This window comes from Schistocerca gregaria, chromosome 4 (genome assembly GCF_023897955.1).
Source record: "Schistocerca gregaria isolate iqSchGreg1 chromosome 4, iqSchGreg1.2, whole genome shotgun sequence".
NCBI classification, from domain to species: Eukaryota; Metazoa; Arthropoda; class Insecta; order Orthoptera; family Acrididae; genus Schistocerca; species Schistocerca gregaria.
Genome location: NC_064923.1, coordinates 225,828,146 through 225,972,324, shown reverse-complemented (window position 1 = coordinate 225,972,324; position 144,179 = coordinate 225,828,146). Strand labels below are relative to the sequence as shown.

General features: G+C 42.4%; 1 protein-coding gene across 2 annotated transcripts; it reads left to right on the top strand.

The window, feature by feature from the left end:
• The first annotated feature begins 70,563 nt into the window (after nucleotides 1–70,563).
• LOC126266765 (clavesin-1-like) lies at nucleotides 70,564–131,552 on the top strand. Of its 2 annotated transcripts, XM_049971287.1 has the most exons (8): nucleotides 71,634–71,790; nucleotides 96,700–96,895; nucleotides 104,939–105,093; nucleotides 105,508–105,667; nucleotides 115,670–115,919; nucleotides 122,954–123,064; nucleotides 127,918–128,023; nucleotides 131,295–131,552. In XM_049971287.1, exons 3-8 carry the CDS (start codon nucleotides 104,943–104,945, stop codon nucleotides 131,435–131,437), a joined length of 921 nt encoding a protein of 306 aa, XP_049827244.1. In that variant the 5' UTR covers nucleotides 71,634–71,790; nucleotides 96,700–96,895; nucleotides 104,939–104,942; the 3' UTR covers nucleotides 131,438–131,552. The 2 variants fall into 2 exon arrangements, with proteins under 2 accessions (XP_049827243.1, XP_049827244.1); XM_049971286.1 differs by lacking the exons at nucleotides 71,634–71,790; nucleotides 96,700–96,895 and adding an exon at nucleotides 70,564–70,681.
• Nucleotides 131,553–144,179: the final 12,627 nt, after the last annotated feature.

Genomic DNA, 144,179 nt, shown 5'->3' with positions numbered 1-144,179 from the left:
CCAGGAAGTAATTCGTCGATCACAGAGTTGCCAAACATACCTTGCATTGTGGCCAGATCTCAGTTACATTACCAGCAGGAAGAAGACGAACCGATGTGATCCTTCAGCGGGCTGGGAAGTGACCATAATAGCTGGCGCCTCAAAGACGCGGCTGCTACGGCCTGGAATTCGTAATGCGTCTGATTCGCAATTCTGTAACTAGGTTTAGGGACTGGAACTTAGTTGCTAATAATACTCAGAACTGCCTGCTACTAAGCATCATAAATCAGTAACTGTCATAGTTATTTTTATATTCCTACACAACTAAGAAACTCATTCACGGACGTTTTCGTGCCTCGCCGATAGTCGACCACAACAAACAAATAAAAAAAAAGAGAATGTGTGTGTGAGTGTGTGTGAGTGAGTGTGTGTGTGTGTGTGTGTGTGTGTGTGTGTGTGTGTGTGTGTGAGAGAGAGAGAGAGAGAGAGAGAGGGTAAAAAATTGTTGTAAATAAATTGAATACTGGTATGGAAAGAAATCTTTCATTAAAATGACTCGTTCTACATCGTTACGAGATGTCGCATTCATGATCTATGGAACAAGTATTAATCTAATCTAATCATATTCCTGACTATCTGCGACGGAGATACGAACCCAAGACGTAATCTGATTGTTAACTAAGTAAAATCGAATGTTACGTATCGGATTTTCTTGCCAGCTGCTAGGTGTTTCATGTAAAAGAAGGACAAAAATTTTTGTGCCTGAGCGGCAATCGAACCGCACCCCTATCGTTGTTCTTTATTGTCCACGAATGTTGCTTAAGTATCAATTGCTTATTCGCCAACAGTAAGATGTGTGCGTGTTTGTCCAGAAATTGTTGGCAACAGAATCACACATTAAAAATGCACGTTAATTTTCACTAGGAGGCCGGTGTGCACGTGATATGGCTTGACATGAAATTATGAATATTTTTGTACTGGATCAGAATTCGGACCCACATATTCACCTTTGGAGGAGACCTAGAGAAGGCTGCAGTCTTGGGAAATGGAATGAAATGATTGAACTATGCTGTTCCGAGAGAATCAGATCCTCAAAAGAGGAGATACGAATTCGAATCACAGTCCAGCACCAAATTTTTCAGCGTCTCTAGCTCAATCAAGTACAAGTAAAATAAGGGCCCTGTACCTTTAGAGGGCTATCAGTTCATCAAATAAAATAAAATATTCTAATTGTAAGTAAGTTTACTGGTGACATTATTTCTGTTTACCCTGACCTCCACCTACCCCAGTTTCCAACGTAAACCGGCTCAGCCCAGTTTGGAATAAAGGAACGTGATGTTTAATGCGGATTCTGGATTATAACTACTTTCTCTTGAGGTTACCAGAGGTAAAGTAAATCTGTTTGTCCCTCTTAAAATTAAATGCCTGAACCCACGCTTTGCACTTGTGATAGTTCGTTCCACCAGACCATTGTGGCCACATTTCTCAGCCCCAGGAGTGTGCTGTAATGCATGATGTGCTTAGCTTACTAAACTAGTCACGGTGGAAAGAAACGCGAGTCTATTAAATGGTTGAGTAGAAATAAGCTTCTGACGTGGAGATTATGCTACTCTCACGTCAGCAAGATGTAAAGACTCTTCTAGGCATCATAGCCTCGATTTGATGCCATTTTGAAATTTTCACTAATTCAGGAAATTTCTTAGTTCAAGAAAATCCACTGTGAAGTGTGAAGTTACCGGATAATTCGGTTATCACCGTCATTATTACTATAATTTTCTTCATGCCGCTGTTAAAACACATGTGCTTGAAGATCATTTAAGTCATTTTGGTCATTATAGAAGTAGTTGCCCAAGAACAAGTTCTTTCCCTGTCTACGGAATCCTTTTTATGTTAATATCAAACATCAGCAATTACTCGTAGATCACATTAAAACTAAAGTAATTGATGAAGACGTTTCTTGATCACGAAAACGCGCTGCCTTTCTTCATTTATTTGCGCCTAGAAATGGCTGTCGAATATTGCCAAACCTAGAGCCAAGGGATCTTCCTGCCTTCCAATATATGTCGCTGTCGGTTCTTCCATATGATTTGGTCGACATGATCTGTTTCAAGTTGTGTATGACACAGAATGTTTTAGAAAATCAATTGTTTTCCTTTGCAATAAACAGAAAGATTTTCATTCCAAGCTATCCAAGTCTAAAATTTTCGCAATATTAGTTCAATTTTAATATTCGCTTCCATAATGTAAGGAAAGTATTTCAATGCACACGGACTGTAGAATTTAGAGGTGCTATCTCTTCCACTTCTGTATACAATATGCCTGACCTAAACGGCCACTTTATCATTACAGGCCCTGGGCGGTGCAACATCTTATTGGCAACAGTAATGTGCTCATAATGACAACCTCAATATTCGTTTTACCCGATTTTGTAATTATTTAAGTAAAACAACATGACCTTTGAGTGGGAGACATTTCGTCCCTCTTTCCCTTCTGTGAAATTTGTCATTACGCTCTTTGCCTTCGAACCAGCGAAATGCGGTAGAGTACGGCTCGTAAACGATTTACAAACAACTATTTAGTGCCGTTAACACGATTTCTTTAAACGTTGGCGTAGGTGAAGGAATTTAGTTTCTTCTTAAATCGTCTTATGCAGCAACGTTCACAGATTTGTCAAATAGGAAAAGATCTTTATCCACGTACGAAGGTTCTAAAACAAACTTCCCACAATTTGTGTCAGGTTGATCTTTTCGTCTGATAGGACTGCGTACGTATTTTGTGTAAGAGGTATTAAAGTACTGTTCCTGTAGCTGTGGAATCATTGGTAGAAAACGAGTTTCACACCAATGGGTACAGTACTGATAAATATTCAAAATGATTATCAACCTAAGTCTGCGTTCGTCCACAAAGCGAGGCGTATTTGTAATATTGAAGCTAGACTTTGTGTCCTTGTCTTCCGTGAGTGGGCATTGGAAGGCGTTTACACACACGTATACGAGGGTAATCCCAAAGGTAAGGTCTCCTACGGGACACGCAATTGCCAACGCAGGCACAAACGAGAGATCCTTAATTTCAATGGACAGCAGAAACCACAGTGGTGGCTGCATGGTGGCAAGGTGATAAAGAGCAAGACCATCGATACGAAGGGCTCAGGTTTGATCCCTCACCAGTCCCACGCCGGCCGGTGTGGCCGTGCGGTTCTAGGCGCTTCAGCTTGGAACCGCGTGACCGCTACGATCGCAGCATCGAATCCTGTCTCGGGCATGGATGAGTGTGATGTCCTTAGGTTAGTTAGGTTTAAGTAGTTCTAAGTTCTAGAAGTTCTAGAACGACCCTTACCGTTACGCTACTAGCTGTGACGTAGCTACAGCACCTCTGGAAGTGAACAACAGTTCCTCCAGAACTTCGACATTCCACAGTGCTGTGAGATAATGCATATGGCCGGATCTAGACTACTCAGAGACAGAGACTTACAGCATTTCTTTTATACTGCACGATGGTTTCAACAAACAGATAGCGCAATAGAGTAGCTCAAATGGGAAGGAACACTTACTATTTAAATTTCTGCATCCTACACTGTTGGCAGTTCCGTGTAGGTTGCAGTTACGTTAATTAATTTCGGTGATTACAAAATAAAGTCTAATTCATGCACTGGGTAGCCAAGGCAGCTAGTTCATTGCGACTCGGTCAACCAAGTAAATGAATCTACTGAACATCCTGAAAAGCATTACAGGGAGCCTGTGTGTCAGAATTCTCATCTTGTGTGCCGCAACGGTGTTATGATAGAGAAATGGGCCGTAGAGAAGGGGGTTTGGTGGTCTGTTGCAGATGATAGTTTCACATGCTGATGGTCTCGGTTCGAATCCAACATCGGCTGATGTTTTTCGATAGGGAGAGGCAGATTCTATTCTCTTCTGGCTACGCCAAGTGAAGAAGGTATAATGGCATTGTGGTCAGAAAATCACATTAAACATGATATTCCTTCTCTACGAAGTAGACGTTAGGTGGAACCACAATAAAGTAAGGAGAGGCGACATGTAGAAACTCTATCGCAAGTAACCATTCTTATATTAGTTATTTATTTCTAGTGACGAAACAAACCCTGTGTATGGTCACAGGACACTTAGTCCATCTTTTATTTGAGCTTCTGTATGTCGATAAATTGGTTCTGAACTGGGAAAGCAACTCAGACCGCCCTTAATGCGGAATTTGATCCCTTCGTGACAATAAAGCTCGACTACAACTTGTTGTTTGTTCAAACTTGCAGATTTCTAAACATCTACACATATTGCGCCTGAATGGGTTGGAATCCTGGCCCAGCACTAAACTTTTTACTATGTATTATCAAGCTCTAGCATGAGAACACCTATGTGCTGGTGGATAATAATTTTTATTTTTAATGCATTTTTATTTGTTGCCAACACAAACAATATCTGACGTTTTTGACTAGACACAGAACTTTTTGCGAGATCAATGTAAGTTCAAGGATGTTATTCCGAGCTGCTGGTGGAGAGAAATTCAGTAACTGTCGTTTCTTTGTGTGTAGTCAACAACGATATGTTTGGGGTGCGATTCTCAGTCAGCACTGAACACGTCGTTATATTATTTCTAGTTCAAACATGCTCACATGTCGCTGTTGGTGTAACAAACCCATACTTAACGTTCCTTTTCTCTAGAATATAACAGAGATACGTGCCGGGTTGGAGTCCTGGGAAGGAAAAATTAATGTTTCGTCTCGTCATTTCATTTAATACATCTAGCTACTGCCGATAAAATCCGATATGTCAAAGTTGATTGTGCTTCGATAACAATCCGATTAGGTTCTGTGTTCGAATCCCTGTCCAACACAAAGCTCTACCTCACTGCATTTCAAGTACGTTACTTGTGAAGTAGCAATATTAAACATCTCTCGTAGTTCGTTACCAGGGACAATAGATGTTGGGTAGGAATTCGTTACCGTTAAAAATGTTTACGTTATGTAATTTAAAGTTGATATTTGCTAACTGATACTGTCCAAAAATGACGTATATCAGTCACTGTATGCCTAGTCAGGAATTACTGTTAATTTCAGTCAGCCACGAAATCTTAGTTTGCATGACCTGGGTTTGAATCCATATGCAGCACGAGTCGGTTCGTCGTGTCATTTGAAGTTTATCGATATTTTCAACTAACTGCTCGTGAATGACGTAAATTTTTAATCACATTTTGTGTTAAATAACACGTATGGTATGTTCCTTTGAAGAGGAAATCATGAATACCACGAACTTACTACGTGCATTACCTATCTGACGTAATAATGAGAGTGCAGGCATGTCAGTTATTGCAATAAATGAGAGCTTACTGATATTTTTAGTATCATGGTATTACTTTGCATTCTGAGTTATTGCGATACAGAGCAGTGTTTTCTAGTGGTGACTTCTTGTAACCATTTGCAATAGTCAATCGACTGTATCAAGGAGCGATTAGAGGACCTTCTAAACAGCTGCGTTATGTGGGTTGCATGGGAATCAGGGGAAATGCAGTCCAGGTCGTTAGGACACTTTTGAGCATGACTGTACTTCGTTAACAATACGATTAGGTGTTGGGTTCGCATCCCTGTCACAAGCTTCATATGATGGCGTTTCAATTTTAAAGGAGCATACATTGTTCCTTGTGAATGATACCATATTAAACGTAGTGGGGGGTAGTTACCAGGACGGTAACAGTTATAACAGGATTCCCAGTTCAGTACAAACATTTTCGTCATTTATTTTCTGTATCTGAATTGATACCTGATACTGGTGCAATCGTCTATACTTCACGTCTCTTTATGCCTAGTGATCCGGTCTCAATAAGGCACAAACGAAGGTTATCTTAGTTAGCAATGGCTGTAGGTGCTGAGATTGAATCCAAGTCCAGAACGACGACCCTTGTCATGTTATTTAAATAATACTGAAACTGATGCTAATTACTTGAAAATAGTGATAAAATGTGACGAATCGTGGTTTTTCACTTGTTATCCAGAAATTGGGTGCCAATCCGCGCACTGAGTGTGCCCAACACCACCGAAACCGAAACAGCGCTAATGAGAAAATTATTATCAAACCGATGTTGATTGCTTTTGCGATATTCACTGAGTTCTTGAAGGCCATGCCATTAATCCACATTACTTTCTTGTGGTGCTTGGTCAATTCCGTGAAAAAATAATAAAGAAACGACCCGAATTGTGCGAGAACAAGACACGGGATTTGCATCAAGACGACACACCGGCTCACACTGATAGGGCGTTTCTAGCGAAGTACAACATCACAATGTGAGACCTGCCACCTTATTTGCCTAACATAACACTGACACTTATTTATTGCACCAAGGTCAAATCTGCATTAAAAGGAAGAAGATATCAGCCCTTGGTAAAATCTTTCTAGCGCTAAGGTCGCATAAATATTCCTTTGTTTACATTCGGTTTCGACAGACTTCCGTGTCACCTTCAGGTCTGTAACATAGTGCATATACGAGGAATACATCTCATATCATGAGTTATGACGAAATATTTGAAATAAATATTTTAGTTAGGTATTACAATAAACGGAAATGGAACTACACGTTTACATATCTTCTAAAATTTATGTTATAAAATGAGTTCAATTTGGGTTGGACCTCACGCCAAGTTGTCATGTAGATAAAGTGTAGCATATAATATAAAGGTTTGTCACAAATAAAACATTTAAAATCACGAAGCAGCTTGTGCACAAGTCCATGTTGATCTATGTATGTAGCTCTCACAGATGCAAGGTACCTCAGGAAAGACATAGTATACAGTAAGATGGACAGTATCACATCACTTAACCGTAGCTGTACATGTTCTTTTCATTTTATTGAGGTGCAATGACCAGTACGCGCTAGGTATATGGACATGATTATGTGCACAAGCTTCTTCCTGGTTTTAAATGTTTTATTTATGATGAACCTTTGTATTAAGCGCTACATTTTATTTACATGACAACTTATCATGAGGTCCAGCTCAAAATGAACACATTTTGCTACATAAAGTTTCTAAAATACGTAAATCTACAATTCCATTTGTGAACCTCGTAAAGCCAAACTAAAAAAATATTTCAAGTATTGCGCCAGAACTTATGATAAGAGATATATTCCATGTATATTCACTCTGTTACAGACGTGAAGACGACAGTAGCGTCCATCGAAACTGGTTGTTGAAGCATTGGAAGAAAAATTCGAATGGAGCGTTTTAGGGACAGAGTAAGGTCGTCAATTTAGGGTGGAAATAACTAATTAGGTCTGTTTTCCAAACAAGATGTTTTACGTTGGCAGTCCCCTTATGTTATGCGCACACCTCGTGCTTGCAATTTCAGACGACTGTAGTCCCTCCGTGCACAACGATGAAAGGTTTCGGTATAGTAGGAGTCCTTTTACGTAATAAGAGCACTGTGTATACAATAACACACACTGGTCGACACAAAGAAATACGTGCGTCTTAAGGGGGGTAGGACGTCAAACGGTTCGACTTGGAGCAGGAGAGGCGTCACACGACATTTTTAATTTCCAGTGTCTATACTTTTACAAATAAGTTCATAAAACTTTGTCAGCATCACCAGACAGGCTTCAGGATTCACACTCATTGCAGTGGGAGTTCGAAAACATAACGAAATAAATTTTTTTACGTGCGAAATTTCATCATTTTTTCACTGACTAATGACTGAATTTGTCGCTATTGGTACACTTTTCTTTATACGTTAGAGAGATTCGAATGAATTTTGCACAGCATACATACCATACATACTGGTGTATGAAAGTCTAGAATTTATTTAATTTATGAAAAGAGCGAATGAGCTGTTGTGTTTTAAACTTCATGTTTAGAAAAAACACAAATTTTGTAGTCAATTTTTACCACATTTTTTATTAGATTTGGAAAATTCTTAAGTTTTATAGAACTTTAAATATGATTTGTTCAAATGGTTTAAATGGCTCTGAGCACTATGGGACTCAACTGCTGTGGTCATCGGTCCCCTAGAACTTAGAACCACTTAAACCTAACTAACCTAAGGACATCACACACATCCATGCCTGAGGCAGGATTCGAACCTGCGACCGTAGCAGTCGGGCGGTTCCAGACTGTAGCACCTAGAACCGCTCGGGCACCACGACCGGAGTTCATCTACATAGAGTGCTCCGAAACTATTCGCTCAAAAAGATACAAGAGGTAGAGAACGCAAAAACCAAATATATTTCGACAGAGAACATACGGTCTCTGAAATGAACTTGTTTTGTAATGGAATATTTTTTTAGTGCTGCTGACTTAATCTGATGCGTCGGTGATGCTGACATTTTAGTATCCAATGTTTGAGCACCTGTGAATCCACGAGGTTCCGGACTGCGCGTGTTGAACCGCGAGACCAACGTGGCCGGCCAAATATGATTTGTATGCTGTGCAAAATTCATCGAAGAATCTCTCTTACTTATGAAGAAAATTGTACCTATAGCAACAAATACATTAGTAAGTGAAAAAGATGATGAAATTTTACATGTAACAAAAATCATTTCGTTATCGTTTTAGATCTTCCACTGCTATGAGTGTGAATTCTGAATCCTTCCTGGTCATGCTGACAAAATTTTATGAATTTATTTGTAAAAGTATAGACAGTGGAAACTAAAATGTTCTGTGGTACCTCTCCTGCTCCATGTCGACCTGTTTGACGTCCTACCGCCCTTAAGGGAAAAGACACAGAGAAGAGAGGGAGACGGGATAAATGGAAAGCTTTACGTGCGACTGTGGAGCTTGACTGGCCAAGGGCGAGGCGAGGGCATTGTGCACAGGCAGACAGGAGTATAGGACCAAGGACAACCGCTTCAGAGAAAAGGTCGCGGAATCGCTCTGACGTCACCAATCTGCTGTCGGCGCCATCCGTTTCGTAACCTTGGACTGCAAAAAACTGTTTTTCTAGTTATGGATTTGTGATATTAGTGAGACCGAGACACAGCTAAAATGTTATTTCGCTGTTCGGGAGATAAAGTTTGGTACTTGCGTTCACAACATTTGATCCAAAAGCTGGCGACGTTTTCCAAAAATACATGTGCTGTAACACCAGAAACTCAAAAGAATACTAAAGCACAATACGATAGTCTGGTGTAATGGGCATCCTGTCTGGATTGTCTAATTTATTTAGTTAAACATAATCCTTAGCAAGAGATGTAATATGTACACCACCTGCCCTTTATTTATTTAAGCGTATGAAGATTTCACGCCCGTTATGTCTTAGTTTCTCTACAGACACTCTTTGACAGCGGTCTGCACGAAACTTCTTAACCAATTGCATACAAGGAGCGTTCCGGCACGCCCCTCCATTCCCCAGCCAGCGACGAAGAGCGCACCGGCGCAATTCCCCACACCCCTTCCCAGACTGGAGGGCGGGCCACCCGCTCGTCGCCGTTCACTTTTACGCTTACCTCGCTCCCAGACATTCCCGTGCTAAAATCCACGTTATTTTTCAGCGATTGTGTTAAGCTTAGGGAACCACGACAGGGTCTTCGTTTTTCAGTGTCCGTTGCAGTTCGCCGACAGTAATTCTGAAATATGATGGTAGGTAGAGCTCTTTTTTTACGCATTTAGATTCCATTATTATGTGGAATCCTTGAATAAATAATTCTTCTATTGATATCTAATCAATGACCAGTCACATATTTCAGTACTTTATTGTGACAAATAGTTTTTTTAGGACATCCTTATCTAAAAGTATATGTTATTCCTTTTATCCTTTCATCGATTAAATTCAATATCTCTTGTGTTACACAAGGATTTCTACTAGCCCTCGTCTTTTCATCTACGTGATTCTCTGCTGCCTTCACTGTATCATCTCCCAAAGCTATCCATTCGTATTCTACTGTATTCCTTTCCCTTTTCTTGTCAATCGTTCCTAATGCTCCCTCTGAAAATCTCTACAACTTCTAGTTCTTTCAGTTTATCCACGTCTCATCTTCTTAAATTGCTACCTTCCTTCAGTTTCTTCAGTTTTAATATACAGTTCATAGCCAACAAATTGTGGTCAGAGTCCGCTCTTGCCCATCGAAATATCTTCCAATTGAAAACCTGGTTCCGAAATCTCTTTCTTACCATTATACAATCAATGTGAGACCTTCCTGTATCTCCAAGTCTCCTCCACGTATACAACGTTCTTTCACGATTATTAAAGCGAGTGTTAGCGATGATTAAGTTACGCTTGTTCAAAATTCTAGCAGGCGGCTTCTTCTTTCATTCCTTACCCCCAGTGCATTATCACCTACTACTTTTCCTTCTCTTCGCTTTCCTACTATCGAATTTCGGTCCCCCATGACTATTAAATTTTCGTCTCCGTTAACTATTTGAATAATTTCTTTAATGTCATGTTACACGTCTTCTATCTCTTCATCATCTGCTGAGCTAGTTGGCATATAAACTAGTACTTCTGTGGTAGGAGTGAGCTTTGTATGTATATCTCGCCATTTATGGCTATATAATGCGTATACAATATAGGGCAAAAAAGCTTTAATGAATTTCGTAATTCAGTAATGAAATCCCTACTTCCTCCTGTTACACAGATGTTAATAATGAGCCTACTTTAAAATGAACTGGGATCAAAGGACGCTCTGACCACTTCGCCACAGAATGAGTAACGGCTGAAGGAACAACTAGAAAAATAACAAAGAGTTGGCAGGAAACTTGTTATTGTTGCCCTATCTGCCCACATATGTCAGCGGTATGCGTAACAACCAGTTTTCAGTATTATAAACATATGACAATTTTATATTTCATGTCGAGTTTTTCAGAAAATAGAACATTTAGTTATTGACATTTTATTATGACTCAGATTATAATTCTTGAAATATGAATTGTTTTTTTATTCATCAACACTCTAATTTCAAGTTGTAAGGAGTATATACGTGAAAACTGCCTCAACGGTAATTTGTAATTCAGAAATTTCTACATTTCAGTTGGACTATGTATTTTCGATGAAGAGACAGACATGACCTCCTACAATGCACGGCCGCAACGCTGGCCAAAATCCCTTTCAGGGTCGGCGAGCGTCCGGGCAGGCTCTCAGTCACGGACAAGGGATGAGGGGAATGCACCGGTACACCCTCCATCGATGACTAGGGATTGCACGAGCGTGATGTGCGCTCCTCGTTTTGAGTTTTTTAATTTTTCTTCTGTGTCACCAGTCGCACGTTTCTTTTTATATCGAATCATTTACAGTACTGTGCGTTCATACTGCTGTGTTACCACTTTCCTATTGAGGCTTGCAAACCAAATTATACAACCTTCAATAGTAATTAAAACCTCACCAGGAACCATCAATGGTTGCGCCTGAGAAGCAGGAATCATGAAGGACTAGTCAAGATGGTTTAATTCTGAACATCATTTATCACAACAGTTTATGAACACACTTATTACGAGTTGATATAACTATTGTGAACATTCAAGTGTAATACAATTCTTGTTTTAAGAATTGCAGGTAATAAAGAGAGGAAAAATAGTTTAAATTAAAACAGTAATATAAAATCCATACAAGGACCGGGAGCTAGATAACCGCTTCCTGTTGATCGGAGCCACATTTACCACAAAGAAAAGGCCACAAATTAGAGTGAAAACATGGAACTGGACACACGCCGAAATTCAAAACAAAAAAATTACAGTAGTTTTAGTAGTTAATTTTCAAGAAGAACCTTAAGACTACAATAAAGAAGCTAAACAAGAGAATAATCTAACGATGCTGTGCTTAACGGTGCGTCCACAAGCGTTAATTCAACGGCCAACCCGCGTAGACCGGGACTCCATCGCCCGCTGCAACCACCGGACCACACAAACGCAGTGGACTTGTCGGCGCGGGTTAACGGCCAGCCTGACTAGGACGAGCACACGAACAACGAGCCAGGACAGTCACAAATCAAACAAAACACATACACATCACCAATTGCTCTCTATACAGATGATAATATGTATGATTCACAGCACAGATGCACGCATTACCATGCAACACACCAAAAGCTGCATATACGTAAATGGTAGCCTAGAAGGATTTGCTAGCAATGAAACAGCATGAACATACGTAGATATGTACAGAGTGGCCCATTGATAGTGACCGGGCCAAATATCTCACGAAATAAGCATCAAACGAAAAAACTACAAAGAACGAAACTCGTCTAACTTCATGGGGGAAACCAGATGGCCCTATGGTTGGCCCGCTAGATGGCGCTGTCATATAGGTCACACGGATGTCAACTGCGCTTTTTAAAAATAGGAACCCACACTTTTTATTACATATTCGTGAAGTACGTGAAGAAATATGAATGTTTTAGTTGGACCACTTTTTTCGCTTTGTAATAGATGGCGCTGTAATAGTCACAAACGTATAAGTACGCGGTATCACGTAACATTCCGCCAGTCGGACGGTCTTTGCTTCATGATACATAACCCGTGTTAAAATGAACCGTTTACCAATTGCAGAAAAGGTCGATATCGTGTGGATGTATGGCTATTGCGATCAAAATACCCAACGGGCGTGTGCTACGTTTGCTGCTCGGTATCCTGGACGACATCATCCAAGTGTCCGCACCGTTGGCCAGATAGTTACGTTATTTGAGGAAACAGGAAGTGTTCGTTCACATGTTAAACGTCAATCTCCAAAAAATTATGATACCCAAGTAGGTGCTTTAGCTCCGGTCCCGGCCAATCCGCACATCAGTAGCAGACAAATTTCGCGAGAATCGGGAATCTCAAAAACGTCGGTGTTGAGAATGCTACATCGACATCGATTACACCCGTACCATATTTCTGTGCACCAGGAATTGCATGGTGACGACTTCGAACATCGTGTACAGTTCTGCCACTGGGAACAAGAGAAATTACGGGACAATGACAGATTTTTAGCACGCGTTCTATTTAGCGACGAAGCGTCATTCACCAACAGCGGTAACGTAAACCGGCATATAATGCACTATTGGGCAACGGAAAATCCACGATGGCTGCGACAAGTGGAACATCAGCGACGTTGGCGGATTAATCTATGGTGCGGCATTATGGGAGGAAGGATAATTGGCCCCCATTTTATCGATGACAATCTAAATGGTGCAATTTATGCTGATTTCCTACGTAATGTTCTACCGATATTACTACAAGATGTTTCACTTCTTGACAGAATGGTGATGTACTTCCAACATGATGGATGTCCGGCACATAGCTCGGATGCGGTTGAAGCGGTACTGTATAACATATTTCATGACAGGTGGATTGGTTGTCGAAGGACCATACCATGGCCCGCACGTTCACCGGTTACGATGTCCCCGGATTTCTTTCTGTGGGGAATGCTAAAGGACATTTGCTATCTTGATCCACCGACAACGCCTGACAACATGCGTCAGCGCATTGTCAATGCATGTGCGTACATTAAGGAAGGCGACTACTCGCTGTTGAGAGGAATGTCGTTACACGTATTGCCAAATCCATTGAGGTTGACGGACATCATTTTGAGGATTTATAACATTAGTGGGGTGTTTACAGGTAATCACGCTGTAACAGTATGCGTTCTCAGAAATAATATGTTCACAAAGGTACATGTATCACACTGGAACAATCGAAATAAAATGTTCAAACGTACGTAGTTCTGTATTTTAATTTAAAAACCTACCTGTTATCAACTGTTCGTCTAAAATTGTGAGCCATATGTTTGTGACTATATTTCTTTACGTGCTACACGAATATGTAATAAAAAATGGGTGCTTCTATTTTTTTAAAAACGCAGTTGATATCCGTTTGACCTATGGCAGCGCCATCTAGCGGGCCAACCATAGCGCCATCTGGTTTCCCCCTTCAAGCAAGACAAGTTTCGTTCTCTGTAGCTGTTTCGTTTGACTCTTATTTTGTGAGATATTAGGCCCGCTGATGATCAATGGACCAACCTGTGTATGTATACATCTCCGCAGACAAGGAGAAAATATTTTAAACTGCTGTGCTTATAAGTAAATGACAGCTTGCTCACTCTTATTTTAAGACTATCTGTGAGAATAACGATAAACATGCACAAGTAACTTTTAGACAGTAGAAGCAACAACCGCACAGCTCAGTGATTAAAACAAATTTCTGATCATAGCTCAATTAACAATAGACTATCCGATAATATAAAATGTTCCCCTTAAGTAAGGCAGGTTATAGCCCACGATTTGGTAACCAATAACAACTCAGACTTTACGAAAGTGACTTAGAATTAACACTGAGAGGTTGGACCAGTACCGGGTCACCAAAGCGACAAACCTGACACCAAACAGACAACAGTGAGAGTAACTGCTGATTGAATTCAAACAGCCAGAACGGCGAAAGACGGCCACCAGTAGCACTGTATTAGAGAGCTGGTATGGCTGGAAACAGTCATTGTAGGGAGTTACAGCTTTACGTCCGCGGTTGATAACAGCAGAAGACCACTTTCCGTCCTCTGGCTCAAGGATGCCAACTTAAGGCAGACAGCCGCGGCTCGGTCCGGAAGGCCAGCCAGCTTCCACGTGCTGCCGTCAGCGCCTGCGGCACTCAACGGCCGGGAACTGCGTACACTCTTTACACGCTCGCTGTCTCTGTCAGAATCTGAAAGCCAGAGAGGAGAAAAGAATAAATAAAGAGTATTGGTTAAAAACAGTTTTGGTTGCAATTTTAATTTTATATTTCTATATTTTATATTTCTAGTTGTTACTGGCTTTAAGGAAGGCGATGTTGTCCTGATACATTCGACGATGCCCTTTGGCTACACTGACTAAAGGATTCTTCTAAGAAATATCAAAGTAAAGCACTTGCTCTTTCAACCTGAAGATGCCTAAATAATGCGAAACGCGTCATTGGAAAAAAAAACTACAACTGAAACCAAGACTGTTTTTGATCAATACTGTTAAATACTGGTTTGCTGTATGCCACATATGGATTGAAAGAATTTCTGATAAATAAATAGGTTATTCATAGTTAAACCCCCATCATGACTTTGGTACACTACATGACCGCCTGGTGTACCCTCAGCCCACGCAGGGTGATCCAAAATTTCGTTAACATATGAATATTTAGTACTTCGCAGAATGACGTAGGTAAGGAGGTAAAAATTGACATACATGCTTGAAGTGACATAGAGATTCATTGAAACCACAAATAGTGCACAAAATGACAAACAGATGGCGCTTTATAGGAAATAAAAGCAACTCTTAACGTAACGACACATGATAGAAGCTGAAGAAATGAATTAAAATACATGTGTGGCCAGGACGTGAGCCTGTCTGTTGGTTTACTGTGCCGGTGCACTATCAATTACAGCTCCACAGCGTTGTTGGTAATGTACCTGCACGGACTACCTAGTCCAAAGCCATCCCTAATACAAACTTCAGTTCAGTTACTCACCTAATTTTCTCCTTCTTAAATCATCACTATTTCCTGAGCTCTCCGGTACTGGCATGGCACAAATTTTTTACCTTAGATAAAGATGAGACCCAAAAGTCTCGATGAAAATTTAATTATACTAATGTTTAGCGAAGACGATGTTCCTTGTAACAAATACCTAAGATACTAGCCCTCATTCGTCAAAAACCTCTGCTTTTGATTGCAATAAAACAACATTTCATTTTAAACACGTGTGTCAAGTTTTACCTCTCTACCCGTATTACTCCGAGAATTAGCGCATTTTCAAATTTTCACGAACTTTTGCGTCACCGTGTTAAGTCTCACATAAGTATTAGTTTTGTAGTAATCGTGTATGACTGTTGATATCTAATTGTCTGGTAAGAGAGATGTGCATTGTATTGAGATTGAATTTTGCTCTATTCTTTCAGTTTGCTGACAGTCAATTTCTCTGTCACGGTGAAATTTTTAAATGACTCGGTGCTGACTGCTCAGTTGTGAAAGAGTACCGTAGCGAGTCAAACTGTCAAGAGAAAACAAGTAGGCGTATAAACACCTATATCGTTGTTAAAAAATAATGCTGATATTTTGAATTACTTGGTCACCTATGTGTAAGGAAAGTCGGTAAATGAGGTAGATAACCATGAGTTAGCTAGAAATGAAAGAACACTGGGTTTTGGGATTAGGAAATATGCTTGTAGGTGCAAGTCGATTCACCCGATAAATAACGCTGCTGTGAGACGATGGCTGGAGATGAGAACAATGTTAACTCCGTGGAATTCTGGAAGACAATTAACTTCTATCAGATGACATTCAACTCGACAGTGTTATTTTCACGAAAAGATTTCAGACGTTATTGAAGCAGACGAGATTTTCTCTCCGGGAAGCTATATCGCGTATTTGTGAATATTAATGTCTATTTGTCCGTGATACTTTTCTTATATACAAGATGTTTATAATACGCTACTGGCCATTAAAATTGCTACAACACGAGGATGACGTGCTACAGACGCGAAATTTAACCGACAGGAAGAAGATGCTGTGATATGCAAATGATTAGCTTTTCTGAGCATTCACACAACGATGGCGCCGATGGCGACACCAACAACGTGCTGAAATGAGGAAAGTTTCCAACCGATTTCTCATACAAAAACAGCAGTTGACCAGCGTTGCCTGGTGAAATGTTGTTGTGATGCCTCGTGTAAGGAAAAGAAATGCGTACCATCACGTTTCCGATTTTGATAAAGGTCGGATAGTAGCCTATTGCGATTGAACATTATCGTTTCGTGACACTGCTGCTCCTGTTGGTCGAGATCCAATGACTCTTAGCAGAATATGGAATCGGTGGGTACAGAGGGGTAATACGGAACGCCGTGCTGGATCCCAACGGCCTGGTATCACTATCAGTCGAGATGACAGGCATCTTATCCGCATGGCTGTAACTGATCGTACAGCCACGTCTCGATCCCTGAGTCAGCAGATGGGGACGTTTGCAAGACAACAACCATCTCCACGAAAAGTTCGACGACGTTTGCAGCAGCATGGACTATCAGCTCGGAGACCATGGCCGCCGTTATCTTGACGCTGCATCACAGACAGGAGCGCCTGCGATTGTGTGCTCAACGATGGACCTGGGTACACGAATGGCAAAATGTCATTTTTTCGGATGAATCCATGTTCTGTTTACAGCAGCATCATGGACGCATCCTTGTTTGGCGACATCGCGCTGAACGCACATTGGACGCGTATATTCGTCATCGCCATACTGGCGTATCACCCGGCGTGATATTATGGGGTGCCATTGGTTACACGTCTCGGTCATCTCTTGTTCGCACTGACGGCACTTTGAACAGTGGACGCTACATTTCAGATGTGTTACGACCCTTGGCTCTACCCTTCAATCGATCCCTGTGAAACCCTACATATCAGCAGGATTACGCACGACCGCATCTTGCAGTTCCTGTATGGGCTTTTGTGGTCACGACCGCATCTTGCAGTTCCTGTATGGGCTTTTGTGGATACAGAAAATGTTCAACTGCTGCCCGGGCCAGCACATTCTCGAGATCTCTCACCAATTGAAAACGTCTGGTCAATGGTTGCCGAGCAACTGGATCTTCACAATACGCCAGTCACTACCCTTGATGAACTGTGGTAACGTGCTGAAGCTGCATGGGTAGCTGTACCTGTACACACCATCCAAGCTTTGTTTGGCTCAAGGCCCAGACGTATCAAGGCCGTTATTAGGGGCCAGATGTCGTTGTTCTGGGTGCTGATTTCTCAGGATCTATGCACCCAAATTGCGTGAATATGTAATCACATGTCAGTTCTCGTATAATATATACCCGTTTATCATCTGCATTTCTTCTTGGTGTAGCAATTTTAGTGGCCTGTAGTGTAGACTGTATTTTGCTCTATTCTGTCAATTTGTTTACATAAGATTTTTCTGTCACGGTGACATTTTTGAAGGACTCGGTGCTGCCTGTTCAGTGATGAAGGAGTACCGCAGAAAAAACAGGGAGCCGTATAAACAGCTATATCTGTGCTTAAAAATAACCCTGATATGTGAGATATTTGCTCACCCATGGGTAAGGAAAGTCAGCGAAGGAGGTGGATAACCATGGGTTAGCTAGAACTGAAAGAAGACTGGGTCTTGGGAGTAGAATATATGCTTGTAGGTCCAAGTCGATTCATTCCATTAATGACGCTGCTCTGAGACGATGGCTGCAGATGAGAACAATGTTAACCCCGTGGAATTCCGGAGGAGCATTAAGCTCTATCAGATGACATTCAAGACCACAGCGTGATTTCAAGAAAAGATTTCAGACGTTATTGAAGCGTATGGGATTTTCTCTCCTCGAAGGTAGGCTCTATATCACGTATTTGTGAATATCAATGTCGTATTTGTCCCTTATACTTTTCTTATATCCAAGATATATGTAATATCTATAAATCTTCCTGCTCCCTCTATGTCACGCACTGTTATGCTGTCTGAAGACTATGCACTGTTATGCTGTCTGAAGACTAGAACCTGTAATTACAAAATATTTCATTTTGCACAAACACACACTGAGAGACTGATTTTCACAACCGGTCATCAGTAATAAGACTTATCCAAGTACGAGGCTCCGGCATCGTTTGATATACAAAGTGTTTACAAACTATTAGATCACATTAATCTAGGAGGAAAAAGAACGGAAAAATAAATATCTTTAATACGATAGACATGCTACCTGACGGGGATTTTTGATGCTAGGGACGATGCAAACAGAAGGTAGGGTAGCATGCTAATTACAGTAATGGCATTCACAGGAACAGCTCGAACGTCCGAGCATTGGCCTGTATGTGTATGTTACATAGTCACGCAATTGACTTTAGTGTCCGTTACGTCGTCCTAGACATGTTAGGAATGGTACCAGCAGTTCTAGGATATAGGGGTCCGTTGCGGCGGTTCAAATGGTTCAAATGGCTCTGAGCAATTTGGGACTCAACATCTTAGGTTATAAGTCCCCTAGAACTTAGATCTACGTAAACCTAACTAACCTAAGGACATCACGCACACCCATGCCCGAGGCAGGATTCGAACCTGCGACCGTAGCAGCCCCGCTGTTCCGGACGGCAGCGCCAGAACCGCACGGCCACCGCGGCCGGCGTTGCGGCGGAATGGAATGATCCACAGGTCAGTCAACCTAACACCGAGAATTCAGGCCCACACATTAACACCAAGTCGCTATTGATTAGCGCGAGGTTGAGAACCTCGTGGATTCACAGGTGCTCAAACATTGGATACTACAATGTCAGCATCGCGGACGCATCAGATTACGTCAGCAGCAGTAACAAAATGTTCCATTACAAAACAAGTTGATTTCAGAGACCATATTTTCCCTGTCGAAATATATTTGGATTGGCGTTCTCCACCTCTTGTATCAATTTGAGCGAATAGTTTCGGAGCACTCTGTGTAGATGAACTCCGGTCGTGGTGGCCGAGCGGTTCTAGGCGCTACAGACTGGAACCGCGCGACTGCTACGGTCGCAGGTCCGAATCCTGACTCGGTCATGGATGTGTGTGATGTCCTTAGGTTAGTTAGGTTTAAGAAGTTCTAAGCTCTAGAGGACTGAGGACTGATGACCTCAGTAGTTAAGTTCCATAATGCTCAGAGCCATTTGAACAATTTTTTTTTTTTTTTTGGTCAACGTTTCGGGAAAACTTAACAGTGGCCGAAACATTCTTAGTTACAAGTACACGCCGACTATGTCACGTACCAGAATAAATGTATTGGACACAAAAGGAATATTTATTCCGTTAAAAACGTTCAGTCTGGTTATATGTTGTCACAAAATATTTCGTTTACGATCGGCCAGGTTGGACACGGTATGCAGTTTGTCCGTATTTCCGGAAATGAGATCGTGGTTGATAGCCGATCAGTAGAACAATGGTCATACATCCATGTGATCCTTTATTCATAATTCGTGATATACATCCGTCGTGGAAGTACAGATGTAGTTTACTTTCTGGAACCGAAGCTATATTGAAAATATTCAGTGTGTTGTATCCAATTATACTGACAAAAAAGAGGTTAGTGTTGTCGTTGGCAGGAGAGCCAACACAGGGTTACTACAGGAGGCCGAAATGCACGCGTTTTAGCTCACTCAGGCTGGCGTGAGGTCTGGAACATGACATGGGAATTAGAATTGAGAAAAACGGACGTAGCTGGTGGAATAAGTAACTTTAATCCATTAATGACGAACGTCGCTCTTGACGGTACATGATTACAATATCAATAGAAACTGATCATGGCGCCTTGCTAGGTCGTAGCAAATAACGTAGCTGAAGGCTATGCTAACTATCGTCTCGGCAAATGAGAGCGTAGAAGTCTGTGAACCATCGTTAGGAAAGTCGGCTGTATAACTGGGGCGAGTGCTAGGAAGTCTTTCTAGACCTGCCGTGTGGCGGCGCTCGGTCTGCAATCACTGATAGTAGCTACACGCGGGTCCGACGTATACTACCGGACCGTAGCCGATTTAAAGGCTACCACCTAGCAAGTGTGGAGACTGGCGGTGACACCACAGTTAGTACACTCTGAAAACACGACGTCGAATTTGATATGCTGCTGGCATATGCCACCTGGCGGGTAGTGGATGAACTGATGATGGTTTCAGTGACGTCTGCCAACAGATAGCGTGTTGGCATAGCCACCGAAGAACCATCTGTGTCTACACTTTATAGGGAATGCTTAAAGGCAGAAGGCTCACCGAGTGACGTGGCGGAGTGGTTAGCACACAGGACACGCATTCGGGAGGACGACGGTTCAAACCCGCGCTCGGCCATCCTGATTTCGGTTTTCTGTGATTTCCCTAAATCGCTCCAGGCAAACGCCGTGATAGTTCCCGTGAACGGGGCGATTTATAGGCTCAGTGTGGAGCAAACATGTGCAGCGAGAGGTGACCATGACACGCAGAATCACTCGTGCTTCCTGCAGTCAGATGCGCGTGTTTGAAAGAGTCAAATTGTGCACTTCAGAGCTGCAGAATGGCCCTTTCCAGAAATGCCGCACAAGATGGATGTGTTGCGTCATTTGTGCAACGATTATGGTGTCTGTGGTGACGTGAACATTCTCACGTCAGTAGACGAGATTCTGGACGTCAATGCAGCATAGAGGCCCGCCAGGATCGTAGTATTGTATGGGCAGCAGTGACGGATCGTACAGATATCGCAGCACAAGACGGCTTGTGAGCCCTTACGTGTCAACACGAATGGATAGCAGTTATTAGCTCATCTCTAGTCCGTCTTCTACTCTTGCCACAGCATCGACGTGCAACGGGTGATTGGTGCCGTCAGATGATCAATTGGAATGGTGCGCTGGGGTCTCTCCATCCAGGCCTTAAGCCATCGGCACACGGACCGTGCTGTCCAACGTTAACGTTAAGCGTGCCAAGTTGAACGTGCTGCTGAACGCTCAGGAACGATGCGACTTGTTCCTACGGTACGTGGGCCCAACGTGGTAAACGACATCGCAACGCACTCCAGCGGCAGGGGTTTCTAGTTCGTAAATTACACTGTTTATCCAACGGGCGCGCTTAAAATTCCTACTTTAGCTCTATTAGAGCGTACATATCCTCCATCGTCCACCAAAAGGAAAGTACCATGTCCAATCAATAAGGACAAAGGCTTATAAAAGTTCCATTACAGACAGCGCGGTACAAATTAAGAACACTTCTCCGCATAAGAAATACATTGTTTCATCATTCCCACATTTTAGTAAAACCCCAAGGTCAATCTTACTTGGTCACTGTTCCTACCCTGTGGCAGAATCTTTGCAACATGTGAATTACGAAGCGTAAAAGAAAAAAGAGCAAAATATTCTTATACACGTAGCGCAAGCTGTCCTGTAGATTAAGCCAATCGAACAAAGTCACCCCTCAGAGAAAGGTGACCTTATATTTACATAACATCAGATATTTTCGTATACACTTATATTAAATTAATTATAAAGTACCAGAACCTAATAAAAACGCGAATGTTAGGAAAAAGAAATTAGAAGTATTAAGACGCGACCCGCCGGCCCAAGAAATCAGTTAATATTGGACAGCGACACTACTCATTACGCTAAACCATCACCGCACGCGTTTTGTCATATTACTTTACCCCTTGCAGTAAACGTTAATCGTAGATCATTGTGTTACTAACTGAAATTTAATTATAACAAACTGTACCAAGAACAATGCGTTTTGGGTGGATCTTCAGTGCGTCGCTGTCTTCAAATATCCTCGTAATACACAAGTTACAATAACACTGCGCCACGCGGGATTAGCCGAGCGGTCAAGGGCGATGCAGTCGTGGACTGTGCGGCTGGTCCCGGCGGAGGTTCGAGTCCTCCCTCGGGCATGGGTGTGTACACGTATTGCCAAATGCATTGAGGTTGACGGACATGACTTTGAGCATTTATTTTATTAATGTGGTATTTACAGGTAATCACGCTGTAACAGCATAGGCTCTCAGAAATGAGAGGTTCACACACAAAGATATCCGGGGACGTCAGTTCCGTTGAACGTGCGGACCAATCCCACTGTCATGAAATATGCTATTCAGTACCGCTTCAACCGCACGCGAGCTATGTGCCGGACATCCATCATGTTGAAAGTACATCTCCATTGCGTCATGCTGGTTTCCTTCCAGTAGACGACATCACTGATCTAGATTTCTAGCCGTACATTGACCCCCTCCCCTCCTCCCTCCAAATGCCACTCCAGCCGCCACAGTAACAAACAATGGACTAGGAGTTCGAGATTAATCTAGTTTAAGACTGTTTAACTTTAAGTAACATTTCTCGGTTTGTATGTATAAACGCCTCAAGATAAACAGAATATGTTCGAAACGCGTTGCATTATGTTACATTAAACATAAAATAAAAAAGTGACTGATAGCAGGAACTAGAAATAAATAATTATTCCACACAATCTCGGTTCACAAACGTAACCACTACGGCAGAAATTAATCAAGACAAGACTGTTTTACATATGTACAGTCAATTGTCTGCTCAGAAATCGGGCTCATTCAGCATAAACACAACCCATAAAATGATACAACTATTTTTCATTGTCACTGGAAACTGTTTCATTAAGAAATTTTCTTTGTTAGAAACTATGTAATATTATGCGGTATGCTAATACAATGTGACATTGTTGTCTGGGAAGTTGCAAGGGGTAGGTTAATCCGCGCAGAAAGCAGGAAAGTGTCTGTGTGCTTTTCAGCTGCTTGTGTTGTCTGGTCTCTAAATTTCCTTTAGTATGTTAAAAAGTCGTCCTTTGGAGAGTGTAGCGTGTTTATTTATAACAAATTTTCTTTGTGTTATTGGCTTTTGTATCTGAAATTTGCTGATAGTTGGCGACTGTAAAACATTTTCACATTCAGAGGAGGTAGTTACTGACTGAAGTTTCGTGAAAACATCTCAACGCTTCGAACAAAGCATTTGTTTTAGTGATTGCCACGTCAACTCGCTTATAATATCCGTGACACTTTCCCCCTGGTTGAAGATAGTACTAAACGAGTTCCCTTTCTTGGAACTTTTTCGATCCCCCCTTTCATTCGTAACTGGTAAGGCTCCCATTCAGGAGTAAATTTCTAGCCGAGGACGAACAAGAATAGCGTAGGCTGTCTCTTTAGTAGACCTTTCATCTTCTACGTATTCTGTCAGTAGAACGTAGTCCTTCGTTTTCTTTCCCCATAACAATATCCATGTGATCTTTCGAACTTAAGTTGTTCCTGATTAAATTCCTAGGTAGTTAATCGAAATGACAGCCTTTAGATTTGTTTATATGTGTGATACATCATGATCCGGAAGTTCAACTGATGTCTTTTTGTACTCTTGTGAATGACGTCGCACATTTCCTTGTTGGGACACAATTGCCACTTTTCACAATATTCTGACATCTTGCCTAAATCATTTTGCTATTGGCTTACTTTTTCTGGTAACTTTACTAGATCATAAATGACAGCATCACCTGCTTACAATCTGAGAGGGCTGCTCAGATTATCTCCCAAATCGTTTGTGTAGATTGGGGATAGAAGAGGTCGAATTACTCTTCCTTGAGGAAGGCCGTATAACACTTCCGTTTTATTCCTGAGAGGTGTGGTGTGTAAATTCGCCAACAAAACTCACATTAACGTAATTTGGTTTCAGATCAAAAACTACCAGGAAAAGATAACGTACAAATGGTGCTACATAACCACAGAATGTAAAATTAAAGAAATGACAAAAACGAATAAAAACTGTTTTTGGCCTAACTCTGTAGTTATCACTCTAAATATGTTCACATTTTACAGACTTGTATAAAGAGAACCAGCAGATGATGGCACAGAAAAGATGAAAAATGTTTTCGTTACATGAAGAACCAGTTTTGTTAAATAACAGGTGGACCTTATATACTATAAATTTCTTTTACTTCACGTCTATCGTCACAAATTTTTATGTTCTCAGATTACCGGTTTCGGTTTATAATGACCATTTTCAGACCTGCAGCAATATATGGGAAAAACACAAATACAACTAGCATATTGTCTACAGTTGAAAATATTAAAATGCACCATGATGAAAAGTATTACTGACATACATGCGCATTTGTCCGTTTTAGATATGATGAGGAAGACCTGTTTTTTAAAAACATGACGTAATATACTGGGGCCATAGTCGCATCGTCAAATGCTAAACACAGCATCAGCGCTAGCATCGTTAAACATATATACCTAATATCACACAAGAGTCGTCTTGTCACTAGCACTATTGTAGCCACAAAATGTTAGTGTTGCAGCTTCGCCAGATGTCGCTACTGTGTGCGTACACATATTCTTAAATATTAATAGTAAGATGCACAATAAAGGGGGCTACAATCAGTAAAGTCTGTAATGGGCTTATAAGGTGTAAGAGGTATTGTATAATAAAAAGTAATGAAACAAAGCACGACAAAAGTTAGATTATGGAAAAGGTGCAGTCAGTAATTGACGTACGCTCAAGTGGCGATATTATAAATATTGACATACAGGGTGTTTCAAACATGACCGGTATATTTGAAACGGCAATACAAACTAAACGAGCAGCGATAGAAATACACCGTTTGTTGCAATATGCTTGGGACAACAGTACATTTTCAGGCAGACAAAGTTTCGAAATTACAGTAGTTACAATTGTCAACAACAGATAGCGCTGCGGTCTGGGAAACTCTATAGTACGATATTTTCCACATATCCACCAGGCGTAGCAATAATGTGGCGTAGTCTCTGAATGAAATTACTCGAAACCTTTGACAACGTGTCTGGCGGAATGGCTTCACATGCAGATGAGATGTACTGCTTCAGCTGTTCAATTGTTTCTGGATTCTGGCGGTACACCTGGTCTTTCAAGTGTCCCCACAGAAAGAAGTCACAGGGGTTCATGCCTGGCGAATAGGGAGGCCAATCCACGTCGCCTCCTGTATGTTTCGGATAGCCCAAAGCAATCACACGATCTTCGAAATATTCATTCAGAAAATTAAAGACGTCGGCCGTGCAATGTGGCCGGGCACCATCTTGCATAAACCACGAGGTGTTCGCAGTATCGTCTAAGGCAGTTTGTACCGCCATAAACTCACGAAGAATGTCCAGATAGCGTGATGCAGTAATCTTTTCGGATCTGAAAAATGGGCCAATGATTCCTTTGGAAGAAATGGCGGCCCAGACCAGTATTTTTTGAGGATGCAGGAACGATGGGACTGCAACATGGGGCTTTTCGGTTCCCCATATGCGCCAGTTCTGTTTATTGACGAAGCCGTCCAGGTAAAATAAGCTTCGTCAGTAAACCAAATGCTGCCCACATGCATATCGCCGTCATCAATCCTGTGCACTATATCGTTAGCGAATGTCTCTCGTGCAGCAGTGGTAGCGGCGCTGAGGGGTTGTCGCGTTTGAGTTTTGTATGGATAGAGGTGTAAACTCTGGCGCATGAGACGATACGTGGACGTTGGCGTCATTTGGCCCGCAGCTGCAACACGGCGAACGGAAACCCGAGGCCGCTGTTGGATCACCTGCTGCACTAGCTGCGCGTTGCCCTCTGTGGTTGCCGTACGCGGTCGCCCTACCTTTCCAGCACGTTCATCCGTCACCTTCCCAGTCCGTTGAAATTTTTCAAACAGATCCTTTATTGTATCGCTTTTCGGGCCTTTGGTTACATTAAACCTCCGTTGAAAACTTCGTCTTGTTGCAACAACACTGTGTTCTAGGCGGTGGAATTCCAACACCAGAAAAATCCTCTGTTCTAAGGAATAAACCATGTTGTCCACAGCACACTTGCACGTTGTGAACAGCACACGCTTACAGCAGAAAGACGACGTACAGAATGGCGCACCCACAGACTGCGTTGTCTTCTATATCTTTCACATCACTTGCAGCGCCATCTGTTGTTGAAAATTGTAACTACTGTAATTTCGAAAGTTTGTCGGCCTGAAAATGTACTGTTGTCCCAAGCATATTGCAACAAACGGTGTATTTCTATCGCTGCTCGTTTAGTTTTTATTGCCGTTTCAAATATACCGGTCATTTTTGAAACACCCTGTAAATGATAGACAGCTTTCCTAACACTCATAATAATATAAAAAATACAGAACAAATAGCTAAAGAAGCCCAATGAATGAAAACAGACTGTTGCACATAATGAGCACCCTCTGTTGGCGCTAACGCCAGAAAGCTGCATAGGCGAGAAGTGGTTAGAGGAATGTGACCTCCTGAGGGCCTCTAGTACCATGGGCCTCTAGTACCATGATGCACGGCGTTCCAAGAAAAGAATTAGTAAAGCCCTTACCAGCGCATCAGCAAGATTATCTAATTGATGTAGTATATTACACTTTATAAACAGAATAGGAAAAATAAAAAACCACGAGAGTTAAGCAGCCAACGTAAAAAGACAAAGTAGATACGTAAGGCACTCTCAAAATCACAACTGATCTTTAACGAAGACAATATTCGTTGTAACAAATGCTAAACATGTCAGCCGTGATCAACCGTACAATACACTTAGCCGATGGACGATTTTGTCAACAGCACTGTACGGATATGGTGAGAAATTTCCGTTGGATGTCCTCCTTAGCATCCCTAACGAGGTCGGATGATAATGGAAGGGTTTCGAATTCAGGTAATCCAAAAACCAATAATGACACGTTATGAGGTCTGTGAACCTGAAGCTATCATCCCGTGCAGTTCATTTTATACTTCATTTTTTCGCGGCGTTACTGACATGAAAGTATCCAGCGCCACCTGTTTTTCCGTTCTTGGACTCATTTTTTGTTTCTATAAAACCTTCTGTCATTTCCGTCATGAGCTTTATCTCCCTCCATGCATTACTCCGTGAATTAATATGCTGTATTTATCCATAACCGCGGTCTAGGGGTAGCGTCTTTGATTCATAATAAAAACGTCTTCGGTCCCGGGTTCGATCCCCGCCACTGTCTAAATTTTGATAAATAATCAGCAATGGCGGCCGAAGACTTCCGGCATAAGAAGTCAGCCTCATTCTGCCAACGGCCTTGTCAAAGAGGGCGGAGGAGTGGATAGAGGTTCAGGGCACTCTCTTGTCCTAGGTGTGGGAAATTGCCCCTAAAGACGGAAGAATCAGCAATGATCAACGACATGAGGATGCAGAAGGCAATGGAAACCACTGCATTAAAGACACGTAACGTGTATCCACAGGACATGTGGCCTGTAGTTGAAGAAGTGTCATGATGATCTCTCCATTGGCAAAAGATTCCGGAATAGTCCCCCATTCGGATCTCCGAGAGGGGACTGCCAAGGGGGAGGTTACCATGAGAAAAAGACTGAATAATGAACGAAAGGATAATGTTCTACGAGTCGGGGCGTGGAATGTCAGAAGCTTGAACGTAGTAGGGAAACTAGAAAATCTGAAACGGGAAATGCAAAGGCTCAATCTAGATATAGTAGGGGTCAGTGAAGTGAAGTGGAAGGAAGACAAGGATTTCTGGTCAGATGAGTATCGGATAATATCAACAGCAGCAGAAAATGGTTTAACAGGTGTAGGATTCGTTATGAATAGGAAGGTAGGGGGGGAGGGTGTATTACTGTGAACAGTTCAGTGACTGGGTTGTTCTAATCAGAATCGACAGCAGACCAACACCGACAACGATAGTTCAGGTATACATGCCGACGTCGCAAGCTGAAGATGAACAGATAGAGAAACTGTATGAGGATATTGAAAGGGTAATGCAGTATGTAAAGAGGGACGACAATCTAATAGTCATGGGCGACTGGAATGCAGTTGTAGGGAAAGGAGTAGAAGAAAAGGTTACAGGAGAATATGGGCTTGGGGCAAGGAATGAAAGAGGAGAAAGACTAATTGACTTCTGTAACAAGTTTCAGCGTGTAATAGCGAATACCCTGTTCAAGAATCACAAGAGGAGGTGGTATACTTGGAAAAGGCCGAGAGATACCTGAAGATTTCAATTAGATTACATCATGGTCAGACAGAGATTCCGAAATCAGATACTGAATTTTAAGGCGTACTCAGGAGCAGATATAGACTCAGACCACAATGTAGTAGTGATGAAGAGTAGGCTGAAGTTGAAGACATTCGTCAGGAAGAATCAATACGCTAAGAAGTGGGATACGGAAGTTCTAAGGAATGACGAGATACGTTTGAAGTTCTCTAACGCTATAGATACAGCAATAAGGAATAGCGCAGTAAGCAACACAGTTGAAGAGGAATGGACGTCTCTAAAAAGGGCCATCACAGAAGATGGGAAGGAAAACATAGGTACAAAGAAGGTAGCTGCGAAGAAACCATGGGTAACAGAAGGAATACTTCAGTTGATTGATGAAAGGAGGAAGTACAAACAGGTTCCTGGAAAATCAGGAATACAGAAATACAAGTCGCTGAGGAATGAAATAAATAGGAAGTGCAGGGAAGCTAAGACGAAATGGCTGCAGGAAAAATGTGAAGACATCGAATAAGATATGATTGTCGGATGGACAGACTCAGCATACAGGAAAGTCAAAACAACCTTTGGTGACGTTAAAAGCAACGGTGGTAACATTAAGAGTGCAATAGGAATTCCACTGTTAAATGCAGAGGAGAGAGCAGTTAGGTGGAAAGAATACATTGAAAGCCTGTATGAGGGTGAAGATTTGTCTGATGTGATAGAAGAAGAAACAGAAGTCGGTATAGAAGAGATAGGGGATCCAGTATTAGAATCGGAATTTAAAAGAGCTTTGGAGGACTTACGGTCAAATAAGACCAAAGGGATAGATAACATACCGTCAGAATTTCTAAAATCATTAGGGGAAGTGGCAAAAAAACGACTATTCACGTTGGTGTGTAGAATATATGAGTCTGGCGACATACCATCTGGCTTTCGGAAAAGCATCATCCGCACAGTTCCGAAGACGGCAAGAGCTGACAAGTGAGAGAATTATCGCACAATCAAATTAACAGCTCATGCATCGAAGCTGCTTACAAGAATAATATACAGAAGAATGGAAAAGAAAATTAAAAATGCGCTAGGTGACGATCAGTTTGCCTTTAGGGAAAGTAAAGGCACGAGATAGGCAATTCTGACGTTGCGGCTAATAATGGAAGCAAGGCTAAAGAAAAATCAAGACACGTTCGTAGGATTTGTCGACCTGGAAAAAGCGTTCGACAATATAAAATGATGCAAGCTGTTCAAGATTCTGAAAAAAGTTGGGGTAAGATATAGGGAGAGACGGGTCATATACAATATGTACAACAACAAGGAGGGAATAATAAGAGTGGACGATCAAGAACGTATTAAGAAGGGAGTAAGACAAGGCTGTAGCCTTTCGCCCCTACTCTTCAATCTGTACTTCGAGGAAGCAATGATGGAAATAAAAGAAAGGTTCAGGAATTGAATTAAAATACAAGGTGAAAGGATATCAATGATTCGATTCGCTGATGACATTGCTATCCTGAGTGAAAGTGAAGAAGAATGAAATGATCTGCTGAACGGAATGAACAGTCTAATGAGTACACAGTATACTACTTCCGCTTTTCTTCTGGCTGATCTGCTTCAGCTTGGTGGTGCAGGGTTTACTTGTAAGCATTTCCTACATCTCTCAGGGGGGTAGGTTTGTGTTGAACATCTTTATTTGTTTGTGTGTCATGGGTGTGGGCGGGCATGAATCAGTTTCCATCTTGGGTGCAGATTCCGTCGTATTTCGGATTGTTTTCTTTTTACATTTTTACCTTTCAAGGATGGCAATGGGTCGCGCATAGCGTTCCCTTGGCTGAGGCGGTGCTCCAAGGTGTCGTATCAGTGGGTTGGTCGAAGTTTCAGTCCTGGCATAAAATCGTCGTGCAAGCTGCTTATGTCTCTGCGGTACCTCCAATTCTTCGGCTGCTTCATGAATGTATCGGTGAGGAAACTGCGGGGGAACGTGGAAAACACGGCGAAGTATCTTATTCTGGAGCGATTGAAGGCGCTGAAGATGTGTCTTTGCTGCATTGCCCCATACCTCACAGGCATAGTCAAAGATGGGGCGAATGTACATCCTGAATATCAACAGTCCGTTGGCTATCGATAAGTCCGAGCCTTCGTTGATGAAGGGGAAAAGTGCCCCTATCCTTCGTGACACGTTAGCGCGGACGTCGTCGATGTGGCGCTTCCATGTAAGTTGTTTGTCCATGGTCACTCCTAGGTATTTAACAGAGTCCGTCCACTGCAGTTCGGTTCCATAAAGTCGGAGGTTCCGAAGATGTCGAAGTCGGCGAGGGCCAGGTCTCCTCTTGGTGAAGATGATGGTTTGCGTCTTCTGTGGGTTGAACCGGATGCGCCACTTTCCTGCCCATTCCTCCAGGGCATAGCAGGCACTCTGCAGTCGTGGGACAAGGACTTCAAGCCATTTCTCCCTCGTGTATATCATGGTGTCATCGGCGTAAATGGCTTTGTCGACTCTTGGTGGTGTCGGAAGGTCCGATGTAAAGACGGAATACAGGACTGGTCCGAGGACTGAGCCCTGTGGGACCCCTGCACGGATAGGTCTAGCCGTGGAAAGTGCATCCCCTACTCTGACCGCAAAGGTGCGTTGGTGGAGGTAGGCGGCAACGAGCTTGACGTACGCCCTGGGGAATCCGAAGGCGCTAAGCTTCCAAATGAGGCCCTGATGCCATACACTATCGAACGCCTTCATCACGTCCAGAAGAACAGCACCACAGAACTCTCCATTGTTGAAGGCTGACGTAATATATTCTGTTGCCCTAAGAATCTGCTGTGTCGTGGAATGACCAGATCGGAAGCCAAACTGCTCCGGTGGCAGAACTTGGAGGCGGTCCATGATGGTGTGGAGCCTCTTCAACAGGAGCCTTTCGAAGAGTTTACTGAGGTGTGGTAGCAAGCTTATCGGTCTGTAACTGGTGGGTAGTCGTCGGTTCTTCCCAGGTTTCGGGACAGCCACCACTATAGAATGTTTCCACGCTGCTGGGTACTTGCCCGTAGCAAAAATCCAATTAAAGATGGTTGCCAAGTGCACAATCGCGGTCCACGGGAGTTGTTTTAAAGTCCTTCCCGTGATGTCGTCGCAGCCAGGTGCTTTGCTGGCAGGTAAGGCCCGGATGCCAGCGTCGATTTCAGCAGGCGTTACTGGAGGGATGAGGTCGTCATCGTTGTCGGCGTCGTCGTCGGCTGCACGAAGTATGGTAGTAACTTCGTTTTCAATGTCTGCAACCCGCTGGGGGTCAACTCCGTCGTCCAGCGGTCGAAAGTTCGTTTCGAAAACGTCCGCCAGCATATTGGCCTTGTCTTCCGACTTGTACACAGTGCGGTCATCATTTGTCAACGGCGGTATCCGGCTTCGTCTATTTGTGAAGAACCTGATGGAGTTAAAGTTCATCGGGTCGGGCGTAAACGATCGCAGCTTCGCAGCCCATCGCTGGTTCCGGTGTTCAATTATGGCAGCCCGTATGTCTCGTCTAAGTTGGTTGATGCGTTGTTTCAGTGCTGCGTCGCGCGTGAGGCGCCACTCACGGCAGAGTCTATTCCTGGTGCGTATGGAGTCCAATATGTGCGGTGGCAGATCCGGTGGTGGACGATGAGGTGGCCTTGGAGGTGGTGTGGCCAGTTCCAGGGCGTCCGTGATGGAAGTGGCGAACCGTTCTACGGAGGTCTCGTCGATTTCGTCTGGGTCATGGATGACGTCAAGAGAGAAGGCAACAGAATCACGAAATTGGTCCCAGTTCGTGTGCTTCAGGTTGAGGCGTCCTGCAGAAAGTTCCGGCGCAACCTGAAGCTGGAATAATACCGGCAGATGGTTGGAGTTCAGTCCATGGATCACTTCCGCAGTCATGTATTGGGGGATTCCCTTAGTAATTGCCACATCTAAGATGTCCGGTGCACCATTGGACGGGTAGCAAGTTGGCTCTTCAGGGCCACAGACGTGTGCCTGGGCTTCTTCAACAGCCTGCAGGAGAAGACGCCCGCTCATGTTTGTGTGTAGCGAGTTCCATGCAGCGTGCTTGGAATTCAGGTCCCCAGCTATGAGGAACTTTCCCGGCATCCGTAATAGCGTTCTGGCGTCGTCGAGGTCGAGTAGGCGACGAGGGCTGCGGTACACCGCAACAAATGTCACAGGTCCAGTCCTTGTTTCCACTACGATCGCTGTTGCTTCGATGGTCCTTGTGGTAGGCGCCTGCACTTCGTAATGTTTGATGGAGCGACGTATGTAGATGGCAGTGCCACCCCCATGGGTAAGGCGGTCCGTGCGATAGCAGCAGTAATTGGCCACGTTGCTTCTGATCCCCGGTTTAAGAAAAGTCTCATTGACAAGACAGATGTCGATATTATGATCACTGAGGAATTGCTGGAGTTCTGCGACGTCATGAGTGAGATTGTCTGCATTGTACTCGAGGATACGAAGGTCGTCGAGAGGAAGGTGTCTAGGCATGGTGGACGTTGCCTTCTCTGAGTGCCTGGATGGCTCTGCTGACCGACACTTCAACAGTGGCGGTGATGGTGGCTGGTAGTTGGGCCAGCGTCTTGGTGACCTCTGCCAGTGACGCCGCGATGGTCGTCAAAAGTGTAAATAGGTCCTTCAGCTCAGTCTGTGATGTTGATGGTGCTGGATGAGTCGGCTGGCTTGAAGGTGGCGGTGCTGCTGGTCCTGGTAGGGCAGTCGACGTGGTCGAGGGTGGTTGTGTCTGCTTCATGGCATCCGTAGCAGTCTGCTGCGAGTGAAGTCGAGCTGCCCTCCGCTCTATCAGCGAGGGCCACGCTTTGGTCACAGCAGGCGTCGGGGGTGCTGGTGGTGGCAGTTGCTGCCAGCGTCTGTGGTTCCTGGGAGGCCTTGGCGGTGCAGGTGGAAGACCTCGCTGACGTCGGCTCTCTTCTTTGTGTTTAACACAGGTGCGGTAGTTAGCTGGGTGGTTACCGCCACAAAGGCCACAGGTAGCGGGTTGTTCGCGGCTCCTGGTGCATTGTCGGCTGTCGTGGTTCCCGCCGCACTTGACGCAGAGCCAAGGCATGGTGCAGAGGCGGGCAACGTGGCGGAAGCCCTGACACCGGAAACATTGAACCGGCCCCCTTGACTTCCTGAGCTTCTCAACTTTGATGTCCAAGTCATACAGCCTGGTCAGCTCAAATATTTTCCTGTGAGCTGGCGTGTCGGGCAGGACAACGACTCTGTGTCCCGTCTTTTCATTAGTGCCCGGCATGCGATGGTGGTCAACGACTGAAGCTGCAAACCCTGCATCTTCAAGGGCGATTTTTAATTCATCATTCGGCAGCGACGGCGGAATGCGTCTGATGAGCGTCTTCAAAGTTGGAGGGCGAACAGCTTGGAACGTGTACATCGGGACGCCCCTCCTCCGAAGCTCGTCGTGGACTTTCACATAGTCATCGATTGAGTTCAGTTGCAACTTCAGCGTGTCGCCGTTTCCGGCTTGACGCACGGTGAACGGCTGTGTACACGTGGAATGGAGCCAGTTTCGGAAGTCCGTATATGATTCCTTGTAGACTAGCACAATCGGCGGGATTCGTCGCTGTGGACCAGGCGGCGGTGCGCGGCTTCCTGCATTCTGGCCCGCCGATGGCGGAGCGTCGTCCTGTTGCTGGTGCGATGCGTTGGCAGCATGCTGTTGCTCTTCCCTCTGATTCTGCTGCTCGGCGAGGGAACGGCCAGCTTCTTCTAGGGTCGCCCCCTCCCCCTGCAGAGGCTGGTAGCGGTTGCTCACGTCCAGCTCTCGCGCTACAACCGTAAGGTTTTTCGCGCGGGCTTGTTTCTTCGGCGGCGGCTGCTTGAAGCCCTCTGTAGTTGTGTCACGGCGCGTTGCGTGACGCTCTAAAGATCGGTCTCGTCGGCTTCTTCTGTACAGCGCGGACCCCCTCCTTTCCACTCTGTCGTCCTCCGCTGTAGCGGCACTCGAATCCGAACCGTATTCCATATCAGCGTCCATGTATGTCTCCGCGGTCGAGGTACTACTTCTTCCCTGTCCCGCGGGTTGAGTCGTCATAGATGCGCCGGCTGATGGCGGGGCGGCCGGCAGGGCAGGCCCTGCCGGACCGCGGCCGGCCGGCGCGGTTGCGGTTGCCGCATCGTTCGCGAAGCGCGCGAGCGCACTCTCCACGTCTGTTCGCTGCGACATCTCAGTCGCGACTGCGTACACAGTATGGTTTGAGAGTAAATAGGAGAAAGTCGAATGTAATGAGAAGTAGTAGAAATGAGAACAGCGAGAAACTAAACATCAGGATTGATGGTCACGAAGTCAATGAAGTTAAGGAATTCTGCTACCTAGGCAGTAAAATAACCAATGACGGACGGAGCAAGGAGGACATCAAAAGCAGACTCGCTATGCCAAAAAAGGCATTTCTGGCCAGGAGAAGTCTACTAATATCAGATACCGGCCTTAATTTGAGGAAGAAATTTCTGAGGATGTACGTCTGGAGTACAGCATTGTATGGTAGTGAAACATGGACTGTAGGAAAACCGGAACAGAAGAGAATCGAAGCATTTGAGATGTGGTGCTACAGACGAATGTTGAAAATTAGGTGGACTGATAAGGTAAGGAATGAAGAGGTTCTACACAGAATCGGAGAGGAAAGGAATATGTGGAAAACACTGATAAGGAGAAGGGACAGGATGATAGGACATCTGCTAAGACATGAGGGAATGACTTCCATGGTACTAGAGGGAGCTGTAGAGGGCAAAAACTGTAGAGGAAGACAGAGATTAGAATACGTCAAGCTAATAATTGAGGACGTAGGTTGCAAGTGCTACTCTGAGATGAAGAGGTTAGCATAGGAAAGGAATTCGTGGCGGGCAGCATCAAACCAGTCAGTAGACTGATGACAAAAAAAATAAAAATAAAAAATAAAAAAAATAAAAAAAATTGAGTTGTTAACGGTTTTTCTAATCAAGCGGTATTTTGAGATTGTTACTGAATTAAATCCATAAATATGGCTTAATGGGGATTGGTTAAATATACATGCATGATAGGTATCTGCCACTAGGTGAAGAGGTGGTTGACAGAAGGGACAGAGTTCTAGACTCGAACGCGCTCTCCTGACCTCTAGTGTCCATCTAGTTATTAATTCCGATCCTACGATTGGCCGGCTGTTGCTACTGATGTTTGTTGTGGAAGCACCACTACGTCAGCGACGCCTATTCATCTCGTTACGACTGCCGACGATGAGAGAGAGGTTTGGCCCCATCTTCACATAAATGGTGATTGGGATGGTGCTGGCGTCCCGCCGATAACCGGTACCAGGACAGCCCATGTCGCAGCTCATAAGCGAACTTAAAAACTTTCAGTGATGAACAAAATGGCTTGAAAAAAATTTGTTTTTCACACAGCCCACCAGTCCAGCCCGCCCCACTTGTCAGGAGCAGAGAACCTCGTCCCTTCGGAAGGCAACACTACCTACAGCTCGGCCTGTTCGGTCAGCCGATAGGTGTAACGCACGGCTTTCCGGAAGAGGGAGGAGCGCCTGGTCTCCGGCACGTATCGACCCAGCGGATTTGGCTCGAGGTCCGGTGAGGCGGCGAGTCTGTGGATGGTTTTTAGGCGGTTTTCCATCTGCCTTGGCGAATGCAGGCTGGTTCCCCTTATTCCACCTCAGCTACACTCTGTTGGCGATTCCTGCGCAAACAAGTTCTCCACGTACGCGTACACCACCATTAATCTACCCCCCAAACATAGGGGTTACACTCATCTGGTGAGAATCCTTCCCTGTAGAGGGAGGGGGGCGGTCACCCAGGGGCTGAATCGCGTATTAGTCCTGGGTTCGGTGTTTGGCGGAGGGATGAAGTGAACTGCGATAGTAGTCGTGGGGTTGTGGACCACTGCGGCTGTGGCTGGGACGGAACCTCTCCGTCGTTTCTAGGTCCCTGGTTAACAAACAACATACAATCTAGAGCTCTATTCAGTAAAAAAGAGTATGACAGATTTAAGTGTTTGCGGTAAACCAATATGGGCATTCATTACAATAGTTTTGCTGTTGGATGTGGCTCCAGCTCAACAATGAACTGTACAATAATAGCCACAAAGCTAGTGAGCCCTGGTGGTGGTGTGGTGGAAAGACGACGTGATGTAAACGCTTAGAGCATTTACGGAGTACTGGCACCAACAATGAAAGCACTACCGAGGAGGAATGGAGGTGTTGTGGTGAGGTCTGCAGTATAACTGGTGGTGGGCCTGTTACAAACATTTGTAGGAACACATCAGTTGGGATTCGGCAAGAATATTCAGCAGAGGAGAAGGGGAAGGGGGGCACTGACAAGTTCAACAACAACTTTACGGGTCACTAGACAGTTTGACAACAAGCTTTACTGTGTATGTAATAACAAATAGCAATAACAGCAACACAGATGTTCTTGTAAGAACATCTGTGTCACTTTTTTGTTTATGTAAAATGCTTTCGATGTTTAAAAGTGTACAACAGGTTGTGTGTGATGTTTAGTGTATGTGAGACTCTGCACGAATGGACCGTAAGGAAACTTAAAGTCAACGAAATGAAGCAGAATCTCACACATAGACAACATCACACGAGGATAATAAACACAAAAAACGCACTTGAAAAAGGAAATCATTTCCCGAAATGCCTCGTGCGAGAAATAAAATTAAGAAAATCGTGACCGGTAGCAGATGAGTTATTTATAAACAAATCTATTGTTTTCACAGTTGCAGACTTTCAGAACCATTTATAATCGGTCAAATCAGAAATAGTAGTAAGATTTGGCAAAACGTGAATAGTTAATGGTGCAGCTGCTAATGTCCAGGGGAATAGTCTAATTAACTGACCATCCATGGGGTTTAAAAACTGTGATAAATCCGTCTTCAGTGAACACAGCACTGTATCATATTCAGCCTAAGATACTACGGTAATGAATCTCAGTTTATTGTCTCATCCCAAGTACGTATCACAGTATCAACCAATGGTATTCAATCTACTATTCTCTGACCATTCACACAGTAGGTCCAGATTTCAGTTTAAAAGAAAAAGTGGCCAGATACGAGTGATGGACGCAAACTGAGAGTTCCGTACAAATTGAATCTTGTGTATAGACAGTTTATTCATTCAGAGACTTGAGAATACTGACAATTTGTTCCTGTTATTGATGCTGATGGGGCCTCCATATCGGTCTGAGGGATTCCAAGATTTTCGAGAATCTCAAGTGTGATTTCAGATAGCAAAATATATAGTATAAATGGCCTACTTTTATACTGGATTGATGAGAAGCTTAATTTTTTTACTTCGCGAAGAGACCATACAACTTAGTATTTCACATGAATTTGAACTTGATATACTAAGGTGTTCCAAAAAAAGGGCCTTAACAGACAAAAGGACAGATGGATAAAAAATGTTAAAAAATAGTTTTTCGTCTTATACAACTACAAGCTATCAATTCAATGATTTATTTACCTGCTTGTACTGTGCAACCTTACGTCGAGGAATTCCGTGATTTTATGTCAAAGGAAAGAACCCTATAGCTCCCGATGAGTTAGTTATCAAGTATCAGGTATATGTGATATAAATGGCCTACCTTTTCATCACAATGACATAGAAGTTTTATACCTCCTAGTGTCCATAGAACATAACATGAGTCATAAATTTGAAGTTGATATATACGTCTATTCGCTCCTGACAAAAAGGGACCTTAACAGTAGGACAAAGAGACAGGTGCGCAAGAAAGCGATCCTATGAAGGTGCCATTTTTACACAATTAGGTACGAAACCAAAAAAGAAACGTTACTCTACAAATTGTAAGTAATCCAGTAAGCCTTAAACTAAGCTATAGGGTGTTTTGGTAACAGTGTTCTTTCTGAATTTAGTGCTACTCATTTTAATTGTGATAATCATTCGACGGTTGCGTTTGGGGACGACAGGTGATCGTTATCGTAGTTGCTTACAATATCCACTCTTGTAAGTGATCCATAGGGTATGTCCTAAAACGATCAAAATAAGAGGAACACCATTTACATATTTTTTCATGTGCCAGTACTGTGGCACGGTCGGTGGTAACTTGCTCCTGTCCATAGACTATAGATTTATCCATTAAGTGAAGCAGACGGTCGTTTGAACGATTAGGTAGCACAGGCCAGGTACCGGGTTGTGGCAGTAAAGCAAATATCTGGGGTAATTACCATAGAAAACGCTCAATGTTCGAATTTTGCATATATGTTAAATGAGCCGACAATCTGATGGAAGTAGCGTCCGAGTCACAGTTAGAGCTGTTACACGAATGTCCAAAGCCTTCACGAATGGCCGAGTAAGTGTGAAACACAAAGCCATGATCACAACAGGAGTGCCACTACATTTGGCCGTGGTACTGTGTACAATAGGCTGCTGCAGATGGGCACCAGCAGTGCGTCGCGCACCACTACAACATACTCATAATTTGTGTGTAGACAAAATTGAGTTTCATTGTGTTGCAGAACTGATTGACTTTGATGATCTTTGCTAACAAGCAAGATATCCTCCCTAATCGAACACCTGACTGAATGATCAAGGATCGGGCACCGGAAAGAAACCAGCAATGCCGTACTGAATATTGTTACAACTGTTTTAATAGTCAGCACTTACGAAGGGTAACAGTTGCAAAGGGATACCCGATCATTTCTTCGGGCCCAAATAACGTTCCAAAAGAATTGATTATACATCGAAAGAATGCTTAAATTACACTACTAAGCAACATCTCCACCCTGGATTACAAAGCTTGTGTTTAACTAAGGTTCGCGAAGTTTGCAAAGGAAATATTCTTCAACAGTTACTAGACAAAGAGTGGCACTTTCAGAAAATTACTGTCTGCGATTGTTAATAGAAAGAGCAAATTGACAATCCCCGTACATTTGGGGAAATGGCAATACGGGACATTAGGAGTTACATTGAGGATATAGCTGTTATCAGCTGTCTGAGTTCGTAACGTCCTTAGCAAACCAGCGCGTTGCGGATAACTCGGTGTAGCACATTATGAAAAAAAACAGGGACAAGCCTTAATAACAGAGAAAGTCTCTGTAAGTTAATTGAGGTGAACCAGTTGCTATTCGCTCGCTCATTCCGACAAGAATCTGGTCTTGTAACTAAACCACAAGTCCTACTGGTCCACTCCGCACTAATTAAATCAGATGACAAAAAACTTCTTTCAGAGCATAACAGTATTAATCCCGAAAAGATGTAGATGTGCAAATAGAGACGATGGAACATCTACTCAAATTAGTGTGAGAAACTGTAGGTGAGACAGAAACATGAACTTTCATGCATCCACGAACTCGATGTGACTTTGTGGCTTGCTCTCTCAAGAGGTTTTTATACGGAGAACGCCAACTCAAACGTCTTTAATTGATAGGTGGGATGAACAATAACGGCACAAACATGTTCCGTTGTGGTCTTCCCATTAACTCTGTGAGCTAAATGAACCCAGAACAGAAATATTTAAGTCGGACCAGATGACATACGAGGTGCGACAATAAATTAATAAGACAGATTTGAATAAAAAATCGTGCTTACCATTTAGTCAAGTTTAGTGTTGTCTCCTTCAAAGAAGTTCCTTTCTGATTGCATCCACTTTTTCCAGCGCTTCTGCCATTGATGGTAACATTTCCGGAACTCATCTTCCGTAATATCCTCCAAGACCCTCGTTACAGTTTTTTGGACATTTTGTGTTGTTTGAAAACGTTGTCCCTTGACCGCCGTTTTGACTCTAGGAAATAGAAAAAAGTCACACGGAGCGATATATGGTGAACAAGGTGGCTGTGGTAGTACTGAAATTTGTTTTGAGGTTAAAAATTTCTCTACTGACACAGCAGTATGGGATGCCGAATTATCAAGATGCAGAATCAAATTATCAGGAATGTTGGCACGGACACGAAGAAATCTTTTACGAAGTTTTTCTAAAATTTCTTTGTAGTAATATTGGTTAACTGTTTTTCCAGGAGGCACCAACTCTTTATGAACAATTCCCTTGGAATCAAAGAGGCACACAAGCATGCATTTTACTTTTGACTGTGACATGCGATTTTTTTCTGGTCTGGGTGCTCCCTTTGAGCACTATTGCGAACTTCGGCGTTTTTTCTCTGGGTAGTACTGAAAAAAATCAAGTTTCATTACGAGTTATAACATGGCTTAACAATTCTGTACTGATTTCCGTTTGCTCTAACAGATCGGCTACCACATTTTTCCGTGTTTCTCGCTGTAGTGGTGTGAGATTTTTTGGGACCATTACCGCACAAATCTTTCTCATACCAAGATCTTCAGTAATTATTGGATGAACCGCTTCTCGATTGATGTTCAGTTCACCTGCAATCATTTTCACCAATAATCTTCGATCAGATCGTAGGAGTTCACTCACCCTGCCCAAGTTGACATCCGTCCGTGAGGTTGATGGTCGTCCACTGCGGTCTTCATCTTTAACATTCGTGTTGCCCTCATTAAACATTTTATGACAACGAAAAACCTGAGCTCTTGACGTAACTTTCTCTGCAAAAGCCTTATGAAGCTTACCAAAGTTGCCTTCAGATTTTCACCCAAATTAACGCAAAAAGAAAAGGCATACCGTTGCGCAATATTATGCCGTTCCGTTTCCGTGACGAGTGAAACAAACACGTGTTAACTTATTACAGCGCATCTCATGACTCAGCAGTTGCATCATTGTGTGCTTGGACCTGAAGCAGCTTATAGACTAAGGTTAAAGATGTTGCGTCTACGCAAGTCTGCAGGGTTGCCACATTTTTCAAAAAAATCAGTCTCGTCACTTTATTATCGCACTTCGTATACCAATATGTTACAAATTTCATGCCTTTACCAACGGTGGTAACTGTTGTTTTGCAAAGGCTTAGTGACTGACCATTGATATCCTGAACTGACTGACTCGAAAGTAACACTGACTTCCTGCTTAGAAAGGTACTTAAGTTACAGTTCATATGCAATGGCAAATCCTGAGATAACAGATAAAATGGATGCTGCTGCATGGGAAGAGTGATAGCTCAGTAATAATGGTTGAAAAGGGAGATAGAACCAGTCCTGCCAGAGTGATGTAGCCCAGGCTACGCTAGACTAGGATCTCCCCAACCAAATAGTAAGAACAGCAGAGATTCAATGACAGATCAGTAAGGTAATGGATAACAAGATACACAGAATAACTACAAGAACATATGACGGCAGCCACCCACCAGGATTTCACCGGCAAAACCAACGACTGGATGAACCGTCATATTCCTCATTATGTCTGTGGGTAATAACCAGTATCTCTACACAGACCAACCAGCAGAATACCAGGTCTGGAAGGTTGGCGTAGCTTCTATTCCTTGGAATCATTGGAACAGATCGACTAATGGCATAACAGTAGGATGTTATCTCATGTTGCATAACTCACTTCAACTGACTTCAAGCGAGGGACTGTCATAACGTTACACACTAGTACACATGTTCTCTAACAAAACTTGCTAAAGACCTTTAAAGATGCAGCCACTTGTTGGACAACTGTTTTCAGTCTAGGTAACCACTGCCACGTCTCATGGGAACACTATGAACGTTTGTTCACAATGTTGTACAGAAAGGTGTCTTGATAGTGCCTGACGCAATTCAGTGTAACAAAATGCACGGAGACCATTTGTATGCAATTCACTAGAGAACGCACAATACGGGGTTTTGAGACGTGTAGTGTTACGATTTGCATCCCTATTAAAATAGTAACATTTGTTAGTGTGGTATTCACAGCAAAATTAACCTCAAGTAGACTGTTCAAAGCTGTTTCTGAATTGGCTACAAGCGGGGTAAAAATTGTGATAGTCTGTTCAATGACATTTTCTGCTCCTAATGCTATAGCACTTCCACGTTTAATTCCAAAATGTTCCGGATGAAAAATACAAGAAAATATATTAGGAAATGGTGGTCTTCGACCTATACATCACACATGTTGCATAACTTACTTCAACTGACCTCCAGCGAGGGACTGTCATGACGTTACACACTAGTACACATGTTGTATACAACAGCGCAATAACAGAAAATAACAGACAGAAAACATGATAATTGCAGCAAAAAGTACTCTCAAGATAATAGCATAAATGTAGCTTCGACAAAGCACGAACGACTTGCATAGGAAAGTGACTTGAGCAGCACACTCTCCATTGCGTAATTATAGTTTTTACTCCAATTCAGGAACGTTGTTTCAAAACTCGATAACTACAAAAAAGTTAATTTTTGCAGAAACACAGTTTTTAAATGTCAGACAAATATACTAACTACATAAACGATAAAGTTTAAAATTCACACAGCTTTTATAGCCACGATTCCATGTTCGTGTTTGACTTTTCTAAAATTTTCATACTTTATTCCAGAATAGTGAGACATAGTGTCCAAGATTTTTCAGAAGTTGATAACTTCAAAGACGGAACCTAACAGTTGTCTTGATATGCACGTTGAAACTGATTTTTTCTGTTGCTATTTTATGTTTAACAGTAATTACAAAGAAAGCTGCTTTATTCCTTATTTGGCGCAAAAATGCAAATCGTGCTGCAATACAGGGTGTTTTAAAATGAGTATACAGTTTTTAAGGTTTTGTGGCGTTTATCTTAAATTTGTAAGTAGCATATGAAATGGAAGAGGTGCTCAAACAGTTTTTTTTAATGTTCAAAGTTAGCACCTTTCGTTACGCATCGATAGGCAAGTTTTTCCTAAAGCTTGATCAGTGTGCCTGGAGTGATTCTTGCAACAACGCTGTTTCTTACGTCAGGTAAATGAGTTGGTTGCAGAGGCACGTACACATGATTCATTATGAACCACCAACGGTAAAGATCGCATAGAGTCAGATCGTATGTGAACGTAGAGGTCATGCAAAGCAAGCTATGTTTTCCGGCAAATTGTGAGCAATCCAGCGGTCGTGTACAGTATAGTTCAATCAGTCGCGTAATGAGTTATTCCAGTGTTGCGGCGCACCTTCTTGCTGCCAAATAGAGTTCTGTGCTTCAACTTCTCCATGTTGAGAAAAGAACCATACCCCAGCGTATCAAGATAAGAAATTGCAGTTCAGTGCCTTAACCGAAAAATAAAGGCCCATAAACTTATCGCCGGCATACAGCAATAAAAATATTCAATTTAGGATAGTCTCGTTACAACTGTACCATACCGTTAACATTCGGTGACACCCAGGTACGGACATTGTGTGTGTGTGTGTGTGTGTGTGTGTGTGTGTGTGTGTGTGTCCGCGTTTCTATTTGGGTGAAATGTCGATTCATGACTGAAGACTACACAACCAGGAAGATTTTTGTTGCAATGCAGCAACATTCCATTTGCAATGCCAGCGCATCTCTAGGCCTTAGAGCTTGTTATAACTGCAAACGATAAGAACGCAGTATTAAGCATCTTCTTAAAGATCCCTGGAATTACTAAATCAGCCATCGATCTGATTCCTTGGGGCTACACGTAGGAGACTCACACTCCTTCAACAAGTTCATCAGTCAAATGGTTAAAATGTCTCTGAGCACTATGGGACTTAACTTCTTTGGCCATCAGTCCCCAAGAACTTAGAACTACTTAAACCTAACTAAGCTAAGGACATCACATACATCCATGACCGAGACAGGATTCGAGCCTGCGACCGTAGCGGTCGCCCGGTTCCAGACTGTAGCGCCTAGAACCGCTCGGCCACTCAGGCTGGCGTTCATCAGTCACCCTTGGTCGTTGCCTACTCTTCCCTCAGCCCACAAGTATACATCCAAAACTGTCTAAAGAATGACATTTTCACTCTGCAATGGAGTGTGCCCTGATCTGACACTTGCTAGCAGATTGTGTGCCAGACCGAGACTCGAACTACGCAATATCCGGGCATACAGGAGGGTTAGTGCTGCGAGTTTCGCAGGAGAGCCTCTGTGGACTTTGAGAGATACGAGATGAGAATGGGGCGTGAGTCGTGCTTCGGTAGCTCAGTCGTCATTTCAACTTCGTATGTCAGGATAGCAGGTTTCCATAATTCCCCCTCTTACCGCACTGCTATGTGTCTTCCTTGTTTCTGTCCAGTGTCGTGTGAGTCCTCTTGTGCAGTGCATCGCAGTTTGTCGGCTTGTGTTCGGCGCTTGCGCAGCTCTTCCTGAAGTAACAATGTCTTGCGCTGTCATGTCCAACCTGCTTGCCACGTCTGTTCCACCTACATGAACTGTCAACTGCAATTTTGATGCAGCCACGTGGCATGTCCAGCCACGCGTTAGCGCCCTCGGATACCCTGGCGGGTGTCCAGCCACGTGGCATGTGCAGACCACCCGCGTGGGTAAGCGCGCCGGCCCCGGATCGAATCCGCCCGGCGGATTAACGACGAGGGCCGGTGTGCCAGCCAGCCTGGATGAGGTTTTTAGGCGGTTCTCCACATACCGCAGGCTGAATACCGGGCTGGTCCCCACGTTTCGTCTCTGTTACACGCCTCGCAGACATCTGCACATGTCCGCAACACTTCAAGATTTACAGTCGTTACAAACAGTTGAGGTACACTGATTCCGTCCTCAGGGGTACAGGGTGGCGGTAGGAAGGACATATGGCCGTCCCTAAAGCTAAAATTGCCAAATCCGTTATAACCACGCCCACCCTGCGATCGTTGCGGGACTATCGCGTCAGCGATAGAAAGAAAGAAAGAACGTGGCCTTTCCAGCCTGGCTGGTGAGAGATACACAGCTGGTTGTTGGACGAGATCAAGTGCATACTGCAAACTTTCATTCCGAAATGTATGTGTTCAAATAGCTCTGAGCACTATAGTACTCAACAGCTGAGGTCATCGGTCCACTAGAACTTAGAACTACTTAAACCTAACTAACCTAAGGACATCATACACATCCATGCCCAAGGCAGGATTAGAAACTGCGACTGTAGTGGTCGCGCTGTTCCAGACTAAAGCGCCTAGAACCGCTCGGCCACTCCGGCCAGCGAAATGTATGTTTTTTCCTTGATCTGCCTGAGATTGGCGGGGTATTATTGCATCACGGTACTCAGCTCCGCTCTACTCGTCGTGATGGTTCCACTAGCATGGTTCTTTTGCTTAATAGGTGAATACAGAAGCGGTTGAGTTTGCAATTTTTCGCTGGAGGTAATTGAGAGTACCGTGAAGTCCATCGTGTTCCCCTCTGGTTACTTACAACATATCTGAAGGGAAAACGTATTTTCAGCACTACTTACAGACCTATGGTGATGTTCTGTTCGTAGAAATATTGGCTAAAGATATTCTCTCCCACTTGCAGGTTTGTGGGTATCAGGTTCATGTTACTTACAACGGCCAGATCGTGGCTACTACAGATCAAGGGTATACTGCTGAGCCGCTCCAGTTCATTTTATCTCTGTCTTCCGGGTGTCTTCTTTCGCTGTTGCCACGATGGGAGCCTCGAATTTAGCTTGCAGTTTTCGTAAGTGATCGGCGGCTCAGAGAGTTTAAAATAGACTGGCAGCGAGCTGTGAGGTGAGAAATACCAGGAGGGGCGCAACTTGGGGGCATTGCGCTTGGGTTTTCTCGCGAAACGGTTACTTCCGCTGTTAGTTCTGTTTGTTCCGAGATCAATTTGTTACTCTTTTGAGTAGCGACAATCATTTTGTTGTATCAACCCTGTCCTCCCAGGGAATTCAGTGGATTTTCGCTTCCCCGTTTATCCATGCTGTGTGGACCTGGACGCTTGCAGATTTGCTCTCATCGATTCCGCGTATGCAAGGACCATTACTGGAAATTTTCTGCCATCAGTATTGCTGGCACTCTGATATCTGTGCATCTACTGTTGGAGCCTTATGGATAACAGAAACATCTTAATTTATTGACATCAATCTTGATGTTGTACCTTTGCATTTATTACTTTGGTGGAAAGTTTGGGTGTACATTAGTGACTGTCCGTGCGTCAGTGGTTTACTAGCGAAACTTGACTTTCACTTCACGTGTGTGGCTGTTTGCTATTTTAGCTTTAGTGTTTAATGAAGTTCTTTACACAGTTTTAGTAACTTGTTCATGAGCTATGTTGTATAATTCGTCTTCACTAATTTTAATATTCTTTACATTTTGTAATTATTGTAATTTTATCCTTTAACTATTTTAATGGAAATTCTCTCAATTAATATGCGTGTGTCGATACTAAGTTATAGACGTTTGTTAAGCATGATGACTGATCTAAGAGAACGCTGTTAGTAATGTTTAGCCATCAAGTACTCTCTTGGAGAGGCAAGGTTAAACATTTACTTGTTCTATGTGTTTGTTTGAATCAGGCACCTTCCGGTGCAATTTTGGTGTAAAGTTTACCTAAACTGTTCGGGAAAACGTTGATTATTATATTTTTATACCCGCTTACCAGTCACTTAAAATCTATTTCCCTTAGGCATTTTTTTAAATTTTGTTTTGGGAATGATATAGGCTACCTTCTTTTATGCAATTGTTGTTCACGTAATTTGTATTTCTGTAGCCTGTATCGCACATATGTGGTGTTTGTTAGCCTTGTGAAGCGCAAGCCCGACATTTCTGCGGACGCTTTCCTTAAGTTTCGCCTTTCCCTTCTTGAGGCTCGGAAGTATTTGCTGTAACCTCTAAATGTTCTGCCTAAAGGCATATATGGAAGCGATATTGTAATTAGAATTTGGGGTAGGTCCTGTTCTGATATTTGCCTATATAGTTGGTATGCTGAGGAAAACTTTAAAATTATTTTCGTTCTGACTGCCATCACTTAGATTTCTGGTTTATATTATAACTCACTATTCTTTGTCTGTGCTTAATTTGCCACTACATCTGTTCTATGGATTTAGAAAAATCTCTTAGATCTGCCACGCTTGGGTGTTTATTCTAAATTACCATTTCTTAATAACTGTGGCTATTTAAGAAGATTGCGTAACTGTTAAGTTTTATTTCTTTATTGCTTGAGAGAGGTTTTGTTATTATTTGCTTTCTTTTATACGTTTCTGGCACCGATTCCTCTGGACAGCAAGAATTGAAAGTTAAATCATGTGAGTCTGTGGTGGAAACAACCATTTAACAACCTCTTATGTTCAGAGATATTTCGTGTTTATTGTATTGCATTTTGTGCTATCATATGCGTTGCAAATAAATGTGAAGACAAATGAGGCTATTATTGTGGACCTTCGCTTCCATTTGATTCTTTTCCTATCCCAACTGTATCTTGAATTTGCAACTGCGTACTTTGATTGCGAAACATTTTTTATTTAATTTTTTTTTTAATTTCTTGACCCGCTTGACGTTGCCCAGATATTATTACGTGACAGTATTCAGGTTCGCATTACACATCGTGATGGTTCCACTAGCACGGTTCTATTGGTGAATGGAGAAGTGTTCTGTCTAACTGTTCGGGTTTTTAATTTTCCACCAGCGGTAGAGGGCAGTCTTCTGAGATCCATCGTGGGGATGTACAGGGAATTCGAAGGGAATGCTGGTCCACTCAGCTGTTAAGCTGGTAGTGCGACAATTCTCGGACTTGTCAGCTCCCGAATTGCGTGGATGATATTTTTTCGAAAGTGAGATTGTATGTCGAAAGACTCGTATATTCTACACACCAAAGTTAATACACGTTTTGTTGCCACTTCTCCCAGTGATTTCATAAATTCTGATGTAATGTTATCTATCCCTCCTGCCTTATTTGATCTTAAGTCTTCGAAGCTCTCTTCAATCCTGGTTCTAGTACTGGATCCTCTATACCTTCTAAATCTACTCCTTTATTCTTCTTCGGTCACATCAGACCAATCTTAGTCGTCATATAGGCCTTTAATATGCCCCTTCCATTAATTCGCTCTCTCCTCTGCATTTAGCAGTGAAACTCCTGTTGCACTCTTAAAAAAGTTACCACACTTTGCTACCAACAATCATTTCTATTTCGATTTCTTCACTATTTCAAGCAGCCATTTTGTCTTAGATTTTGTGCACTTTCTATTTGTTCCATTCCTCAGCGACTCGTGTTTCCGTATTCCTGAGTTTTCCTGAACAATTTTCTACTTCCTTCTTACATCGATCAACTGAAGTACACTCCTGGAAATGGAAAAAAGAACACTTTGACACCGGTGTGTCAGACCCACCATACTTGCTCCGGACACTGCGAGAGGGCTGTACAAGCAATGATCACACGCACGGCACAGCGGACACACCAGGAACCGCGGTGTTGGCCGTCGAATGGCGCTAGCTGCGCAGCATTTTTGCACCGCCGCCGTCAGTGTCAGCCAGTTTGCCGCGGCATACGGAGCTCCATCGCAGTCTTTAACACTGGTAGCATGCCGCGACAGCGTGGACGTGAACCGTATGCGCAGTTGACGGACTTTGAGCGAGGGCATATAGTGGGCATGCGGGAGGCCGGGTGGACGTACCGCCGAATTGCTCAACACGTGGGGCGTGAGGTCTCCACAGTACATCGATGTTGTCGCCAGTGGTCGGCGGAAGGTGCACGTGCCCGTCGACCTGGGACCGGACCGCAGCGACGCACGAATGCACGCCAAGATCGTAGGATCCTACACAGTGCCGTAGGGGACTGCACCGCCACTTCCCAGCAAATTAGGGACACTGTTGCTCCTGGGGTATCGGCGAGGACCATTCGCAACCGTCTCCATGAAGCTGGGCTACGGTTCCGCACACCGTTAGGCCGTCTTCCGCTCACGCCCCAACATCGTGCAGCCCGCCTCCAGTGGTGACGCGACAGGCGTGAATGGAGGGACGAATGGAGACGTGTCGTCTTCAGCGATGAGAGTCGCTTCTGCCTTGGTGCCAATGATGGTCGTATGCGTGTTTGGCGCCGTGCAGGTGAGCGCCACAATCAGGACTGCATACGACCGAGGCACATAGGGCCAACACCCGGCATCATGGTGTGGGGAGCGATCTCCTACACTGGACGTACACCTCTGGTGATCGTCGAGGGGACACTGAATAGTGCACGGTACATCCAAACCGTCATCGAACCCATCGTTCTACCATTCCTAGACCGGCAAGGGAACTTGCTGTTCCAACAGGACAATGCACGTCCGCATGTATCCCGTGCCACCCAACGTGCTCTAGAAGGTGTAAGTCAACTACCCTGGCCAGCAAGATCTCCGAATCTGTCCCCCATTGAGCATGTTTGGGACTGGATGAAGCGTCGTCTCACGCAGTCTGCACGTCCAGCACGAACGCTGGTCCAACTGAGGCGCCAGGTGGAAATGGCATGGCAAGCCGTTCCACAGGACTACATCCAGCATCTCTACGATCATCTCCATGGGAGAACAGCAGCCAGCATTGCTGCGAAAGGTGGATATACACTGTACTAGTGCCGACATTGTGCATGCTCTGTTGCCTGTGTCTATGTGCCTGTGGTTCTGTCAGTGTGATCATGTGATGTATCTTACCCCAGGAATGTGTCAATAAAGTTTCCCCTTCCTGGGACAATGAATTCACGGTGTTCTTATTTCAATTTCCAGGAGTGTATTTCTCCCGTTACCCATGTTTTCTTCGCTTATATCTTCTTTGTACCTGTGTTTTTCTTTCCACCTTCTGTGATTGCCCTTTTTAGAGCTGTCCATTCGTCTTCAACTATACTGCTTACTGAGCTATTCCTTATTGCTGCATCTCTAGCCTTAGAGAACTTCATGCGTATCTCGTCATTCTTTGGTACTTCCGTATCCCACTTCTTTACGATTGACCCTTCTTGACTAATCTCTTAAACTTTAGTCTACTCTTCGTTACTACTACATTGTGATCTGAGTCTATATCTGCTCCTGAGTAGGCCGTAAAATCCAGTATTTGATTTCAGAATCTCAGTCTGACCATGATGTTATCTGACTGAAATCTTCCTGTATAGTCCGTTCTTTTGCAAGTATACCTCCTCCTCGTGTCCTTCTACAACAGAGTATTCGCTATTATTAACTGAAATGTATTACAGAACTCAATTAGCCGTTCCCCTCTCTCATTCCTTGCCCCAAGTCCATATTCTCCTGTCACCATTTATTCTGCTTCTTCCCTAAAACTTCATTTCAGTCTCCCAGGACTATTAGATTTTCATCTCCCTCTCTCTTTCTCTGTCTCTTCATTCAAAGCTTGCAACGTGAATACCTGAACTATCGTTGTCGGTATTGGTTTACTGTCGATTCCGATAACAGACCTGCTTACAGTAACACAACCCCTGCCCTGTTTGCCTACTCATAACAAATCCTAATCTAGATATTAATCTCACGAGAAATGTCTGTCGTCTTTTAATTTCACTTCACTAACCGCTACTACTTCTAGATTGAGTCTTTGCATTTCCCTATTCAGATTTTCTACCTTCCCTACCACGTTCAAGCTTCTGATAGTCCACGCCACGTTTCCAAGAACGTCACCCTTTCGTGGTTAATTCAAACTTTTTCTCTTGGTCATACATTACCAGATTTAATTTTCTGCTCTCTTCCATGATAGCCATTTGTTTGAACATCACTATTGAATTTCTATTTTAACTGGTAGATAAGTCAGAAAAGATATGAGCTCTATCTGGACTGTTTTCTGGCTGAGGTGTGTGATGGTTTCTGAGAATATTCGATAGAGCAAAGGTTACTTGGCTGCATCGTTTTTTGGTCTTTCTGTTTCAAGCCAAGTATAAAATGCAATCCTTTCCGTCATCTGTGCTCGAGAATAAATCTGTATAGCCAAACATGTTTTGAATACAATAATTCACCTACGAAGTGCTTTGGTACTGGCTGATTCTGTTGTATGTCAAAACGTACTTTAACCAGACTTGGATTTTCCTTTTTCATTATTGCAAAGAACTGTTTTTGCATTAATTTTGTTCAACATGAGGGTTGTCATTAATTCATACATTTTCTCCAGGTCTTCTGCGTTTTAAAATTTTGTCTTAGGACAGCCATGATGTTTCCTGAAATATTGCGACACATAAAAACACTGCGCGACCATCTTTTTTTCCTTATGCTGCACTTTGTCAAAACAGTATTCTTCCAAACTCCTCCTTTCCTGATGTTCCTTCTCCCTGACAAAGCTGGCATGAACTGAGTAATAATCTGGAGTTTATGTTGTTGCGTAAATCACTAATTTGTTTCTGTCGTTGGTGCTCGCGTGCATTTCTTTTCTTTTTTGCAGAGAACTCTGTCGCACGGACACTGGAAATATGTGTTTTTGTGGTCTCCAGTCGTGAGACCAGTTTAATGCAGCTCTCCATGCTACTCTACACTGCGCAAGCTTCTTCATCTCCGGGTAATTACTGCAGCCTACACCCTTCTGAACTTGCTTAGTGTATTCATCTTATGGTCTCCGTCTATGATTTTTACGCTCCACATTTTCATCCAATTCTAAGATGGTAATCTCTTGATACCTCACAATGTGTCATACCAAACGATTCCATCTTCTAGTCAAGTTGTGCCACAAATTCCTCTTGTCCCCAATTCTATTCAGTATCTTCCAGTTAGTTATGTGATCTATTCATCTAATCTTCAACATACTTCTGTAGCACCACATTTGGAAAGCTTTCATTCTCTCCTTTTATAAACTATTTAAGGTCCACGTTTCACTTCCATACATTGCTACACTCAATACAAATGCTTTAGATAAGACTTCCTGACAATGATACTGTGCATTTTTATTCTCAGTTCAGGTCTCTCACAAGCAAAGCACAGTTTTCGTTTAGTGACTTGTTTTAATTGGCCGAGAGCTAATACCAATTTTTGCTTAAACTCGTAGTTTCCAACACCCTGTAACAGCAAATAACTGGTTTTTTAAAACCGTTTCAAAAGGTCAGGTGTGGCAACAGTCTAAAACAGGAACAACTCAACATTTATCGACATTTGAAAAAAATCTCTTGAATTATTCGTTAATTGAAGTCGACCTACAGCTGATATACTTATTCTTTACTCTATCTTTAAACTGAGTAGTGTAATGATACCTCGGCGCACACCTCATACAGTATTAATTTGTTGTGAGCTTTGTTCATATGCGTTGCTCTTTCCTTTTCCTAAACACATGTTACTTGATAGTTGAGTGGAAGTAGTGGTGAGACTACTTTGCAATATAGCCCAGCAACGTGGCCATCAGACTTGTTTTCTGGACTAAGGTTTAATACAGCGCTGAAAGGGAGTTGAGGAAAGGGAATTGAGGATTTCGCCGTGCAGTGACGGTCACGGATGATTGACTTACCTCCATTATTTTCGTACCCAGGACCTAACTACAAATTGAGTGTAATATTCGCTAGACTCCGTAAATTGCTTTATGTGTGCTGTCATTTTACATTTTGTTCATTTATCCTAATACATGCAATAACATTTAGTATGTGGTAAATGGATAATTCAACTGAAAATTCATCGTATAGTTATGTGTGCTGGAACTAGCACGGCTTCTGCTGATACGTAACAACTTCTTGCTGACTTGGACGAGCGAAGTTCACTCCAGTGCTGCCACGTGTTCGCTAAGTGGTGGATCGTATACGCGTCTGTTGCGTGACTTCTAGTTTTTTTTGCAATCTAAATGAAATTACCCAAACTTATCTACAATGTCCAGCGAGCCGAGGATACGTGAAATCAATTACGTGTCTCACATATTGCGTGCCTAAATGTATTGTCCGAAAGGGGATCAAAACTGACTCTAGGCTCGTTTTAGGCCACAGTATTTCGGAAGGTGTTCCTTTAAGCACGCTGGGTAACGAAATGTTTAACAGTAAGGGAGAGGTGCTCAAGGGAGGCTACATCTAACATGACCAAGAAGAATAAATCCAAATTTAATCTATTGTATTTGTAACTGCCACTGGCATTAGGTGTCTGAAGTTTCTGAAACATACTGCCAGAACAAAAAAAAAATAGTATATCGTTTTAGATTTCTCCAGTTCACTCAAGATTTATTGCTGCAACAGCGTCCAAAAAGTATATGAAATGATTGCATTTACAGACCAATAGCACAAGCGCGCTAAGGTACTAGATATCTTTCCGTACTGAAATACCCATATTAGTACGTGGTGTAGCCTCTAAGGGCAGGCGCTGATTCTGACAACCAGTCGATCGTACATATGGCGAACACAGTCCTGAGATACGTTATGCCACGCCTACTCGACTCCTTTATGTAGTTGTGCGATGACGAGTCTTTTGAAAGCACGTTGACTTTAACGGGCAGTGTGTGTGTGTTTCCTGTTGGAACGCCATATACCCTTTCCGATGAAGGAAAGGCAAAAGAACGGATCCAACAGCGTTCTGCACGTACCGAGCGCTGGTTAGTCCCCTCCAGAAACACCAATGGTGACGGAGGATTATTGCTCATCACAACTGAGGTCGTAAGGTCTCGGGTGGGGCCAGCATGTCTTGGACGAGCACTCTATGAGACAGCACTCACCAGCTCTACGACGTAGGCACAAATGACCGTCACTCGCCTGAAAGCACAATCCTTCATCGCTGAAGACCAAGGCAAGGCAATCCATCTTCTAAGTTATCCTCTGAACGCAACAGTCAGGCCGAGCCAGTCGATGCTGTAGCGTGAGTTGATGACAGTATACAGGTGTGTGCGTGCCCTTCCAACCTCCGCTAATAGCTAGTTTGCAGCAGTTCGTGTAGAAACGTCTGGACTCAAAAGCCCTCCTATCTGTGTGATGGTAGCTTCATGATCTACTACTGCTGCCCTTACAGTGCGACGATCCTGGAGGGCGTCCCTGTTGCATCGACGTCCAGAACCTCGTATACGGATGTGAGGTTTCTGAGGTGACTACTGATACCAACATCGTTCCACAACTCACGCCGCATGTCGAAATTGTGAGGCATTACCACGAAAACACCATACCGCCATTCGAAAGGCCACAATTTGGTCCCTTCCAGACTTGCTCATTTTGATGTAGGAAGCAAGAGTGTGTCTACATGGCATGGTTTCCTCTTGGTTCACACGTTTCGAACACACTGTGAGATGCAGTTGATGCTCTGGTAGCTATTCCACTGTGCTATCTGTTTGTGGATGACGTTCAAACCATTACCAGTACATCTATTATCCTCGAGGTGACCTATGCCATAATCGGATCAAAATCGACGTCATCCTTCTAGCTGTACTATATTTTCCGGCTGTATAGTAAATTAGAATAAAAGTCGTTCTTGAGGTGACAATCGCATATTGTTCTTAAATGTTTAACACAACGAATAGCATAGTAAAGATTACAGGCAGCTGAAAGCAGAGGTTGGTGTTGTCTTCGAACCATTGGAGAACCAGATGCAGGTAGTATGGGCATGGTGGACAGTACCTTATCGGCCACAGTGCACATGTGTTGCTCTTAGACCAGGCGTTTTTGTATCCTACACGAACTCCCTGATCCTACGGATGGGCGGTCATGAAGGCATATGCCAGACTAGTAGAAAAAATACGGGGCTGGAGCAGGATCTGATACGCTGTCGCGAGGTCTTCTGTTGAGTTTTTCCTTTCACTACCATTAGGTAACGAAGAAAATATGGTTTTCACGAGATAGAGTAAGAGGGCGGGAAATAGATTACACATGGTAGTAATTCAGTACCAAAGAGTAGGAAATACTTTTTCTCAAGGCCATGCTTTAACGCGCAAGGTTTACAAGTTTGGGGCACAGTGTTCTAGCATTGGTGGTGCATGCGGTAGAACAGACGCTACCTTGATGCGCGTGACGAGGCACTAGACAGGCGTTGTAGGAAAAGATATGTCGCGCCGAAAAATAGTCTGTCTGTGTCCAGCTGCGGCAAGAACTCGGCCTGAACTCAGTGTCAAAGTATAGCTCATTTCCATAGAGCGAGAATTTCGTGAGTAGTTATCAGCATATGCGTAATCAGCATGATTTCATAGAGGTCACTCTATTACTTAGTTATGGAGTATTAAAGACCCACAAGCCAAATTTTGTAAGAAATGTTTGTTATGGTCTTCAGTTCAGACTGGTTTAATGCAGCTCTCCATACTACTCTATGCTGTGCAAACCTCTTCATCTTCAAATAACTACTGCCACTTACATCCTTCTGAATCTGCTTACTGTGTTCTTCTGTTGGCCTCCCTCTACAATTCTGCCCCTCTCCCTTCCCCAACTTCCCTCCGATAGTAAATTGGTTGTCCCTCGATGTCTTGATATGTTCTATCAATCGATACCTTCTTCTAGTCAGGTTGCCACGTGGGGTAGCCTTGCAGTCTAGGGCGCCTTGCCACGGTTCACACGGGTACCCCCATCGGAGGTTTGACTCCTCCCTCGGGCATGGGTGTGGGTGTTTTCGTTAGTGTAAGTTAGTTTAAATTAGGTTAAGTAGTGGGTAGGCCTAGGGACTTATGACCTTAGCAATTTGGTCCCAAAGGAACGTACCACAAATTTCTAAATTTCGTGTCAGGTTCTGCCATAAATTTCTTTCCTTCCCAATTCTAATGAGTGCCTCGTCCTAAGTTACGAGGTCTTTCCATCCAATCTTCAGCATTCATTTACAGCACCATATTTCAAGTTCTAATCTCTTCTTGTTATAACTGTTTATTATCCATTTTCGACTTCCTTATATGGCTACACCCCCACACACTTACTCTCAGGAAACATTTCGTACCACTTAAGTTCATATCCAATGTTAGAAATATCTCTTCTTCAGAAACGTTTTTCTTGCTATTGCCAGTCTACATTGTTGTGGATGGAAGCTGTCTGGATGCACCGTATTAAAATTCGTCTGCGTTTCACAAGCAATTTATTATTTCCATCTACAGTGCCCCCATCCCTCCCTCTCTGTGTCACCTGGTCCCACAATGCTGAGGACACCACTTCGCTGTCTGCAAAACGGCTTGTCAAGGAATGGCTGCCTCAATGACCCGTGAAACACTTTGCAGTGTGTCGGCTTTGTATAGATGCGGAGTTGTGACAATGTCAGGCTGCACTGGCAATCGACTCAGTGGTCTCTGTCCGTGCTTGCATCAGTGCTGCTTGCTGGTAAGCCACAAGGTTGCCCCGCAGCTTGCTTCCTCGCCGGCGTGGGTAAGATTGTAGCGACAACAAGCACTCATGATCCGGCGTCTTATCTGTGGCCCTCGACTCGGGATATCTCCGGCGTGTGCTGGGAGTCAACTAGAGTGGCAGCAGTAGCAGGTTGTGGTGTGGCTCGCCGTTGGCTGAATGCAGTCCCCACATTGGCCTCAGAGCGTCGAACCAGCGACCTGCCGTGGACTGGAATGCTGGCACCACATCTGCTGCATCGTGTAGCCGTTGCTGTGACACAACCCACCGTCCAGGAGAGCTGTTACACTTGAATGCCTTGTTAGTGAACCGGCGTCTATTTATATGCAGCTGTATGCCTCTGTTTTGCTATCGCACTGCTCTGAGTCATGAGGTCATAACAGCTTGGTTGTGCCAGTGGGGCCCTTCTATCTGTAGCTTGACCCATGCAGACTGCTGTGTTTACTCTTTTCAGCAGGTCTATGGACCAGCAATGGACCGCTCACACAGAAGATGCCACGAGATCATAGGAGGAGAAGGCGTACTCACCTTACAGTTTATAAAGCAATACACAATATTTCTATTAATGCCTAGAGCTATGTAGGTGCACAAGTCATCCTACATGATCCCTCAGTGTTCTGTGGTGGAGTTCTTAACTTTATCCTTAGCAACAATGATACAACGGGTAAATCATATTACCTGTCCTCGATGCCGTTGATTCTGAGGACCAGGAATCATCTCTCGGGGGACTATGAATCATCGTAAAATAAATTAATCTGAATCTCTGTCAGTCTGGGCAAAAGATATTGACAATTGTAAAAAAAAATTAAACTCATGCATGATCTCACTCATTATTATAGAAATTAAATAAATTATTCTCATCGCTTACTTAATTCATGAGCATATTGCAACAGCCACATGAGATACACTTCGTGTAAGTGTTGACCTCAGTGATAACACAACTACTTATCACTCTATGTTTACAAACAACCAAGCAGGTACACGTGCTGCTACTTCACAACTGCTGGTAGGGTAACTTACTGTCAACAGACCTGTGCCTGGCTGTAACTTGTGCGCTCAGAAATAATGCACCGAAGTTAACCTTTTCCCATCTTTAACAGTTTTCCCCACTTCGCGAAGACCTAGTACCTGGGTCGACCTCTAAATACTCTTAAACTTGCTTGGGTCAGCACGTACTTATGACATATTTACTGCTATTATTACGAGACTTAGATGTGGTCTAGTCCTCCTAAATCATATAAGACAAAACGTGAAAATTCCTTACTAGATTATCACTCCACTTAATGCTCGATCAACCACTTACCTACCCGTTGTAAGTAGGCTGTTTAGGTTCTTATATTGGCAACGCCGCCGCCACGTAGCGCTCTGTATGAAAATCACTGCCTGTGCTGTGTGCAGTCTGTGGCTGGTTTGCATTGTTGTCTCCCATTGTAGTGTTGGGCAGCGGCAGCTGGATGTGAACAGCGCGCAGCGTTGCGCAGTTGGAGGTGAGCCGCCAGCAGTGGTGGATGGGGGGTGAGATGGCGGGGTTTTGAAATTTATAAGAATGGATGTCATGAACTGATAAATATATTATGACTATTAAGGTAAATACATTGTTTGGTCTCTATCAAAATCTTTCATTCGCTAACTATGCCTATCAGTAGTTAGTGCCTTCAGTAGTTTGAATCTTTTATTTAGCTGGCAGTAGTGGCGCTCGCTGTATTGCAGTAGTTCGAGTAACGAAGATTTTTGGTGAGGTAAGTGATTTGTAAAAGGTATAGATTAATGTTAGTCAGGGCCATTCTTTTGTAGGGATTATTGAAAGTCAGATTGTGTTGCGCTAAAAATATTGTGTGTCAGTTCAGGCACAATCATGTACAATTTTTCTAAGGGGACGTTTCACCGTCTTATGCACATCGTATCCAATCCATAGGGATCTCTCTTGGGATTTGCTCTCCGCCTGATCAGAATGAAAACAACGCACAACAATGTTAAGGCTGTGACGGTACTTGGCACAGAGGTGCTCAAAAGCGATCGTTACTTTGCCTTGCCCTATATTGAGTCACATGATCCACCAGCTGTTCGGCTGATATTCTCCCCTCTTGCTCTGCAATGAACTGGTTTACGGATCTCAACAGACCTGACTCCCGAGTTTGATTTAACAAGGTCAGTTTCTGCCTTGGGAAAATTCTAAAGCTGCTTCTGGCCAGTACAGGTGTGGCTGTGTAACATTGAATTGCGTGGCTAACGAAATTGACGCTGGCCGGTGGAAGGTTGGTGCCATTATGTTACACGTAGTTGCAGTGATTAAAATTCCGCTCCCTTCGAGCTCTATACGTTTCGCTTTAGCAAATACTCCATGTTAAAAACAACTTGCTACCACTATCAAATTTTCGTAGGTGGAGGAAATCCAGCGCCTCCAGAACCATTTCAAGTTCAATTTTGGCTCCACAATGTCCTCTGGACAGTCTATTTCTTTCGTCCTGGCTAAAAATAACTGCACCGTGCATGTGTCTGGATTGGTGCTTATCACCCTGGCTGGACATATCGTTTACTTCCCTCTATGACAGCTCCGTAATTTCTCTATTGTCATCTCGGCGTACCGGCTGTTAACTGCCAAGATCAGCAGTTCCTCCTCAATTTTTACTTCTATAAATTTGTTCAACGCTCCTCTTTTCAGTGAGCGGAGGACAGGGATCACCTTCACACTTCCTCCCTCTTCAAAAAGACTGCTGTCCCCAGTACGCTCTCAATACTCGAAAACACATACAATGTACGAAAATACAATGCCTAATTAGTCTAAGCAAACCCACTGATACATAACAAGAAAACAAAAAAAACTACAAATACTCTACTACGTTCTGGATCGCAAAGCATACGGTACTTCATGCTGTACTCTATCTTCCTGGTTGTCCCTGCGGTTAACACCTCTCTCTGCTCTCTCTTTCTTCCTCTTCCCTTCCTGTGACTTGCCTGTAATCACATCCAGACAATCCATAAGTGGCTGCAACTGCCGAATGTGTACTATCATTGTTCTAGTTAGCAGCTGAAGCTTAGAATTGACGGGATATGTGGTTTCAACTGTTTCATATGGCCCTTGATACCTCGCGAAGATTTCGTTTTCCCTTTTGGCGTATAGGGGCTGGACAGCATTATCCATTGCCCTACTCTATACTGCGATAAACTACCTTTCCGCTTCACTGCGTTTTCCGGCCTTTCCAAAAGCTTTCGTATTCGCCTTTTCTATTCGTTTTCAAACATCCCTAATTGTTCTCGCGAATTGACGTTCAGATTCACTGGTCCTTCTTTTCTGCAGCTTCACTAAATCAAACGGTGACGGCATTTTCCGCCCTACACTACATCATACGGAGACAAGCCGATATTGGTATTGACTTCTGCATTGTATGCGCACACAAAATGCTTAAAATACTCGTCCCTCTGATGGTGATGAGAATCAACACAAAAAATCAGCATTTTCCTGATTGTTCTGCTTACGCATTCTGTCCTTCCGTTTGCCTGTGGCTGCAACGCGCTCGTCCTCAACTTCTTTACGTTATTCAGTTTACACAGTTCCTTTATTAAATCCGACACGAAGTTGGTCCCTTGGTCAGTCCTGTACACCAAACTTCAAGTTATTTACTAGTGCTTGCGTGAACATTGCTGCCTGCTGATTTGGCATAGCCAACATCTCCACATACCTCGAAAAATGGTCTATTTTTGTCAGAACGAATCTGTTCCCCGGTGGTGTTCGACCGAAATGTCCTAGAACGTCTATTCCCAACATAGAAAAAGGACATGTTGCTTCCGGCAATCGTTGTAGCTGTATCTGTTCCCTACTCAACTCCGCCCTCTGCGCACATGGTATACAATTGTTGACATATTGATCCACATCCACTTTCCTACCACTCCACCAATAGCTCTCCGCCACTCTCCTATTCGTTGCTCTACAAACACCATGACCAGTTAACATATGATCATGTGCTTCCTTTAAAACCTCTTCACTTAGTTTCCCTAGCGCTACTACCCTTGGCCCTAACTTCGTTTCCCTGCACAGAAGACCGTCGTACATATTAAATTGTTGCTGTGTCCGATACAATTTACAATCGTTGTGAGCATCCTGTAATCCCTGCCACACTGCTAGGTCACAACCTATGACTTCAGCTTTGCCACCTTTCCAGTCAGTGCATCCACATTACCGTGCTTATTCCTAGGCTTGTGCCTATTCGAATTCATTAAGTCTCACAGCCAGTCTAGCGAGTCTAGTGGACAGATCCTTCAAACCCAACAACCACTAAAACGCAGCTTGGTCTGTCACTATCAGAAATCTTCTCCCATGTAAAAAACATTTAAAATATGTGATTCCATAGATTACGCTAAGCATTTCCTTCTCCGTCCTTGAGTAATTCCTCTCTACTACATTCAAATGCCTAGACGCATAGGCTACAGATTGTTCTTTCCCATCAATTTAATGACTAAGAACACCCCCTAGTGCTTGATTCGATGCCTCGCATGCTAGAATACATTCCTTTTTAAAATCTGGAAACATAATAACCAGACTTGACGTTAACACTTCTTTCAATTTGTCAAACGCTTTCTGACACACTTTTTTCCGCTCAAACTTCACACCCTTCCGTAACAATCGCGTCAATGGCTGTGCAAAATCCACAAAACCCTTCACGAACTATCGGTAGAAATGATTGTACTTCCTTAACTGTTTTCGGCTCCCAAAAATACCTTACTTCCTGTACCAACCTCGGATCTGTTCGCACTTTGTCCTCACTGATGATATGACCTAAATATTTCAATTCTTCCAGTGCAAAATGACACTTCCCCAAGCTCAACGTCAGACCAGCTGCTCTTAACCTCATAAAGGCTTCTCTTAACCGCTGTCTATGCTGCTCCATACTACTTGAAAACACTATAACTGTCATCCAAGTAGACAAGACACTGCCGTGGTTTCAAACCCATCAACACACTGTCTAGCAACCTCTGAAACGTTGCCGGAGTGTTTTTCTAACTTTTAACTTAGGATAACCACTTGTCAAATCCATCGTAGAAAAGTACTGGCACTGCCCTAAGTGAGCCAAATTCTCTGATATGTTTGGAATGGGGTATGCGTCCGTTACTGTCTTATCATTGAGGTATCGGTAGTCACAACAGAACCTGTATTTCTTATTTCGAACCATAGATATCTTACGCACAACGACAATTCTAACTCTCCAGCAACTATTACTATGCTCTGTAATACCATCTACAAGCTGTTGATTAATGAAATCCTCCACAATCGGCTGCAGAGACCTCGGTACTCTTTATGGGTTACGGTAAACAGGTGTTTCGTTACATGTTGGTATCCTGTGTTGAACTAATGGCGTTGCTGGTAACGGCCCTCGCGGAAAAACAAATCCTTAAATTCCCACAATTCCTCCATATATTCTTTTTCTCCTCCGTTGTTACGCACTGCAGTTCTATCGGCATTTAGTGGTCGATCGCTACGCCTACCTCTTGGACACCAGTCTTCGTCATCTGGTACATCTAAATTCGCTACTAAACTCCTTTTCTCAAATTCGGGTCTACAGCGCTAAAATTATCCACGTTCACGGGAAATACTCGCCCCCTGTTCCCCTCCTGTACGCGTACAACACTACGTCTCACAAACAACCTAATAGATCCAAAATTTCATTGTCCTCCAACGGTTCAATAACACATACTGTACCACAGGTAGATTTGACTCTATACTTACACAAAGCGATTTCCCGGTGCCACTAGACACACACTCATGCGAATTAAGCCTTAATGATAATGTACATGGTTCAATTGGTTTGTTCATTATGTTGAACAACCCTCGACGACTTGAATGCCTTGTTAGTGAACTGGTGCCTATTTATACGCAGCTTTTTGTCATTGTACTCAACCTCTCTCTGAAATACCGAGCGCTATTCTGTTAGTTGTATCTCTGTAAAAGCCCCTCCTTCAACTGCTTAAACTGTCCCACCTTCCTTAAGGCCTCTGAAGACCTTACATAAGTCTTTGCTTCGCCCGTTAATCTAATCTTGGCTCCATGTAACAACTCTTCATGAGACCAACCATTCATCACAGCTGAAGTTTCCAAGTCCTCCACAAACGAACACACATACTCAAATGCCTTGCCAGAAAACGGAATAATCGAACTCGTGGAGGGCTGATCAACCTCCTGCTGCGGCACCATAGGCCTCAACGACGGTTTCCCACTCACTTCTAGGTGTTAATTCGCTTTGCAACTGCGATTTGTCCACTGTCAATTGAGCTACCTTTTCCCACAAAATCCATACTGCTTCTTGTTCCAACACACCTTGCGTCCCTGACTCTGCCACTGTGTTGCTTTCGTTCCCAGTTAGTCCCAGAACAAACATTTGAGTGCAAAAATAACCTGACTTCCTACAGCTCCATATCATCATAGCACCATCTTACACCAATACAAAAGTAATCAAATGCTACGAAAAGCAACATTTTACTGCCTCAGACAAACTAACGCTTATTATATAACATCTAAAATGTCCTGCCAGGAGCCATACTCAAAACACAAACAAAATAAAGGAAAAGTCCAACACTCAAAACGAAAAATCGTTCAACACTCACATTTTGTGACTGTAATGAAGGCGATGGGACATCGTACTGTACAGATGTCGCCCACTGTTCTGATACCAAATGTAGAGGCATGTTGGATGTGGATAGAAACTGTCAGGATGCGCTGTATTAGATCTCATCTGTATTTCCCAAGTGTTTTATTATTTTCATCTTCAGTGCTCCCATTGCTCTCAGTCTGCATCACTGGGTGCCACAACACTGAGGATACCACTTCGCTGCCTGCGAAACAGCGTAATGTAGAATGGCGCCTCAGTGACAAGTGCAACACCCTGAGGTGTGTTGGCCTTGTATGACTGCATAGTTGTAACAACATCACGTTGTGCTGGCAGTCAACTTAGCTGTCTTCATCCTTGCTTGCCTCACCGCCGCTATGTGGGAAGCCGCAAGGTGGCCCTCAGCGTGCTTCCTCACCGGCGAGGCTAAGGTCGCGGCGACAACAAGAGCCCATGATCTGGCGTCCAAATCTGCAGCCCTCGCCTTGGGATGCTCCTGGCATGTGTTGGAAGCGAACAGGACTGTCACAGTAGCGATCCGTGATGTGGCTCGTTGGTGGCTGCCAGCAGACCCTGCAATGGCGTCAGAGGGTCGAACCAGGGACCTGCCGTGGACTGGAACGCTGGCACCCCATCTTCTGCTGCGTGTAGCCAGTTGTTTGACACACCCCACTGCCCAGAAGAGCTGTCACACTTGAATGCCTTGTTAGTGAACTGGTGCCTATTTATACGCAGCTTTATGCCTCTGTTTTACTAATGCGCCGCTCTGAATATTATACGCATAATACCTGGGTTGGGCAAGTGGGGCCGTTGTGCTTGTGGCTTGTACCATGCAGACCACTGAATTTCCTCTTTTCAGCAGGTCTACAACCCTGTGGCCTTCTTTCTACTTCGCAACCACTGGTAGCGTAAGTCACTGTCAACAGGCCCACACATGGCTGTAACTTGTGCGCTCAGAAATATTGCACCGAAGCTAACCTTTTCCCATCTTAAGTAGTGCTGCCGCCACATTTTATATCCTCTCTCCTTTGTTCAGAATCACCTATTTTCTGACCGAATAATAAAACTCATCTATTACTTTAAGTTTTTCCCAATTTAATTTCCTCAGTATCACCCGATTTAGTTCTACTACAGTCCATTTTCCCAATTTTGCTTTTGTTGCTGATCATCTTGTATCATCCCTTGAAGACACTTACCATTCCATAAAAAATACTCTTACAATTCCTTTGCTCTCTCTGACAGATATGAAGCGTCATCAGCAAATCTCAAAGTTTTCATTTCTTCTCCCTGAACTTTAATTCACACTCCAAATTTTTCTTTTGTTTCCTTTATTGCTCGCTCAGTGTACAAACTGAATGATATCGGCGATATACTACAACCTCAGGTCGCTCCTTTCTATGACAAAACAGTAAGCAACCAGTTGCACAAAAGAAATTTAATTTCTTTACCAGTTTCAGGCACTTACTGTCTTTCTTCAGAAGGTGATACTTATAGCATTATTTAGGTGTGTTACCAAGATGCAAATAGCAAACTTCTCTTATCATCGACAACTTCCCTTTCATGCTCCTCGGCTGTTATGAGTTTTATGACATAGAATCCTTAAACATGCTCTTTGAAATGCAAGCTATATTTAGACATGGAAATGTACCACTGGAGTATATACTTTAGAATTTTTGACACTAATGTGTTGAATATGTGTAAATGTGGGAACTGACTTGCACTTTCTTTAACATTGCGGATGCATTTCCGAAATATTGTTACATTACATTACTTGGTGAGTCTTACACTCTCTTTTCACACACTCAACCTCAACTGTGCTCTGGATAATCGGTGTATTCGTCGAAGTTTTTTGCTTCTTGTGTATCTTTCGTACATTTTCCTACATGTTAGGTGTTGAAAACAGTTAATTTATACTTTATTGCTTTTAGTAACATTGGAAACATCTACTGATAACAGAGACAATTACTCATAGTTTTATGAACAAACTGCCAAAGTTCCTACAAAGCAACCATGGGCTGGTGTCAATAATAGTCTGGCACAGATCATGATACAAAGATCGAAATGTGCTCATCTTCCGCAATGCAGGTATCTACTGGTGATACGAGCACCCGTTTTACAGTGCAGCCATCTGCTAGTTACAGGAGCATGAAGGTTGTGAAACAGAACTTGATTTTATTATGCTTCCTCGAATTTTGTAGGACAGTATTAAAGGTAAAACTCATTTTCAACAAATGGATATTCCTAGTTCATTATTTAAATTTTATAAACAAATGTTGTGTTTTAATTATTTACAGAGAAATATGCTGTCTATTCGGTCCATTATTCCATGGCACATGAACTTTACCAATGTGGCTGGCGAGCCTGTCCTTAAACGAACTTGTGGAAATCAGTAATGCATACATGGTTGACATAATTTTCCATATTTCAGATGCTTGCTTGGCTGCAAGCAGGACCACGTTGGGGAGGGGGGCATGGCGGTACGCTTTCTAGCATTATGTTACTAGGAGACTTTTAGTGACATGAGCCCGGTTTTTCCTCGTGTCAATAGTAAAACAAACAACCTCGGCTTCCACTTGAGATTTGCACAGTGAAAAAGGCCCATCCGCAGACAACAGTATAAAATGACGAACTATCATCTTGAAGTTGTGAGAACGTGGTGGTTTGAGCAGAATGTGTACTCAGTACCCAGGTCACTGCAGAGATGTCACCAACTTTGTTGAACCAAATAGGTGGATCAAGTCGGCTGTGACTTAGGAAAAACATACCACACAAAGCTAATCATTCACGTCTAAGACACTCACACTTAACACATTGTCTGTACAGTAATTCGTCTTAACATAGCGTCATCAAGTTCGGTATTAGCACTGTGACAAAAAATTTGCCATTAAAAAGTTCCTGTTGACTGCCTGACGTAGGAATACATGTACCATAACGCAGTAGGCTCCGGTAGTTCTCTACAGCTTTTTTTCGTTCCTTTCACCTCGCAGGACACAGTCTTCTGCTTAAGAGAGAGCTGTGAATTATGCGGAACTGGTGTCAGGCAAGTACGTGGTGCTCGATCTCTGACGGAAACCGTGGCAGTGAACTGTGCGTATGTTCCATGTGGAATCAGTGCAGTAAGATGCTTTCGATAAGACGTGGCAAAATCGCAGAAAGGAACTGCCATGTTTTCTCATAACCACTATGCGAACTAACCTACTCTATACGTTGGCGTACAAATGCAGACTGTCCAACGTTCGTATAAGGAATGCTGGACCACTCGCTGCCTAACCGACAATAACCAACGACACCGTTACCCCGCGTCAATGACAATGAGTTAAAAACAGGGCATTAGTTAAGCAGTGAACTACATGCACTGGACATCTGCAGCCGGGAATCTCGCAAAAAGCCATTGCTCAGTAGGCAACTTTGACCAACTTCAGGTGACCTATAAATACAGAAACTGAACATGTTGATGTGATCCGACAGTCAGCTATTTGGCCTCTTATCAAATTACGCAAGACGTAGAGTGCACTGATTTGCGGAGGATAAAGCCCAGGCCGGTGGTTAGCTATGTTTTGGGAAATGTTTTTCATGATTTAACTTGGGCCCACTTATTCAGAGTGCCACGAATGTGAACCACCAGGTTTGATTCAACACCCTGGATGACCAAGTGCTGTCCTAGTGACCACATCTTCCCCATTGGTGCCCGCCTCTGTAGCCGAAGCTGTTAACGCACTCTAGTGCTGTGTCGCTTCACTCGAAAGTGGACCACTTAGAATCCTGGTGGTGGATGGAATTTCAGGTGCCAGTGTTTGGCTGGGAAAGAGAGGTCAGGCAATGTCATAATGATGCTAATAGCCAGTCTTTGCGCAGTGCTGTGAATTTATTCCGAACTCGTCCACAGCCATGAAATGAGATCATGTCTCACAGTTGATGGTGACTCGTCTTCCAGATAGAGACGCTAATCTCGCTGACCCCTTACCGCTATTCGATATCAGTAGGCTGCGTATCGGCACCAGGTTTAGCCCTCTGTCTTCTCTCGCCATTGCACAACAGGGAAACTTTGCACCAACTGTACACAGATCCAGTACAGTGACGTACACGCCGCAGATGCGATTCGACACAACCTTCACGTACCGTGAACAAAGGGTTGAATGGCACTGGACTCTGCCACCTGCTGGCCACTGAGCACCGGTCACCGAGAGCTGGCCGTAGCGAGTGGTCTCGAAGTTTCCACGTATTTTTGAACTGCGCAGTCGTCTGTATGAAGATGAAAACGCGGGTGAAACTGGAGAAATTGTGTAGGGATGAAGTGAGAATAACGCTGTTTTCATCCTAATAAAGGACCAAATTACCAAATAATCCGAAATGATGTCACTTTAATTGTTCCTCAGTATGGAAAATCGTATCGAACTTCTTCAGAATTTTCAACCTGCATGTTCAGAATACGCAAGTATGTCAGAGCTTCAACGTCATCACATATGAATCATGCTCACAATCAAGCAACTGTACGTAACTGATCATATACATATTCGTAGGAAAATAATTTTCAGTCTTTAAAAATATTTTTCGATGTTTCACTACGAAACAAAATTTCAAAAAATTGCTGTTATCATCAATAAATTATGGCTTTTTTTTCATGTGTTGCTAGCACACATGCCTATCTAACGAACTATTACAGAGGCCTTTTATCATCAGATCTACGACATAGTTAAATTGGGAGATATTTAACCTGAATGAAATGCGGAATGATTGCCTTCCTTCTGTAAATAACAATTGTTAAGAAATGCCTCCTTCTTTGCCGTTTGCTTTGAGCAGAAAGCACAACAGTAAATAGCCGTCACTCATTTTGAGAAACGTGCATCTAAATGGTCAGATTCGCAAGTCTCTGTGATAGATAGAAAAGCCATCAGAGTGATTTAGTGTTGTTCTTCTTTAGTGTATTTACCAGAGCTAGTAATATAAGGAACGTGAATGGCGTCACATAATGTCCGTCTGATCGGGTACTTTCTTTCCCAACGTCCTTCCTGTGTCACCATCCACAACACGAATTCCTACACCTTCTACACCTCCGCCAGTGTGCCCCAAGGTTCTGGCCTCTCCCCTCTTCTATGAATTCTGTATACAGCGGACGTGCCTTCGCCTTCACCCCCCGTCCACCTTCTCCAGTACGCCGATGACACCGTCGTCCTTGCCCTCGCCCCCACCTCACAATGCTCCCAACACCTTCCCATCGTGACCGGTTAAACGCTTTCTGTAACCAGTGGTTGCTCAAGGTCAATCCTTCCAAGACCCAGGCATCACTGTAGGCAAAACCACCTCTTCCAGCCGTCTCCTAGACCTCTATATCACCATTTATTGCCATCCCATCGCCCTCATTCCCACCCTCAAGTACCTTTGCGTCACCCTTGACCGTCGCCTTTCCTGGACCCCCAAGCTGCAGAAAATCCAAGCCAAGGCATGCTCCGTCTCCTCAAGCTCCTTTCTGGCTGCACATGGGGTCAGGACCCCTCCACCATCCCCCACACCTATAAATCCCTCACCGCCCTATCCTCTGCTAGGCCCACCCAGCCTGGATCTCCGCGCCTCCTACCTTTTACAAATCCCTTCAAATCCTAGAACGCAATGCGCTCCGCCTTGTCTATCACGTCCGTCTCCCCTCTCCCACACGGATCCTGTAGGACCTTATTATGTTCCCACACCTTCTTATTTTTCTCAAACTGATACGGATCCTCCCTCGATTGTCTATCCCATCCTCTCCCACACCTGTACACTGCTGCATCTGTATTCCCACGTCCCACCTGCTCTCCATCTCTCCAATCTCCACACCCTCGCCCATGGTAGCTTCCACCAACTCCCATCCCCTGACCATCTATTCCTCCTACCAATTTTGATCCTCCCCTACCACACCCTGTATTTCTTCCCAAGGGCAACCTCTCTCCCTTCTCTCCCTCATCCCTTCCTCCCTCCCTCCTCCCCCCAAGCTGCCCCAACAGCCTTACCTTCATTCCTCCCCCTCCTATCTCCTCCGCCACTGGCGTCTACACCCTCCTCTCTCCCTCCTCCCCCAACTTTTCCCCTTCTGGCACGTCCCTGGACTCGTGCACGTAAAGTGAACTTTCGCGCGCCGGAGATTGTCGCCAGTGTTTTGCGTGTGCCATCGTGTTAGTGATTCATTGTTTCGTCATTTGTTCTCCTTCGTTCACGTCTGCCATTTCTGTCGTCTCTGTTAGTGTCCGAATGCTGAACGTTTTTATTTGGACGCTCCAGCTGTGAACTACTTCATGTATTTTAAATCTGAGTGTCTACTGTTGTCTATCCACCTTGTTGTTTCGTTTTTCGATGTCTGCACTTGTACTGAATGTATTATCTGTGTCCGAAGAGCGGCGTAGATTTGCCGCTGCAGACCTACCTTGCATGAGGTTTCAAAATGACAGTAAAGGGAAAAAATGTCACATAAAGGGTAATCTCTGTAGAGGACGCACAACGTAATCGACTGAGACAGCGTTACGAACATCCGGCCGAGTCTGAAAGGGGCCATAGCGAGTTTCCATTTTGTCAGCCGGTCGAATCGTGCAACATTAATATTTGCGGGTCATTCGGCTGTGACACAAGTCTGATGTTTGACTGCGTGGGGACGTGAGGGCAGACACACACCTCGTCATAGTTTCAGTAGACCGCCCCTGTTCCTCAGAAGTGAGGACCGCCATATTGTGCACCAGGCACACAGTAACACTTCCACATCTGATCCTGCAGTCCCAGAACGAGTAACTTACTCCCTGCAAAATTCTGTGTCCCGTAGCAAAGCGAGGATGCTGGCGAAAGCACGACTACCGAGTTACCGTAATACACGTAGACAGACTTTAACAACACATTCGGTACAAATGGTGGCTTTTGGAGTGGTGTCGAGACCGAGAAACGCGGTCTCCTGACGGACAGCTTCTCGTAGTCTTCAGCGATGAGTCGAGAATTCCACTATTTCGGGATAACACCTTCGGCGAGTGTGTAGCCGACCTGGGGATAGGTCCCATTCATCGAAAGATTTGGAGAGACACAGCGGCGTTATTCCTCGAGTTATGGTGTGGGAAGCCATCTGGTATGGCTTCACGTCAAGGCTAGTAGTGATTGAGGAATGACGGCTTCTGGCTCTGTGAACGATCGTGTAGTGCTGAGGTACTCCCAGGCACAGAAAGATCCCCATACCTGTCCGCATTTGAACGTGTGTCTAAACCAGATCGGACGTCAACTCCGCCATCATCCGGGATCAACGCACCAGCCACAAGAGGTGAGTGCGAGTTTGCCGCAGGAGAGGATATAAACACTTTTGTGGCACCTTAACCTAGTCATTGCATGCATCCAGACCAGAGCCAGTGTAATTACTGCCTTTGTAAATCTGTCTTGGTATCATCATCATTGGAGTAACTTAACATACCCTCTCAACCCCTACAGTATTAAAAAAAATCTAACATAAAGCCATGATATTAAACTGTAAGGCACGGAAAAATCAGTTTCATGTGTCGATTAGAATCTTAAAAATCAATTGAAAAGTGTTACGAGAAGAAGAAACGTACATATCGAAAATAACCTATTTTCCCTTTTTTTTTAGTGAACGAGATAACCTCTACCGAAAAACTAAACACATGAGTTCACAGAGCTTCGCTTCACTTACCGCAGTTTTTTTACAGCAAGAAATCACACGTGTTTTGAATTTGGATCTGCAGTGAAGGACACGCACACTGTGATGGCCACAGTCGCATGTTGCGGCGCTGAAACCTGTCCAACCGGTCGGCCAGTGTACAGGTTGTTGGCAGTATAGGGCCTGCAGTCTGTTCACGTCGATTCTGGAGGCAGAAGGTCTGGGTCTGCTGCTGAATACGCTTTCTGCGGTGAGTCTAACGCCTTGAAAACTCTTTCGTTTCCGAAACCGATATGTTACGACCACCGTTATAAATGCGGTCATAACAAGCTCGTATAACTTGCCAATGGGTGACCTTTAGGCTAAAAGGAACTGAATCGCTCAGTTACAGTCAGTTAACTATGATTCTACGCTCAGTAGAGGCAGCATTCAAAGCAGTCCTCCGCGCGATAGCGCATCCTATGATGTCATAAGGATCACCTAAATATCAAATCACTCTCAGTTATTTGCTTTTCAGTAGTGTAAAAGTTATTTATCGGCAGAAATAAGTTGCAGTAGCAATAGACGCTCCTGTTGCGGACGTCATGCTGTTGGAGGAAACAGTTGCAAAATATGTTGAGACATGTAAGGGATGACAAAACACAACGGAATCATATCTCAAATACATGAACATGCAGTTAGTTAAGCTTTCTAAAATTACTGCCTGCTGATTTTACGAACCAATGCGTTTTGCAGTTACGTATTCTCTGATTGAAGTATACTTCATTCGAACACTTTTGCTGAAGATGCGTTCATAATTAGATAGTTATTAGGAAAGTATAGCTAAGTACGTATCAGCTCAGTTCCGTCCAGCTTGTGTGATGCATGGTTCGCCGCCCAGTGTGGCCGAGCGGTTCTAGGCGCTTCAGTCGCAGGTTCGAATCCTGCCTGGGGCATGGATATGTGTGATATTCTTAGGTTAGTTAGGTTTAAGTAGTTGTAAGCTCTAGAGGACTAATGACCTAAGTTGTAAAGTCCCATAGTGCTCAGAGCCATTTTGTAAGTAGGCTGTTTAGGTTTTTATATTGTTAACGGCACGTAGCGTTTTGTATTAAAATCACTGGATGTGCTGCATGCAGTCTGTGGCTGGTTGGCATTGTTGTAATATTCGCTATTGTACTGTTGGGCAGTTGGCTGTTAACAGCGCGTAGAGTTGTGCGCTCAGTTGGAGGTGAGCCACCAGCAGTGGTGGATGTGTGGAGGGAGACGGCGGAGTTTTGAGAGCGGATGATTTGAACGTGTGTCCATCACAGAAAGTAAATTTGTAATATTGGATGTCATGAACTGGTATATATTTTATGACTTTTGAACACTATTAAGGTAAATACGTTGTTTGTCCTTTATCAAAATCTTTCATTTGCTAACTATGCCTATCAGTAGTTAGTCCTTTCGGTGGTTACAATCTTTTGTTTAGCTGGCAGTAGTGGCTCTCGCTGTATTGCAGTAGTTTGAGTAACAAAGATTTTTGTGAGGTAACTGTGTCATGAAAGTTATAATAGGTGATTGTTAGTCAGGGCCATTCCTTTGTAGGGGTTTTTGGAAGTCAGATTGCGTTGTGCATAAAATATTGTTTGTCAGTTTATTGTTGATCAGAATAGGTAAAGAGCAAAATGTCTGAGTACGTTCAGTTTTGCTCAGCTGTCTGAAAAGCAAATAATGTAAGAGGTTTATCAGCACAGTAATCCATTAATTTTTGGAAGGGGACGTTTCAATTTGATTCATGGTTCAATTAATTGAAGCCAAAACAATTGGATCTATCTAAGTTTCAAAGGGAAGTGATCTAACGTGAAACTCCGCCAGCGCAGGTGTCCGTAGACCCATCGAACCGACCGACCGCCGTGTCATCCTCGGCCTATGAACGTCATACGGAGGGACGTGAGGTCAGCACAGCGCTCTCCCGACTGTTGCCAGTTTTCGTGATCTGAGCTCCTCAGTTTGCCTCACAAGGGCACCCATCCAAATGGTTCAAATGGCTCTGAGCACTATGGGACTTAATTACTGACGACATCAGTCCCCTGGAACTTACAACTACTTGAACCTAACTAACCTAAGGACATCACACACATCCATGCCCGAGGCGGGATTCGAACCTCCTACCGTAGCGGCCGCGCGGTTCCAGGCTGTAGCGCCTAGAACCGCCGGTGCACCCATCCAAGTTTTACCGAAGCTCGACTGCGCCTAACTTCTGTGATCGGACGGGAGCCGGCGTTTCCACCGCGGCAAGGCCGTCGGCTACCATTGCGTATTATTCACTCTGCGTACTGTGTGCACGTTTCCAACGGTACTACGCTGCACGTTATTCATTCTGCTTACATTAAATATTTCAAAATGGAACTTGCACAGCAACAATAAATTATTCATATCAAAGCGAGAACACTGACGCATAATACGACACGACCTCTGAAAGGGAGACGTAACGCTCCGTTGGCTGACTCTCGAAACCAGTGTTGCTGTGTACTTGCTTAGACGACTTCGGAGGTGGCATTTCTGTGCTATCGGTTTTATTGTGGTCTCTAGCTTGTGAAACAGATTTTCATCAACGACTCAGATATAGGCATCCCTTACAATCATGACAGTCATGACTGACTGTACAGCAGATGTGAACATCAACGGTGCTTATGGCACCGTGTGACGCATTACCTCGTGAGATGCATTCCTACCTCGTACATCCAAACGCAAGTTTCCTCTTATAGTTAAATGACAAGATGGACTGAAAACATAGAAGTCTGGCTTCCTCCCCTTTTTTTTCTTTTGTGTAGGTCGAAGAACAGTTTCAGCTGAATGGACCACTGTTTTACTAACCGCCTTATCCTACAATTTTGTCAGGTTTTGCAGACTGCTACACTTACAGTTCTAGTTTATTGTAATCTTAAGCAGAGGGGTCTTATATAGCTATTGCGAAGATATTTCACCAAGTGCGACTGTAGGGCCTGCACATTGTCAAATGATGTAATTCGTCCTCAAACTCTTGCTCTTCAATTAGAAACCCGTTTGTGTTTGTTGGGGTAGAACATCGCATTTTACCTTGGTCCACAGCTGTTCAGGAAAATTAATTTGAGGCATTTACCTTGAGACGTCCACTAGAGCGCTTGGCTAATCAGGAGGCTTCATCGCCTGGCTAAAATATTAAAGCTTCTTTTGATTTCTCCAATTTTCTTCAGTAATTTATTGTTTGGTAAGTGTTCAATGCAGGATTTGGTATATTAGGATCCCCATCTTACAGAGAATTACGTGTTTAGCTGTGGTATCTTTCAATATTCAGATTGTTTTCTGTTCTGGAGAACTGTGACGTGACTAAGTTTTTGTCGAAGTACTCAGATACTGAATTTTTTTAAATGCCTATCTACAACTACATCTACATATACACGGATACTATGCAAATAACATTTAAGTGCCTGGCAGAGGGTTCATCGAACCACATTCACAATTCTCTATTATTCCAGTCTCGAATATCGCGCGGAAAGAATGAACACCTATACCTTTCCGTACGATCCCTGATTTCCCTTATTTTATCTTGCTGATCGTTCCTCCCTATGTAGGTCGGTGTCAACAAAATATTATCGTATTCGGAGGAGAAAGTTGGTGATTGGAATTTCATGAGAAGATTCCGTCGCAGCGAAAACCGCCTTTCTTTTAATGATGTTCAGCCCAAATCCTGTAACATTTCTGTGACACTCTCTCCCATATTCGCGATAATACAAAACGTGTTCCCTTTCTTTGAACTTTTTCGATGTACTCCCTCCGTCAGTCATATCTGGTAAGGATTCCATACCGCGTAACAGTATTCTAAAAGAGGACGGACAAGCGTAGGGTAGGCTGTCTCCTTAGTAAATCTGTTACTTTTTCTAAGTGTCCTGCCAATAAAACGCAGTCTTTGGTTAGCCTTCCCAACATCATTTTCTGTGTTCCTTCCAATTTAAATTGTTCGTAATTGTAATACCTAGGTATTCATTTGAATTAATGGCTTTTAAATTAGACTGATTTATCGTGTAACCGAATTTTGACGACTTCCTTTTATCACCCTTGTGCATGACCTCACACTTTTCGTTACTTAGTGTCAACTGCCAACTTTCGCACGATTCAGATATTTTTTCTAAACCTTTTTTGTAATTTTTTTGATCTTCTGCTGACTTTAATAGTCAATAAAGGACAGCGTCATCTGCAAACAACCTACGACGATTGCTGACATTGTCTCCCAAATCGTTTATATAGATAAGGGATTGCAAAGGTCCTATAACAGTACCTTGAAGAACGCCAGATATCACTTCCGTTTTACTCGTTGACTTTCCGTCAGTTACTAAGAACTGTCACCTCTCTGACAGGAAATCGCAAATCCAGTCACATAACTGAGACGATATTCCATAATCGCACAATTCCACTACGAGCCGCTTGTGTGGTACAGTGTCAAAAGCCTTCCGGAAATCCAGCAATTCGGAATCGATCTGAAATCCCTTGTCAATAGCGCTCAAGACTTCAAGTGAATAAAGAGCTAGTTGTGTTTCACAGGAAGAATGTTTTCTAAACCCATGTTGACTGTGTGTTAATAGGCCGTTTTCTTTGAGGTAATTCATAATGTTCGAAGACAATTTATGTTCCAATATCTAGCTGCATATCGACGTTAACGACATGGGCCTGTGATTTAGTGGATTACTCCTACTACTTTTCTTGAATATTGGTGCGACCTGTGAACTATCCAGTCTTTCGGTACGTCAAGCGAACGGATGTATATGAGTGTTAACTATGGAGCTAATGCATCAGCATACTCTCAAAGGAACGTAACTGGTATACAGACTGGATCAGAAGACTTGCTTTTATTAAGTGATTGAAGTTGCTTCCCTACTCCGAGGATATTTACTTCTACGTTACTCATGTTGGCAGCTGTTCTCGATTCGAATTCTGGAATGTTTACTTCGTCTTCTTTTGTGAAGGCATTTCGGAAGACTGTGTTCAGTAACTGTGCTTTGGCAGCACTGTCTTCCATTGTATCTCCATTGCTATCGTGTAGGGAAGGCATTGATTGTTTCTTGCCGCTAACATACTTCACATACGACCAGAATCTCTTTGGACTTTCTGCCAGGTTTCGAGACAAAGTTTCGTTGTGGAAACTGTTATACGCATCTCGCATTGAAGTCCGCGCTAAATTCGAACTTCTGTAAAACATCGCCAATCTTGGGGATTCTGCGTCTGTTTTAAGTTGGCATGTGTGTTTCGATGTCTCTGCAACATTGTACTACCCCGTTTTGTGTCCGAACGAGAATCAGCTCCGTAGTTTGTTAATTTATTTGGTATAATTCTCTCAATTTCTGCCCACACTATTTATTTGAATTTAAGCTACATCTGGTCTACACTTATATTATTAATTTGGAATGAGTGGAGATAGTCTCTAAGAAAGGCGTCAAGTGAATTTTTGTCTCCTTTTTTTAATAGGTATATTTTTCGGGGCTTTGGGGATTACAGTATTCAATCTCCTTACGAAAACCTCGTGTTCTCTAATCCCTCAATCGGTTTTGATGCTCATTATTAGCTCAGGATTATTTGTTGCTAAGAGGTCAAGTGTGTTTTGACAACCGTTTACTATTCGCGTAGGCTCGTGAACTAACCGCTCGATAATTTTTTCAGAGAATGCGTTTAGCACGATTTCGGATGATATTTTATGCATACCTCCGGAATTAAACATGTATGTTCGTCGACAAATCGAGGGTAAATTAAAGTCACCACCAACTATTATTGTATGAGTCGGATACGTGTTTGAAATCAGACTCAAGTTTTCTTTGAACGTTTCAGCAACTGCATCATCTGAATTGGAAGGTCGGTAAATGGATCCCATTATTATTTTATTCCGGTTGCCAACAATGACCTTTGCCCGTGCTCTATCTCATTAATATTTTATGTGCTTGTTAAATGTAATAATTAATTTCAATTTAAACACCCAGCCAACTTCAACAGTGCTACTTATGTATACCTTTTGTCACCGCAATCAGGTCCTACATCTTTATCAGTACTTCACAAGACAAGGTACTGTGTATGGTATAGCAGAATAATTTGCATTCCTGGTGTTCCCAGATGATGTAGATGTATACAAAGAGACCGCTTAGCTGTAATTTTGTATCAGTATTGTTGTTAATGAGCAGTGATGGTACGATTAGTAGATATCTCTTAAGACACATAACTCTGACGGACGTACAGGCATAGTATACGTACAAGCGTAGTGTGCTGGTTCATCTATTAATGTGGATGTAGTAACCGGTTACGATCCTATTTCGCTTCGCTAAGGTACGCCGGCATTACTTTAGGTTGTGGCGCTGTCTCTCCATTACCAGTGACATACTGAATTCTCTTTAGTAGGTAGTTCTGAATTCTATAGCGCACCTGTTGCAACATTACATAAGAACATTTCTTGTGGACTAAGTGCGGAATTATACTGAAGGTTTCATAACGTAAATGCATTCGGTGCCTTTTGGAGACAGTCTCCCTGAATACTATCGTTCTTACTTACAATCATCAATACTGTTTTTTTCTGTCGATGCGTTCATTACCCGACATTTCGGCTTTTTTAGTTGCTCGCACTTTAGAGAATCGCGGACGCCTTCCAACGACTCTAGAAGCACGATAGTGTCTAGAAGCACGATACCTGCAGCGATCACTGTTTTGCTGGTGTGAATCATGGGAGGAACGGAATTCTAATCTGGCAGATGCGTCTCATGGAGGTCCGAATATCACAGAGTCGAAGCAGTATCAGAAGACCTCCAAATTCATATTCAACAGCAGGATATTCTTATTTCGAAACTTCGCCCTCTTGCAGTAAATCCAAGCCACAAAGTAAGTGCAGCAAAGAACCAATAAGAATCTCTGACTACGCTGCGTTCGTGAAACTATTCTGTAGCAAAATGAAATGATCGTATGGTGTTATTGGCAGGGAGAGCCCTTCTGGTGTAGTTCTACTTTAGATATGATACCACTTTGCCGGCTTGCACTTCGATGAAGGTGAAATGAAGTGATGAGCACAATAAAAGCACACAATTAACTATGAAAGAAAATCTCCGACTCGGCCGAGAACTGAACACGTAATCCGACGATCTAAATGGAACAAACCAGTTCATCAGGACTTTGGACTACAGGGTAGGCAGGATTGGAAAAATCAGTGCTTGGTCACCATGTCCCCGTCACCAGCTGGCGAGCCGTGCTGATAAATTTTGAATGTAGTCCGCCTCAGTAGGTGCGTGGTCAGAGTGATGGTTTGCTAAGCGAATGGTCCAGGGTTCGGCGATTTTCTCCACTCAGGGACTCGGTGTGTGTTGTCCCTAAGTTCGTATCGTCATAACTGACGTCACAGTGTTGAGGTGGCTGAATGGTCACGGTCCAAAAAACCAAGTAAAGAAAGGAGAGAAAAATAAACAAAAGAAAGAAGGAAACTAGAAAAGAAAATAACCGGAAGCACCAAAATACAGTAAAGGGCGCCGACATGGTCTCTTTTCTCAGAGAGAACTGTGGTAGTGTGGAACTTAATTATTCATGTATTTCATTAACAGACCGCCTTGAAATGTAAGGTGGGTCGGATGCTTTTGAATCCAATACCAAACGCTTCTCAGTATTACAAAGTTATTGGTATACAGTTGTTAATTTTTTTAAATAATATAAAGACCATAATTTAAAATTTTTTTCTAAGGTTACAGCGAATTGAGTGCTGAATAATGGTTAAAATTTTTCAATACAGTTTTTTCTGCGTAGCTCATACGAATATAGTTTATACTTGCAAATGTCGAAGAAAAATGAAAAGAGAAATGTAATACAATGAGTGTGGTGGACATAATTTACAATTTATAGAGGGAAGTGATATACTGTATCTGGATGTGTAGTGTAGCCTAAGTAGCATGTTGGTTGGTAATGGCCTAATTCTGCCTACTTCAGGTGAGAAGGTCTCGGTAGAACCATGAGCTGTTCTCATCTGAATTGATTTGTGCATGTATATGTTTAATATGTTTGTGTGTATTGATATATTACTGGGACTGTTGCAAGTCAGGACACTATATGATATTCAGCAGCGTTTTGTTTGTCCTATAGCCGGCCGGTGTAGCCGTGCCGTTCTAGGCGCTTCAGCCTGGAACCGCGTGACTGCTATGGTCGCAAGTTCGAACACTGCCTCGGGCATGGATGTGTGTGGTGTTCTTAGGTTAGTTAGGTTTAATTAGTTCTAAGTTCCTAGGGGACTGATGACCACAGATGTTGAGTCCCATAGTGCTCAGAGCCATTTGAACCAATTTGTTTGTCCTATTGTGGTAGTTGCGGTATATACTATGTGATACCTTAGATACATACACCTGAGTATTTACTACATGGAATACATGAATTTTAGCTTTACACGAGAAATACATTCATGTTTGTAAATTTTTTGGTGGAAGAAGAATGTAGTTCATGGCTACTTGAGGGATTATTCCTTAAATGACCTAGTACATTACATTTTGAGTTTTATACATACATTATACAAAAAATACATTTGATGTAGAAAATTAATAGCTCTAAACAGAAAAGCGTATATTCATCTATCTACACATGAAAGTATCTCACCAAAATTGTTTCCTTTTTAATTAGTGAAAGTATCAATGATAAGATTGTTCCAAATTAATTATTCAACAAACCTGCATCTGACTGCATCTGCAAACTTGTTACTTGCACTCCTCCATTTTGCCAGTAATGTAACATGTATTTGACTCAGCAATCAAGTTTAAGAGAATAATGCCATTTGTGCAATGTCATTAAGATGGTACTGAAAAAATTAGCTTTTTGCCCTGATGTTTACTTAATGAGATTACATCTATCCTTGAATACTGGCAGTTGTGGAATGCCTTAAAGTTTGCTATTTGAAATAACTTTGGTGTGATAACTTTAGTTATACCAAAATCTATTTCAAACCATGAACAGCACATATTTATTGCATTTTCTTTTTATAATAAATGTCAAGACAGGTGAAAACACACAGTGACATTCAGTTACAATTATGATATTCTATCAGTCACAGAACACATGTTATGCCAGATGGTAGCTCACACTGACGTACAGTTAAAGTCGTGGTATTCAATTTGTTATAGGAAGCCTTTTATGTGAGAAGGTAGCTCACACTGACTTTTGTTATATTCTCGTAGACTCAGACCGGTTATTATTTCAGGTTACAGTTCAGTCTGAGTTTCACTTATATTTTGGTCGACTAAGGCTACTCGTTATGTCAGGTCCACTCTGAGATTCTTGCAAATTCAGAACGTATGTCCTGTCAGGCGACAGCTTAGTCTAACGCTAAGTAAAAACGTTTTCAAAAGGACGTTTGTCATAGTGACAGAAACGTAATCTTAGATACATTAATATTATTATTGTGCAAGAAATTATTATTAAAAGTAATATACAACAACTGTATGCAGTGGACATTTGCTGCAATTTTTTTTATATATCTTGAATGCAACAATAACGTCACATATTCTGCAGCAAAATGAATAACTCTCTAGTGATTTGGTGTTGAATGCTCCACTCATTCTCAGGTTTACACTACATTGACATAGTCTGGCAGTTGTCTTGCTAATCTGTATGTTCAGTCTGTAAGCCCAAGCACTTGCGACGAAGCATGCGATGGATTCAAATGTCGCAATGTGGTAGGTTCTTATCGTCTAAATAGGTAGCTTGTATTTAGTTGTGTTGAGTCTTACTAGTTTGTGCATAATTTTGGAGGCTTTGTCAATTGTCAATTTTATATGATGGTTGAAAGTTTGTTTATCGTCTAGATGCTGTCCGAGATAACGTGTGGCTTTGTATACTTGTATTGTCTAATTTTAGAACTGGCTTCCTCTGTAGTGTCCCTCTGAGCAGTAAACATCGGGAGCTATTTATAATTTATTTTCTTTTCAGCAAGTGTTAATTTTCTGAAGCAGTTGCGTGCCTTTTGTCTCTAGTGCTGCACTCGAGTTTGCTGACATCACTACGAGCAGGTCCTCTGCGTACGCCACCACACCTCTTAACCAGTCGTCACCGTGCAGCGTGTTCACTAAGGTCTCGTTTGCGATATCCCAGAATATTGGTCCGCAGATCGAGCCCTGTGGAGATCCCTTCGTTATTCTCTTACAACCTTGCGTGTACCAGTCCTCCCCTTCGCCACTCTGCCTCTGCAGTAGTCGAGGAGGCTATTGCAGAGGGAAGCTGATAGCCTAATTTCCCTTAACCTGGCGAAGAGGGAAGGCCACCACAGATTGTCAAAGACCCGGCTATGTCGATTACTATAACTGCCACGTATTTGTCACTCATGCTATTTGTAGCTGTCAGTGCTCCGCTGACGGCATCTTTTATTAATCTACCTTCCCTGAAGCCGAATTGATGTGGCGTTAGCCCGCGGAGGCATTTGCGCGATTGAAAACGGTCACACAGGAGTCTTTCATGTACTATGGCGAGAGTGTTTAAGAGGCAGATCAGTCGGTACGTTTTGGGGTCTGTTGGCACTTAGCTTTGTGATTTCCTGATTATTACTACGTTAGCAATTTCCCAGAGGTTTGGAATTCTGTGTGTTAGTAGTGCCTCGTTGAACAAGTTAGTAAGATGGTGGTGGTTAGTGTTTAACAATCCCGTCGACAACGAGGTCATTAGAGACGGAGCGCAATCTCGGGTTAGGGAAGGATTGGGAAGGAAATCGGCCGTGCCCTTTCAAAGGAACCATTCCGGCATTTGCCTGAAACGATTTAGGGAAATCACGTAGAACCTAAATCAGGATGGCTGAAGACGGGATTGAGCCGTCGTCCTCCCGAATGCGAGTCCAGTGTGCTAACCACTGTGCCACCTCGCTCGGTGTTAGTAAGAAAGGGTGTGATTTGTGTTACTGTTTGTTTCCATGTTTCTGAAAGTATCTTCTCTGCGCCGGAAGCTTTTCGGTCTCTAAGCCTGCTGATTGCCGTCACGACTTCTTCTTGTTAGAATGGTATGGTTACACTGTCCCTGAAGCATGGTTGCCTCATGCTCTCTCTTATGTCAGCGTGGTGTCGCTCGTCTTGTGTAGGGTCGTGATCTGAGAGAAGCCGGGTAAGAAGATATTCTGCTGTGCCTCTCCATCCTCCGGTCATTGTGACGCCAGCTTGCTTTAGTGTTGACCGAACTGTCGATCTCTTAACTCGTTCTGTTTGTATTTTGAAAGGTTGGCCCCAGATGTCGTTCTGTAGCTGGGTTTTGACGAAATTGGTCCAGTAGTCCTGCCTTGTTGTAGTTGTTTTTGGTATTTCTGTTTAGGGTCACGATACAGGTCAAGTCTTATATGTCTTTCAGGAGTTTTCTTTGCTTGTTGGTGGTACTTTCTTTTGTCCCGTGAATCCTTCCTTAATCTTGCCAGTTCCGTCGACCACGGTTGTTTCTGTACCCACGCAGATTTTTCCCGTGGTATAGCTGCTCCCTATACTCCTTGTAGGACCTCTGTCAGTACATGTGTTTTGTAATCTATACTGCCTAGTTACGATGCCTCAACAATATGTCGCACTTTTTGCGAGTCGTCTCTTCCTATGAGTAATTGCTGCTGTTCACTGTCCATGTTAGGTGTATTGACATATCTGTCTGTAGTTATGACGATTGCGTTGTGGACACTGTGTGTGGCTCTATCCAATGCCCACCATGTGCTGACTAGTGGAAGAGATTTTGCGTTCCGCAGAAAAAGTTATGCTATACCACCGGCGCCTCCGAGGTAGGTAGGTGGCCGATCCTCCCTATACAATATGAAGAGTTGCATTCATTTACTACGTCAACCATTAGTTGTCCTCTATCTTCAGTTTTATCTGAGTTTCATAAGGGGTATTTTGCGTTGATATCGGTTACAATGAGCAGCCTTTTTCTTTCTGAGCGTCGTACGATGTCTTTTATTTTGTCTTTTATATCGTGCAAGACAGGTTTTACCTATCATACGACTACTGAGCGTAAATAGACGTCATGAGCCATACATCCTGTCCGTCTGTTATTTCTGCGGTGGCGATGAGTTCAGAGCAAAACTGAGTCATCTGTGTTACAATGAGGATTTCATTAACTACTATCATCGCGGCTTTCGCGGTGTACCTTCCATTGTGATGTAATGTGAGCCCTGAAATCTTCCCGCCTCGCAGAAAAGGTTCCTGAACGCAGGCGATGTCTGCTTTCTTTCTTCTAAGAGTGCCATAGTGTGGAAGTGTAAAACTGTTCTAATCTCAGTACTTGTGCTACTGGAGCGCTGCAATGAATTAGAAAAGAAAGACAGACGAAGAAAGTGAGGCGCCATTCTTCTAGTGTGTCTCTAATTTGTGGAGGATGTTCTACTTCGCGACGTCTGGGGTTGCCACCGCCATCATCGATCCATAGTGTTATGATCCGCTGCGATCCCAGCATCCAGAACCATGGGAAGGGGGAATTGGAAAGAACCCCTCGCAGTTAGTTGGCGAAGTATCGTTGGTATTGCAGCGTGTGTTCGAATGGTTCAAATGGCTCTGAGCACTATGGGACTTAACATCTATGGTCATCAGTCCCCTAGAACTTAGAACTACTTAAACCTAACTGACCTATGGACATCACACAACACCCAGTCATCACAAGGCAGAGAAAATCCCTGACCCCGCCGGGAATCGAACCCGGGAACCTGGGCGTGGGAAGCGAGAACGCTACCGCACGACCACGAGCTGCGGACAGCGTGTGTTCGAGAATGCCATGGATATCCTGAACTTATTTACAGTAACGAAGTTTCGTTAACCCTCATCCTGAAAGAGATAAGCAACGGAGAAGCCCTTAAACCACGCCAGTGTTATGTTTGTCGTGTGCGAAGTGTGAATTCGCTAGATAAAGATGCATCCACGGTTGAAAAGCTTCTGGCGGGCGGGAAGGTAATATGCAATAATGTGTGTCACCAATTCCTATAGTTTGTTGTACATTGCGCATGTCAGTCGGTGTTCGTCAGTGTCCGGACAAAGACATCACGGGCACAAAGCGGAATTGCTTAGCCCAATATAGTTGAGGTGGAGCTTAGTTGAAAATCTGCGATTGACAAAGTGGTACGTAAATATTCTGACTGCGGTGGCCAGAAAGAGCATGCCTATCAACCGCCATACTCCATCGAACTTCTGTGTGCATGGTTTCTATGAAACTTTGGGGAAAATGCCACAGAAGCAGGTGGGAAGAACAGAGCGTACGACGCCGTTGTTTGTAAAGGTGAAGCTCCAATATCATGGAGAAGATAAATTAATGGAGTTTATTCATCACCTTAACTCCATTCATAGCAAACATCCGGTTCACCATGGAAACAGAGAAAGATGGTTGTTTGACTTTCTTGGATGCCCTGGTTCGAAGGAAGAATGATGGTTCTGTAGGGCATACTGATTTCTACTTGCAAGAAACAGGTTGCCATCACCCATCGCAAAGCATGAGTTTCCTTAAAATACTCGTTCATAGAGCTCATACTGTCTCAGATCTAGATAGCTTACATCAAGAACTCGACCATCTACAAACAGTATTCAGAGAAAATGGGTATTCCATCCGGCAGATTAACAGGGCACTAACAGTTAAAACCAAGAAGCACGAAGTGAATAAAGAGGAGAACATGCCGGAAAAATCTTTAGCTTTTCTTCCTTTCGTTGGCAGCACTTCATTCAAAATAGCAAGAATCCTCGGAAAATTTCAGGTAAAAGTTGTTTCCGCCCACCATCGAAGATTGCGGACCTTGTGGGATCAGTTAAGGACAATCTGTTACTACGAAAGGCCGGAATTTACAAGATACCGTGACAATGTTGTATGGCTTACATAGGTCAAACCACACGCACCGTGAAAGAACGCTGCACTGAACATGAACGTTAAAACCGCCTCTTTCAGCCCAGAAAGTCCGCTATTGTTGAACATTGTATTTCTACTTGACATTCAATGGAGTATGAGAAAACAATGATTTTGTCCACAGCAACGCCTTTCTGGACTCCATTATTAAAGAATCCGTAGAAATACGACTGGCGGAAAATCTTTTAAACCGCGACAGCGGCTACCAGCTGGACAGTGCATGAAATCCCATCATCTCCACGATTTGCTCAAATCGAAGACGACAGAGTGCATCGACGGCCGCGGCAAACAGTAACGCAGAGGGCGAATGAGTTCCGCTATTCCACCAGCGAGGGCGCTTCCTGCAGGCAGTGTGGTTCATCTATCAAGTTCTCGACGCATGCGCAGAATAGTTAGAGTACGCTATATATTGCGGAACGGAGGACGTTTTCGCCTGTCTGTGACGGCTTGCCTGGAGATGACTGGCAGGTGCCCCGTTGAAATATAGTGCGAAGTATTGAACGACGACCGGCTGCTAGGGGTTGTGTGGCGTGGACTGGGCGTTTTTTTTTTTTTTTTTTTTACGTTAGATGGCCTCGGGCAAGTACAGAAAGGGTAACAGCCTCAAAAGGTGCGGGACCAAGTAAGGACATGCGGGGACCAAGCAGCAATCGGTATTGTAATTGTAAACTGTCGAAGCTGCATTGGTAAAGTACCGGAACTTAAAGCGCTGATAGAAAGCACCGAAGCTGAAATCGTTATAGGTACAGAAAGCTGGCTGAAGCCAGAGATAAATACAGCCGAAATTTTTACAAAGGCACAGACGGTGTTTACAAAGGATAGATTGCAGGCAACCGGTGGTGGCGTGTTTGTCGCTGTTAGTAGTAGTTTATCCTGTAGTGAAGTTGAAGTGGATAATTCCTGTGAAGTATTATGGGTGGAGGTTACACTCAACAACCAAGCTAGGTTAATAATTGGCTCCTTTTACCGACCGCCCGACTCAGCAGCATTAGTGGCAGAAAAACTGAGAGAAAATTTGGAATACATTTCACATAAATTTTCTCAGCATGTTATAGTCTTAGGTGGAGATTTCAATTTACCAGATATAGAATGGGACACTCAGATGTTTAGGACGGATGGTAGGGACAGGGCATCGAGTGACATTATACTGAGTGCACTATCTGAAAATTACGTCGAGCAATTAAACAGAGAACCGACTCGTGGAGATAACATCTTGGACCTCCTGGTAACAAACAGACCCGAAATTTTCGACTCTGTAAGTGAAGAACAGGGAATCAGTGATCATAAGGCCGTTGCAGCTTCCTGGATATGATTTCAGGCAGATTTCAGACTACCTAACAGATCAAAACGAAAATTTCTGTTCCGATACTGACAATGTTGAGTGTTTATGGAAAAGTTTAAGGCAATTGTAAAATGCGTTTTAGACAGGTACGTGCCGAGTAAAACTGTGAGGGACGGGAAAAACCCACCGCGGTTCAACAACAAAGTTAGGAAACTATTGCGAAAGCAAAGTGAGCTTCACTGCAAGTTTAAACGCAGCCAAAACCTCTCAGACAAACAGAAGCTAAACGATGTCAAAGTTAGCGTAAGGAGGGCTATGCGTGAAGCGTTCACTGAATTCGAAAGTAAAATTCTGTGTACCGACTTGACAGAAAATCCTAGGAAGTTATGGTCTTACATTAAATCAGTAAGTGGCCCGAAACACCATATCCAAACACTCCGGGATGATGATGGCATTGAAACAGAGGATGACACGCGTAAAGCTGAAATACTAAACACCTTTTTCCAAAGCTGTTTCACAGAGGAAGACCGCACTGCATTTCCTTCTCTAAATCCTCGCACGAACGACAAAATGGCTGACATGGAAATAAGTGTCCAAGGAATAGAAAAGCAACTGGAATCACTCAACAGAGGAAAGTCCACTGGACCTGACGGGATACCAATTCGTTTCTACACAGAGTACGCGAAAGAACTTTCCCCTCTTCTAACAGCCGTGAACCGCAAGTCTCTAGAGGAACGGAAGGTACCAAATGATTGGAAAAGAGCACAGGTAGTCCCAGTCTTCAAGAAGGGTCGTCGAGCAGATGCGCAAAACTAAAGACCTAAATCTCTGACGTCGATCTGTTGTAGAATATTAGAACAAGTTTTTTGTTCGAGTATCATGTCTTTTTTGGAAACCCAGAATCTACTCTATAGGAATCAACATGGATTCCGGAAACAGCGATCGTGCGAGACCCAACTCACTTTATTTGTTCATGAGACCCAGAAAATATTAGATACAGGCTTCCATGTAGATGCTATTTTCATTGACTTCCGGAAGGCGTTCGATACAGTCCCGCACTGTCGCCTGATAAACAAAGTAAGAGCCTACTGAATATCAGACCAGCTGTGTGGCTGGATTGAAGAGTTTTTACCAAACAGAACACAGCATTTTGTTCTCAATGGAGACGCGTCTACAGACGTTAAAGTAACCCCTGGCGTGCCACAGGGGAGTGTTATGGGACCATTACTTTTCACAATATATATAAATGACCTAGTAGATAGTGTTGGAAGTTCCATGCGGCATTTCGCGGATGATGCTGTAGTATATAGAGAAGTTGCAGCATTAGAAAATTGTAGCGATATGCAGAAAGATCTTCAGCGGATAGGCACTTGGTGCAGGGAGTGGCAACTGACCCTTAACATAGACAAATGTAATGTATTGCGAATACATAGAAAGAAGGATCCTTTACTGTATGATTATATGATAGCGAAAAAAACACTGGTAGCAGTTACTTCTGTAAAATATCTGGGAGTATGCGTGCGGAATGATTTCAAGTGTAATGAGCATATAAAATTAGTTGTTGGTAAGGCGGGCACCAGGTTGAGATTCATTGGGAGAGTCCTTAGAAAATGTAGTCCATCAACAAAGGAGGTGGCTTACAAAACACTCAATCGATCTATACTTGAGTATTGCTCATCAGTGTGGGATCCGTACCAGGTCGAGTTGACCGAGGAGATAGAGAAGATCCAAAGAAGAGCGGCGCGTTTCGTCACAGGGTTATTTGGTAACCATGATAGCGTTACGGAGATGTTTAGCAAACTCAAGTGGCAGACTCTGCAAGAGAGGCGCTCTGAATCGCGGTGTAGCTTGTTCGCCAGGTTTCAAGAGGGTGCGTTTCTGGATGAGGGATCGAATATGCTGCTTCCCCCTACTTATACCTCCCGAGGAGATCATGAATGTAAAATTAGAGAGATTAGAGCGCGCACGGAGGCTTTCAGACAGTCGTTCTTCCCCAGAACCATACGCGACTGGAACAGAAAAGGGAGATAATGACAGTGGCACGTAATGTGCCCTCCTCCATACACCGTTGGGTTGCTTGCGGAGTATAAATGTAGATGTAGATGTAGATGCAAGCCCGAAATTTGTTTCAACAGTCAATTCACCGGGAAAATTTTAAATTTCACATCCAATATCGAAGTTCATCGACTTGAAGCATCGGCACCTCTCTATCCCGAAGACAACGTCCGATGTTCATCACTGCCGGCAACGTTCCGAAGACTACCTGTGACTGCCCCATGTCCCATGATCCACTCCAGTGCTACGCGTATTATATTTACGAGAAGGTTCCCGGCGTATGGTCGACAGCGAAAGGTTTGAGCAAGTAGTATTAGACCTAAAAAGGTTTCTATCACACTTCCTAACGCAAAAGTGCAAAAAATCGTGGAGAGGGGGCTTCCTTGCCGTACGGAGCACAGGATGGTCACCGGCACCCCCACCCTAACGTTAACCTGCACTTGTGAGACCGCAGCAGTTAATACTCTTCGTAGAACATGGGTGAAAGGCAGCGCGAAACCCAGATAGGCCGCTGCCATTAGAAGAAACTTGTTTTGGACTCCTATCGTTGCCATTGACCTCGACAGTGCTTTCGACAGAACTATGATCTAGAAGGCAACCGAAGGACACTTCTGTCCAGAAGGCATAAATTAGTTCCCTCTAAAACCTATAACCAACCCATGTTTGTACCTTAATCTACGCACTGGCGCCAGTCTAATTCTTCCTTGTTTACGTTGTGTACTGAGTGTTTAAGATGCATCTGATAATCGTGAATCCCGCCGACTGTGAAGTACGGGATGTTAAAAGATTTATTAGTGCTAAAGGCCTAAAAGCGATCGACATTCACCGTGAGATCTGTTCAGTTTACGGAGAAAACATTATGAGTGATGGAATGGTAAGAAAGTGGATGAGAGCATTTAATGATGACCGCACATATGTGCATGATGAACAACGGAGTAGGCGTCCTTCAGTCGTAAATCAAAGTTTGGAACAGGAAGTGGGCAATAAAGTGAGAGAAAACAGACGCTTTACGATTTCCTCCTTGCGGGATGACTTTCCTAATGTTTCTCGTAGTGTTTTGTATAGCACTGAGACCTATCACTTGAATTACCGAAATTTGTACGCAGGTTGGGTACCGAAAATGTTGACGGATGTGCACAAAACCATATTTTAAACAGTGCATTGACTTTCCTTGAGTGGTACCACAACGACGGTGATGATTTCTTAAGCCAAATTGTTACGGGCGATGAAACATGACTGACCTACGTAACACCAAAATCTAAGGAACAGTCCATGGAGGTTGAGCAAGGGCATCGTTTTCCTGCAAGACACTACCCGTCTGCATGTGGCGAATCTCACCAAAGATCTCATCACATCTTTTTGACGGGGAAGTCTCGATCATTCTCCGTACAGCCGCGATCTTGCACCCAGTGAATACCATCTGTTCCTGCACTTGAAGAAACACCTGGGCGGTCAGCGTCTTCAAGACTATGACGAAGTCAAAACAGTGGTGATTCAGTGCTTAACAAGTCAGGCAGCAGACTTCTATGAGGAGGGTGTTCAAAAACTGGTACAAAGTTATGACAAGTGCCTCAGTATTGACGGAAATTATGTTCAAATGTAGATTAAGGTATAGGCTTTAATGTAAAAATAAAATTATTGAGATATCTTACCACGTCATTTTTTAATTTCAAAACGGTACTTACTTAAAAAAGACCTCTCGTAAAAAATGTATAAAAGGTGCCACAAATCAAATAAAATAGATGCAGATGAGTAGCTTTCTGAGATAATAGCTATCGTGCAACACTATCATCTGAGGTATTGTTTGTTGAAATCGCATGAAGTGTTTGAAAGTTGTTAATTCAGACGTTCACTGTGAAAATGTTTTGTCACTGTCAAATATAAACTACTGTAGTTTTATATATTGAAGCTTATTGTGTCACTGGATGCTTTCACTTTCCTTACATCGCACGTGTATTCAGACTTGCTTTATTAATGAAAATTATTATAGAATCTCAAAGAGCTGTAAGAAGCTATCTCCCAGCTTCTCTGACACTCCGCTATCTTTGGTGCATCTCTTGCACGAAGGCCATTCGAGCAACAGCCGTCCAAATTCCCATCTTTGCGGTTTACCCATTTCCGGCGACGCTGCCTGTCTTTCTACCTGGACTCGCGAGTACCGGTCCCGTAGCCGGACCTGCAGCAACGCGCCCTGAGCCCAGAGCCCGCTAGTGTTCAGTCACACAACAGTCCCACCTGGCCTCACAAGGGTACCTCCCCATCGCACCCCCCCCTCAGATTGAGTTATAAGTTGGCACAGTGAATAGGCCTGGAAAAACTGAACACAGATCAGTCGAGAAAACAGGAAGAAGTTGTGTGGAACTATGAAAAAATAAGCAAAATATACAAACTGAGTAGTCCATGCGCAAGTTAGGCAACATCAAGGGTTTCGTGAGCTCAGGAGCGCCGTGGTCCCGTGGTTAGCGTGAGCAGCTGTGGAACGAGATGTCCTTGGTTCAATCCTTCACTCGAGTGAAAAGTTTAGTTTTTTATTTTCAGGCAATTGTCACATCCGCAAGAAAACCTAAATCGGGCAAGGTAGAAGAATCTTTTTACCCATTTGCCAAGTGGGTCGACAACATATTCCTGTCATGTGACGCACATGCCATCACCAGTGTCGTATTGAATATATCAGATGTGTTTTCCTGCGGAGGAATCGGCAGACCAGACCTGCCTTGTGATCAAATCTTTTCGGTTGGAGAGGCACATCGTTTCGTCTACTAATCGCACGGTTTTGCGGTGTGGTCGCAAAGCGCAGACGCTAAACTTATTACAGTGAACACAGACGCCAATGAACGACGGACAGATCATAGCTTTGCGAAAATAAACTCTTTACCCGAAGGAAGGCTTGAACGGAGGACCTCTCGTTCCGCACCTGCTCACGCTAACCACGGGAACACGGCGCTCCTGGGCTCATATTGTCCTTGATGTTGCATATCTTGCACATGGACTACTCAGTTGGTATAGTTTGCTTATTTTTTTCATACTTCCACACAAGTTCTTCCTGTTTTCTCGATTGATCTGTGTTCAGTTTTTCAGGGCCTATCCACTGTGCCAACTTATAACTGAATCTGAGGGGGGTGCGATGGGGAGGTTCCCTTGTCAGTACTGGCGGCGGACTAGCTCACCTACACTCACGTAACGTTACAATATCAGTCACTGAACCACGAGCTGAAGTACTACACTTTTTTCTATCGTCTACTACTCTCCATACAAGGCATTATTATGACGTCTTACCTACAGGGCGACACTAACCTAATACATACTGACGCACGGTATTGGTCATTAGCTCTGTTCGGTGACAAGCGTAGCGGTCTGAGAAAGCTTGGCAGAGTGAATCACAAACCAGAGTAGTCGTACACAGCCCCTACTGCCGGCAATACCTGGGCTACTCAGACGTAGGAGAACATTCCTATGCCGCTGCTGAACGAGGTTTCTTTGATAACTTCCGTAGAGTGATTGAAGTACTATTGTTTTTATCTCATCAGATGTAAAAATTCACTTTTGAGTAACATGCGAACGGGTACAGTAAGAATTATTTCACACACCTATTTTTTGTAGACGACTGAATATCATCCATGACTGGATAGTACTCAGCATATAGACTTTACGCTAATTCTGTCTAATGACGACGAAAGCCTGGTCAAATGTACTTCGACGCCATATTTTGCTTTACTGCTGTGCAATGGGCTATGTTCGCGTTCCCACAGGAAAGTATTTGATACCGTCCCGCACTGTCCTTTAAGAAAAAGAACGAGAATAGCGAAAATGGGATCAGATTTGAGACGACATTCAAGACCTCCTTGCAGGTAGAACTGAACTCGTCGCTCCTAACGGAACAAAATCGACTGTGTACACGTAATTTCCGGAATAGCCACAGGAAGTGTGATAGGACCGTTATTGTTTACATTCTGTATAAATGATCTACTAGAAAGCCTCGGAACCTCTTTCTGCATCTACATATATATTCCGCTTGCCAACAAGTGGTGTGTGGTGTGTGGCGGACGCCACAAGTCGCGCCAAAGTCTAATCCCCCCCCTGTTCCACTCACGGATCGCGCGAGGGAAAAACGACTGTCTGAACGCCTTAGTGCGAGCTCTTATTTCCCTTACCTTTGAATGATGATCATTACGCGATCTGAAAGTTGGTGGTAATAATATATGCTCTACTTCCTCGGTGAAGAGTGGATTTCGGAATTTAGTGAGCAGCCCCTTCCGTTTAGCGCGTTGTCTACCTGCAAGTGTGTCCCACTTCAAACTTTCAATGAGATTTGTACCGCTCTCGCGATGGCTAAATGTACCAGTCACCAATCTTGCCGCTCTTCTTTGGACCTTTTGAATCACACCCAACTGGTAAGGATCCCATACAGACGAACAATACTCCAAGACTGAACGAACTAACGTATTGTAAGCTATTTCCTTTGTTGAAGGGCTGCATCGTTTCAGGATTCTACCAATAAACCGCAATCTAGAGTTCGCCTTACACGTTACTTGTGTAATCTGATCATTCCATTTGAGATCATTTCGAATAGTCACCCCCAGATACTTGACTGATGTTACCGCTTCCAAAGACTGATCATATATTTTGTAGTCATACATTAATGGGGATTTTCGCCTTGTTATACGCAGTAGGTTACAGTTAACTAATACTGCGAGATAACTACCAGTCATTACACCAAGCATTTATTTTCTGCAAATCCTCATTCATCTGTTCACAACTTTCGTGTGATACTACTTTCCTGTAGACTACAGCATCATCGACAAACAGTCTAAGGCCGCTGTCAATACCATCAACCAGATTGTTGATGTAAATCGTAAAAAGCAGAGGACCTATTACGCTGCCCTGGGGCACACCTGAAGTTACTCTTGTTTCTGTTCAGGACGACAAACTGCTCCCTGCCTGTTAGAAAACTTTCTATCCAACCGCATATGTCATTGGATAGACTGTAAGCGCGCACTTTTTGTAGCAAACGACAGTGCGGGACTGAGTCGAACGCCTTTCGAAAGTCGAGCAATATGTCATCAACCTGGGAGTCGGTATCTAGCTCCTGTTGTATATCATGTACAAAGAGGGCCAGCTGTGTCTCGCATGACCGCTGTTCCCTAAAACTGTGCTGGTTTCTGCATATGAGCTTCACATAGTCTAGAAAGGTCATTATGTCTGAATACAAAATATGTTCCATGATTCTACAACAAGTCGATGTCAGTGATATTGGCCGGTAATTATGTGCATCCGATTTTCTACCCTTTTATAGAGTGCTATGATCTGGGCCTTCTTCCAGTCCCGTGGAACTTTCCGCCGTTCCAATGACCTCTGATAGATGACGGATAAGAATGGTGCTATATTTGTAGCATAGTCAACATGGAATCTTATGGGGATTCCGTCTGGGCCAGATGCCTTTCTGGCGTCTAAGGATCTTAACTGTTTTACAATCCCAGATACACTAGACACTATGTTCGATTATTGAATGGGGGAATGGTGCTGCAGCCCTCTATCGTAAACGAGTTTAAGGCTGTTGGCAGTTGACGGGTTTGCCTACAAGAATGTTGTATCGCCAGAACATGAAGTCGATTTGCTGAATGACCTACAGAGGATTCATGAATGGCGCAGGATCTTGCAGCTGACTGTACATCAACAAATGTCACATAATGCGCATAAGAAATGAAATCCACTACTGTAAATCTAATCGATGACAAATTGCTGGAAACAGTCTCTACTGTAAAATATCTAAGCACACCTATACAGAGCGACCTTACGTAGAATGACTACAATACACAATAGTAGGAAAAGTAGACGCAAGACTGACATCAATAGGAAGATTCTGAAGAAAATGTGTCACCCACGGATGGAGTGGCTTACAAGGTTATTTTTTGACCGATTGTTGAGCACTGGTCATCAATGTGGGATGCTTGCCACGTTGTTCTGCTAGAAGAGGTAGAGAAGATCCAACGAAGAGCGGCGAGTTTCGTCATGAGATCATCTGGTCGGTGCGAGAGCGGTGCAGAGATGCTGAAGAATCTCCAGTGGCAGGTGCTACAAGAGAGGCGATGTGCATCACAGAGAAGATTACTACTGAATTTGCGAGAGGCTATTTTCCTGGTTGGGCCGGTTAGCATATTAACTCCTACTACATACGTCTCGCGAAATACCTACGAGAAAATTCGAGGAAGTCGAGCTAATGCGGAAGCTTACCAACAATGAGTCTTCCAACGCGACACTCACGAGTGGAGCAGGAAAGGGGGATCAGTTAGTGGTACTGTAAGTACCCTCGGCCATCCTGATTTGGGTTTTACGCGATTTCCCTAAATCGCTTCAGGCAAATGCCGGGATGGTTCCCTTGACAGGGCACTGCCGACCTCCTTCCCTAATCCGGTGCCACAGATAATATAGCTGTTTGGACTCCTCCCCCAAATCAATCCAATCCAATCGACGAACTTCTTCAATCGATAGTCCAGCATTACGAACTGGTTCACCCGGCACTGTTTTATTTACTTTCTTTGTTCCTCGTCGATCAATATTAACGTCCATATCACTGCATTTTTTAGTGTCTAGTGCAACAGCATATTCTATAATACTGGTTCATGCCTCCACTAAAAGCTCATTCAAGATTTTTCATTTGGCTAGTATTTAACGCAAAATCATTTCTGAATATTGTAGATATTGCTGTACTAAATTTACTTTTTCCAGCATCATGTAGATAAGAAAAGGTAAAATCATATATCAGCAAGGAATATCTAGTATCAAAGATTGCCTTGGGTGGATACTGCATATCTTCCAAAGTGCCCACAATTGTTTTATTTTATGTCTTTAACCGGATTAATGTCCGCCCGCTGTAGCTGTGTGGTCAGTGTCACAGAATGTCAATCTTAAGCGACCGGGTTCGGTTCCCGGCAGGATCGGAGATTTTATACGTTCAGGTACTGGGTGCTCTCTTGTCCTAATCATCTTCATTTCCTCCCCATCGACGCGCTTGTCGCCGAAGTGGCATAAAATCTAAAGACTTGCACCCGGCAAATGATCTACACGACGGGAGACCCTAGTCACAGAACATTTATTTTATTGAATTAATGACCATTCCAACGAGTATCAGATAAACGTTTCAGACTTTTTCCTGTTTTTTTATACATTTAATACCCATCCGTGCATATGCAGATGACGGGTAAAATTCCATACAGATCAAAAGCAGGTGTCGTTGGAAGCAACACATAGAATGCGTGAGATCCACAAAGATTTATGGAAAATTTCGTTCAGCGACTGAACAGGGCTCGTATACTCACTTATCGAATTTTTCGTTGTATTCTCCCGTTTACATCTGACTGACGTAGCTTGATATAATCTAGAGCCAAGCACATGGCAATATCCAGCACAACTGCAGTTGAATATACTATGAAGCCTTTCCCGTCATAAAACTGCAGTTGAATATACTTTGAAGCCTTTCCCGACATAAAAAAATTTACAAAACTTTTTTTTTTCAAACCGTTTCATAAATCTACATGACTCTAGTTAATCTAGTTGGGTTTTCGTATACACAAAATATATTATACAATAATAACGTATAACTTCTGAAAAAGTAATTTTTGCTCTGTAATACTTCAGTTAAAAAATTTATCAATTATGGTAAGCTCTCCACCGCATTTAAGTGCGTGTTATTAAACCGTACTTATAGTGGTATAGATGGCATAATTCTGATGTTATTCTGTACCCCCCTGTGGCTTTGTTGTTTCTGAGTTCTTTGATTGCGATCTTCACGTCTTTTTCACTAACTTCCCATTCTCCTTGATCTTTCCTTTCCTCCGTAGTGTTTGCAGGTAATATCTCATTTGGGTTTGGGCGATTCAACAGGTCTGAGAAGTAATCCTTCCATCTCCCACTAGAACATAGTTAGCAGTTTTATTTCCTAGTGGACCAGTCACCAATTTGCTACTCTCCTTTTTGCGCGTTGGACGTAAATTTCCCTTTAGTGCTTTGAGTTTATGTTCACATTTCCCTTTGAATGCTTCTACAGAGCAGTTGTTGCGACCTGTGTCGAATGTGTCGACCGCTGACGGTGAAATTTCACTAGTAAAACTGGCTTCATTTCATTTTCATCTTATTTAGAGGCTCTTCCATTTATGTCATACCCAATCTTATACCAATGGCAAATGTATTATTGAACTTTATTATGTTGCGGGCAACAGAATTATCTTGAGTGGATTGTACATGTACGATTTAGTAACCTGTCTATGCCCAGTTGGTCCTATTCACGTTCACGATTCATTTTGCTGTGCTTTAAGGCAGTGGATCATTAGACATATTTATTCACTGACGATGTGTAGCTGTCCAGCTGAATGAAATGATATGCCATCTTACAATTTGGTAAGTGCTTGTTTCAGATGATTCATTTTGATTAAGTGGGTACTTGTGCCGTTAATTGGCTCCGTTTGTCTGTTTTGGTGTAAGCATATATGGATTCCTATGTGTAATGCTGTAACTTTAAAGTCTTTGCCCTTTTACTGACTAGAAACTCCTCTGGGCGAGTGCCACGCCATTAATTTATTAAATTTTTAAATAATGTATCGCCTTTATCATTTCTAATTCTCTTGTCGGCTTTTCACGAACCTACATTTTTTAAAATACTACAGAGTAACATTTTACAGCTAAAATTTTACTTTCAAATTGACCTCTATTGAGATTTTGTAATTAGATTATGTCATTTGTGATAAAAGTTAAGAAATTTTTCTAAACCTGAGTAAATTTTAAATCAGGCAAATGCGCATACTGAGTAACTATGGGCGACAGATATAGTCAAGTGATCTTCCATGGAAGCTTTTCATTGAATCTCGTCTTGCACGTTATTTCTTTAACCTTTTATTTTACAGTTTAAATCAAAACTGCGAATCAAAAAAATGGTTATGACTATAGTCACTATATTTCTTATTTATTGGTTGCCTCACATCGTTTTTTGAAGCTATCAATTTGAAGGTTAATAAGTCTGTCGAACTGTAGTGTCATTTTGAGAATGGCCTCTCAAGTGGACAATCACGATTTAACAATATGTTAACATGTTTTCTTCACAGTACTTGGTTTTGACTATTCTTCGCTGAAAATAATATTACTACCGTTTGCAAACGCCCAGTCAATAAATTCAATTCAGTTCTTACAACAACAACAAAAAAATAAACAGATGACCACAATTTTCTCCAGGACGATGGGTTAAAACGTGATCTGAAGATAATGAAGGTTGCTGATCTTGCCTTACACTCCTAAGTCAAGGTAAGCAAACATGCTAAAAACCCTATTTTAGATGGGAGATTCGCCCCTAACTACAAATAGAACAAGTCTTTTACTAAGAAATTAAAAGAAAGTGTTGGTTTTGAAAATTCACTCAGTCTCTCTAGAACTTTCATTAATTTTACAAAACACTGGCGTTGCTAATGTTCATAGGGAATTTACCCACTTTGCTAATGACGTATGTCTAGGTGTGATTGCTATTGTAACCGAGTAGCCACAATGTCAGCTGGAGTATTATCGGTATCTAAAGAATATTTTCAAATTTATTCCTTTTCTTTTATTAAACATTACTTTAATATTTGTATATCAGAATGACGTAGATGCGTCTTCATGTAAGGTTTGGTGCAGGGCAGTTTTGGCGCGAGTATGATCATGAGCGAACATCTGCTTAGTATATTCATTTCTTGGTTACCCTCTATGACTTTTACCCTCCACGCTGCCCTCCAATATTAAGTTGATGACCCCTTGATGCCTCATAACATGTCCTACCAACCGGTCCCTTCTTCTATTCAAGTTGTGCCACAAACTCCTCCCCAGTTCCATTCAATACCTCCTCATTACTTGTGTGATCCACCCATCTAATCTTCAGCATTCTTCCGTAGCACCACAATTCGAAAGCTTCTATTCTCTTCTTGTCCAAACTACTTATCGTCCATGCTTCCCTTCCATCCTTGGCTACACTCCACACAAATACTTTCAGAAACTAGTTATTGACATTTAAATCTATACTCGATTTTAGCAAAATTCTCTTCTTCAGAAACGTTTTTTTGCCATTGCCAGTCAACATTTTATACAATCCCTACTTCGACCATCATCAGTTATTTTGCTCCCGAAATAGCAAAACTCCTTTACTACTTTAAGTGTCTCATTTCCTAATCTAATTACCTCAGCATCCTCCGACTTAATTCGACTACATTCCATTATCCTCGTTTTGCTTTTGTTGAAGTTCATCCTATATCCTCTATTCAAGACACTGTCTATTCCGAACTGCTCTTCCAAGTCCTTTGCTGTCTCTGAGAGAATTACAGTGTCATCAGCGAACCTCAAAGTTTTTATTTCTTCTCCGCCGATTTTAATACCAATTCCGATTTTTTCTTTTGTTTCCTTTACTGCTTGCTCAATATGCAGACTGAATAATATCAGGGAGAGGCTACAACCCTGTCTCACTCCCTTCCCAACCACTGTTTCCCTTTCATGCCCCTCGACTCTTATAACTACCATATGGTTTCTGTACAAACTGTAAATTGCCTTTCCCTCTCTGTACTTTACCCATGCCACTTTCAGAATTTGAAAGAGAGTATTCCGGTCATCATTGTCAAAAGCTTTCTCTAAGTCTACAAATGACAGGAACTTAGGTTTACCTATCCTTAATCTATTTTCTGAGATAACTCATAGGGTCAGTATTTGCCTCACGTGTGCCAGTATTTCTACGGAATCCAAACTGATCTTCTTGAATTCTGAGTGTATTTCGCCTGTTTCATACATCTTGCACACCAGATGGTAGAGTTTTGTCAGGACTGGCTCTCTTAAGGCTGTCAGTAGTTCTAATGGAATGTTGTCTACTCTGGGGGCCTTGTTTCGACTCATGTCTTTCAGTGCTCTGTCAAACTCTTCAGGCAGTATCATATCTCCCATTTCATCTTCATCTACATCCTCTTCCATTTCCTTAACATTGTCCTCATGTACATCGCCCTTGTTTAGACCCTCTATATACTCCTTCCACCTTTCTGCTTTCCCTTCTATGCTTAGAACTGGGTTTCCATCTGAGCTCATGATACTGTTCCCAATCATGATTCAAGTCTCAGATGTGGCTGTTAGGCCAGTTTCCCATCTAATGAAAGAAGGTTCCGCTCAAGTCAGCAAACGACTGGACGTGTACTGGTAGTTAAAACAATGCATCACCTATGTAGGGAAGGCCTTGGAGCTAATGGTAAACTGACATCTTGTCTGGGTCTTAGAGATCAGCCAGCTCCTCAGCCGCTCTCAGTGGGGGTTCAGGAAATGACGATCCACTGTCGACAATCTGATCCAATTCTGACTGTTATTCATAGGGCTTTCCTACTCAAACATCATTGTCTAGGTATGTCCTATTACATCAAAAGGCGTAAGGAACTACCTGGAAACACTTTATTCTTGGACAGCTTCACCAAAGGGTCTTCGGTGGCTACCTCCCTGTTTTCATTGGGTCCTTATAATCTCACGACCTGTTTAGATACTGAGTTGGTGCTTTACTGTCAGATAATTTTGAGCAGAAGAAGGGCATCCCCCTTGGGAATATTTAAAGAGTTACCGTCTTTGGTGTAGCCTTCAAAAGCATCATATCTACAGCAAGGAGTCCTGTACAATGCTCCTTATTTGTGGACGATTTTCATTTTTTGTTCCTCATCCAACATTACAGCAGTGACTCTCCAGTTGCGACGTGCGGTGAAGATGGTGGAACATTAGGCTGCAAGAAGCGTTGTACGTTTTCAGCAGGTAATTGTGTTTATGTTCATTGTAATCGTTCTTGTCGACATTTTAATTAAAGCGATTGCATATGAAGGACACCATTCTATCTCTAACAAACCGTGTAAGGTTTCTGGGCATTATTTTTTATTTAAAACTGTCGTCGTTACAGCGCCAATAGGACCACAGGGAAAAAGCCCAAAATGCCCTGCTAGCTTAAAGTACCTTCGCCACAGGTCTTTGGCAAAGGATAGGAAGCGTCTGCTCCAGTTTTATAGAGCTCTCTTGAGATCGCTCCTGGACTATGGGTGCACGATATATGGCTCAGCGAAATCTTTTTACCCAAGGATCCTTGACGCTGTCCACCTCGAGGGTGCTTAAAGTACGAGCCCCGTACTGAAGCTGGTGCTCCGTACTGAGGCCGGAGAATCAATTCAGCGGCAACTGCTCACGGTGCATCAATCATGTAAGATCTTCTCTGCTCCGAATGCACAAGGTTATCATACTGCTACTCGTCCAGTTATGGAACACGTTTTCTACATTCGTCCACGAGGAAAGAGGGCACCTGAAAGCTGCGAGACGATTGGAGTCCGTTTTGTGTGGGGCAAGTAAACCTCAAATTCAGAGTTTTAACTGACAGCTACCCCAGTCACTGCAGAAGCCCAGAGTGATTTTATAATTCATGCCGTATAGCATTTTTAATATAACTTTCTCCGTCATTTTAAATGAGCAATACAACTATGCACCTACAGTCACGGATGGGGCTAAAAAGGGGCATTTCATTGGCTCGTCTGTTATTTTCCCTAGTTGCATCCTGAAGATTCAGCTGCCTCCAGATCTCATTGTCTTCGAATTATTCACGACCTTGAGTGTGCTGGAGCAAATGAGATGTGTCGTGCCTGCTAAATTCCTCGCCTTTTCCGACTCCCTGAATTCCCACTATTCGCTGCGATATTTGTATCCACCCAGAGCAGTAGAAAATCTTAGACACCCTTCTTCATTTACAAAGGCTGGGGCATGTTCTGCTGGTGGGTGATAAGACACAGGCGTATAAAGAGGATCAAAAGGCCAGATGTAGCAGTCACCTATTAATTTGTTTTTGATAGCTAGTAGTAAGTATGCAGCTCGAATAAGGACAACTTCTTAATAAGATCGTGCTTTTAAGACAGTTACTTATGACGGTTTCAATAAAAATATTTACCATCATCCGATCTGTGAATCGTGAGCATAAATTATAAAACATGGTACACTTTGAGAACTACCGCACACGACGTAAATATAATGTATGGATTCTATTATTAGTACACATACATCAGTAAGGGTTTATAAATGTGCTCAAATTGAGCTATGAATGTCCTCCATATCTTAATTAGACGAACATTTGACATAAGATACACCGGAGTATCGAAGTTACCACTAGTACAATATGTTCTCAGCTAAAACCAGTACATACAAAATGTTTGGCCAAGTGCATCCGTCCCATATTACAGATACCAGAGTACATCACCGATGGAAGAGCGCCTCTGAACTAAGACGCAGTGAAAGTTACCAGAGAGGATGTTGACATTTAGTGCTGCTAGAGGTTGCTTGCGTATTCATGTCATCGTCAACTGGGAATATACATACGTAACTTAAGAAAGTGGTAACAGGTGTACAGTTTGAAAAATATTGTTGTGGCAGGCAGAAGCCAAAACATTTTATAAAAAAAAGTCACTTCAACAGTAAGTAAAAAACATGTCCTTAACACTTCAGCCTATGTCGTATTCCAACACTATACCTTTGTGCAACATCACATACAAGAAAAGTAGTCGCATAGCAAAATTTGTTGACAATATGGTTGCCTAGCGGAAAACTAGCAGATGACGAGATTGCAGAGTGAGGCTTATGTATGATTTTGGACCCCGTAACTGCTAGTAAGGGAAAACATTAAAATGAAGAATACAAGATAGTAGTAGATCAGTGTTGATAAAGAAAATTCACTAAGAAATTAAGACATTTAGACAAAATAGGGATATAATCATAAGTATGAGGTGCAATTACGCGGTATATTGCCGACGGATATAACGAAGGACAAATCTGCGACGTAATTACATAGAGGACAGTGCAAAGAAATAGCCCGTGTATGATCTAGCTTAAGACATATGAAACAAGATGACGTTCAGTTCTAAGGTAACGTGAAATTTAAGTATACATTTTTAGCAATATTATCTGTGAAGTCTAACGAAAGAAAACCCTGTAAAACCTTTTTAATATAGATAGCGTAAATTATCTCAAAGTTGCCTTCTCTTGTTCTCTTTCTTTCGTTTTCTTCAACTATAAAAAACGTTATGACTGACAACATCCATTCCATTCTGTTACTGTTAAATTGATAGTCGTTGAATCAGGAAGACTGGATACACGAGCCCTCTTATTAGATTGGTTAAGAAGCCTACCAACGGTATATCTGTTCCACTTGCCTGAGTGAGCTGTACAACTGAGGTGGGCAGTTACCTAATTTTGCCAGTTAATGACATTTTCACGTCAACAATCATGCATCGCATCAGCCGTCAGCACACCTTGAGACTGGAGGGATTTTTATATATCTGTATACCGTCCATGGGATCCTGGTGGTCAAGCCAAGATTTGAGTTCCCTGTGGCACACAGTGTTCATTTGTCACGTCATACAGTAGTCGTTCTAGCATTCCCAGAGTTTATGGTGACAGAGGTCTACAGATGCTTGCCAGTCTCCTGCTCAGGAACGCCGCCAAGCCCGTACGCAGAAAATAAATGCTGAGGCCTGATGGGAGTGATTCGAGATTTTACATAATATTTAAGGCAGAGTTTGCCTCTTAAAAAAAGAACTTGTCTCTTCATTACACATAAAATTATTGTTTACATTTTCGTTCAATTAGTTACACGAAAAGGTTTATGTTTGCAAAGTTTTGAGGTGGTTCACGAAAAAGTTACCGTTCCTTGTTAAACACAGAATTCTTATCTCAATTAACCTTCCATAGAATTTACGTACCATCTCTGCAGCTGTAGACAAAATGCAGTCTAAATTTGTTGGTAGAGGAAAATTTAATTTCCTTAAGTTTTTTCTTTATCATCAGTCTTCTGACTGGCCTGACGCAGATTGTCACGAATTCATCTCCTGCATCAAACTCTTTATCACAGGGTAACAGAATCAACAGCCGCAAATATTCCTTCGAAATACACACTACGAAAAAAAATATACTAGGAACCGACAAGCAATCATCCGAGTGCGACCAATATAGGTAGGAGTGATGTACGTGTAAAGGCAAGCAAAGAGGTGGAACAAAACGACTTTGGTTTACTCAGTTTTGAATAAATAATTCAATATTTCTGAAATTTTAATCATTTACTTGCCTGTATATGCACATCACATCTTCGCTCTCCTTTTATGTGTTATGGTGTATGACAGTCGATATATTCCTTTGCTTTTTATACCCTCTACACCTTCTTCAGCTACTATGGTAGTTATTTCTTGATGTCCTATCTCTCTGTCCCTTCTTCTTGTCAATGATTTCCACATATTTATCTCCTCGTTCATTCAACGGGAAAACTCATCTTTCCCTCTCAGTCCATCTAATATTCAACATGACTCAATCGCTTTGATTCTCTTCTTTTCTGTCTTAGAAACAATCTATGATTTACTTCTATACAATGTTATGCTGCAAAACTACGTTCTGAAAATTTTCTCCTTTAAATTAAGTCTGATGTTTTATATAAGTAGAATTCTTGAAGCACGGTTGTTTTCATTGCCTTCGCTGGTCTACTTATTTGAGTCGTCCTTGCTTTATCGACATATAATATTTTGCCTCTAAGGCAACAGAACCCCTTAGCCTTATCTACTTTTTGGTCCCCCAGTTCCGGTATTGTTTAACGTCAATCTCACTTCTACTACTTGTCATTCTTCGGTTTACTTTCAATATTTGATGGTATGTCTGCAGACTTACAGATTTTAGCAACTTTAATTGTCATTTTGGCGTCACTTCCCTAGAAATTTAGAAACTCCATAGGGATTTTTATCGGTGTCTTCCAACTTGCTAGATCTCACTTTGTTCAAATCTCTGTTTAACTCTTTTATTGAATACCCTGCTGTGTCGTCTCTCATTTCTTCTTCTACCATGCCACCATACAACTCCTCCCTTCGTAAAGGTCTTCAGTTTTCTTATAACATGTATTCGCTTCCTTCTCTGCACTTAAGAACGTGATTCCCACAGCACTCTCAGTGTTACCGCCCTTGCATTTGATTTCACCGAAGGCTGTTTGACTTTTCTGTACGCTGAATCTGTTCTTCTCTCGATTTATTCGCATTTTTCCTCTGGCCATTTCACCATGGCTTCTCTGCTGCTCCTACTTATCTTATGCCTTACCGACTTTGATTGCTGAACATCTGTCGTAATCTGAGATTTCTGTACCTCATTCTTTTACTGATCAACTGAAATACATCTGACCCAAGGCGCCTTCACACTCAGATTCCTTTTACTTAAATCTGACTGATCAGTTACAATGGTTTCCTTTTTTATATGCGTAAATTCCTCTTCAGCTAAACAGCCTACTGTGGTATTCATTATTTCTATATTACACACTTACAGATGTCATCATTCCCCAATACTTCAGTACCTGCTTCTTTCCACATGTATTCCTAGGAATAATCCTCTACAGTTTGCTCTTCATTATTGGCGTTCGTTTCATGTCTATTCTGATGAGGAAAAACCTGTCACTAACCATTCAGAATAACTTACTCTCTACCCCACCTTTGTATTCTTTAGGAATCCTTATCCCGTACCGACAAAGTGGCAGAGTGGTTAGCACACTGGACTCGTATTTTAGAGGACGACGGTTGAAGCTCGTGTTCGGCCATCCTGATCTAAGTTTCCCTATACGCTTAAGGCAAATTCCGGGATGGTTCCTTTAAAACGTCCCTAATCCGAAGGGACCGATGACGTCGCTGTTTGGTCCCGTCCCCCAAATTACCAAACAAGTTACTCTACTATTTTCTGATGCTGTTGATGTTACCTCATATCCTTTTGCTAGATTTCTTTTAATTTCCACATTCTCGGTCCTATGCAGAAACTGATCTGCTCAACGTCCCCGCCACAGTATTGAATACCGTCTCTGACAGTGCTTCATTCGGTTATTTTAAACTTGTTACGTTTTCTAAACGCAATCTTACTCCAATAAAAGTTCGACCGGACCTACAGCTGTCTTCAGTGGAGACGTTCAGTAGGAATACAGCGCCGTCATTCCAAGATGCATACTCCTCAATGAGATATGGATAATAATACCGTAGTGTAGATTCGTTCAAAAGAAATTTTAAGCAGCCTGGCCATCCATATTTAGGTTTTCTGTGAATTTCGTAAATCACTCCAGGCAAATGACTTTGAAAGCTATAGGCCGATTTTCTTCCCGATACTAGAAACAATTCAACGTTCTTGATGCGACTTTAAGAACTCTAATCTTCCTTCTTCGATTTCTTTTAAGCAATCAGTGTTTGTATCTCAAAAACGCCTTCTTGCTTTACTATTAAAGAACTGGTGTTCTGGTTCAAGCGATTATGTCTACTCCTGTTTTAGAGCAATGGCAGACACCGGAAAATATTTGGTGGTCACACCTGAGGAGGTGGCGTACGTCAGGAAGCAGCTGGGTACCAACGAGGAGGACATCAAAACAGCTGTGACGTCACTGCGGGAGTGGCTCAGGATGCAGCCACACCTACCTGACGCCGTAGGTCAGTACATCTGTCACTCTAGAGGTCATATATTACGCCTGAGTAATGAGCATACAATCACCATTACTCTTAGTATTATTATTTTATCTGAAAATCGCTCCAATTTATTACACATTTAACAATTGCAGAAATAACTGAACCATATCTCATTAAGATGATTAGGTTCTTTTATTCGTCACTGTGAAACAAATACTTATAGTTTTGTATACTAATTTGTGATTTCAGTTTAATAAAGGGATTATGGCACCATGCAAATACCACATACTAAAAAAGGCTGATGTCTTAACAATTCCATCATACGAAATTTTACATAGTAAAATTGCTGTCGATATTAGAATTCTTTCCGTTTTGTGTGTCCTTAATACTCTTTTAGAAACCTAACTTCATAATCACTACGGGAAATCTGTGTTGCAGACGACGCCCTCATTGAACGAATGTACATCAATTCCAAGTGCAGCACTGAGATGGTGAAACTTGGATTAGACGCATACTTCTCCCTCAAACACAGATTTCCTGAGCTACTAATGAACAGAGATATCGCAGGAAGCGACTTCCAGTTTGCAACGAAGCACTTGTGAGTTCTTATCTCTCATAAGCTTTTTAAATTCATAAAGAGTTGTTATTTTTCTGTAGCTTTTCATTTTGTATTGTAATGGATGTATAACTCTGCAGAGCACATGTGCCGATATCTGGACTCTAGCCAAGTATAGGCTTACGTTACTTGTCACGTCTTTGTGAAATGATAATATTACTTTTTTCGGGAAAACAGTGGAGTATTTTGTGCTATTAAAACAGTATTTAAGTATTTGCATTTACGATGAAATGATAAATTAGTCTAGAATCCTCTGGGTCTGCTGCGTAATAAATCTCTTTCAAGGACATAAAAAGTTTGTGTAACCAATAACGCTGCTATGAGTTTTGCTTTTTATTTGAACTACAGGCCTATTTCAGCTACATAGCCATCATCAGGTTAGCTGTAATTTAACGTTTTATAAATTTTGATATATTTCTTGTATTACATGTCGATTATGATTAATATGATTTTACATATGTTTCAAGACCTGACTTCCATGCAGTGACGTTCTTGGATCCCTCAAATCAAGCTTCAAAGTGATGGAGGGCGCATTTCACATGGTTTTATCAATCATCTCCAAAATGTCCCCTACCAAACAAACTAGTGTCAATACTGTGCTGTTTGACCCTGAACATCATCAACTTTTTAATATGTGTAACAGACAGAGAATTAAAGGATATCTTAACTCATCAGATTCTTCACATCTTTCGTGGTGACTCTTCACTTACTTAGAACGCTGCAGTATCGCATGTTACCCTCAACACGATTAACGTTAAGCCTTACTTGATGTTGAATGATAATAATAAGGTTGAGCTGTATTTCAAACAATGTCACATAGCCAAAATTTTACACCAGTTTGAGGCGTTCCACTACCAATTCCTCTCCTCTGTTAAACATAGCTCAGAGTGAACCATGCGCCTATATTTTCAATTATTTGTTGCATGTATGCCAGTTTCTGTCTTCCTCCTCAGCTTTTCTCTTATACTGCTCCCTCTATTATGATGAAAATCATTCCCTGACATTTTAAAAGATGCGCTGTCATACTGTCCCTTCTTCCTGTCAGTGTTTTCCATATATTGCTTTCATCGCCGATTCAGCATAGAACCTCCATATGCCTTACTTTATCAGTCCACTTAATTTTCAACATTCTTCTGCAGCACCACTTCACAAATGCTTCGATTCTCTTCTGTTCTGGTTTTCCCATAGTCCATGTTTCACTACCGCATTATGTTTTGCTCCAAACGTACATACTCAGAAATTTTACCTCAAAGTAAGGCCTGCATTTGATACTAGTAGACTTTCCTTGGCCAGGAATGCTCTCTTTGCTTGTGCTAGATTGTTTTTATTCCCTCATTGTTCCGTTTGTCATGTGTTAGTTTGCTGCCTACGTAGAGCTATTTCCTAACTTCCTCTACTTCGTAATCACCAATTCTGATATTACGTTTATCGCTTCTATAATTTCTGTACTTATTACTTTCGTCTTTCATGGATTTACACTCAATCCATATATTGTTCCCATTATACTGTTCATTCCATTCAATAGATCCTACAATTCTTCATCTCCTTTACTGAGGACAGTAGTCTCATTGATATCCTTTCACCCTGAACCTGCCCTCATTCTTGAACCTCTTATCTTTCAAATACTTCTTCTACGTATATATTGAACAGTAGGGGCGGGAGGCTAAGTCCCTCTCTTACACCCTCTTTTATTAGTTCTTGTACATACTGTGTATTACCCCTCTCTCCCTATAGCCTACTCCTATTTCTCTTGGAATTTGTACTATGTATTTCCATTTTACATCGTCGAACGCTTTTTCTGGGTCGATAAATCCTATGAATGTGTCTTCCTTTAGTTTTCCTTCCGTTATCAACTACAACGTCAGAACTGCCTCGCTGGTGCCTTTACGTTTTCTAAACCCACACTGATGGTGTTCTAAAACGATTTAAATTTTGTTTCCCATTCTTCTGTACATTATTCTTGACAGCAACTTGGATGCCTGAGCGTTGAAGCTGACTGTACGATAATTCTTGCATTTGTCAGCTCTTCCATCTTCGGAATTGTGTGAATATGCGAAATTCAGGGGTATACCGCCATACTCACATATTCAGCAGCCCAACGTGAGTTATCATTTACTTGCTACTACAATCCCTTATCACTCCCCCCCCCCCCATGAAATTTCGATGGAATGTTATCTGTAACTTCTACCTTATCTGACCTTAAGATTTTCAAAGCACTTCAAAATTCTGATTCTAAAAGCGAGTTCTTCGTCTTTTCACTGTCGACTCCTGTTTCTTTTTCTATCACTTCATATAAGTCTTCCTCCTCGTGAAGGCCTTCAATGTACCCTTTCCACCTATCTCCTCTCTGCTGTGCATTTAGCGGTCAAATTCCCAGTGGACTCTTATTGTTACCACTCTTGCTTTTAATTTCACCGAAGGTTGCTCTGACCGGAAGGTTATTTTGACTTTCCTATACGCTGAGTCACTCCTTCCGACAATCATTTTTCTTCCGATTCTTCATATCTTTAATCCAGCCGTTTCGTCTTAGCTTCTCTGCACTTAATTCTGATTTCATTCCTGAGTGACTTGTATTTCTGTATACCCGAATGTCCCTGAACATTTTTTTACTTCATTCTTTCGTCGATCAGCGGAAGTGTTTGATCTATCATCTGTTGTTTGTTCACAGTTGCCTTCCTTGTGCGTAAGGTTTTCTTTCCAACTTCTGTGAATGCCCTTTTGTGCTCTACAACTTTACTGCGTACGGAGCCATTCATTACTCCAGTATCTGTAGTATTAGAGAACTTCAAATTTGTCTCTTCATTTCTTACTATTTCCATATCAGACTACTCACGCACTGAGTCTACCTGAGTAGTCTCTTTTAACGCCTACTCTTCACCACTACTAAATCGAGATCTGAGTGTGTTTGTGCTCCTCGTTACACCTTACATTCCAGTATGTCATTTCGGAATCTCGACCTGACCATGGCGTAATCCAACAGAAATTTCCATATGACTTCTAATTCATCTTATTTTCTTGTCATGTCAATTCGCGAGGCGTTTTTGGGAGGACGTAATGTGTTACTCGGCTCCTGGTGGAACGTAAGCTCTCGCATTTGATGTACAGCGCATCAGTTGTAGCATCTGCCAATGAAGTTCAATGAGCATCACCGTAACATTCTGGCGGTCTCCAATCGAAACAGTGAGAAAATGCGCAGCTGTGAATTTGATTTCTTCTGTTTCTTCTGTTGTTTTCGAATTTCTGATGGTCCGAATCGGACGAATAATATTCAGGAATTGGTCAGAGGAGTGACTGAGGAGCTTTTTTGTGGACGAATTACGGAAGCTATGGTGCTTCTGATTAGTTCTGTTTGGTTCCTCATTTACTTGTAACAATACTTTTGTACTTTGGCCACGTTACACTGCTACAGATGCTTAATGTGTTTTACAAGGAGTAAGATTCTCCATAATTTTTTAAAAACAATGAAATAACGTGAGAACCGTTAAGCAATTGTTTGTCATGGGTGCATCACCTTGTACGTGAAGACTAAAGATCATTTGACACAGAAATATTGATATTTGCAAATGAACTGTATTTCTGAAATGTATTAATTGCCAACAGCCTGTGTTTGAAAAACATTTTTTAACCTGTAACTGGTATCTGATAATATTTCTTCTCAGTTTGATTTAACTTACTAATTATGGCTGTGTAGTGGAATAATATTGTAACCGTTGACCATTAAATACAGTAATGGCAATATTATCTCGAATTCGAACATTTCTTTTACTCATGGTAGATTGTTAATTCCTTGGAACCGTTTTTCACATTTGGAATGAACCCTTCTGCTGCAGAGTAATTCCTGAAATTTCAAAAAATCACTGCCGACTACAATCCACATAAAGTGTACACCACAATTTCAAAAATGTATTAAACTTATATTCCAGGGCTGGTTAAAGAGTTACATGGTACAACACCGCTTCAATTGAGGTGGATTTTATAGTCACTGATTCACAGGAGTTCTCCTGCATACTTTGCGGCTGTGCTACTCCACGAGGTAATCCTAGAGTCGCATACTGTGGGAGGAGAAGATGCGAAGGCGTGTCGTGATTGGTATCTAGATACCTTAGCCCCTTAGCAGAGTGCCGCCAGCAAAGTTCGGCGTCACAGTTTCAAACTACTTAGTGCTAAAAAGGCCAGTGTCCAAAATATCCATTTTCAGCTACTGCTGATCGAAGTTTTGCTGCGCAATTCTCAATGGAATTAAACTGAAACAAATTGGTGTACTGAAATTTTTTTCCTCTTTCATTTTATTATTTTATGTACATTGAGGCCTATACATACTTATTTCGAAAATTACCTACTTATAATTTTATCAAGGACATTGGCCTTTATTAAGTATTTTCTTCGTGTTTTAATATAGGACATTGGCCCTTATGTTATTAATACATGACTGCTTTTTACGATGTTACAAATTATTATTACTGAAATACTACCTTTATTTGTCACGAAACGCACAAATGCAGGCTAATAAAAATATTTGGAAAGTATTAGAGCATTATGTAAGAGGAATGAACACACAATTAGAATACTGTAGGTCTCAATTTTTATTTTTATTTTTTAGTAATATTTCATGTACAACATGCAGATGATACTTTCAAACCGTTCAAGAAACAATGTTGATACAACATGTAAAAACGGTTTAGTTATTACTAGTTTTAAGTAATAGCCTCATTGATTACAACTTGTTTTTGTACACATACATTAGAAGTTATAAACAAAGTAGAAATTAGAACTTTATGGGATAAAGAATGATACTAGGTCAGTTAAAACACACACTAGTTTTCCTCGACTTCGAACTCACAATCAGTGTCATCATCCCCAGTGGAGGTGCATGCCAAACTATTGACGAAAGTGGCGTAGTACATCCTGCCACTGCTACTTATGAATGGCATCAAAGATTTCAGGTCATTTCATTTTTCTTTTGACAGAGAAAGTGGTTGGTTTGATATAGGCTGCATGCTAGCTTGGTTTTTGCCCCTATGCCGTTTCCGTTTTTTTCTACTTATGTCCAATACTTTGAACGGAACATTATCTTGAAGAGTGGTTTTGTACAACAACATGCCATGTGAATCTTCATTAAACGCATATTTAACCCACCTAACACTGTTCCAATACACAGTTTCCGCTTCGGTATTTTTAGTCCTGTGGATGAAGATGTTTTTCATGAGGGACTTGAAATCAAAGAACTCCGTTTGCTCGATTTTGAATACAATAAGATTTGAATGACACTGTAATTACCTGATGAAGGTCACCCAATCCCTTGGAATTTCAATGGGGTCTACAGATTTTTTCTTTGCTTTCTCAATAAGGGTATGAATTCTGTCAGCTTTCATATGAGTATGACAGGCTCTAAGAATTTATGGTGAATAAGAAGTGGATGCCCTTCTTCGTGACGTTTTTGCACGACATAAAGGAACATTGCGCTAACAAAGATGTTTCTTGTTTGACCAGGCAAAAGTCGCAATAGAATATTACTTCTGATACTTCTTTGTCTAATACATTGTTTAGGTACTCCATCAGACGCGAAGCAATTTCTTGTCTACCACGTTTGGTAATGGTTTCCTCCCAAATGAGGCAAATTTTTCGTTTTGTTTTAGCTTGATTACCTGTGGGATTGGTAAGACAGAGATTATAGGAACCAGGTTGTAAATTGTAAGACATTTCCAAGGGCAGATGTGGACTCTGACCACAATCTGTTGGTTAAGACCTGTAGATTAAAACTGAAGAAACTGCAAAAAGGTGGCAATTTAAGGGGATGGGTCCTGGATAAAGTGAAAGAACCAAAGGTTGTACAGAGTTTCAAGGAGAGAATAAGGGAACAATTGACAGGAATGGGGGAAAGAAACTCAGTAGGAGAAGAATGGGTAACTCTGAGGGATGAAGTCGTGAAGGCAGCCGAGGATAAAGTAGATAAAAAGACGAGGGCTGCTAGAAATCCTTGGGTAACAGAAGAAATATTGAATTTAATTGATGAAAGGAGAAAATATAAAAAAGCAGTAAATGAAGCAGGCAAAAAGGAATACAAACGTCTCAAAAATGAGAGCGACAGGAAGTGCAAAATGGCTAAGCAGGGATGGCTAGAGGACAAATGTAAGGATGTAGAGGCTTATCTCACTAGGAGCAAGATAGATACTGCCTACAGAAAAATTAAAGAGACCTTTGGAGATAAGAGAATCATTTGTATGAACATAAAGAGCTCAGATGGAAATCCAGTTCTAAGCAAAGAAGGGAAAGCAGAAAGGTGGAAGGAGTATATAGAGGGTCTATACAAGGGCGATGTACTTGAGGACAATATTATGGAAATGGAAGAGGATGTAGATGAAGATGAAATGGGAGATATGATACTGCGTGAAGAGTTTGACAGAGCACTGAAAGACCTGAGTCAAAACAAGGCCCCCAGAGTAGACAACATTCCATTGGAATGACTGATGGCCTTGGGAGAGCCAGTCCTGACAAAACTCTACCATCTGGTGTGCAAGATGTATGAAACAGGCGAAATACACTCAGACTTCAAGAAGAATATAATAATTCCAATCCCAAAGAAAGCAGGTGTTGACAGATGAGAAAATTACCGAACAGTCAGTTAAATAAGCAACAGCTGCAAAATACTGACACGAATTCTTTACAGACGAATGGAAAAACTAGTAGAAGCCGACCTCGGGGAAGATCAGTTTGGATTCCGTAGAAATACTGGAACACGTGAGGCAATACTGACCTTACGACTTATCTTAGAAGCTAGATTAAGGAAGGGCAAACCTACGTTTCTAGCATTTGTAGACTTAGAGAACGCCTTTGACAATGTTGACTGGAATACTCTGTTTCAAATTCTGAAGGTGGCAGGGGTAAAATACAGGGAGTGAAAGGCTATTTACTATTTGTACAGAAACCAGATGGCAGTTATAAGAGTCGAGGGGCACAAAATGGAATCAGTGGTTGGGAAAGGAGTGAAACAGGGTTGTAGCCTGTCCCCGATGTTATTTAATCTGTATATTGAACAAGCAGTAAAGGAAGCAAAAGAAAAATTTGGTGTAGGTATTAAAATCCATGGAGAAGAAATAAAAACTTTGAGGTTCGCTGATGACACTGTAATTCTCTCAGAGACAGCAAAGGACATGGAAGAGAAGTTGAACGGAATGGACAGTGTCTTGAAAGGAGGATATAAGATGAACATCAACAAAAGCAAAACGAGAATAGTGGAATGTAGTCGAACTAAGTCGGGTGATGCTGAAAGAATTAGATTAGGAAACAAGACACTTAAAGTAGTAAAGGAGTTTTGCTATTTGGGGATCAAAATAACTGATGATGGTCGAAGTAGAGAGGATATAAAATGTAGACTGGCAATGGCAAGGAAAACGTTTCTGAAGAAGAGATATTTGTTAACAACGAGTAAAGATTTAAGTGTCAGGAAGTCATTTCTGAAAGTATTTGTATGGAGTGTAGCCATGTATGGAGGTGAAACATGGACGATAAATAGTTTGGACAAGAAGAGAATAGAAGCTTTCGAAATGTGGTGCTACAGAAGAATGCTGAAGATTAGATGGGTAGATCACATAACTAATGAGGAAGTATTGAATAGGATTGGGGAGAAGAGAGGTTTGTGGCACATCTTGGCCAGAAGAAGGGATCGGTTGGTAGTACATGTTCTGAGCCATCAAGGGATCACTAATTTATTATTGGAGGGTAAAAATCGTAGAGGGAGACCAAGAGATGGATACACTAAGCAGATGCAGAAGGATGTAGGTTGCAGTAGGTACTGGGAGATGCAGAAACTGGCGCAAAATAGAGTAGCATGGATAGCTGCATCAAACCAGTCTCAGGACTGAAGACCACAACAACAAAAACCTGTGGGATTATAGGTCCTGAGCTGCCTCTTGTAAAACGATACTCCATTCACTAAAAACGGCGTTGCAAGGCACTTTTGCAAATCGAAGGATACGACAGCTAGCTTTTTATTCTTCAAATACAACTTCTTGTCTGTATCCTTTTGTTTGCACGCAGCTTTGGCAAAGTCAAGGTGTATATTTTTCCACTCTTCACCATTTATTCGCTCTTCTTCTTGATCGGTAGATTTAATAATTATATCAAATTTATCACATTTTAAACAAGTATCGATTTTGGGCTTTTTAAATTGATAGTTGAAATTTTCCACAAACATCTGCCTGATGTAATACCTACTCTGAGGTATGATGTTGTTCTCTGTACAAAAGTACACACATTTTTTGTACATTTTAGAAATTGACAGATCGGGTGAAAGGTACTTTCTTGCAGTATGTGAACGAGAGTAAAGAGATTCAATCGTAGGAAACAGCTGTATATGATCGAGAATAATGTTCCGTGCCTCTTGAGACACTTTTGGCTGGCTCACATGCTTTCCCCGCAGACCTTCAGCACACATGCATGAGTTCGATTTCCTTTTCTTCTCCGTAACAACTCGGACTTTTTTTTAAGGTGACATCAAGTTTATTTAAAAATATTTTTTGACAGACTGCAGTATGCTCACCAGATCTAGGGAGTGAATAGAGGCAAGTGAATTTTCGGTTACTCTCCAGTTCTCTACCATCTCGTTATCTTTGTCGAGCTTTACCTTTTTCACAAACGAATCCTGCTATGAATTGGTTTTTTGCTTCCTTACTTAATGAGCAACAGTCTGCAGATATAGTTTTTTTCGAAACACTTCAGCCTACAAGTACAGGCGGCTTTAAGGCCTTCGACCTTAACCGTTTTCCCTGTAGCATTTTTATATTCTAACCCTGCATTTCTTCTTTTCTTCCTTATTCCTCTTGCCCACGAGTTTGGGTTCCTAATCCGTTTTCTGGTAATATTTCGTTCAGCCTTCTTTCTTCCACGTTTTCTCTTTGTTGATGCATTTTGTTCCTGAAATAAATTGTCCTGTTCGTTCCCGTCATTATTCCATTCACTCAAAGCTTTCATTTCAGTTGGAGTCTTCACGACAATTTAGTTCATTCGCTTCATTCTGTCCATTCGCTTCACTGCCTGTATCGCTTAAATTACCTTCCGAGGAAAAACACTCATCAAAGGAAAAGTCATTTAGATCGCCACAATCAGGTGGTGAGCTGGTGACCATCAGTCTCATTACTCAGTTGTAAAAATTCTTCGTCAGTGCACGACAGTGCCTGTTGCTGGGGCTCCCGAGACCGACCTGAAGAGAACGCGTATGCTAATAATTTGTTTAAAAACACAAATGTACTAATAATTGTTAACTTTATGCTGATTATTATAGCGAAAAGCAAACAAAACTAATGCTTAAGAGTAATATGTAATAAAGTAAAAGGAATAATACAAGTATTCATTACCTTGGCTTGGAGGTTCTCTCAAACCCATTTGTAGCAGCGCTTTCCCTCTTGTTGCCATCTCGTAACCTTTGTAACTATGGTCTAACTGGCGTTTAAACAAACACTACAAAACAATCTCGTCAAGCGATTTCAATACAGTGTCAGCACAGAATTACACAACAATGTCAACACAGTGTTATACAACAATGTCAATACACGTTGCTTGATGGGGGGGCCAATGTCACAAACACACATGGGTTAAAAGGGCCAATGTGCACTTTGGCCCTTTTATTTATATAAAAATATTTTTCAAACGGGCTTAAGTGTATATTGGCCTTTCTTCCCATTAATGCTATTCTGACATTCCGTTTGGACATATGCCGTAAATGAATCTTTATCTATGTTAATAAAGGAACTGGACACTGGCCTTGTTTACACCAAAACAATGACCTTACGGACAGTGTCGTAGAGCCAGTAACTGAAAAACTTTGATTTTGGACATTGGCCCTTTTAGCAACAAGCCAAGGATTCATTCTGGATTCATACTTCATTGTTTGTTGCTGCATTTCGTAAATTGTAACTTCATTTTGACGGCATATATTACCCTCTTTCACATAAACATGTACTAACAGCAGTATAATGTCTCTTACAGCAAAATGATGGTGATGCCACGACTCACAAAGGATGCATATCGCGTGAGCATCTGGACCGCAGTGGACGAAGACTCGAGCAATGTAGTTTGGCCTCTGTATGGTAACATACTTACAGGCGCATTGGAAATTATGTTGGTCGAAGACTACTGTCTTGGAGATGTGGTCATCTTCGACTTGGCCAATGTGAATGCTGGACATGTCGTACGCACAGATATCAACTTTATCCGCAATCTTGAACTCTGCTACAAGGTAATGTTGGAGGCCTATTCCAGGTCTAATTGATTAAAAGTATGAGATATATGGAACCTTTCGCCATTAAAACTTTTTACGAGACTGGGAACTGAAGGTGGGTAGAAAGTGGATTGATGTGTTCTCCAAATAAGGTTGGCGCCCAGGATAAAAGTGGCAGGAAGCGAACCGTCTTCCACAGAAATCAGTTGCAGTATTGAGGTGGTGTTCTTGTACCCTGTAACTGTCTGATCACAAGGCAATATATTACAACAGTAAAAAGAATGTGGGCAAGACTATGAATATCACATTACAATCATTAACAGTGATATGAAAAAGGTAGTTGCTACTCACCATACAGGGGAGATACTAAGTCGCAGATAGGCACAACAAAGGAACTGTCACCAAGTGAGATTTCGGCCAGCATACACACACATACACACACACACACACACACACACACACACTAAACGCAACTCTCGCACACATGAACACGGTGTCTGGCAGCTGAAGCCAGACTGCGAGCAGCAGCGCATGATGAGAGGGGCAGGTGCGTGATGGGGGTAAGGAGGGAGCTGGGGCAGGTATGCCAGTGCACAGTGCAGGATTGGAAGACGGTAAAGTGCTGCTAGTGGGAGCACACAGGAACGAGATGGAGAGAGGATAGGGCAACTAGATGCAGTTAGGAAGAGGGTGGGGGCGGGGGGGGGGGGGGGGGTAGCAGGTAAGGAGAGATGACTGGGTGCGTTTTTGGAATAGAGGTCTGTGTAGTGCTGGTATGGGAACAGGGAATGGACTAGATGGATAACAACTATGAGTAAAGAAGATTGAGGAGTGATAATGGGAACGTAAGATATATTGCAGGTAGAGTTTGTACAATTCAGAGAAGCTGGTGTTGGTGGAAAGGATCCAGATCACATAGACTGTGAAGCCGCCATCCAAATAATGAATGTCGTGTTTGGCAGCGTGATCAGCAACGGGGTCGTCGCTCTGCTTGAAAGTTTACCGTCTAACCTCCTTGCCTAGGGACGGCAGATGAAAGTTGATGTCGTCAAGCCCTGAATGAAAATTGCGTAACGGATAACTGGTGAGGGGAGCTTGAGAACGCTACCTAGAGGACGGTGCTAGGCAAGGGGCTGGAGGGCTCACACTCTGATGTGTGGGTCCCTTCTTTCTATAGCTTTTATTTTAAATAAATTCCTTTAACTTGACTTCTTTGTGATTTCTAAGGTATGTTACAGATTGATGACAGTTGATTACGTATTTATTTTAAACATTATCACTCGACTTAACAGCGATTGCAGCAATTGTTTCGGTTTACAGATATTACTATTTTACAACTTATAGCTCGGGTATAATATATACTAATCTGCACGCACATTTCTATGGGTAAGACGGAATTGCGTTGGCCAAGTGTATACCACCAAGGTCTCCCAATATTTTACATAGGACATTCACTATGTGAGGAGGATAACGGACAAACTGGGAACCAGATACTTTAACACAGAGGGTCAGATTGCCGGAATTAAAAGAGCACATTCATTTTCTTACACGATCCGAAGCTGGAAATAAAAGAATTAGTACAAATATTCAAATACCTCTCTTCCATGCGTGAAAATTGAGACAGTGGAGGGCACGTCTGCTCATTTACCCGTCTTCTGTAACACTCCCCAAACATGGCAGGCACCTGGAGGTCTTCCTGGGCACCGGTGGAGGGGGTGGTCGAACCACTTGGCCGTGACGAACCTCTCCACCCCATATCTTGTGACACTGGAAAGTCTTTGACTTTTACCTGCCTGTGCTGTCTCTCTGATCCCCTACCCAGGAGTAAGATTGGCACTACTATACTACAGAACTACTTCCCAGCAAAGATTTGGCCACGCTTTACGGAAAGGTGTGAGGTGGATTAGGAAAGTTCATGTGCAGATTCGCATTTACGTACAAGAAATGCATAATACACGACACATGTAAATACGTATTATGAAGCCTGACACATTTCTTTCCACCCGTCCACATGGGTTCTGTTGCACCCGTGGACGGCCGCGTCGTGTAATAAAATTGGCTGCGGAGCAGCCTATGTTTCTATTTCCCGGTGTGAGCGAGCAGCGATACCTGCTGCTTATAGAGCGGAAACCACTGTACTGTTTCCTGCTTCTTGGCCAGAGTTTGTCAAAGGCTATACATGTGGAAAACAGTTTGTTGATTGTCATGCTCATGTAGAAAGAAAGCAGTACAGTAGCTGCAGCTTCGCTTCTAGATCACATGACTGTTTCAAAGATACCCATGCCTTTGATGGGGTAGGTGGTGCTTGTGACCAGACTGGAGTAGGTGGTGGTGGGAGGATGTATGAGACAGGTCTTGCATCTATTTCTGTCATAGGCGTATTAGCATTGAGGCAAGAGGTTGGAAGCAGGAGTTGTGTACAGATGGATGAAGATATTATGTAGGTTCGGAGGGCTGCGGAACACCACTGTATGAGGAAAACATGGCTCTGAGCACTATGGGACGTAACATCTTTGGTCATCAGTCCCCTAGAACTTAGAACTATTTAAACCTAACTAACCTAAGGACATCACACAACACCCAGTCATCACGAGGCAGAGAAAATCCCTGACCCCGCCGGGAATCGAACCAGGGAACCCAGACGCGGGAAGCGAGAACGCTACCGCACGACCACGAGCAGCGGACCTGTATGAGGAACAAATATTCAGCTGCAGTTTCATGAGAGAGCTTGGAAATGACTTAATGTTCTGAACTCTGGTCTGTATCTAACCCAATGGTCTACGGCTAGATAATATAATTGCACTTCAGTCCCGACAACTGTAAGCAGCAGACCCAGTTACCGGATGAATTTTTGTGACTCTCGTCGATGATTGAGACGACTGGTGGTGGCCTGCTCATATGTGGAACTGGAACTGCAGGCAGCTGTAACAATACCTGCCTGGGCCGGCCGCAGTGACCGATCGGTTCTACGCGCTTCAGTCTGGAACCGCGTGACCGCTACGGCCGAAGGTTCGAATCCTGCTACGGGCGTGGATGTGTGTGTTGTCCTTAGGTTAGTTAGGTTTAAGTAGTTCTTAGTTCTAGGGGACTGATGACCTCAGAAGCTAAGTCCCATAGTGCTCAGAGCCATTTTGAACCAATAACTGCCTGAGTGAAGCTGTGCTGTCGCTTATAACTGCGAATGAGAGAAATATTTGTCTGACATTACTCAAAAGCAGGATGAAGTGTATGCTTTCAGCGCATTCTCTAGCTGGATACACAACAATTGGCAGATAGCCCGTACTATTTTAATGTTTTTTGGTGGAAGCATAAAAGTGCAACATCTGTGGAGGGAATGATTTGCGACGGGAGGGGATATAAGCCACCGCGAGCCCTCAGGATCTCAGTTCATTAGTGCACATGACAATGGAAACATGTCTGATCGCCGAAACATTGTGCCCTTTGTGCACTATGGATTGGCAGTAAATTAGTAAACTGTTTGATTAAGAAAAAGTACGGGAGAAACTGAAGAGTCACAGAATAATATGATTTTCCGCATACGTTTTTCATGTTATTTTTCTTTCGTTTTGGCTCGCGCAATATGATCGTGTAAGTGGTATGTAAAATTTCTCGTTTGTCATCGTGTATAATCAGGTAAGTTAATTGAAACCGTTCCTCAACATAAATTATTAGAATAGTTTTTTCCGTTCATTTGCATGTGCTTTTTGCTAATAGCGAATCAGTCCTCACTTTAGCCACTTGGTCATTGTTAATCGAGGTAGATAACTCAAGACTAATCACTCGTAGTTTTCGTCTTACTCATCAGAAACGAGAAGAAGGTCTGCAACGACGGGCACACTGTCTTATCTCTGGCTAACATTATCTCAAGCCGTGGTAAATGGCATTTGACATTTTACTAAAAACTTGACGATTGTACGTATTTCCTATCCACAGTAGAAGGTGGAAAAAATGTGGGATGTCACGGTGGCACGGGTGCAACGAGCCCAGTGTAAGATTACAACAGTGCCACCACGCTTGCAGTCAAACTAATGTTAAACCAATTTAGACCCCTGCTGAAATGGCCACTTATGACGCCGAAACAGCTTGACCCGTAGGTAAAGTGGAGTACATAAAGTAAAAATAAAGTTATGTAATTAATTTCATGTTTATTTACAGTTATATCTCTACCGTCCGAGTCAATAGTGCAATTCCCTGTTCACAGTACCGCTGCACCCCGATAGAGGCCACAAAGAGAGTGGTCAAAACTGTCTATTCCAGGGGTGTGCTGCTGAGGTGTGGTGAAGAGTTTCAATGTGTGCCACGTGATGTGCCTGCAATAAGCACAAAATTAATTACAAAGCTTTATTTTTTCTAGGTCACAATCAAAACAGCGTGCCTAACGGTCGTTCTTCAAGAAAAAACAGTAACGTAAACGGCTCTTTTGTCTCTCTTTTTATTGCGAGTTTGTATTTAATACCACAGGCTTAAGAAGATAGTGTGTTCTTAAGCTCAAAGTAATTTGCTGTACTGTGTTTTCTTTCCACGTGTTTCCGAATTGATTTCTCATAAAAATATTCGCTTTAAGAACTCTATATTCCCTAATCGTCATTGTTCCCTTTACCAATCTTCATTATACAGGGTGTTACAAAAAGGTACGTAAAAACTTTCAGGAAACATTCCTCACACCCAATAAACAAAAGATGTTATGTGGACATGTGTCCGGAAACGCTTAATTTCCATGTTAGAGCTCATTTTAGTTTCGTCAGTGTGTACTGTACTTACTCGATTCACCGCCCGTTGGCCCAATTGAAGGAAGGTAATGTTGACTTCGGTGCTTGTGTTGACATGCGACTCATTGCTCTACAGTACTAGCATCAACAGGTTAGTGTTCATCACGGACGTGGTTTTGCAGTCAGTCCAATGTTTACAAATGCGGAGTTCGCAGATGCCCATTTGATGTATGGATTAGCACGGGGCAATAGCCGTGGCGCGGTACGTTTGCATCGAGACAGATTTCCAGAACGAAGGTGTCCCGACAGGAAGACGTTCGAAGCAATTGATGGCGTCTTAGGGAGCACGGAACATTCCAGCCTATTACTCGCGACAGGGGAAGACCTAGAATGACATGGACACCTGCAATGGACGAGGCAATTCTTCGTGCAGTTGACGATAAGCTTAATGTCAGCGTCAGAGAAGTTGCTGCTGTAGAAGGTAACGTTGACCACGTCACTGCATGGAGAATGCTACGGGAGAACCAGTTGTTTCCGTACCATGTACAGCTTGTGCAGGCACTATCAGCAGCTGATTGCCCTCCACGGGTACACATGGTTCATCCAACAATGTATCAATCCTCATTTCAGTGCAAATGTTCTCTTTACGGATGAGGCTTCATTCCAACGTGATCAAATTATAAATTTTCACCACCAACATGTGTGGGCTGACGAGAATCCGCACGCAACTGTGCAATCACGTCATCGACACAGATTTTCTGTGAACGTTTGGGCACGCATTGTTGATGTCTTGATTGGGCCCCCTGTTCTTCCACCTACGCTCAATGGAGCACGTTATCCTTATATCTTACGGGATACTCTACCTGTGCTGCTAGAACATGTGCCTTTACAAGTACGACACAACATGTGGTTCATGCACGGTGGAGCTCCTGCACATTTCAGTAGAAGTGTTCGTACGCTTCTCAACAACAGATTCGGTGACCGATGGATTGGTAGAATCGGACCAATTCCATGGCCTCCACTCTCTCCTGACCTCAACCCTCTTGACTTTCATTTATGGGGGCAATTGAAAGCTCTTGTCTACGCAACCCCGGTACCAAATGTAGAGACTCTTCGTGCTCGTATTGTGGACGGCTGTGATACAATACGCCATTCTCCAGGGCTGCATCAGCGCATCAGAGATTCCATGCGACGGAGGGCTGACGCATGTATCCTCGCTATCGGAGGACATTTTGAATATTTCCTGTAACAAAGTGTTTGAAGTCACGCTGGTACGTTCTGTTGCTGTGTGTTTCCATTCCATGATTAATGTGATTTGAAGAGAAGCAATAAAATGAGCTCTAACATGGGAAGTAAACATTTCCGGACACATGTCCACCTAACATATTTTCTTTATTTGTGTGTGAGGAATGTTTCCTGAAATTTTGACCGTATTTATTTGTAACACCCTGTGTAAACGCCTAGTGCATATGACAGTTAATTTTCTTTGGACGACTAATTCACTAGAGCTCCGCAAATCATTGCTTCAGCTACACTTCGTCTTGTAATGCTTTTATCCACGTTGAGTTGCCCGTTTTCATTTCTCTCCAATTTTTAATCACTTCATCGGTTGTCTTGTTGTGGAGAATTTCGTAGTTTGGAGCTTCTCAATTGGTTTCCATTATAGCTCCTGTCCTCTCTTCTCTCTCATTCTTGTTGTGTGCCCCTAGCCATCTCACCTACATTCATATTCTGCGTGGTCCACCTCTCTCGTAGTTCTACTCTACGGTACTCAAACATATAGTTTTATAAGCTGTTAACTTTATCTCAGTACGCTCTTTACTTTATCTCAGTTGAGCTTTTTCCTGACGTAAATTTACCTAGATACTGTTGCAGCTTCGTGATTCATCCTCGATCCATCCCTTTATGTAATACAGCTTTATTCCTTATCAAAGCTTGCTGTTATTTAAATGAATTTGTGCTTCTTGTGCAGTTTCACCAACCCATTTTCAAGTCTTCGACTATTACCTGCCTTTCTTCAAAATTTACTACTAATATTAAATACTTAATATTTTATACTAATATTCAGACCAATCAATGTAGCACTCTGATCTAACTTCCTCACCAGTTATTCTAATCTGGTTATATTCAGCTGGTAGTATGATCGTCTGTGTAATCCTTTGATTGTTTTCATTTAGTAGCAATCCCCGAAATTACTTTTATTTTTCAACATCTGTATTAATATAATAATATTCCTCAAAGTAGCTTATATAGAAGGAAATACTTCCATATAATTTTATACTTAAGTGTTCAGCTTTAAAAAGAGCTTAGTGCTTATCTAATTAATAAATTTGTTGTGTACAGACTGCTTACCGCCGGCGATTGAAAGGACTGCACTTGGTGAATGCATCGAAGATCATACATTCAGTCATGAAAATAGCAAAGATGGCGCTATCTGAAAAGTTGCAGAAGAGGGTAAGTCACACGTATCTCTCATTGTTTTCTTCTCCTTGTCTATAACATACAATCTACTTGGATATAAATCCGTACGCAAGGTACGTTTTACATATCGGACTACGTACAGCCTCTCGTTATGTTTGGTCTCATGGCTCGTGTCCTACACTGCACGGTACAAACTACACGTATACAACATAAACAGCAATGCGATATGTCTGGGTAACAGCTGCTTCGTATTATCGCTTGTCACGAAGTAGTTGTGTGAACATATCCTTTCCAAATAGTGTCAGATAATAGAACCGCTCAGGCATATGGTTTGGGACTCTAAAGGGTTTTTCTTATCCCACAACATGTCTGACATAAGCGTCGCCATGAAACAACTTTGGCATCATGTAACAAACGTTTGACTCTGGACGTCTTCACCTTCCCGCGTGAACATGGGAACTGTTCCACACATCACTCTTACGTCGTGTAGACTCCTGGCAGCATCTGCCTTCATTATGGTGCTCCTACCTGTTGTGTCTTCCCAGTCAACCACCACTCTCAGATGAGATGTCCACGTTGTGTCACTGGGTGCAGAAACCTTAAATTTTCACATTTTACTGGACTGTAGTGTCCAAAAGTGTCCAAAACCTCCGACGAAGCCTGTCGTGTCATCATAGTCAGATAATCCCTGTTATTTAAAAAAAAGGTGACGGCTTTTCCACTCACATTCCCTTGAATGAATTAGAAATTTAACAGCGTCCCTTTTCGGTCACTGTCAGAAATACGACCGTAGTAGCCTGCCAGTTATTAGTTCAAAGAGTGTTAGTAGCACATTTCCGTGAGTGTTCGTGCAATATCGTGTATTGTTGATTTATGACCTCCCACGTCTATATCATTATTCTGCTAGCCAACGGGCAGTGTGTGGCGGAGGGCATTTCTGACACCCCAGTTTGATCACACCGTCTCTTTACATTCTTGAGTGGCAAATGGGAAGAATGACAGTCGGTAAATTTCTTCATTAGCTCAAATTTATCGGGTATTCCAATTGTTGTCATTTGGCGAGACGCATGTCGGAGGAAATAATGTGTTTGGTGGGCCACGATCACGGGATAGAAACGAACGCGCCAGATCAAGAGAGGGAAAATGCTTATCCAGTATATTACCGTCCGCAGAGGTGGCTTCAGGGGCGTAAATGGGAGGAAGATAATTTGAGTCGCACACTTGAAGCAGCGCGAAATCTGACATGAAGTTGAATGAGAATGCCAGGCCATAGGAAGTTCCAAGGGCTGCGTTAAGCAGACTTTAAATGGAATAAACTGTTTGGCAGTGGAGCAGAAAAAAATAAAGGGCAGCACATGTGACCTGCCCAGGACGTGGAACAAGAGCTAGTGTCACATGCCCTTAAAGTAGAGGAATATTTGTTTGGTATAACACCTCGGGAGTTGCGCATCCTAGCTTTCGAGACAGCTCTCGTCAAGGGAAAGAAGTTGTTTTATTTGTTTGTGAGACATCCCGATTTCAATTTGCGTGAGTTTGCGCAGGCAAAAGGATTAAAAAAAGAGAACGTTAACCATTTCTTGAAGTATGAGAGTGGGTTCTTGACGAGAATAAGCTTGATGCTACCCCAATTTTCAACGCGGATGAGACAGGCTTTTCAACAGCCCAAGCGAAACTTCGAAAAGTTCTTGCTTCGAAGGATATAAAGGGTGTGAGAACCATACTCAGTGAGGAAAATCCTTACTACAACAGCAGATTGCTCTGTATCTTCCACTGAACCATATGTCCGGACACTTCTAATTTACAAAAGTATTCGTTCTGAAGACGGATTAAAAGACGGTGCTTCACCTCGAAGAATTTTTGCGTACAGCCGCGAAAGTGGATTCGCAAATAAAGTCTTATTGGTTCCGTCTCTAAAACATTTCATCGAAGTCGTCTACCCTTCGAAGGAAATACAAGAGTTACTCCTTCTATCCGGACATTGTACACACACCTTATATATCGAAGCATTAGAGCCTGCTGGAAAAAATGGTGCAATTATGCTCTCACTACCGGATCACACGACATTTAGACTGCAGCCCACTGACGTTTCATTCTTCAGGCCACTGAATAGTTACTACATAAATGAAATGGAGAAATTGCTGCGACATAGAGAGAGTAGAACTTGTCACCCTGCTTCACATGGAAACATTGTTTGGGAAAGCATATGGACCATCAACAATAGTAGGTAAGGGAATAATGGCTTTTCTAAAACAGGAGTTTGGTCACTGAACAGAGGTATGTTTCAAGACTGTCATTTTGTAATCAGTCTGAAAGAGATGGTGTCCTGTCATAGAAGTTTGAGACACAAACCTAACTACTTCTACTAGTGAACTATCGCATAACACGCAGGTGTAAAGGAGAAAATATGTTACAACCACGAGTGCTCAAAGAAAAAAATTCAATTTTCCTTGGTTGAAACCTCTCAAACACCACCCAAAATCTTAGTTGGAAAAGGGCGGAAACAAGCAAAGTTCTGACAACAGTTATACTAACATGTGGTAAAACAGTCATCCTGGAACACGGTGCGACAAAAACAAAAGGGAGAAGAAGAACCGCTGTGAAAATACGACTCCACAGTTCTAGGCCGAAGAAGACAGCTAAATTTAAACATTCATTACCTTCAGTAAAGAGAAGTTTCATTTCCAACGAGGATACTCTGTTCTGTACAACCTATTATGGTGACGCCAAGTGAGATATGATTCTGTATCTGATATGTAAACAGTGCGTTCATGAGACGTATACTGATGTTATAGAGGGGATCAAAGCGTCTTCATGCTGAAAAATCAACTCAGATTATTGAGAATGGAGAACTGTAGTAGTAGACTAATTTTTGTTAGACGAATAATATTACTAGTAGGCATAGTAATTGTTTTCATGCGATATTAACTTTCAAGATATGGTTATTGTTCTTTCATGGTAGCCTATTAAGACATTAATTTTGCACTCTATGTTCCTTTAAATGCAATTACTAAAACCAAAGTTACAGACAATTTTAAAACTGGAGCAGCCACAGCTACAGTAGTTACGCATAACTGGTTGGCAAGTCACATAGTACAACAGGTGTTTAAATATAGGTTTTAAAACTATTAAAATATAGTCCAATAGTCTGCTGTAGCTGTAATTGTTTCGGTCGTTTAGAGACCTAAACAACTTACATGTTGCGTCTTCTGGTGTTTGTAAATGCTTTGTCGTATGGTATATGTCAAGCAATTTGTGCTTGGCATAGGACGACAGGAACATATTCTAGTCGGTAAAGTGAAGACAGTTCGTGATTTTAACACAGACTGGACATTCATATTTGATGATGGTTTTTGTCAGTTTACGAGGGCTGAGAACTTTGCCTAGCCCCGCCAAATCTTACACTGCGGCATTCTGTAACAGCTCCCTACACCATATGATACAGCATTTATACACAGCAGAAGACAAAAATTAAAAATTGCGAAACCGGGTTATGTGGGTGTCCAATCCACTTACATAACTACAGCTTCAGGAGTCTACTGCATTTCTCATTCACCTTTATATCTTAAGAGATTTAACATTACTGTATGGCTGCAAAAGACTAAAAAAAGTCTCACTCTTGTTTGTATGTAGCGTTTAACGATTCCTCGGGAATAGTGCGACGTTATCATGAATATATGCCTGAATGTAGTTTCTGTGTTCTGTGTTGGTTTCGGTTTAGCATTTTATATACCCGAATCATTCTGAAAATATTTTAAATGCCTTACGAGCATGTGTTGCGGAGGAAGACGAGGAGATTAATGGTTAACGTTCTAGTTTTAGTCCGGCACACAATTTTAATCTGCCAGGAAGTTTCATATCAGCGAGCACTCTGCTGCAAAGTGGTGATTTCATTCTGGACAGTAATTGTCGAGTCGCGTGTGTTGTAATCCAAGGACTTGCTGTTTTCCTCAACTTAGTTAATGCACTGCGTAGAGCACACCTGCATCCCAGTGTGTGTGGAGGTTGTATTTCAGGGTGGAGAGTGGTTTTGTGATGTTTTCAGGGTGTTGTTGGTGCTATGACTGGGGACCACTCATTCAGTTTATCGTGAGAATGGACCAAGATCCTCACTTCAGCATTCTCTTTAATCTTGTCTTGCCCTTTATTCTGAGTCATTGTAATTATTACTATGGACATTCTCATCTCTCCTGTTCACAGAGAGCATGCATACGTTGCAGGTTTGACGACTACACAAGCACCGTATCACCCATTGACTGCGGAACTGTATTGTCCGATATCATCCCAATAAAAAAAAGTTATGAAACGTAGACTGTCGTAGTGTGATGCCTTCTGGGATGACTAATTCTCTGTCGAGAGACTTAGCTTATTGCGTTTTCGATGACGGATACAACTCAATAAATTTGCACATTCATGTCTGCTAATGAAATCCTGCCACACGGCAGGGTGCTTTGAGGACGAGTTATTTGTGCAGCGAAGTAGGTAAATACCGTTTTTGTAATGAACAATGGGACTTGTTAACTGATCTGATAACGTCAGATGCTCCAGATATTTCAAGGTTAATATCAGGCACATTTCTACTGATTCGATGTAAGTGGCAACATCTGTTTTCCCCGCCCATTATTAAGCTTAGTCTCCGCAATGCTATTTTCAAATGAAACTAAGTCAGTTTTTACTTAGATTAGTTTCTGCTTCTACAAATGTGGCTATTGAGAACATTATCAATAATTTGATTCCAGTTTCTCCATTGCGATCTGTAGTGCTCATTAATTTCAGCTGAAAGACTAGTTTGTTTATTGAAGTGACAGTGTGGTAATGACTCAGTAGTGCACTAGAGAAAAAATACCAGTGTTCGTATTGTTTCAGGTCATGCTGCCTGTCTGTTGCAGATATTCGTGCACCTTCCTGGATCGACGACTCTGTTCGACGAAGTGCAGCCTGACTGCGTACCAGACGAGCTGGGAGGCACTGCTGGCCCTGTTGACAACTTTGCCTGTAAGCAGCTCCTCTAAAAGTTCACCGAACAGATTCATCACATCCCACACATCCACCTACACTACAGGCCATTAAAATTGCTACACCAAGAAGAAATGCAGATGAGAAACGGGTATTCATTGGACAAATGTATTGCACTAGAACTCACATGTGATGACATTTTCGCTGATTTTCGGTGCATGGATGCTGAGAAATCAGTACCCAGAACAACCACCTCTAGCCATAATAACGGCCTTGATAGGCATGGAGATTGAGTCAAACAGAGCTTGGATGACGTGTACAGGTACAGCTGACCATACAGATTCAACACGATACCACAGTTAATCAAGAGTAATGTCTGGCGTATTATGATGAGCCAGTTCCTTGGTCTCCATTGACCAGACGGTTTCAGTTGGTGAGAGATCTGGGGAATGTGCTGGCCAGGGCAGAAGTCGAACATTTTCTGTATACAGAAAGGCCCGTACAGGGCCTGCAACATGCGGTCGTGCATTATTCTGCTGAAATGAAGGGTTTCGCAGGGATCGAATGAAGGGTAGAGCTAAGGGTCGTAACACATCTGAAATGTAACGTCCACTGTTCAAAGTGCCGTCAATTCGAACAAGAGGTGACCGAGCCGTGTAACCAATGGCTCCCCACACCATCACGCCGGGTGATAAGCCAGTATGACGATGACGAATACACGCTTCTAATGTGCGTTCACCGCGATGTCGCCAAACTCGGATGCGACCATCATGATGCTGTAAACAGAAGCTGGATTCATCCGAAAATATGACCTTTTGCCATTACAGCACCCAGGTTTGTCGTAGAGTACACCATCGCAGGTGCTCCTGTATGTGATGCATCGACAAAGATAAACGCAGCCATGGTCTCCGAGCTCATAGTCCATGCTGCTGCAATCGTCGTCAAACTGTTCGTGCAGATGGTTGTTGTCTTGCAAATGTCCTGTTGACTCAGGGATCGAGACGTGGCTGCACGATCCGTTACAGCCATGCGGAAAAGACGCCTGTCTTCTCGACTGCTAGTGATACGAGGCCATTGGGGTCCAGCACGGCGTTCCGTATTACTCTCCTGAAGCCACCGATTCCATATTCTGCTAACAGTCATTGGATCTAAACAAATGCGAGCCGCAATGTCGCTATACGATAAACCGCTATCGCGACAGCCTAAAATCCGACCTTTATCAAAGTCCGAAACGTGATGGTACGCATGTCTACTCCTTACACGAGGTATCACAACAACGTTTCACCATGCAACGCCGGTCAACTGCTGTTTGTGTATGAGAAATCGGTTGGAAACTTTCCTCATGTGAGCACGTTGTAGGTGTCGCCACCGGCGCCAACCTTGTGTGCTTGCCCTGAAAAGCCAATCATTTGCATAATACAGCATCGCCTTACTGTCCGTTACATTTCGCGTCTGTAGCACATCATCTTCGTGGTGTAGCAATTATAAAGGCCAGTAGTCTATATTTAAAGACCATCTGGCCACTTACCCTAATTATTAGGGTACCAGGCTCGTAGGCCCCAGAGCTCAGCGTGGATTCTAATTTCCCACACATCCACTCCATGATGTCTGAGTATGAGGAGGGGGAAGAGGGTGCAACAACGAACGCGCCGTATGTAGATAGCAATGAAGTATTTTCCAACAACACAGATCACGAACGGAACAGATTTTCAGTATTACTTATTAGTTTCGGCCCACTGAAGACGTAATACCGTATTATCTTATACAAACTGCTGGCATACGAAAAGATACGAACAAATTTACAGATATTCGCACTCATGTTTCCCCGTAATCGTTACCTGTTTAGTGTTGTAATAAAAAAAAAGGGTATTTGACACACATATTCTAATAGAAGTATTACAGCACTTGGGCAACCCCATTATGCAAACGTGGAAACTCTACCTGAGTAAAACAATGTAGGCGATCTCGACAATGCCGGCAGCGGTGGTCTAGCGGTTCTAGGCGCACAGTCCGGAACCGCGCGACTGCTGCGGTCGCAGGTTCGAATCCTACCTCGGGCATGGATGTGTGTGACGTCCTTAGGTTAGTTAGGTTTAAGTAGTTCTACGTTCTAGGGGACTGATGACGACAGTAGTTAAGTCTCATATTACTCAGACCCATTTGAACCTTTTTTTTTTATTTTGGGTCTCGACAGTGTTAACGTAAATGGATTTCTGTTTAAATCGGGAATCACAATGAAGGTCAATCAGCTATGTAGATATGCACAGGGGCGTTTTCAATTGAAATGGCAAACGGTCTAGGAGACAGATGTGACGTTTTCAGCGTCTCAAAACGCTTAGTAAACTGCCCTTGTAATTCCTTCAAGGCCGTAATAAATTCTTCAAACGTCACGTTAGTAAGCTTAGGGACGTGGAATATGTTGGTCACAAATTTGTCCTTTGAACAACATGATTTTGTAATATACATTCCAGTCAAATGGGGGCAAAAATCAGACCAGTGAATTTCAAAAAAATATTCCGCTGCTACGGTCATCTTTCATAAAACAACTGAACACAATAATCACAGAGCAAAAGCTTGATTCAGCTTGACACAGTGAAGTAAGAACCGTACACTACGCAGAGATGACGCAATTAAATACTGACACTGTCACACGAATTCACTCTGTAAATTAAACCCTTCATCACTGAGTTAAAAGCCAAATACATTTTTCAAATAATATTACAGGCACTGCACCTCTCATAAATAGTTGTCGAACTGTCTTTAAAACAAATTAATGTCAACTGCAACCCGCACTGCCACAATAAGGAATCAGTCAATCCAGATCTTCAATATTTGTCGTTCTTCCGAAATCACAGTAAAGATACAGTACAAGAATGACAGAACCACTTTACTGGAAACGGAGACTTAATAACTGAATGTTAACTGTCACGTGTAAAGTTCATCTTCATGGTAATTCTCGTGGAAATACAGCCCTTCTGTCACGTTCAATCACTACGTTACTTCAAAATTAGTCAGTACAGAATTGTTAAGGAAGACACTTCTAACGAATAGATAACGATGTTGCACAGACTTACAGAACTATCATTGTTCTTTTAACATCGGGGTTCAGAACAAAAACTGCTTTGCACAGCTTATCCAGCATTTACGGAAGAAACTTAATACTTGTTTCCACAAGAAAATACAAACAGTCCTACATTATTACCTTGATAATAACAGTGTCTCAAATTACTTCTTACGTTCATACAGGAAAGCTACTGAAAATCTGAGTGCTTGTGTAAGTTTGTGAGGTACTCTGTTCTCTGTGTTTCAGACAAAGTTCTGGAGAAGGTCGACCGTGATTGGCTGCTGGAGAAGGACAAGTACAAGTCAGACGAGAGCAAACGCCCCGCCAAGGACCAGGATGGCGACGTCTACGGCATCGCGGGCTCATTTAAAAAATTGTCCGTAGACTGAGACACAACCCTGTTTCGTAAGACAGAGAGAAGACATTGTAAAACACGTGTAGATATTGTACAGGATTACTTGTAGCCAATAATTGAAATAAACTGCTCTCTACTAAATCTCGTAATTCTAGTTTCATTTTATTATTTACTCGTTTACTCTTTCTTTACATATTGTTTGTATAATGACAATGATTTATCACGAAGTTAACCATCACGAAGTTAATCATCTACAGATGTTAAGCAGACTGTCTTTCTATAATTGCCAACCTTTCGAAGGATGCAGTTTTACGTTTTGCAGGCCTTACACATTGCGTTTTGGCTTAATTTTAGGAACCAATAGCACCACAAGGACTGTGTGTACAGACTTGTGTGTACATGAGTTTCTATCATTATTATTTTTTTCTTGTACAACGTTATATTATAACAGTGCAAAATTGTGTTTGGTTTAAGAGATACAAAGCTACAGTATTTTCACTTTTTTTCTCAGATTGTTATCATGAGTTTCGTGCTCCTCTTAGTATCACAGTTTTCTGTATAAACTTCCGTAGAGGATGAACAAACATTTTAAACACCGAAGGCACAGTGCGTTAGCATGGCTAATACGATGTAGGAAACAGGGAACAGCCTCCAGTCGTCTTTGAAAGGATAGAATCAGTTCCTATATGGTTTTCAAGACAATTCTGAACCATTGTTCTTGGAAAGTAGTGACAAATTCAGGTAAAAATGAAGGATGTGGATAGGAACCAACTACCCTTATCCTCAAAGCTTACCACAAACGCGCTAGGGGAGAAACAATAACTCATCCGAATGGTCACTAAATCAGTCCAGGACGACGTGAGCTGTGTACACACGTGCCCTGTCGTCTTGGAATGCAGCATCGCTGTTGGGGAGCCAACATTGTACATACCATGGGATGGGAGTGATCAGCAAAACAGGCCCATTTAATCCTCGGTAATTGTGTGCCCTGCTGAGTAATACCACATTGTGGCCGGCCACATCTTCACCGAACCTGCACTATGTTTCACTCTTACGACATAAACTTGGTGGGAGTACGGAAAAATGTGAAACAGGACTCACTCCCTCCAAATGACTTTCTTCCATTGCTCCATATTCGAAGTTTAATGTTTCAAACACCGCAGCTTTCCTGTTACGGGCATTTCAATCACTGATGAATGGTTTTGGGAATCCAGCTCACAATGCAGTTCCCTGATTACGTAGCTCCCGACGTGCTGTTATGGTGCTGATAGGGTTTACGAATGCAACATTCGTTTCTGCACTGACACGCAAACAGAACAGAGCATGTTGTTATCAATGGAGAGACGTCTACAGACGTTAAAGTAACCTCTGGCATGCCACAGGGGAGTGTTATGGGACCATTGCTTTTCACAATATATATAAATGACCTAGCAGATAGTGTCGGAAGTTCCATGCCGCTTTTCGCGGATGATTCTGTAGTATGCAAAGAAGTTGCAGCATTAGAAAATTGTAGTGAAATGCAGGAAGATCTGAAGCGGATAGGCACTTGGTGCAGGGAGTGGCAACTGACCCTTAACATAGACAAATGTAATGTATTGCGAATAAATAGAAAGAAGGATCCTTTATTGTATGATTATATGATAGCGGAACAATCACTGGCAGCAGTTACTTCTGTAAAATATCTGGGAGTATGCGTGCGGAACGATTTGAAGTGGAATGATCATATAAAATTAATTATTGGTAAGGCGGGTACCAGGTTGGGATTCATTGGGAGAGTCCTTAGAAAATGTAGTCCGTCAACAAAGGAGGTGGCTTACAAAACACTCGTTCGACCTATACTTGAGTATTGCTCATCAGTGTGGGATCCGTACCAGGTCGAGTTGGCCGAGGAGATAGAGAAGATCCAAAGAAGAGCGGCGCGTTTCGTCACAGGGTTATTTGGTAACCGTGATAGCGTTATGGAGATGTTTAGCTAGCTCAAGTAGCAGACTCTGCAAGAGAGGCGCTCTGCATCGCTGTGTAGCTTGCTCGCCAGGTTTCAAGAGGGTGTGTTTCTGGATGAGGTATCGAATATATTGCATCCCCCTACTTATACCTCACGTGGAGATCACGAATGTAAAATTAGAGAGATTTTTTTTTTATTGGTAAAGCCACATAGTGCTGCTAGCTTTGACAACTTCCATTTTTTTCATTGTTTTGTGCTGCTGCATTGCCTCGTCCCTTAGTTTAGCTTCTGAGCTCAGTAGGTTTAAGTTAGCTTAAGAGGGGGTACACTATATAGGACCTAACTATGATGAATTGGAAGAAAAGCATTGAGAAGCTATAAGAAAATGGTTTGGTCAAAAAAGTTGTGTACAGTGGAGAAAAACTATTTTTGAAAGAGGATGTGAACAAAATACAAAAAGCATGCTTGGATAGAATTTTTTGGTAGAAACAAATGTTGAAATAAGACGAAAGATCTATAGAATGAAGTTTTGGGTTGGAATGCAGTACCAAATGTTACCCTGAAAAGAAACCCTGTCCTTTCCTTTTGTGTTAACCCACTATGTGTTTGTGTGCCCTTGTGGATTTATTTTCTTCCTGTCTCTGTGTACTGTTTGATAGAATTTTTTCTCTTGTAATACTAAGTTACATTCACTATGATGAGGAATACTGTTATCCTCAAATATAATTTGCATTAATAACATGTTATTTAGTTAATGAAGATGTTTACACATTATTTATTCTGTTTTGTTCTAATGCTCATGTGTGAAGTTGATGTTTCAGTAATTATTCTGATATTTTGTGTATTTACTTATGTCATAATTTTTGTAACACTTATGTATTTGTTATTTCGATTCTTTTGTAAAGCCTGTATTACTACAAATGTTATCTGTATTATTATGTTCTTTAATGATGTATTTTGTACCTTTTTTATTGTATTCTTATGTTATAAATTTGTAATTGACACCAGTTCATCAAATTAAGTAACTTGTAAGTTACATTTCACTGCACACGTTTCTGTTGGTCATAGTATATGGACAATATGTGAGAAGTAGGGACTGATAGTGTTTGCACGTGTGTTGATAATTCAGCAAGGGACTGGTTAACAGCACTGCTGGTTCTAAGGACAATTCCAAAAACTTTGTGCGTGCACACGTGGTGTTTGATGGACTTGGTGTATTCTCTGCAAGACTCTTCTATGGTGATTGTGCACCTGCACAGTCGCAACAGATGGCTGCTGGTAGTCTCTACAAGGATTACAGTGGGTCAGCACCTTTGATGACGCACCAATACCATTATTTCTACAGTGGGTCTACACCTTTGACGACTCACCAATACCATTATTTCTACAAGGACGGCAGTGGGTCTGCACCTCTGGTGGCTTACCAGTAACATAATCTCTACCAGGACTACAGTGGGTCTGTTCTGTGATGACCTACCCATCAATATTCTTTAAAACTTCGATTGACTCTGCTGTGGGTTTGCTCTGTTGTGGCCCATTACCTGTCTGCATGGCAAGAGTCAGCACTTTCTTTCCGTTGGAAGGACAACACTACTTTTTCAAGACTGCATGGAACTCCACTACTTCCGTGTGCATTTTCGTTTACTACTCAGACTTTGAGAAAAACACAGCAACTTTACTTTGATGAATGATCAGGACTGTCTTTATGGACTGTGAGAAAATTTTAGCTTTTGGCCAACATTGTATCGATAAGTGTGTGCATTTCATTTCTTTGTTATTGTAATTATGAAAAAAAATTTCAAATCTGTATTGGCCACTGCCCACAACAATTTGTAAATTTTTTTGTGGGGAGCATGGATGCTATGTAAGTAGGCTGTTAAGGTTTTTTTTATTGGTAACGCCACATAGCGCTCTGTATGAAAAATCACTGGCTGTGCTGTGTGCAGTCAGTGGCTGGTTGGCATTGTTGTAATACTCGCCATTGTAGTGTTGGGTGGCTGGACGTTAACAGCGCGTAGCGTTGCGCAGTTGGAGGTGAGCCGCCAGCGGTGGTGGATGTTGGGAGAGAGATGACGGAGTTTTGAAATTTGTAAGACTGGACGTCATGATCTGCTATATAAATTATGACTATTAAGGTAAATACATTGTTTGTTCTCTATTAAAATCTTTCATTTGATAACTGTGCCTATCAGTAGTTAGTGCCTTAACGTAGTTTTAATCTTTTAGTTAGCTGGCAGTAGTGGCGCTCACTGTATTGCAGTAGTTCGAGTAACGAAGGTTTTTGGTGAGGTAAGTGATTTGAGAAAGGTATAGGTTAATGTTAGTCAGGGCCATTTTTTTGTAGGGATTATTGAAAGTCAGATTGTGTTTCGCTAAAAATATTGTGTGTCAGTTTAAGCAGAGTCTTGTATAATATTTCTAAGGGGACGTTTAAAAATTAATAATCAATTGCAAAGTTATTACACAAACGCAATGCTGTCACCTTATTCATGTATCCCTAGTGTCAAAACAGAACACCGTTAGTACACAGATAATCTGCGTGAAAATGTTCTGTGTGAAAACTCGACAGCTGACCTCCTTTTGAGGGAAATACTATTTATCATTTGCAGTAGATGTCTTTGTGGCATTGAGTGACAACATTAGTTCATGTAGGCAGTGCTTTATGTTAGCTACAAGTGGCAAAGAAGTATCTCGCTTTCGCTTGCCAAGTAGACGGCGATGCATATTTTAAAATCAGGTTATTGTAAATGGGTTATTCTCATTGGATCAAACTTAATTTTCATCATCAGTTGTGGCACCCCGTACAAATAACGTAATCTTTATTCAAAATGAATTAGCATTGTGAATGGCACTTGAATTTCATACACTTAAATGTTTTGGAAAATGGTGGATTCACGAAATGCATTTGGTCTAAAACATTTTAATATGGCGCAAACAGAACTTCCTACCATTGTTACTATAATTACTGTTATGAGGTGTCTGCCTTGCATGCAGCAACTAAGCAAATCGTTACAGGGCCAAATATGATCAGACAATACCTACGGCAAAAACAAATGGCAGCAAAGATTTGCAGCAGTTTGCAATGATTTAGTGATAGAAGATTTCTAATACTTAACAACTCTGTATTGGCCGTCTTTGAGCACTGGTGTAGTGAACAATGACAGAGATCAGTTGTATTATCTCTAGCGTCGCCCTCTCTGGTGGCGACTGTACATGATTTTACAGATGTTAGCTGAGACACTATCCTGATACTGCAAGATGGTGGTCGTGATACACTAACTGGTGGATGGAACCATGCATCTAATTACAGTGACGAGCCAAAATGTTATGATCACCTGATCAATACCTTATTTGTCCGTCTTTGGAGTGAAGTACGTCAGCGACGCGCATCAGAGATCCAACAGTTTGTCGGTACGTTTGTGGAGCTACGTGGCATTGGATGTCTACGGAGAGGTCATTTACTTCGCTTAAATAGCGGGCTGCTGATTTGCGTACCAAGTGATGGGACCAATTAGGCACCCATATACATTCCGTAGGATTTATATTAGGCGAATTTGGTCGCCGAGACACCAGCGCGACTTATCAATAATGCTCCTCAAACCTTTGTAGCACGGTTCTGGCTCTGAGACACGGCAATTATACTGCTGAAAGATGACACAGACGTCGGCGAGGACATAAAGCGTGAAGGGAGGCAGGTGGTTCGCAGTTGTCAGAGTGTCTGCGATTACTAATGCAGGTCACATGATATAGCAGGAGTGTCCCCCTTAACATAATATTGCTCCCACTAGTCTGTGTCCGTGGCACTGTGTACGTTTCGAGTCGCCGTCACCTGATGATGGCTTTTGTGGAGACGACCACGGACTTAGCATAAATGTGGTTCACCCGAACAGCTGACTCGTTCCCGTTGATCAAAGATCGAATCCCGCTGGTCCAGTGCCCATTACAACCGTAACTGATGATGTCGCTGTGTCAATTTGTGAACACGTAGGGGTCGTCAGCAGCAGAGCTCCATGTTCAACAATGTACCATGAACGGTGTGGTCGGAAACACCTGCACTGTGCCCTTTCGGCAGAAATGCCACAAATCACTATCTGTGCTGCACACGTCAAAAAAGTTTTGCTTCACCTCAGTTCCGAGTGTTCCGGAGCCTGTACAGAAAATTGGAACAGATATCAATATAAGCATCGTTTCCGTCCTTTATATTCCTCACGAAAACATGCCTTAATATAAACCGAATGTCGAAATGCTTCTATGTGAGCGCGCCGGTCCACGACACTTGAACTTCATTTCTTAACTAAATAAAGAATGAAAGTCAATAATTGTGTTTAGGACCGGAAAGAAAAAATCACCCACTAAGATCAGGTAAGGAAAGTGAACTGTTTCTCTGGTACCGAGCGCCAAGGGCTTCGAATCCGCGCCTTAGGACGTGGATTACCACTAGAGGTCTCTCCAGCCTTCGCCATTTCCGCCGGATTTCAGCATTTCATTTGCACCTTCTGGACGTTGTTGTTGTCTTCAGTACTGAGACTGGTTTGATGCAGCTCTCCATGCTACTCTATCCTGTGCAAGCTTCTTAATCTCCCAGTACCTACTGCAAACTACATCCTTCTGAATCTGCTTAGTGTATTCATCTCTTGGTCTCCCTCTACGATTTTTACCCTCCACACTGCCCTCCAATGCTAAATTTGTGATCCCTTGATGCCTCAAAACATGTCCTACCAACCGATCCCTTCTTCTAGTCAAGTTGTGCCACAAACTTCTCTTCTCCCCAATCCTATTCAATACCTCCTCATTAGTTACGTGATCTATCCACCTTATCTTCAGCATTCCTCTGTAGCACCACATTTCGAAAGCTTCTATTCTCTTCCTGTCCAAACTATTTATCGTCCATGTTTCACTTCCATATATGGCTACACTCCAAACAAATACTTTCAGAAACGACTTCCTGATACATAAGTCTATATTCGATGTTAACAACTTTCTCTTCTTCAGAAAGGCTTTCCTTGCCATTGCCAGTCTACATTTTATATCCTATCTACTTCGACCATCATCAGTTATTTTACTTCCTAAATAGCAAAACTCCTTTACTACTGTAAGTGTCTTGTTTCCTAATCTAATTCCCTCAGCATCACCCGATTTTATTTGACTGCATTCCATTATCCTCGTTTTGCATTTGTTGATGTTCATCTTATATCCTCCTTTCAAGACACTGTCCATTCCGTTCAACTGCTCTTCCAAGTCCTTTGCCGTCTCTGACAGAATTACAATGTCATCGGTGAACCTCAAAGTTTTTACTTCTTCTCCATGAATTTTAATATCTACTCCAAATTTTTCTTTTGTTTCCTTTACTGCTTGCTCAATATACAGATTGAATAACATCGGGGAGAGGCTACAACCCTGTCTCACTCCTTTCCCAACCATTGCTTCCCTTTCATGCCCCTCGACTCTTATGACTCCCATGTGGTTTCTGTACAAATTGTAAATAGCTTTTCGCTCCCTCTATTTTACCTCTGCCACCTTCAGAATTAGAAAGAGAGTATTCCAGTCAACATTGTCAAAAGCTTTCTCTAAGTCTACAAATGCTAGAAACTTAGGTTTGCTTTTTCCTAATCTTTCTTCTAAGATAAGTCGTAAGGTCAGTATTGCCTCACGTGTTCCAACATTTCTACGGAATCCAAAATGATCCTCCCCGAGGTCCACATCTACCAGTTTTTCCATTCGTCTGTAAAGAATTCGCGTTAGTATTTTGCAGCTGTGACTTATTAAACTGATAGTTCGGTAATTTTCACATCTGTCAGCATCTGCTTTCTTTGGGATTGGAATTATTATATTCTTCTTGAAGTCTGAGGTTGTTTCGCCTGTCTCATACATCTTGCTCACCAGCTGGTAGAGTTTAGTCATGACAGGCTCTCCCAAGGCCGTCAGTAGTTCTAATGGAGTGTTGTCTACTCCGGGGGCCTTGTTTCGACTCAGGTCTTTCAGTGCTCTGTCAAACTCTTCACGCAGTATCTTATCTTCCATTTCGTCTTCATCTACATCCTCTTCCATTTCCATAATATTGTCCTCAAGTACATGGCCCTTGTATAAACCTTCTATATACTCTTTCCACCTTTCTGCCTTCCATTCTTTGCTTAGAACTGGGTTGCCATCTGAGCTCTTGATATTCATACACGTGGTTATCTTCTCTCCAAAGGTCTCTTTAATTTTGCTGTAGGCACTATCTATCTTACCCCTAGTGAGATAAGCTTCTACATCCTTACATTTGTCCTCTAGCCATCCCTGCTTAGCCATTTTGCACTTCCTGTCGATCCCATTTTTGAGACGTTTGTATTCCTTTTTGCCTGCTTCATTTACTGTTTTTTTATATTTTCTCCTTTCATCAATTAAATTCAATATTTCTTCTGTTACCCAAGGATTTCTAGCAGCCCTCGTCTTTTTATCTACTTTATCCTCGGCTGCCTTCACGACTTCATCCCTCAGAGTTACCCATTCTTCTCCTACTGAGTTTCTTTCCCCCATTCCTGTCAATTGTTCCCTTATTCTCTCCCTGAAACTCTGTACAACCTCTGGTTCTTTCAGCTTATCCAGATCCCATGTCCTTAAATTCCCACCATTTTGCAGTTTCTTCAGTTTTAACCAATAGATTGTGGTCAGGGTCCACATCTGCCCCTGGAAATGTCCTACAATTTAAAACCAGATTCCTAAATCTCTGCCTTACCATTATATAATCTATCTAATACCTTTTAGTATCTCCAGGATTCTTCCATGTATACAACCTTCTTTTATGATTCTTGAACCAAGTGTTAGCTATGATTAAGTTATGCTCTCTGCAAAATTCTACCAGACGGCTTCCTCTTTCATTTCTTAGCCCCAATCCATAATCACCTACTATGTTTCCTTCTCTCCCTTTTCCTACTGACGAATTCCAGTCATCCATGACTATTAAATTTTCGTCTCCCTTCACTACCTGAAAAATTTCTTTTATCTCATCATACATTTCATCAATTTCTTCATCATCTGCAGAGCTAGTTGGCATATAAACTTGTACTACTGTAGTAGGCATGGGGTTTGTGTCTATCTTGGCCACAATAATGCGTTCACTATGCTGTTTGTAGTAGCTTACCCTCGCTCCTATTTTTTTATTCATTATTAAACCTACTCCTGCATTACCCCTATTTGATTTTGTATTTATAACCCTGTATTCACCTGACCAAAAGTCTTGTTCCTCCTGCCACGTTTGTATAACCCTCATCAATTTATATAATTTCCATAATTGTTCATCTACAACTTGGTGCTTGGTAACAGAATTATTTTCTACCAGTGCTGTGTCAATGAATCGTAGAACCGTTATGTATTTATTGGTTCATCCTTGTTGTAGCATTTTTATGTTTCTTGTAGGAGCTATGTATGTTCAAGTGCAAATTTGTAGGCTTAGTACAGTATTGGTCTACATTAAATGTTGGTTGTATAGAACAGTCTGGTATAGCTGTGGCTGCACCAATAGGTACTCTGTGAAAAATTTTGTTGTATGTATCAAGTGTTTTCGGCTTCATTGTCGTCTTAAATTTCTATAAAGTCGAGTTTTCGTCTATGTCCATTATCACCTTCTTCAGGGAAGTTAGTAACTGTTGAAGAAGTAACAGAATCACACAGATGTAAATAATCCACGGACGTAAATATCCACAGCGAGCAGAGACTACATGGGTGCTAACGATGAAGCAGCGTCGCCAGCGTAATTGGTTCCTTCGTGATGATATAAGACATACTCCTACTCTCTGTTCGCAATGGATACTGCTACACCATTTACGTCACCGTGAATCCGTTAGCTCCCCGTTAGGCGAAGACAATGGGCAACTTCTCGAAAGCGTCCTTTTGCCATATATTTGCAGTAAGACGACAAATTCAGTGAGGATTTTTAATACAACTAACCCGTCGTGAGAGATTTCCAGGCTTTAATTTTGTTCGTCGTTGCCCACTGTGTCATTATAACCGATAATCTATTAACTATTTTACTGAGAATGTTATTTTCCTCAACTAACTCTCTCAAAATGAAAAAGGAGTCGCAATTTAAATAAGTTAACCTGTGTTTGCTAGATTGATCTTTCGTTTTCTTGCATAATCTATTTAGGGACTCTGAACCCCATTTTCAGATGCACAATATACACGTCTAATCGAATTATTAGGTATTCGTCTGATCGAATTGTTAGGTATTCCTTTTTCAGGTTCACAACTAGCTGTCTTCATCGAACTGCAACCGTCCATTGCCGCCGTCCATAACAGTACACAAAATGACACCTCAGCGGTCAACAGTACACTACGGCCGGCCGCGATGGCCAAGCGGTTCTAGGCGCTTCAGTCAGGAACCGCGCGGCTGCTACGTTCGCAGGTTCTAATCCATCCTTGAGTATGGATGTGTGTGATGTCTTTAGGTTAGTTGGGTTTAAGTAGTTCTACGTACTAGGGGACTGATGACCTCTGCTGTTAAGTCCCATAGTGCTCAGAGCCATTTGAACTATTTGAACTACATACACTGTCCGAAAATAATAATACATCGATTAGGTGTATAGCTCAATGTGCCTCTGACGATGACCCTTGCAGTTCCGAAACTGATTATACATTACTGAAATTAAAATTCATCCTTCCAGCCAAAGCTAAAGACTGTTGCTGACAAAGACATACCTTCGCCAAAGATGAACGACCAATAGCCGACAAGCTTAAAGCCTAATGAAACAAACGTGGCATTTCTGGTGTCTATAGACTAATATGCGGCCGCGGGTTTCGTTTGTGCAAGAGTAGTTATTTCGTTTTGCCGGAAAAATTGTCAGGGTAATAACAGAGTGTCCACCTCAGTAATTGCACCGTCAGTGCGGTGAGTCGATAAGAAAGGGCACCGCGTTCGATTTCCGTCCAGGTCGGAGATTTTCTCCAGTGTGGGAGCGGGCGTTGTGTTGTCCTAACGTTTGTATCGCCGTAATTGAAATTGCACTACTGACATGGCTGAATAGGCAAGTCCCGAAAGCCGATAACTTGGAAATTGTGGAGCCACGAATTGTTCTGAGGTTTCACATAAAACATGCAAAATCGGCTACCGAAACCTATCTGTTATTAAAAGAAGTATATGACTAAGGCTTTTATCATTGACGCCAGTTATTGAGTGGCCCAAGTGTTTCCAATTTCACCAAGAAGACATTGAAGATGGCCCTCGCCCGGGACGCCGTTTAGCATGAAAAACGGATGAAACTATCGAAATCGTCGTTTATCTGTCTGGATCTAATCGTCGGTTGAGTATTCAATTCATTGCTAAACCCGTAAGAATTAATAAAGAAGGTATGGCAAAGTTTACACAACTGGTTTAATATAGAAAAGTGTGCGAAGCTAGTGTCGAAAATTCTCACGATCGATCAGAATCAAGCTAGTCAGAACATTTGTACTGACGCATTAAATGAAACTGAATATGATCCTAATTACTTGGAAATAGCGAGAACGTGGTACGAACCTTGGTATGTTTTTTCACTTGTGTTCCAGAAATGAAGTGCCAATCCGCGCACTGGAGGAGACCAACACCACGGTGAACCAAAAATCTCGAATGACCAAATCAATACAAAATCGGTGATGATCGTGTTTTCGATCGTCACTGAGTTCCCGAAAGGTCATACTGTTTATCGGCCTTACTGTCTTGGGGTGCTTGGTCAAGTCCGTAAAAAAATAATACAAAAACGTTCCGATTTGTGGAAGAACAATTGTCTGGTTGTGCATCAAGACGACGCACCTGATCATATTGCATTGTCTGACGAGACATTTCTAGCGAAGTACAACATCCGAGTGTTAGACCCTCAATCCCATTCGCCTGACGTATCAGTGCCGCATAGCTATCCCCCATGATCAAATCTGCATTAAAAGGAACAAGATTTCCGTCCTTGGTAAAAACTTACTGCAGCCAAGATAGCATGAATGTTCCTTCATTTACGGTGGGTTTCGACAGACTTCGCTGTCACCTTCAGGTCCGTAACATAGTGCCCTTGAGTGGAAATGGAACTGTACATTTATATATCTCGGTAAATTTATATTACAAAACGCGTTGAATGTGGGTTGGACCTCACTCCAAGTTGTCATGTAGATAAAATATAGCACATAATATAAAATTTTGACATATCCGTCTGTGTACATAGCGCTCACAGATGCCTGTTACGTCATGAAAAACACAGTATACAATAAAATGCGCAGTATCAAGTCTTAACTGTATTCTTATCACTTTAGGCGCGTTTGTAAATTGTGTTATTTTATGACTGACAACCATCAATTAGAGCTACGTACATGGACATAATCATATGCACAAGATGCTTCTCGCTTTTAAGTGCTTCACTTATGACGTACCTTTATATTATGTGCTACATTTTATCTAGATGACAACTTCGCATGAGGTCCAACTGCAAATGATAACATTTCACTACATGAATTTTTAGAGATATGTAAATGTACAGTTCCATTTCCGTTCCTACTAATGCTTAACGAAAACTTTTATTTCAAATATTAGGTCAGAACTCATGAGAAGAGATATCTTCCTTGTAAGTGCACTATGTTACAGACATGGAGATGACATCAAAGTCTGCCGAAAATGGTTGTTTGCAAGTACAAGAATATTTAAGTCATCTTGAGTTTAGAACGAAAAGAAAAATGGTTCACATGGCTCAGAGCACTATGGGACCTAACTTCTGAGGTCATCAGTCCCCTATAACTTAGAACTACTTAAATCTAACTAACCTAAGGACATCACACACATCCATGGCCGAGGCAGGATTTTCCTAAATCGCTTCAGCTAAATGCCGGGACG

Bases quoted from the DNA above. Each gene is read 5' to 3' on its own strand.
- LOC126266765 (XM_049971286.1), top strand. From the start codon at position 104,943: ATGGCAGACACCGGAAAATATTTGGTGGTCACACCTGAGGAGGTGGCG. The intron at 105,094-105,507 runs GTCAGTACATCT...TCTGTGTTGCAG, and splicing joins ACACCTACCTGACGCCGTAG to ACGACGCCCTCATTGAACGA. The intron at 128,024-131,294 runs GTAAGCAGCTCC...TCTGTGTTTCAG, and splicing joins CCCTGTTGACAACTTTGCCT to ACAAAGTTCTGGAGAAGGTC.